This window comes from Melozone crissalis, unplaced genomic scaffold (assembly GCF_028551555.1).
Source record: "Melozone crissalis strain CALT ecotype California unplaced genomic scaffold, PUWL_Pcris_2 ptg000006l_1, whole genome shotgun sequence".
Lineage (NCBI taxonomy): Eukaryota > Metazoa > Chordata > Aves > Passeriformes > Passerellidae > Melozone > Melozone crissalis.
In genome coordinates, this window is record NW_026535784.1 from 19,171,544 (window position 1) to 19,315,722 (window position 144,179).

A 144,179-nucleotide genomic window follows, 5' to 3' on the forward strand; every position below is an offset into this window, starting at 1 on the left:
TGATGGAAATGATAATATTTGGTATAAATCCACAGTTGTTTATTTGTTGCTATTTTTGTTGATTAGACAATGATTTAATATTTTCTGTTCCAACATTGAATGGAAATTTTTATTAAATGTGTGAAGTTGTGTGCAAAAAAAAAGTTCTTATTTCAACAAAGCGGTAATATTACTCGGTGGAAACTTGTCAAGGTAATAACTAAGTTTTAAACCTCTTCAAAAATGCTGGCATTTTTCAGAGGTGAAAAAAATATGGGATATGGTTCCAAGAAGAGCAACTAGATAAGGATGAAGCTAAAGAAATCTTGTGAAAAAAAAATAAGGGGGGAAAAAAAAAAGAAGCATGAGATGGTGCTTTGTAGCACAGCTGCAAATTGTGATTAATGAAGCTTGGTGCATTAGTGCACTAAAAAAAGACTTCCACTTTATGTCAGCCTGTCTGATCTGGTAAATTTCGAGACTGATTTTTAACATGTCTGATAGTTCTCTTTAATTTTTCTAATCAAGTGGTTAGCTGTGCTCTGGCTGGAAGCAGGCGTGTCAGTTGAAAGGACACAGACACTCACATTTGCTTCTGCTGAGATTGCATTTGTAATGCAATGTACTGTTGAAAGGAAATTAAATGCTTTAAGTTTATTTAAAAATAGGCAGGTATCTATAAATAAAAATGGAAATGTGATCAGGCTCTATTTGCATAAGTTGTACATATTTTACATTAAAAAAACTTTGTAATCCTCTGTGTACTACTGTTGTTCCATGTATAAATGTACAACCTGGTGCACAATTAAATAATACAAAAATCCATTAAAAAGTCTAATGCTGCCTTGTATGACTTGTGATACAATGAACATTTTCAGCTCACAGTCTCAGCCATTATAATGTTATTACACAGTCATTAAATTGAAGTTGTTATTCCACTGTTAAAACAACTGATCAATATCCATTACCATTCAGTGATGGTTGGAGCCAAAATGAGATTATATTGCAAATGAGCCACAGACAAGGTAATGATCCCTCCATTTTGATATATTTAAAGGCATTCCCTAAAGCAGATCATTTCCTTAAGGGAGAGTACAACTTTTCCATCAAGTCACCAATCTAGGAAAATAAAAATATTCTTTAATTACAAAGAGCCTTACATATTATGATTTATAATGAAACAATAGTGTTCTCAGCAAAGATAACCACTGTTGGATCAATGAAATTGTTTCTAGTTTCTGCCCATTGCGTTTCACTTGTTATAAGTGCTGTGCAGTACAGACCCTGTGCCTTACCAAAGAAAAAAACCAAATTATGTTTCTTTGAAGTCAGGACTTATCTCCATGTAGTATACTTTGAAGCTTGTCCAAAAATAAATTTAAAACTACGGTAAATACTTCCTTAGAGGGATTTTAGTGTCTTATTCCCATAAGACCCACAATAGTTTTGCCCTTTCTTATCACATACAAAGTCTGGCCAAAAATTTTCCAAGCTGTGCTTGAGTGGTTCCTCCAGGGCCCTGTCAGCCGCTGACTTGAGAGATCCATCTTTAGCTATCATCTCTGTTTTCTCTGGATCATTAGTATTCCTGGGTGTTTATCAGTTATTATTATCTTAATTGTCTCTATGTATTAATATAGTCTGTATTATGTTAATATGTAATATAATTTTTGTGGGTTTTTTTTTAAATTTATGTTAACTGTTTACTCTTACAAGACAGATGTCCTCACATCCAGGTCTCCATATCTCCTTTATGTTCCATGTGTCATTACAACATGCAGAACACAGGAGGTTTTCCATTTTCTCAATCTTGCACCTCTTTCCGACTGGTCCTGAAGTTTCCCCACTGAAGCAAAAGGTTTCTCAAGTTGTTAAACAGATTTGGACAATTTAATAATATGTACTATAATATAGTAACATAACATATCATATTACTTTATCTAAAGATCTTCTTCTTTTTCCTGCTTGGTGGTTTTTTTTTTCCCTGTATTAGACAGATTTCCTTCATTTTGTTTTTCAAAGTGGATATCCATGGATGCATGGATAAAATGCTCAGTTTGTTTCAAATAGACCTTTTAGAACTAGATCTTCTGTTTCTATTTAATTCAGACTTCTGTTATTTCAAATATATTTATAGAATATTAAAAGCACTTTAGCCCTCTTCAAGGAAGATCAGCTCAAAAATAAAGCTTTTTTTTTGATACTATAATGACTACTTGGAAGGAAAAACTACCAGTAACTATGATAGGGTTATGTAGGTATTTATATACTGAATATAAATGCTTCCTATGGCAGAAAGAATTTTCCCAATATGAAGATAAAAATATTGGAAGTCTAATACTTCCTTTTTACTTGCCTATATTTGATATTCCTGTGAATATTACTCTTCTGCAGCAAGGCTCTGAGGGAATTTTAGGCTGTCCAAAGGTTAGTGTCTCTGCAAATGTACAGAATGATAGAGGCAAATAAGTTTAATTCTTTCATGGATAAAAATTAGTCTATCCTCTTTGTAGTCTTTCATAACCATAAAACAAAGGCTGTGACTTAATTTTCCTTAAAACAGACACATTAGCCACCTAAAATATTCAGCAGAAAAAAATTTTCAGAAATAGACTGGGTTCCAATGATAACTTCTGCCATTGCTCTCTTCTTTCACATGTAAAATTACTGCAGTTTTTGAAAAACTCATATTCCTGGCCCATTTCTTTGGATAAATCATTTGTAGCTTCTCACCTCTCTGGATTTTCTTCTGGTTTTCTCAAAAGCTTTTCCCTTTTACTGACCCAATTTGGTATCTTCATTTAGTGAGTAAAATTTTGTTTTCTCCACCTGCAGAACACTGTAAGCTTAATTCCTTTGCAAAATCTCCTAATTTCCCTTGGAAGCTCAAATTAAAGCATAACTAGATAGGCAGCTGGTGTCCTGTGACCACTGTGTATATCACACTGGGACTCACTGCTTTCTCCTGCCTGCCTGTCTCATGTTCCCTTTGTCCTGTATCTTCTCTGTCACATTGCTGTGCAATCATCCAGCTGCCTGCCCTGGCCCCCACCCCCATCACGTTCTACCATGAACTGCAGTGGGAGCAGCAAAGACCAAAAAGGAGCAAGATCCTCAGATCCCACAGGGAATGGGCTGACGCAGCCACAGAGCACGCTGTGGGGGTTTCACTGCTCCTGGCACCCATGAGAGAGCGAGTAAAGCTTGCTGCTGTCCTGCCACCAGCATATTGTCTGAAAAAACCCCTTGCCCAGGATTCTTCTCATGGGAAGCTGGAAGCCCCAGAGAAAAAGGAAACCAATATTATCTCATTTGCTTCTCCTGTGTTTTGTTGCTTTGGAATGTGGTTTGGAGATTGTTTATCCAACAGGTGGGTGTTTGATTGGTTTCATATGAATTGTTTTAACTTAATGACCAATCAAAGTCAGCCTGTGTCGGGACTCTGGAAGGAGTCACGAGTTTTTCATTATCATCTTTGCAGCCTTCTGTCTGTATCCTTTCTCTATTCTTTAGTGTAGTTTTAATATGGGATTCTGTCATATAATGTAATATAACGTCATATAATATAATATAATATAATAATGTAATATAATGTAATATAATGTAATATAATGTAATATAATATAATATAATATAATATAATATAATATAATATAATCAGCCTTCTAAGAACATGGAGTCAGATTCATTCCTTCCTGCCACAGGGGACCCCAGAAAATACCACACTGTCCCACATCTGATGGCTCTCTAAACATCCTCTCAGTTCTAAGTTCCTTGGCAGAATAGTGTGTGTGGCAAAAAAACAAATGGATCGTAGTCCATGGCTACTCTGAGGCATGATATCAATAATACCAGCTATAAATAATAAGAAACAGCAATAACTTTGCATCATCTGACAACACAAATGTATACTTAGAGCAAAAATAAATAAATAATTATTATGAAGAGACCCTTACAGGTTGTTTTATACTATTATATTCTGCTTCATTTAGTGTAAAGTACATAACCCAGCCTGACAGCCCTGACAGCAGAACTGTCAGAAGATTTAATGGAATCATATGATTTTCTTTCTCTGATCAAACTGAGAACTGACTTGTTTTGGCAAAATTGTAACGAGGTTTTGAATGTTGACAGAAGAAGGGCATGTTGGGGAGAAGCACAGAGGTCACGAAAGCTGTCTAATCTAATAAATACCATAATTCTTAATGGGTTTTATCTTGGTGATTTTTATTTTTTCCTTACGCTGTCGTTTCTCCGCAGTTTCCTACTCTCAGTTTATGTTTTCTATACGAATACATTAATTGCATCTTAGCTTTCAGAGATCTGAGGGCTGGTGCTGGTAGCAGAACTGGCTGCTCCTATTTATACCAAGTGTTTGATCAATAATGTATTTATTGCAGAGGCACAGCCCCCAGAAGTTGTTGCAAACACCCAGACGGAGTGAATGCCTTTCTCCTACACATGCTCTGCAGCAGCTCAGCTGAGCAGGACCCAGCACTGCTACACTCAGAGGCCAATTAAAACCTCGCTGTTTAATTTCAAGTCCATTATAACCCTGCAAAGGTTAAGTTATTGCAGTTACTGACATTTAAGTTGTAAATAAACAAGGCCAGAAGAGAAGAAAGGAGGTGGGATGCTATTTTTATTGCATGAAAAGAATAATTTTGCTGGAGTTATAAAGACATTTCTGTTGGTTTCTTCAGAGCTGCTGAAGAAAATTCTCATTGACTGTGGCTGAATATAACAGTAACATGTTGGGAAAAGTATTTTAAAAGACTGAAGTGAAAGACCTTAATTTTCTTTTACTTACACCTGCCTCATCAAGACTTAATTTTCTGAAGGAAAAATGTAGGTGAACTGATTCTGGTAGGTTGATTCTCTTTTATGATGTGAATGCAAACTGAACAAAATGAAACTCTGTCCATATTACCTTATCAAGTTCATTGGGCACAAATGAGAATAATTTCCAGAGTAATGCAATGTAATATAGAATGCAGACCTATTTAGACTTGATATAAGAGAAAATGAAAATTACTACATTCTGTTCAACAAGTCCAACAATGATGATCATCTCTAGTCTTTAAATGTCTCAGCTTATAAGAATGGCTTAACTAGCCCTAAGCTGCATACATATTAATAAGAATTTCTTCTCTTTCATAAAAAAAAAAAGAAAAACGCTTTTTCCTACCCTAACTAACAAAATTGTTGCAAAGAATAACACAGCTTTATCATTACTTTGAGTTCTTAAATCAATATTAAGCCTTTCTGTAGATAATAATATGCAGCTTCTTTAGCTGTATGCAAGAACTGCTTGATAAAATGCTATGGCAATGGTTACAAAAAAAGATGTGCCCATCTCTTCTAGCTTTAATATCTAATAATATTACATTTCATGACATTACATTAATAAACAGCACAGTCAACACGCTATGTCAAGATAAATAATGTGAAAATAAAAGAGATATGATTTTAATTATTTCAGAATTTAGGCAGAAAATTATTAACATGCTAAAGTGAACTTTTAACATTTCTTAAGTGTTTTCAGCCAATAAATTTTGTTATGTTTATTATGCACTATTTTGCATTATTTCCATTTTCAGCTATTTCTTCGGAACTTCACATAATCTGTATTACTTGACAGATGGTGATTGAATGGCCAATGGCCATGCTGGTTGCTGAGAATTATTCAGAAAATAATTGTTTTCCAATGATTTTCAGATATTTTAAAGATGGTTCTTGATTGTTAGATATGTCTTATGAATTCAGAAAATTAGGTAGCCAAGGCTCCTTGCCCTTCTCAAGAAAGTCAATATATTAAGAGGCATTATTAATTACATTCTATTTAGCATGTTTCTTTTAGAACCTTGAGTCACTCCACTTCTGCTACTACAAACCCAAATTACACAATTAGATAAATAAAGTTCTTTCTATTTTATATAAGCAAAATTTTTTACTAACTTCAGTCCATAAGCAGAAGACATAAATTAAAGTTTAATGCCTGGCTGTTAATCGTAAGTCTATCATACTAAATTTTTTTTCTTGTAAGGCTGGTTTCATACATTTTCCTGTACAATTATGTAAATTTTTCCTTTGTTGTTTAGTCTTGCTGTTTTCCTCAAAGGTCATTTTATACGCCTGAGTTTAACAGTAGAGATGATAGCTACATAGTGTTTTATAACTCTGCATCACTTTAGTTTATAAAGTGAAAAAAACCTGACAATCTAACAATTCATCTGGGTCTTCTTGCCTGGTGAGCACATCGCTGATGCATGTAGTTTTGTCTGTGGGATAACGCCAAGTGATTGATGGCACTTCTTTCCTACCTAAATGCTGTGTTGCAAGTGTTTAGAATAAAATTAGTTCTACTAATGGAGTTTACTGGAGTATGAACACCATTGGGGAGTGTACTAACACAGTTTTTCAATGGTCCAATCCTGATCCAACAGAAGGAATTTGAAAATGTATGTTAATTTTCAGAGGCAAGTTTTGGCCACAAGGAATTCAGAGAGAAAGTCATGCAGCATAAAGATAAATAGTTCAGAATCCAGTATCTTTTATGCAAATTTTTTAAAGGTGTAACTGTCAACATCATTGAAGCTGTTCACAATGACATTGATATATAAAAACAGATTGGGTCCACCAAGATTAGATTAATACTAAGATGTAAAACAGTCCCACGGAGCAAGATCTGATTCAGAAATTCTCAGTTATCAAAATGAACATTCTAATTTCTGCAGAATTACTTATATAGACTAATGGACACAAAACTCAATCCAAGCCAGTAGGAATCTACAAGGGTTTTTTTCTGCATCATTGGTTTAATTGTAGTGGAAGATCACATTATGGTTTTATGCATCCATACGTACATTTGACATGTCTCTGAGAAGCTGGATGTTCATTACTTTGACCTTAAGTAAAATGGAAAGTATGCCTCCTTTTCTTTTAGGCACTTGATCCTCTGTAGCATTGAGCACATTATAGAAATGTCAAGGGCTTTGAACTGCCATTAAATCCAGAAGTTTGAAAGGTTGAGTCATACAGATATTTATTTTATTACAATTAATAACCTGAGAAATTAAGTCACTAATATACTATACATCTTAATTAGAAGCCACATCTTCAATTTAATTACTTTTCTTAAATCTATCTTAAATTAAATTACTTTCCTTTGCAGCTTGCTTAACAAAGGTGCAGATTCTATATAAGATTTACAATGGATTCAGTTTCTTGTTTGTTTATGTGAAACTTGCTGAGAAGAAAGATGAACACTAAGTGTTTTTACTCTCTAGTTGAGATGCAGAATTGTCACTGATACTGGAAGACTCATTAGAGTGAATACACCCCAGTGCTTTTAGAGAAGTACTGAAGCTACCCTTACCTTCTGTGTATTTTGGATGGCTAGCTTGTTGTAGTTTATCCCTTTGCACCTTTTGCAATAATTTATGTTGTATTTTATATTTTTGTATGTTCAATTAAAATTATAGACTAAAAAAAAAATAAATAAACCAAAAAACAACAACAACAAAAAAAACTGGATGGAAAGGGCTTGCTGTAAATACAAATTTCAAAGCAAGTAATGAAGTAAAACAGACTTCTCAGCACTTGAAAAAAAGACCAAAAAAAGTAGACAACCCCTTATTACTGAAGTACCCTTTCCCCCAGTATAGTCTAATGAATTGACAAAATTAATTTGCCTTTCTTTGCCTTGCATAGATTTGTTTCCTTTTTTCACTAACTCAATGCTGCACACCTAAAATCTTAGTTTAGCACACTTTCATCCATACCATATATCACCTACCTAATTCTGCCTTCATCTATCTCCTGGGCGGATTACATAAACTGGTTTGCACACAGACATTTTGAGTACAATACTGTACCAGCTGTGCAAGTGGTCCACCAGAATATTTGGCAATACTCCTCATGATTCCAATTCTTTGAATTTAATAGAAATGAGACACTGAGTCAATCTTTCTCATATTTTAGACAGAGAAAGATCTGTGCACAGATCTCAGTTCTGCTGTCAAAGAATTCCAGCCCCTCTAGTGAATGTGAATTTTGCCCCAGACTCAGTAAGCCTCTTTCCTGCCCTGCTAACTTGCCTGGATAAATGCCTTCATCCACTTAGTGCTGATAATGTCCTCCAACTGCATGCTGTCTCCAGTATTTAAATCTCTGCTTCACATAGAATCATAGAATGGTTTGGCCTGGAAGGACTTTAAATATCCAACCAATCTGTGGTAAGCAGGGACACCTTGCACCAGACCAGGTAGCTCAGAGCTTCTTCCAACCTGGCCTTGAACATTTCCAGGGATGGAGCATCCACAGCTTCTAAGGGCAACCTGTTCTGGTGCCTTACTGCACTCACAGTAAAGAATTTTTGCCTAACAACTAATGTAAATCCATTGTTTCTCAGTTTGAACCCATTCCCCCTGTCCTGTCACTTCATGCCCTGTAAATAGTTCCTGTCCATCTGTCTTGTAGGCAAGGCTACAACAGAGTCATCCTGGATGCTTCTCTTCTCCAGGCAGAACCATCCCAATTCTCTCAACCTTTCCTGACAGGAGAGGAACTCCATCCATCTAATCATCTTGGTAGCCCTTCCCTGGACTTGCTTCACAGCTTGGCTCTTTCCACACAGCATGGTCTTCTGGTTTTGTATGGTCACAGCATGCCCCCTTTTTTTACAGGCATCCTCTTTCTCCCTTTCCTCATTCCAGATGCCAATGATTTTATATTGGGCCCTCAGAGACTCTTGAGTATTGTAACAAAACTGTCAAGACACCCTTTATAATATCATAAACCTAAGATTACCTCCTACCCAAGGCATGTAGATGCCTCTCCCTTCCTGTTATCCAAAGTCCTCAGGGCTCAGGAGAGGAATTGCAACCTTCCCATTTGACAGAAGGCAAAGACATGCATAGAAATCCTGGATACAAAAGAGTGCCTGTCCCTTAAACTTTTTTGCATTTTGCAAAAGGGAGCCAGGGTGCCTAAATCAGGGCCACGGATCCAGCTTCTAGGTGACAAATTATTAGTGTTTGCAAATGTGTTGCTATAGGATGCTGCAGAACTACATATATATATATAAATTGTTTAATGAGCCATCTTGGAGAATAGATGTATGAGCACCTATTAAGCGTAATGACCCTTCACTTAGGCCAGGGAATCCAACAGCTGCCAAGACTCAGTTGTGGGAGGAAGTGTGAGGATGAGGATGCTCTGTTTCCTACACTGTTTCCTGAGGCACCTTCTTCTAACCACTTTCCAGCACAGGGCATCAGACTGGATGGGTTTTGGTGTGATCCCGTTCAGCTGTTTATACATAGTTTAGACTAGTAGTTTTAGACTAAGATACATCTTGATTTAAGATACTCAAGATGCCAGAATACATTAAAATGAAGTTATAATAATATATTTCTAAAAGGACAATAGTCAGCACTGAGCATATAATTTTTTTTTGTCATCAATACCTATCCTGAAGCAAAGGGCACAATAAGTAGCAATGATTTTTTTGATAAAAAAGTTTCCTCAGGACTTGATATAATCTTTTCCATCTCATTGAACCGTACATTAAAAAGCTTAGATTAGTTGTATCAGAAATCTACAATAATGGTTACCAAAGTTAAACTTATTCATGCTCAACATATACATGTGTGTGTGTATTTCTGCACATTTTAACTAAAAATATTAAGCCCTATACTGTGGATATTGAGGATTTACAAAATTTACCAAAAAATACTCTTTATAGGATGGCTCTAAATTTTTTTATAATATTAGGAATTCTGCAATACTCTGAGCCATGTTTGTCCCATGAATCTTCCAAGAGCTGCTGGAATTTTTGTTTCCTCTGATCTGTTGTGTGGAAAACCAATAAAATAAATCTACCCTCAGAGCCCTCCAAAGACAGTTCGTTCCTTGGTATTTTAATGGTCCTGGTTCACATCAGATTACTGTTGTTACAATGTCAGAGCCATTCCAAGAATGAGGGCATTCCCAGTAGCCATGTATCTCATTGCTCACAAATGCTAGGCTGCTGTTTTTTAAATAAATCTGTTGCAGTGAGAGTGATCAGGGATTGTTCTTTTGTTTGTTCACCTCTTGAGTCCCAGATTGCTACATTTGTTCAAGCTAGTAACAGAAATGAGGAAAAAAGTTCCCAGATTCACAAAAATATATGTTTCACCTTTCAAAAATCTATATAGTAGTGAGTCTTCCCCAGGAGGAAATTTTCAAAATTTCAAAACTCTAGGCAAAATGTATATTTACTAAAAATGCAGATTTAAAAAAACATATTTCATGACCTGGATGTGACACCAATCCTAAGAAAAAATAGTATGTATACAGATAAGACTAGCAAAGGTGTTTATATATATTTTTTAAAATGCCAGGTGTAACTGAAAATTGCTAGCTTTGAACTGATTCATGTTAAACTTTCAATAACTTTCTTCCAATATAGTAATTTTGGTAGATAATGTAATAGATGAGTTCTGTGGTATCTCTAAAGAGGCTCCTGGAACAGAAATTTAAGCCTGCATTTTTACAATATTTTGGGTTTATTTTTTTTTAAATTTTATTTTATTTTGTTTTGTTATTTATTTACTTTATACTTTTCTACACCCGGAAGTGTCAAGTGAATTGATTGCATAAGAAAGACAAGTTTTTTCCACAAACCAACATCTCTATTTTCTTCTAATATTATTATTGCAGTTTTCAATTTCTTTCCTCTTCTTTGGGTAAGAATTAGGTACTGTATTAGATAGACTAAAGAATTAAAACCAGCAAAATATACAACAAAATGCTTTGCAAAAGGTATTTCACAATTAAATCCTTTTATGCTAGGATAAAATGTCCATATTAGAAAAATTATACTTGAAAAAAATTTATATTCTAGAATCCACCAGCTCTTTAAACTGAGAGCTCTCTACAGGAAAATTAAAGAATAATAATAAAATAATACAATAGAATATTATTATTACAAGATAATCTAGAATAAGATCAGCCTTTAAGCAAAGAAGTTGCATCTTGTTTTATATACTTTAATTTTATTGTCTTCATGCTATTTTTCTTTACCTTAACAGCATTACCTAAAATATGCTACTTTGAATTATTTTCTCTGGCTTTAAACTTGAATACGTGAAGATTTTTTTTCCACTAACAGATCATGAAACTGAATTTTTTTGCTGTTGGCTTATGATCAGATAATTTCTCTCACATATCCATGCTGAAACCATTATAGGCTGACTTCATAAAACCAGGAACATAGGCAGTTTCTTGGTTTGGCTCAAAAACATGTAAGTTTGCATCAGAAAAAGTTCAAAGCATTAAGAATGACACATCTCATGCATTTATTTTCTTTTCCTCCTTTTTTTTTTTTTTTTGTAATGCTCTCTTAACTCTCTTTCAGGTTAAAAAAAGAGAGGCTTTTACCTGCAGTACTTTTTTAAGATGAATAGATGAATTTTTCTAATGCACTGTAGGCTCCAGATGAGTAAGTATTTTATTGTAGTCTTATATAAGGTGGCTCCTTAGGAAAACAAAAAAAACAAAAGCAACTCAAAAAAAAGGATAGAAAGAACACATGGGGTTTTCAAGCCTTGCAGAAATACTTGAGTTTTAATTGTTCAGTAATGCAGTCTAAGCAACTTCCTGACATCCCAGGCAAATGGTTTATAGAAGGTTGGGAAAGAAACTCTCAAGGCAAAACACACAACACCCAGGTCTGTAATTTTTTTTCCCTACAGAATTCCTGCTTGTTTGAGCTGCATTGTTTAGTCGGTAGAATTTATTTTACTGCATCTTAAAATCATGATATTTTTTACTTTCAGTTTAATTCTTTTCCAGTATTAAAAAACCCCCACTTCATAGCTTTTGCCAGTATTTACCACAAAAAAAAATACTGTTTTGAATACAAATGTTTTTGAGTATCTGATGCAGCAAATAGCTGACAATAGAGCAGACGTTCATCATGTGAAGTAGGACACTTGAAGTCAAGTTTCTCTTATATCATGGCAGGTGAACAATTTTAGATAAAATGCAGTAGAGCCAGCTGAGGTGAAATGTATATATTCTTGTGCATCTCTCAGAAATAGCAAATTACAATAGGATGCTTCTTATGAAATAACATTGGTCCTAGGACAGGAAAAGGAGTCTTGGACAGAGGATAAAGTATTTCAAAGAGTTGAAAGCAAAGAGACCTCCATTCTTGAAGGTGCCCAGTTTCAGTGAGGGACTTTTCAAATCATGAGTAAATGGAGATCAGTAGAACTAAGGGGGCCCTGGTTGCAGTCTTAGCTGTGAAGACCCAGCTAATTTTCCAGATAATTGGAGCTACCAACACCAAGCAGATCCTCTGATTCCTAAATATTGGAATCTCACAATTAGATTATTTTGATTAATTTTCATTTCAGAGTATTCTGGGTCCTGCAGAAAAATGAGAGCTCAAATACTGTCATATCAAATCAGGATGCCGGTTTCTATCAGCCTTAGCACAAAGAGATGCAATAAAGAGAGAAACTCAGTTAGCTTTGTGTTGCAAGTCATTTTCAAAGAAGAAGATAGGTCATTCTCATTTAAAGCTATTGTTGTTTCACCAGTACTTGTTATCTAAGTTGGAACAGTCTTATTAGAAGGCAAAGATCTGATATAAAACATTCTAAGGTTACTGTGCTTGTCCCCACTAATTTCAACCAGCTAAAAAAAAACTTAACTTAGAAAGTATTTGGCTAAATTTGTAATTTGAAAGGGGCAGATCATTAATCTTGGGAGCTCTGAGACACAGGATACCTTATGGTCAGATTTCATTCCTAAAGGTCTTAGTCTGAAATTGTAGTCTGCAGCCTTTTTTGGTAAATTGTCTTTGCAAAGAGTTTTTATGTCTCTTGTTCATTTGTTCTATTAGAAGTGACATAGAGTTTGCCTAGTCTCATTACTGAAGCTTGTGTTGTCTTAATAACCTTTCTCCCAGTTCTTCCTTAGTCTTTTCCTTTAAGAACAGAAAACAAATTTGCAAAGACAATGCCTCATTAATCAGATTGATTCTATGTTATTAATGACTGTTAATCACAAAGCAAGAAAAGAGAAATATATTCCCTCAACCATTTTGCTTCCTTCCAGAGACCTTTTGAAAGTTATTTCTAACATAAATGTGTTCAATCTCATAAGAAATATCATTTAATTCTAATTTAATATCATTTTAGACCAAAGTTCCTACAAGACAGTAATGATTTTGCTACAGTAAATGGCTTGTGTTTCGGCCACATTCATATTCCATTTGTTTTCTTTTGATTTTAATATGGCACAAGCTAGCTGATTGTTCATTGAAACACAAATTACTATTCCAGTCAGAGCCCATTTGCCTTATGTATGAAAAAATTAAAGCCTTTTAAATACTTTGTGAAACTTGGCATCTTCCTTTTCTCACCACTTCCTGAATGCAATAACAAAAAATCTTTACTTCATAGCCATGTTTCATATCACATTATTAGAAACCTGCCAAAGAAATTAGGATATGGAATTCTGATAATGTTAAAGCTGGCAAGTAAGAGCATCACCACATTCAGATATTATTGTTAAAGAAGGGGAACAAAATAACTTCCACACAAATATATTAGATATCTGTCCATCTGCTAGAGTCTCCATGGTAATGAAAACTCAAGAAGACTCACTGCTAAAGTACCTGCCAACTTCAGTGTGTCAGGATGCACTCATAGGAAACTCTTAATCCTCCTTTAAGAAATTAAGAACACAATTTGCATTAGTAGCCTCTTTATACTCCTTCATTAATATGTCCAAAGTCTGACTTTTACCAAAGATTAGAGCTTTATCATATGGGTATTATTGGGAATGGTCCCCAATCCTTATCAGAACTTTTTGGTAGCATACTGTTCAATATTTTCTCATATAGTAATAGGCAAGAAAAACAGAGAACTTCTGCCTGCAGGTTACTGATGTTAATAGAAATAGTATTAACTAATACTATGAAGTATGCAAGGTTTTATTGTGATGGATGGCAAAGAAATGAATTTTAATGAGAGAGATGAAGTTTTCTTAAAAGTAAAATAGAAAATGTCATAGGGTTTTGCATCAACAAATACGAAAAATTATGCATAGATTTAAAAAAGAAGTCTGCCTTTTCATTTAAAATCTTAGGAAAGAAAGCTGACAGGACATATGATGTGGGAGTGAAAGTGTTATTCACTGTGAGATGCAGATCACAGAGGGAGAGGGGTAAAAGACAAAATAAATGGAAGTTTTCCCCTGATAGATTGGCTAGTTGCCTATATTCTATATATGAATAAATAAACAGTGTGAAAAGAAGTGTTAGTCTAAATTGAATATCTGTGTTAGAGCGATATGTTATCTTCTGGTTTTAAAATAGGGCTGACCCTTCAGGATATATTTTTAGGATTATTTAATCAAAGTTTAGTTAAAGCATGATAGCGATTACAAATAGAGAAAAAAAGGAACAGAGAATTATAATTAAAACAGAAAAAAGGCAAAGTTCCAAGTAAATAATGATAGTCTTAGAGGAGTTGGTTGGGAAATGGAGTGTGTGTGGCGTTTATTTAGCAGAGCATAACTGTTGTAAGGACTGATGTGAGCACTGGACAGGAGGGAACTCCAACATTTTGGTGTCAGAGAAGACACTGCAGGAAACAGGAATGAATTTGATGTCATACAGGTAACTGACATCACACTGCTCAATGCCATGTGACAGGAGAGTGGGAAACAGCTCCATAAAGGATGATACCTGCACATCTTTGCACTCTAAAGGGTGAGTCCTACATTTTTCCATGTATTCACATCCCAGTGTAAACTAAAGAGAAGTCAATGTGAAAGTAGAGACCACAAGTGGCACCAATGAACGCTTCTAGAGAAAATTATATATATTTGTGTTAAAACAATCCCCAAGATATATTGTTTCTGGGCAGCATGAAAGAAAACATCTGTTGCAGAGAGCAGGAAAGCTCTGCACTCAGACGCTGTTCAATGTTTTATGCGCAATTTGGTCTTTTATGCATATTACGGGACATTTTTAGTGGTACCTCACATAAACTGTGTCTCCCTTGTGGGATCTCACATTGGGGTAGGTTACTGGAAGCCAACAGCCATTACAGTGGTAATTTCAGCTGGGACAGAGTAATGGCACAACATTATGAACCAATAACGGGATGCTAATGTTTGTAGTAGGCTCTTGCAGTGCATAATAATGAAGGGGAAGTAAAAGTTTAGAATCAATCCTTAATTAGGCAGATGACTTTCTGATTCTGACAAAGACTGCAACTTGCCCAGAACTTCAGCAGGCTGAGAGTGTTTGCAGCATTTCTGCCCTAGGATGCCCAGGTCCCTACCAAGAATTATTGCAGGATGTGTTTGCCTTAGCTTTCACCAGATAAAGCCACCTGAGCCTCTAAGCAGCTTTTCCAATCCCTTAGATTTTCATACAGTTTTATTCCTGTAGTGCCAGTGATCTTATGCCATTTGGCATCACTCACTGCTGTGGTGAACACATGTCACGATTTCAGCAGAGTGAGAATGGCAATGAAAAAGAAAAATGTTGGCATTTGGGGAGCAGTCAGCTGACTTTCGATCAGTGTGAGGAAACAGACACGATGTTTCAGACATTAATGAAAATTGTTACAGCATATCCTCTAAAGTTTCAGATATCCTTAACATAGAAGAGGTCGAGAACCTCCCCAGAATAGTTCATCACTAGCTACAGGACACCTTGTGTTTGTGGGAAGCGGGGAGGCAGTGTGGCAGGAGGGGCAGTGTTTAAATCATTGCATTATATCCAGTATGAATGTCAGCCATAAGGATGCTAAGAATGCAGCTCTTTTTGCCTCCTGTGAAGCCTGAACATTATGCTTTAGCCATATGTGGGTGAGGAAATGATAAAATAAGCAAACATATGGAATGATTAAGCCTGCCACAGTACTTACAGACTGGAGACTGACCCAAATTCCCTTCTGCTGCCCAGTGGCCTCCATCAGCATTTATAGCAATAAATGGGGAGTGAAGCTGGGCTCCTTAAAGCTGAGCTGCAGAACATCTTTTTTTTTTTCTTTCTTTCTTTCTTCTTTTTTTTTTTTTTCTGTTTGTGGTTCTGTTTTAATAAGCTATTAAGCTATTTTTGATTTGGAAAATTTCTTTGGTTATAAGAACCTTGCATAAGACTTCTGTGTGTGCTCTCAGGTTCAGCTATACCAGCTTCAGAGCCCATTAAACTGAATGTCCCTACTTTTATAGATGTGGTGTAAGGTTAGGGAACTCTAAAAAATATCTAGAAAATATTAAAATCTGAAGATGAGAAACACTCTACATGGAGCATGTTCATCAGTGCATGTCTTCCAGCACCTGTGACAGCCAGGTGACTGTATGCCAGGCCAGCATGCACAGCACAAAAGAGAAAGGAGTTAAGTGAGGCAGGAAAGCAGAGCAGCCAAAAGAAAGCTGCCCATTTGGCATTTCCTGATTTATATGCTCATATTAGGAACTCCTTCATTTAAAATCTTATTTGAAGCTCCCCTGCTGAAGTCCCTGAGTCTTCCTAGAAATGAATGGAAACAGATTTAAAATGGTAATCTTTGTTGGCTAGGAATTATCAAATAAATTATTTGTATTTTCTATAGATAGGCATATTCTTTCAGAACACACATCTATTATCAGTCCTTCCAATTTGTTATTTACTGCCTGCTCACAGGTCAGGTCAACAAAGTCAATTTTTTAATGTCTGATCATGATTTTAGATCATTTAATTTAGGGCAATTAGGAAGTTGCCAGGAATTTCAGCACATTCCAGGTCAATTCATTAAGTTTTATAATTCTTCTGAAGTTTAAATTAACACTTTTCTGCCAAATTACAACTCTAATTAATTATCTTCTATGCTACTCATCAAAAGGACTCCTCTTCTCCTATCTTAACCTGCTAATAAATGTCAGTGTTTATGAAGAGAAAGGTGCCAGATTCTCATTTGCAGTAAGGCTCTTCACAAGGAATGACAGCAAAAGAGGCTGAATAGGGGTATAGATTCTTTGTCTCCAGTTTTAAAAACCTCTCTCTACTGATAGAATGGACAGCTGCTCTGACAGTGTCCAAATGTGCAAAGATATAAGATTTTGTGAGCAGAAAAGCAAACAGGCAGTGAATGACAAATGCTGGTTCTAGGATTTGGAACTCATTACATGTACATACACTATATTTTGTTTGCTAAACTGTTCAGTTATTACAATAAGGTTTTTTGTCAATGACCCTAGAGACATGCCTAATTCTCTCCCTGTTGATAAGACTTTTTAAGGCCTGTATTTTTTCTTCTACCAGCTCCACTGCTTTTAAAAGTCAGTTTCAGCAGTTACATAAATTGAAGGGGAGAGAGGCAGGAAGCGGTTTTGGGGGTTTTTTTTGTTTGTCTGACAAACAGGTATTTCCAGAAGCATACTGACATTTTATCGTCCTCTGGACTATTGTATCCTGGAAGAAGGGCTATATTTTGTGGGTGATTGCTTCCAATACACAGAGTTATAGCTTCCTTGCTGTCCTGTATTAGCTGAAGAACATAACCTATTTGTCCCAAACAAAATGATTATGAGCTGTTTCAAATGCAAGGAAGTAGAAATGAGCAGTAAGCAGAACTGTCCAAGGCAGAAATTTGCACAGCTTCTGTTCCTTGACCTGAAAAATATAGAAGACTTGCAGGAAAGAGATTACTTTTAATCAACCACAACTGTAATGACAGAGACATCATTGTTGCTCCTGCATTTTTGTGAATATTCCTTTATATTTTTTTACTACTTTTGTGTTCCAATCTTATTTCTCTTCCTAAGAACATATCTAGTAGAACAGCTACTGTATGCATATCCACTGTTAGGAACCATGGTGGCTCCCTGGGGGAGAGCAGTGCAGGAATGGGCAGACAGGCCTTGTCCCCCATCCCAGAAGAGCAGCCAGGGCACAGGCACAGCCCCAGCCCTGAGCAGTGTGCACCTCCCTGGGCATGGGGATGGACAGAGGCCAGGGCATCAACCACAGAGGGGGATTTATAAAGAGGCAGGCTGGCAGCTTTGCTTACAATCCACAAATCCTAAATGTCTGTTAAACTGTAACTCACCTTCAGGTATCTGTCCATCCACCATCACCTACCTACCCAAATGCTGCAACCTTAGTACCCACCAAAGAGTCACACCCCAGGTCTTGTAGACAGGAACCATCCCCAACTCATCCAGCAGAACATCTGTACAGTCACATCCTGGAACTGCTTTGCTGCTCAGCATTTCCCTGAAAACCTATTTTTTATTTTTCTTCTTAATGAGGTGAATGACACAGCTATTATGCTGCCAAGGGTGGCTCAGTTGGTGATGCTAGAGCTGAGCAGCTGCTTTCCATCTTGAACCCGTGTCCAATTGCAATGCAACTGGTCAAAAGGTAGCTGGTGAACAAACCACTCTGGGAAAGGAGGGGAAAAGCAAGGTCTGTGCTGGGAAGCAGTTATCAGTTCTGTGAAAAGGTGGATTAATAAGAGAGAAAATTTTCTGGACCAGACAAGTCTGGCAGAACTCAGAAATGCCTCTCTTCCTTTCCCTACTCTTCAACTTTATTTCCTTTGGAAGCAATATTTCTATCCTCCACAGCTTGTAAGGGATGAAATCACTGCTTCCCATCCCACTCTCATCATCGCTTTACTGAGCAGCCACTGCTTTTTTTCATGGCCTTGACTCCAGTCTAAGCTCCTTTTTGCAGCCTCTCACAAATGGCATAGAGGTGGTCGTGGTCTCCCCACAGTGAATATGCTGATGATCCCCACTCAGCCCAGGAAAACTATGATCTCTGAGCACACTGTGCCTGCTTATGCTTCCTGCAGGATCCTTCTCAGCCTGTCCCATGCAGGCATTGTGGCAGGCAGGGAGAGCCTGTGCCCAGCTGGTGCAGGGGCTGTCAGCCCTCCCATCCTGCTGCTCTGCTCCTGCAAGTTCAAAAAAGCTGAGATCAGTTTATTGCCATCATCACCTGGCCTCTGCTTGGCAAGGGGCTGTGCATCTGCAGGTTTCTGTGTCTGCTTGGATGTTGTTAAGGCTCCTCCTCTGGGGCAGCATTGCTGCATCTTGGGGGTTCACTGCACGGTTGATGTAAGTTGCTGTGTGATCTTCCGCTGTCCTCTCTGCACTTCCCACCAGCTCTGTCTTATTTTTATTCAAGGAGAGACAAAGTTGGCTTCCAGCCCAGATTTGCAGCTGGTGTCTCTAGAAGAAAGCTTACAGAGGAAAAAAACCCCACAAACCAGTAAACAAATAACCCAAATTCCATGCTGAATCTGCAGACTATGAAGTTGGATTCATTCAGCCTTATAAGAGGTAAAGAGAGAGACTGAGAGGAGGTAAAGGCTGTAAGTGCTTTCTCCTGTGATGGGAAGAGCAGCAGTAGTTGCTGTCTCTTCTCCAGTGGTGACCAATAAACTGAGAATCCCAGGTGGGACCAATGATTTTAGCAATGCTGTGCAGTGCAGGAGATAGAGTCTATCAAAGGAGAAAGAAAATAGGAATTTGCTGTGATGGCTTAGAGAAAATACACTCTGCCACTGACAGAAAATATCCCTACTGCCAGAAATGGTTCTCTCTTTCAAAAAACTTTCAAAAAAGTGCAAGCATTTCCCCACCTGACGTGCATACAGAACAGCATAGCACAGAAGGCACAGATATGGTTATTCTCCACAGAGGAGAATGCACCTTTTCTACCATGCAGCACTGCACTTGGGTAACATAAACAGACTTGCAACATCAAATGTTGAAAAAATTAATGGCAGTGATAGGTAAGCAAATTGTTTCAGACAAGAGCCTTCTACAGAGTCTGGGCATCATCTTTTCAGACTTTCCTTTGAGAAACTTTGGTTGGAACATCTGTTACAAAGAGCTGAAAATTGCACCACCTACCCCAGTACTTCTGCCTGATGAATGGATTTGCAGAATTCAGCTATGTGACATTAAGATGGAAACGCTCTGCCTTGAACCTCTGGAAATGTCTGGGTCTCCATTCTTAGAGGTAGATGAGCTTTTATGTTCCTTTTTAGCATCATTTAACCACTCTTTCTGAGGAACATGGTGCTCTTCCATCTACTCCTCTTCCATGAGATAAGATTCCCTGGCTACCAGCTGCATCAGATTATTGCTCTGTACTGCTAGCACTTGAACTTAAAAGGCAGAAGGGTAAATTTAAGGGCTCAGTTTTAAGGCATTAATCTTGCAATTGAATATCCATGGAAAAGAACCCAATTCATATGAACAGACCTTTGACAAAGCACAGGATCTTACTCACACATTAGGCTGCAGGGCCAAGGCCTGTGAGGAAACACCCTTGGCCATCCAGGAGCTTTCCTGCCCAGTGGCACAAGATACAACTTCGCAGCTACCACACCAACCAGAATCTTCTGCAGGGGAATTGGTTGTACATGAGAACTTTTTTTCCTGTTTTGCATTCTCATAATATGATTTCTGAGTTAGCTGATCACACAGTTGATGAGCAAACAATAGTGCAAACTAATTTGATAAATCTTACAGATATGAAGGTGTCAAATAGGAAGATGGGTAATCAGGAAGATTTGGTGCAGAAAAAGCATGCTCAAGACATGACTAGATTTAATTCACAGGGGGTTTAATTGATGTAAAAACAAAAGAATATTAAGAGATTGTGAGATACTGTAATAAAATTTATACAGAATTATTCTGAGGAATACCAGTAGGAATTCCAATCTCTTTGCATTTATGTTACATTCATTTCAATGGTCTCAGTTCTTATTTTACCATTGTAAATTGTCTTGGGACAGGAGACAAGTCTTTATGCTTAGCTGTACAGCATTAAACATGCAGCTCATGCAAAATAAATATAAAAGCAAATCATGACAGGCATTCTGGGATATTAAGTAAATCAGCACACACCTACTGCATAGTCATTCTTATTGAGTATCTGTGGATAACTGAGGAGCCTGAAGAAAATGAGACATCTTCAGACCTGTGAGAAAGCATCAACTGGATAATCCTGTAAGCTTGGGACAGATTAAGACCCTGGTATCTTACCAGCTGAAAAGAATCCTTTGATCATTTAATGTTACAGTAAATACAAGATATAATTCTGGACATGAGGCCCACATAATATTGCAGTTTTGCTGAAATTTTCTGCTGTCAAGATCATGATGGGGTGTAGCACACATCCAAAAAAATATATTTGTTGGAGTAATATGATCCATGAATTTACAGCTATGCTTCCTAAGGCGGGGCATTGATGCAGTTCTGGAGATGAGGCCCTTGATGACTGCTATGAATTCAAGCAGGATCTCAACTCCTGAGCACCAGCTGGGAACAACTCATTGATTTGGGAGCCTCAGTTCCCAGGATGGCCATCAGCAGACCATCATGTGGGGATGACGAATTTAAAGCACATAAAGATCACATTGATCCCTGGATACTTGAAGATGGGGGGAAACCACTCAAATCACTTTCAAAGCCATCAAAAAGTTTTTTTTTAAATTCTGTTCTTGACATAATTTCCCTCTCTTTCCTCCATGACATTTTCACTGTGTGTGAAGACTTACAGAGGGACACAGAAGACTTTGGAAAACTTCCCTAGCTTTTCAGAAACACTGATGTACAGCTAATTTATTGAAAGCTTGTATGTGTAAGAGTTCTTGCTTCTGTAGCTGACAAAGCAGCATCATTACTTGCCACCTGCTGAGATGCCTATCACAGATTGGCTCAGACAATTGCTGTTTACCACTGTCTGGGATTAAGACAGACTCACAACGAGTATTAAAACATAGCTCTTGTCAGACAAGCTTGATTCATTATTCCTTTCAAATGCACTAAAGAATTAGTGGAAGAAAGGAATGGGACAGCATAATAATTCCTGATTTCAATGTCAAGAAAGCATACTTGTAAAATTAATTCAAATTGATTTGGAGTGGAACTAGGAAGCTGTGGTAAAGATGATGATCAGTCTTATTGAGATGAGGGGAAGGGCATAGGGATCACTGCAGAGATAACATGAGTTTTTCAGAAATAAAAGAAAGAAAGAGTTACATGCTCAAGTCTCAGTAAATGCCACAGGGAATTTGAGATCTCTTTGTGTCTTTGAAGATCTCTTTCATATGTTTTGCTTGTCATCTTCTCAAAGTTAAAGTAAATGGAATGTTCATGAAATTTGATTTTAAAAAATTGACTCAAAAGTAATTAGAAATAGAGAGAAAAGTAAAATATGACTGAACATTTGAATAAAGCAGCCTGGTTAGAAATAATTGAAAATCTGGGCTGTATATTTCCAGGAAAATGCAATAGGGCAAAAAAAATAAAAGAAAAAAGGTTACATAATTTGCAATATAAAAGCAATTAATAGTTCTATATATGGAAACACCCCACCACGTTGCAGGAAGGGAATATTTTTTTTTCCTTTCTCTGTCCTTCCATTACTGAGCAAAACTAGAATCTGTGCATCCTCTTTTCCAAAACACTATTGAACAGTTGGAAGTAGTTGGAAGAGACCTATTTGAAACAACAGTCCCTAAATTGGCATGAATCTTCAGGTAAATGTTCACATAAATGTGGAGACTTCAGTGACAAAAACAGAAGCCAAGCTTACATTTTCATCAGAGAGCAAGAAGGTGCTCTATAATTTTTCCATGGGGACATTCAGGACTGGCATCATAAACCTGTGAAAGAGCAGCTTTTTTCCTGAAAACTGGTCCTATTTCTGCAAGATGGTGAAAGCAAGCTCACCCTTGGCAAAGGATACACACGGACCCCTCATCCCTCCTGTGACAGAGACTGAAGCACCACATGACATGTCCTGGAGGGGCTGGGGCTTTCAATCCTTTGGGATGCCTCCAAATCCACAGCGGCATGGAGGAATACTCTTACCCCCATCTTCTTTGAGCTCATTTCTCAACTGTGTGGCAGGTGTTCAATCACTCAGCAGTCACCTAAACTGCTCATGTCAGAGGCTTACTAATGTAATTTAAATCAGGGGTAGGTATAAATCAGAACAATTCAGGGCCACACTGTCAGAGACTATTTTGTGCTGCATTGAAACAAATGCTACCTTCAACAGAAAAATGACACCATATAAAACACACAATTCACCTAAATAGGAAGAGAAACAGGGAATAAAGCTTTTAAGGGTCATTGATTGATAGTTTTCACAATTCTGCCTAGGACAAACTAGCAATCCAGTAGGGATGAAAAATATTCTATCAGGTGTTGCCTGCTCTCAAAACTTTACATTTACTTTGTACAGTATATATTTATTAAGAAAACAATCTTTCAGCAATATATCAGGAGGAATCTAAGTTTGGAGCACATTATCAATTGATTGGTGTTAAAATAATGAATTGCATGCATGCTAAGAAGATAAGAGGTAAGTGATAGTATTTCAGAATTAAATGTTGCTTTGGAATCTGGAAAGATTATTTATTGCATATTTATGATTTCCATTCCTTCTATGTAAATTTAATTTACTTCTTGTTACTGGCACTCATCTGTTCTGGGGTGACTGCTTGCTAAAAATTACACTGCACTGTAATTGAAACACTTAACATGCTCACTGCTAGAACTTCATCTAATGTCTGTGAAGGATTATATGAACTAGAGTCTTAGAATGAATTCCATCAAGCTATTTCTACATTTCCCTTTTATGTATATAAAAGAACATAAAGTAACTTTAACATGGTGAAGAAACAGAAATTTTAATAGGCAATACAACATAGAGACATAGATATTCCCACTATATCCATCTGGTCAATTATTGTTTTTTGTAATTCCTTCTTCTTATTATCCGAGGCAAAGAGATGGCCCAGTAAGAACAGGAAGAGCCCCTAGGGGAGGAGAAAACTCTCAAATACTTTTTCTGTTATATTCATCACTAACTGTACTGAGTCCATTTGTGCTTTTCCCCAGTGTGCCTTACACAACCTAATGCCTGCAGCTGAGGATTGCCAGGGTGCCAGGCTCCAAACAGATGGGAGCACAGTCGGTGCTGTTTCTCTTCTGGGCACCGTTTGTACTCTCTTTTCTCAGCACCCCATTTCATGCTGTCACAAGCCCAATTTCAAAGAAGGAAGAGTTTGCTAAAGCAGGAGAGATTGCTATCTTCTGCTATGGCTCTACACATGCGAATACTGGGATTTGGTCCCCCTGAATGGCTGTTTTCTGTGCAAACAGTAATGATACTCCAGAATAAAACAAGAGTCCCACTACAAATAGTGATGCAAGGTGCTCTGGCATGAAGGCAAGTACCCACTAGGGCAGCCTGCAACAAGCTGTATATCCCCATGAATGGGTGTATGGCGTGAGGAAAAGCTCTCCCAGCTCTTGCCTGCCCCAGCCTCGTGCAGCCCAGCAGCACCATCCCTGAACTGGGGTGTCCAATTTAGCTGCAGTACCAACACACAGCAGGTGTAGGTGGCCAACAGCACACTGACAGCAGCAGTGGTTCATTTATCAGTGAATAATGAGTGTGGCTTGTTTCACTGGAGGACTGGTCTTTGCTGAAGAAAGGTGCTACATGAGAGTCTGAAACAGAGCACAAGCTGTAGGGCAATCTGACTTTGCCTTCCAGCTTTTGCTTTATGGCATCTTCATGCCAGCAGTGCTGAAGATATTCCAACAAATAACACTGCCAGTGTGTCCAGCTTCCCCTACCCATTTCCAGTGTAGTCTAGTCTCTCCTGAGTTTGAATATGTGTCTTCAGGCAAGGAACAGATAGGCTCCTAAATAAAAGTGACTGTATGGATGTCCATGGTAACAATGAAAAAGAGAGGGGCAGAGTGGAAAATATGAAGCAGGGTGAAAGCCTCTTCTAGATAATAGATCCTGGAAAATGAGAAACTACTTGCTGGCCTGTAATATATAAACTGAAATAATGTGTGAATGTTATTTTTATGAAAAGCCACATCAGTGGAACAATCCTGCAGAAACCTGAAGTATTCTTGATAATTTCTGAACATCCCAAAGAGCCTGGTTCAGGACATGAGTCACTTGTAAAAGGAACTCAACATTGCCCTCTCGTTTCTAATTTGGGTTTTCCACCTCCAGTAGGAAGTATATTTTTAAATGCCATTACTTGAACAAAGACAACATTAGCAAGTCAAACTATATTGCGTAAGCACTATTTTTTTTTACAGGAGGCCATAAAATTATGCATTTTATGCAATTTATCATATTGTATTCATTCAAAGGAAATCAAAGTGAATTCTAAAATTCTATTTTAGAATTAATTTCAATTATTCTAATACTTAAACATTTTTGTTAATGCAATAATTCTTCAGTAATAGACTAGTCGAGCATGTCATTCTGAGCTTTGTTCACACATTTTCAAAAGTAAACATCACTGTATGGCAAAACTATCTCTAGTCCCCATAATTCAGTTAGAACAATAAAAACTGCTGCATGTAACATTTATGATGAGGGCTTAAAACTCACTTGTCTAGCAAATAAATATGAGCAATAATAACTGTAGCATCAGATTCTAATTAATTGCTCTCATTAAATATTAGTTTAACTGTGAGATTACTTATAAAGGAATATTTTATTTTTATCAGTTTCAAATCTTTAGTCTAGTCTATAACAATCCATATTTTTGAACATGTTAAATATTAAGAATTAAACTCATTGAAAAAACATAATGGGATATGTATGCCATGTTGAATTCTCAAAAAGACCAAAATGTAAGGAGCTGTGTTGATTTAGACAGAAAATCTGCAGAAGCAAGAATTCTATTGCTTTCCTTCCAGAAATATGCTTGCTTAATTTACATGTTAAATTACTTCTTTGTATTTTTTCTTATTTAATTTTAAAAATAAATTTTATCCAAGCAGTTACCACCTAAACCTACCACTTAATCATTCACCAAAATGACTTAGTCTTTAATTACACTAAACAAAATTTGCACCCATCTTTGAAAAGGATGCATAGGAACTACTGACCAGTCAGCCTCGCCTCTGTGCCTGGGAAGATCATGGGACAGATCCTCTTGGAAGCTGTGCTATGGTAGACAGCCAGCACAGCTTCACCAAGGGACAGTCCTGCCTGAACAATCCAGGGGTCTTCTGTGATGGAGTGACTGCATCAGTGGAAGGGAAGAGCTACAGATCTATCTGCACTTATGTAAGGCCTTTGACACAGCCCCCACAACATCCTCCCTCTGACCTGGAGAGACACAGAGCTGGTAATAAGGAAATACAAGATTATAAGAAAGATATGGACAAATGTTTAGTAGGGCTTGTTGTGAAAGGAAAAGGCTTAATTATTTTAAACTAAGAAGGCAGATTCAGACTAGTTATGAGTAAGATACTTTTTATGATGAGGGTGGTGAGACTCTGGAAGAGGTTTCCAAACAACCTGATTTAGTTGAAGATGTCTGTGATCATTGCAGGAGGGTTGGATTAGATGACCTTTGAAGGGTCCCTTTCAACCCAAACCATTCTATGATTATAATTGAGGATTGACCAATATCAGCATTTGGATTTGTTTCGGGTTCTCTTTTCTGGAAAAACATTATCCTCATAAACTTCAAATGGAGTGGATATTTAGTGTGCTGACTGTCTCTGCTGAAACCCAATAAAAGGCACAGATTCCAATGGTAGACTATTCCAGTGCGTAACAAAGTGAACAGCTGAGAAGAGAAAAAGAAGACTAAAATGAAAGAATAAAAAGCAGCTATCATGGGAAAATAAGAAGAATGTAAGACAATAGGAAACAATCAACCCTCCAAGTGCTTCTAATATGCAATTCTCTTGTAACACCTGGGAGCCTTCAACCAACCATAGCCATCTCAACACCCACAGGTTCCACTGAATGTCTCAGCTTGTGTTCTCCCTAATTGTCTGAAAACTGCAGAATAATAACTACATAGATAGGGTTAGAGCTTTAACTGGGTGAACTGGATGAAAAGTATGACGGGAATTAGAGAATACAACTGAGGGATTCTCATGACCTCTTGTTCCTCCCCCCTCTCTCTGACTACAACACATTGGAATTTTTCACTCAGAAAGAAGGACAGTATACACTGTCTAATTCCATAACCAAATCACTTTGTCTTAAGATGACGCTGTGGTTACCAAGTAGCAGTAATGTCATTCATCTGCAACATCACTCACATGCCTCATGAAAACATGGAAAGTGGTTATCAAAAATCTTACAGTATTTATGTATTAAAACACATATCAACATATCTGTTCTCCTCAATAATGAATCAATATGTTTAGAGAAATTTTAGGCAGTATAATAAAAGAAAAAAAGAGCTCATAAAAATATTTATATACTGACAAATTAAAACCAATAGATAGGTGAAAAAATCACCTAAGCATTCCTCAGGCAGTTATTTCCTGGAATACTGAGAATAGCTAGGAAGGCAAAGCAAACCTCCAAATTCAACAACAAGGGTTACTAGGAATGCTCAAGATGCTGTCTATATCTAAAATGTATAATCCCAGGCGGAAACAGAGCTCTCAGTATTAGTCTAACTTTGGAGTAAGTAAAACTAGAATTGTATCCACTGGAGGATAAGGGACGATTAAATATTTGGAAGCTTCATCAGGTAAAGAATAGGAATCCAAAGATCAGAAAAGATAGAAAGTAAAGTATAACCTTGTCTAAGAAGTATTCAACTTTCAAAAGAAAGAACGGGTCTTTTGGACCAGGAAGAAGCAAGCAAGGAACATGAAGGCAAACCTGAGATGCCAAATGGTCTCATACTGGTCTGCATCAGTTCAGACTAGACTTACCCCAGATGTGGTCCTTCAAGTTATTAAAATGTTGTCAAAATATGTTGAAGTCAACTAACTATCTGAATAGGAGAACAACTAGTTAGATGGGTTAAGAAAAGAATTAGTGAATGAAGTTGCTTCTAAAAACCTATCCAAAGTTTTTTGAAGTGGCCTTTTAGAGGACTAAAAAGTAATACAGATATCAGGAATAACCCTGGAAATTATAATTCAATAAGTCCTCTTTATCTAAAACCATTTTAAAACTATAAACCATTTTAGCTAAACCATTTAAAATTACTATAAGATGTAAACCACCTATTCTTATACAACTGTGCAGTTTGCGCTATAGAACATGTATGGAGATTAACCCTTCTAAATGTGGATATGTACATTTGTGTGCTCACAGTAATAATTTGAAATCTGTAAGAACTCAGCAGCTCTTTTGTGAACTCCAGCAGTCCTTACCCATTTCAGCTGTGGCTGTCTGAACCACAGTTGTCTTCTTGGTGTTCCTGTAATGAGAAAGGAATTTATTTTCCCGTATCTGGGCTGAGATAACAGCTTTGCCATACAGAGCTGACTATTCACAGAAACTTTTCATTTGTAAATGTAGCACACTCTGCTGTGGTATTCTAAATTTTCTATTTCTAAGCTGATTTTTGTGAACTTGTCAAATTGGAACTGCTTTCCGCTCTGCTAGTAAAACCACCCAGTTTTTTAGTTCATCCTCTTCTACTTCTTAGCATAACTCTCTTTCTCTTAGGGTCTGTATGGCAGTTCCAGTTAAACTGCACTACCCTAAATACTTTTTCTCACTCTTGAAATATGTTTTTGTTTTGTTTTTTTATTTCCAGCAGAGTAGTTATGAAAACACTGAACAAAAGTAAAAACTTGCTTGATTCTATTTAAAAAGGAGAGGCAACAACAACAGCCAAGAAAATCTACTAGATGGTTATTTCAATAAATACATTAAAGTTTCTTTTATTTTTCTCCATTTTTAGCGACTAACATAACAAAAACTTTCAGACCATCAAACCAGTTTTCACAATCTGCCATAAATTCGCATTTCACAGAAATAATCCTGACAAGCACTAATAGATGAACGTTGTTGGTGCAATAATAAAACAATATAAGGCATATTTACACCATCCTTACATACAGAAAGAACACTGTACACACAAAAATATCACAGATCCAGAACAAAGCAAATTCAATCCTTTAGACATTTTACGTTTATAGGCTTGGTATCAAACAAGTAATTCTCCAAGCAACAGACAACCTCTTGCTCTTGTGTGATTTATTTGTAATATTGTGCTCATGCAAAACAGGTATTTGATTTATTGCATTAACATTGAGAGAATGTTGGGAATTAGTTCCAAACCCAGTTCAATTGAATTTTAAACCCTGTTTGTCTTCATCCTTAGTAAGTCTGAGTCATTTTTAACGGTGACATAAAATGAGGTGTTAACTGATGATTGAGATTTTTATTTGTTATGTTCCAAAATAATAATGAAGCTCAACAGACTGTGGTTCAAAAACCATCTTTCTTGACCATGCAATTTTTTTCTTTGCTATTATGAAGTGGTTTAGATGAGACACCTTTTGCATTTTTAAAGTTTCTATCTTTTTATATATATATATTTAAAGAAAAACATGTACTATCCAACATCCACTGTTCACAGAAAGAAATAAGCAGCAGGAATAGCTCTGGTGGCAGAGTTGGCCAGGAGGAGGAGGACATCAGTAAGAGGCAATGTAACAAACATCAAATGCCTCAGAGATACGTCAGGAAACAGTTGATTACTATAACCCATATTTCTGTAAGAGTTCAGACTGCCAGGGACGTTTGCGCTCTGGGAAGTAATCTGGAATGTGGATTTTTTTAAAATCTTGAATACATTTTCTCATTTCTTCCTCAACGCTCAGCTTCTCACACACCTTCTTTTTGGAAAGGTTTGTTTCTCTGGACTTGCTAATGAGAGTTTGAAAGAGTTCACTGTTCCTGCGTTTGTCTGGCGCTGGCATCCACTGCACCGGGGCCTTCTTGGACGGGCGATCCAACGTCAGAGTGTTGGGCTGGTGGGCTGTGGATGGCTGCGTGCTGGTGGCGTTTTCTTGAGGGGTGCTCGCTTCCGAGTGGCTGTCACAGCTCGAGGTGGACAACTCGTTACAGGAAGTCCCACTTTCACTGCCCTTGTCCAAAACTTTGTCGTGCTTCCTTTCTTCGTGGTCTTGTTTGGGGGAAATGGTTCGCTGCGGGGGCCCTAATAAAAAGCAGGAGAGAAAAAGTATTAAGCAAGCACTGCTTTACACATAAAACTGATCAGATACCATTTATGAAAAAATGATTCAGAGTCTCAGCTGGCAAAAGTTGGTCTCATTTCCTAGTAGGCAACAAAAACTATGCCCAACTGGTAAACAAATTGAAGGTCTGGTCCTCAAAATTCTCACTCCTGAAAATGTCTACAGCAAGAATAACTTCACTGCCTGCCTCAGAATCCAGGTAATGAACTGTGCACAATGCTCACAAATCAGCTGCACTGGAAATCCTTGCTAGTTTAAATGAACTAGTTTGCTATTACACTGCAAGAAGTTTATTGTGATAAAATAGATTTGGTTGTATAAGGGAAATACTACTGTACAATTTGCAAGCTCTTCACTTGAATAAAAATATTCCAAGGACTTTGATTTTAATTTTTTTTGGAAGCTCTTAATTCACTTTGCCTGAACAGTCTACTGATACTGTGCTCTGCAGATGTCAAGTCTGCAGAAGCCCTAGACAGAAAAAGGAGTATTAAACCTAGGATAACAGAGAGATCACTCACTGCTGACAGAGTCTTTAGGGTTTTGGGGTTTTTTATCCTGTAATGATCTCACTGCACTTCTTACTGTCAGTTGTTACCCAGACTTGGTGCAAGCTCAGAATTCAGCTGTACACCTCCTGCTGCACAGGCTGGCAGGGAAAAGGAGGTTATGAAGTTTTAGGTAAAGAGGCACTCTGCCATGGCAGGGGGAGCAGCCCACCAGCCTCTTGGCAGGCACTGCTCAGCAATTCACATGCATGAAAATCAGATCTAGGCTCTTATTCCCTCCATATATAATTTCTGTTTTGAAGTCTTATGCAGAATATGAATGTGAAAAATATGTGGTAGCCACTAAATCTGTACAAGCATTTTCAGTTTTGAAGACTTATTTGAAAACTCCAGCTGTGAAGTGAAATGATGCTATGCTGACATCATATAAACGTCACAATCTTAATTTAGGACGCTATCTAAAAATGACAGAAATATCTATGCAGTTTAAGGAGTTTTGAAATGGACTAAAGTATTCACTAAAGGGAAAAAATTCAAAGATATCTAAAGATCTAAATGAAAACAGAGTGGGGATTTAGTGGCAGTTGTGTTTTTCCTACAAATCCTAAAAGCTTCCAAACAGGTTGGGTAACTAAATATCTTTTGAAAACTAGGTTATCCAGATACCAGCACCAGTTTACTGCCATTGCCAGTACCAAAACTCAGAGTATGACAGTTCTACCTCGGGTCACTGGGACAGAGTTGCAAGATTTTTGATTCACTTAGCATTTTGTTGCTCAGAATTACAAATAAGAAATGCAATTAGAATTACAAAAAATGCAGAAGCAACATGAACACCCCAGTGGTCTTTTTGACAGTGCAATTTTGTGACTCAAAGGAACATAAGAAGATTGCAGTATTTTATATGAGACGGGGAAAAACAAAACAAAGCAACACACAAAAGAAAAGAAAGATTAGTCAAACAATAGCAGCACTCAACAACCTGCTTTTCTTTTGTTTTAGCCAGCATCTCAGGATGCTGTATCCCATTTCTGTAGTCCATCTAGAGAAACCCATGAATAATCAAGAGCCAGAGACAACAATCCTACAGGGCTTGTACTTATATTATGCAGAGTGAAAAACAGAAGCAATTTTCTACTTCATTATATTCAACCCAAATATTTAACACATGGCTGCAGCGATTTCCCTCCTCCTTCTCTTTCATAAGTTTGTTCACCTTCTTAAATAGATTTACATGCCTTCCTTCTATTGTTGTATCTAGCACTAAATTTCATACCTCAAACGATTATATGAATATGCTAAATTGAGAGTCAGCTGGCATTATTGAACTACTCTGGCTTTGCAGCATGCAATTATCAAACTGAGTTGTTAATCAGACAGTGATTTCAGCATGTTACTCTGATTTTCAGTAACATGATTAACATCAATATCTAATCTAGTTTACAATCTCGGCTTCTTCAAATATAACAACACACTCTATGACTAAGAAACTAAAGCTCTTTGTTTGCAGTACTCAGTAGTCCTCAAATCTCTTTCCTGCCCATTTCTTTTGATGCAACTTCATATATCAAGATGGTATTTCTTGTTGGTTGCTTTGTACTTAGTTCTTTATTGATACTCCTTGCTTCTCATGGGTTCAAACCCACAATGTACTAAGGACCTATTTCAAAAAGCACATTGAAATACACCTTCAAGAATATAAAAAATATACATTTCCTGCTATAAGATTATTCAGGAGCATGACAGTAGGCAGGTATTTAAATGCTTTTTTGGATCACAGCCCTGAGGTTCAGTATCTTAGAACACTGAGTGCCGTATGCTCCACTGAATTGCCTAAATTCACAATGACTTGAATTGAAACACAAGTTTCTCCCACATCTCTTCTTTTAAAAATTAACAAATCCTCCCTCACAAAGAATTCTTTGTATACCTATGCACTGCTTTCTCAGTAGTGTGTTATTAACAGAAGCAACAGTTCTGCTAGAGGGGAGGTTTTCCTCACAGTGTTTTCTGCCTGCTGAAACCCAATAGAATTTTAAAATATATACAGAAGGATCTACAAAAGATTTGTTGAATTTTCAACACCAGGGGTTACTGGATAGATTTAGCTACATTTCTAATTCAAAAAACATCTAGTTTTTGCCCTTTTTGCTGCCACACTTTTCACTGTACCTCCTCAGCCATTCCAAGATAACACCAAAGACATTCAAGTAGTTCAGTCTACCTGAAACTACTTATTTTCCAGGAGTGCAGAACAGCTCTTAAAAACTCAGAGAAGGTATATTTGCTCCACTGTGCACACAGAATCACAGGATCATTCAGGTTGGAAAAGACCTTTAAAATCATCAAGTCTAATTCTAACCTGACACTGCCAAGTCCACATGTAACACTAAAAAAATCACTGACTTGCAACCTGTCTCTCCTGCTGCTGTCTGTTCCAGGACCTTCACAGCTGCTGGTTCCCCAGCTTGGAGAGGCTGAAGTGAGTCACTGCATCTCGGTCCTCTCCAACTCATCTCCTCTGCAAAGATATATCCTGTTGCCTTCTCCACTGCCCAGTTCTCCAAACAGCTCCCAGGCAGCAGTTCTCCTCCAGGCAGTTCCAGTAGACACTTTTTCCATTGATTGTCTTATCTAGCAGCATCTCTCACAGAAAGTTAGAAAGTGAGCTAGCCCTTTACCTGGGCTTATTCATCATCTCTACTATGGTGGTATCATGGTTTAACCCCCGCCAGCATCCATGCGGCCACTTGCTCACTACCCCATGAGCAGGATGCCGGAGAGAACCAGAAAGGTAAAAGCCAGGGAACTCATGGGTTGAGATACAGACAGTTCAATAGGGAAAGCAAAAGCTGTGCACACAAGCAAAGCAAAAGAAGGAATTAATTCCCTGCTTCCCATTGGCAGGCAGATGTTCAGCCACCACCAGGAAAGCAGGGCTCCATCACGTGTAGCGGTGACTTGGGAAGACAAATACCATTGTTTCCAATGCCCACCCCCTTCCTCCTGCTTCCCCCCACTTTATGTACTGAGCACGATCTCACAAGGTCTGGGATATCCCTTGGTCAGTTTGGGTCACCTGTCCTGGCTGTGTCCCCTCCCAGCCTCCCACACACCCCCAGTGCCCTCTCCAGTGTGGCACTATGAAAAGCACAAAGGGCCTTGGCTCCGGGTAAGCCCTGCTCAGATATAGCAAAAACATCTCTCTGTTATCAACCCCATGTTCAGCACAAATCCAAAACACAGTTCAAGCCACTGAGAGGAAAATTAACTTTATTCCAGCCAAAACCAGGGTAGCTGGGGGCTGCTAGACTCCAGAGTCTAATAGACTTGAAAGAATAGGTCAAAGACATTTCTATGATCAAGAAGGCATATTACATTTACTTTGACTGTATTTACTCCTCATCTGTGTTGCTCTCTGCGCAGATTTTAGCCAACATTTCCTGAGAACCAACTAATAAAAGAATCACTCTCAATCACTAGAAAATACGCATAGAAAATTATCTAGAAACTTATAAACTTAATTCTCTGAAGTGAAAACTTGTTTCTGTCAGTAATGACAACCAAAACAGAAACCAGAAGAAATTCTATCAGACTTCCTGGTCAAACAGTAACTGAGCAACAGAGCTCTAGTCAGAGAAAGAACAGGCCAAAAACCACAGCAAATCATACAGTGGCCAGAAACTATTGGTTGAAAATTGCAACCATGTATTTACATAAATTGTTGCAGATATTCATAAAGTGCAGTCTGAATAACTATTTTAACCAGATTTTTTTAGCTCTATCTCCTGCATCTGAGAAAAATACCACACATGAAACATTAAAAGCATAAAATAATGATATTCTGCTTGTCTATATTTCAGTTTTTGTATACACTTATTTTCTTAAATATTTGTACAGCGGTCTTAATACAAAAGAAATCATATTCAAGCACTGTTACCACAGAAGGACTTTGTCAAGAGATAAGCACAGGATGGAGTGACAGGATAGCGCTGTCACTCACTCCAGGCCTGGTGGAGGAAGATCTGGGTAGCACATCCTGGGTAATGCATCCAGGCAAGAATTCCCACTGAGGCAAACTGCCTAAAGAAGCAACTTCTCATGTGCATATCACGTATGCATATCAAAGATCACCCCAAGTTATGGGACAGATGGTATCTCTGACCACCAATAACCACTGAACACCTGTGCCAAATATGCTTCTGTGGATACCTGGAGCTTAGACAGTAAGATAAGCCACCATGGTGGGAACTTGAGATAAGATAAAGGTGGTTCTCCTGTCCAGGTGTTACCTCAGGCTGAGGGAAAGGCTAACAAGGCTGGGGGAGAAGGATGTATCACTAACAATGGGCAAAGAGAATGCAGAATTTGGAGACCACAGGGCAAGCCAACTCAGCAATTATGTTGAAGTCAGCTCCGATGGGGTAAAAGTTCTGGCGGGGGAGATTGTGACTGCCAACTCATGGCCCACCAACCCAAAAGAAGAGAGACTGAGAATGGGACTAATTAGCATTAGAAGTGAGGAAATCATTTAACCAATAGAATAAGCCAACTGTGTAGACAGTAGAAGTTTTTAACCACCTTGGGACCCTCACCACCAAGAGGTCCAGGGTGAAGAATGGCCAACAGGATGATGCTGGATTTATGGGTGGTGACTGTCTTCTGCTTGATCTCTCTCTCTCCCCCACCTCCACCCCAACCCCCCTTTTCTATTTTTTTCTATTTCTCTACCTCACATTTACTGCCAAATAAAATCTGTATTATTGACTTTGGCATATGGACTCATGTGCATCTTAATTCGGGCAGAGGCATCTCTCACTGGATCTTAACATGCTTGTAGCTCAGAAAGTCAGCCAGATCCTGGGCTGCATCCAAAGCAGCGTGGGCAGCAGCGCCAGGCAGGGAATCCTGCCCCTCTGCTCTGCTCTGCTGAGGCCCCATCTGCAGTGCTGTGTCCAGCTCTGGGGCTCCAGCACAGGAAGAACATGGGCCTACAGGAGCAAGTCCAGAGGAGGCCTCAAGGATGCTCAGAGGGATGAAGCACCTCTCCTAGGGAGCCAGGCTGAGAGAGTTAGGGTTCTTCAGCCTAGAGAACTGAAGGCTCTGGGGAGATTTTTTGCAGCCTTCCAGTCCTAAAGGGACTACAAGATAGATGAGGAGAGGCTTTTTAGCAGGGCCTGTTGCAATTTGAAAAGGAATAATGATTTTAAATGAAAGAGGGTAAATATAAACTAGATATAACAAAGGAAGTTTTTGCAGTGAGGGTGATGAGGCACTGGAACAGGTTGCCCAGAGAGGTGATAGATGTCCCATCCATGGAAACATTTAAGGGACTGTTTAACGTTTAAGCTGGATGGGACTCTGAGCAATTCAATGTAGTTGAAGATGTCCAACCTTCATTGCAGAGTGGGTTTGGACTAAATGGCCTTTAAAGGTTCCCTTTCAACCCAAATAATTCTTTTGGATTCTCCTTTCTTTGGTCAAATACCTGGTTTCCTGCATGCACAGTGTCAGATGCATGAATTAATTTCCTCACTCAGCTACTTTATTCCTGCAGTGTCTCAAAGATAATTTTTTTTTGTTTATAATTCAGCTTATTTTTACTGCAAAATGTAAAAAAAGTTGTGAACATATGCACAGACTTCTGCAGTTAGCTATTTTAGTAACTACTGTGTTGAAATGAATAATGGAAAATCTTAGCTCTGGAGTACAATAGTTATAGCTGGATGCAAGATGAGTTGAAGCTGATATAAAAATGGTCATTTGGGAAAAAAACATAACCAACACTTTATATGTGTTCAGTATGCCCCACCTCAATCAAGAAGGATGAAATCTGCTGAAAATATGCTATCTTTTACTGTTGTTTCAGAAAATATGCATAAAAGAAGTGAACTGATTGGAGTTCTATGAATTCCCTTGCTAGCACTATAAAATAAAGCCTGTTTGTTGATTTAAGTAAAAACCTAAACCAATTAAAAAACCAAACCAACAAACCCAAAATCTTGAGTCTTTCTGTGATGTAATTTTAGTAAAAAAGATCTTGAGGGTATTTTATCTTCGCACTTTCCTGTTTCTTCAAATGTACTTAAAAACCCAAACTCAGCTCTACTTCATACAGTCTATCAAATTAATTAAATAATCCACTTAATTAAATCAGTTCATTTGAAATGAATAGCCATAAACAAAACTCACTCCTGCATAAGCAATACATGTTTTGTAAATATGTTATATTTATTGAGAATTTCAACAAACATCTTTAAGAACATTTTTTCTTTCAAGAGTGTTTTCAAAAAATTGCAGCAAAATTGCTATCAAAATAATGATGTAAAATACTGAAACAGTAAATAAATTTCATGTTTCTAGTAGATTTAATAAAAAATGAAAATAGGAGGGCAACAGGGTTTTAAACTGACAGTATATTGGGTGGTTCAGGAACATAATAGCAATGAGAACAGAAGTTATTTTTATTTTTATCTGCAGAAGTAATAATATCTAATTCAACAATATTATTTGCAGTTTGATTAATAATTTTTGCCATATGTGAATTACATATGACTTTGTTTAAAATGCAATTTTTCCCACATTGTTTCACAAAGTGGAAAGTCCTCATTTTTAGAGGCCACACAGGACCTTTAGTCTGGAACACAGATATGTTAAACTCCTGAATGAATTTCTCCTCCACCTCCTCTCTCAAAATTGCCTTATAGACAGAGTGAACGTAAGATGAAACCTATTGTGTTTTATGATTTAATCTTTAGAATCTACATAAAATTAACTATAATTAATATACAATTACAGAAAAGAATACTCATCTAATCTCACATTGATGACTTACTCATCGAATATATCTAGGATTTTATTACCTTTCAACAAGACTGGGAGTATTACACTAAACTGAAAGCTTAGAGAGAAGTCACCTGTGAAATCTGATGACAGATTATGGCTACTGTGGGAACACTTTCATTACCGTAAGTTTGAGTACTTAATATCACACTTCAATGGTAAATGATTACCTTTTATGTCTAATTTCACTTTATTTTTAAAAAAGATTACTTTTAAGAGCTCTGAAAGGATAGCTCTAAACCCCGGACATTTTCAGTGGCATATTAATAATATTTCCAGTTTTAGAAGAAAATCCTGTTCTTAAGAGCTCAGCTCAACGCATGAATTCACTTCGAGACCTGCACAGGACTCAGCTGGACTCTTATCACTAGATCTGTAGGTTAAAACTGTACCTTTATGGCTGGCAGATTTACAAGGTATTTCCTGACTACTGCACTCTGTCCTGTTTATCAAAAATCAAAGCTAAATCCACTCCTTGGACCTAGCAGTAAGTGTTTATGTGGGTTTAAGTCCACTCAGTTTGTCAGGAAAACTTCACTACTAAGTTTAGTTATCACAATTTACATCTCACTCAGTTCTGGGGGACAAGGGATGAGGGGAGAAGGCCATGTCCCATTGAATGTCTATTTTAAGGCTAATATGCAGGCCTACACATTAATTAAGTGGTGTGCAGTCCTCAGCTGTCCCCCTGGCCATGGATGAACTTCATCCATTATGAACATATCAAATAAACAGTGCTAAAAACTGAATATTCACTGTGAGAAATATCTAAATGCTCTTGTCAAGCTCTGCTCTAGACAGCTTGCACTTATGGGAAGAATTGAAGAGCTCAGCATAGAAATTTCCATGAAATAAAACTCTGTGTAGGAGTCCTTATGCTGTGTGGCATCAAATTGCTTCAAGTAAAAAAGCATTCAGTTTCCAAACTGGGTTTCATCTGGTACAAAATTCCAAACCACTTCTTAAATTAAAGTCTTGATCCAAAGAATGCTTAGTACATAACAGCAAAGTATTTTTGATAAAGGACGATTGAAATTTAGCCTTTCCTATTTTCTTCCTCCTTTGAGATGAGTGATGCATTGCTATGGATAACCAAATGCTCACCCTTTCACATTTTTTGACCCAACTTGGTCTTGGCAATAGTCAATGCAAAGTAGAATAGCTTCAAAAAACCTAAAAATAATGTCCCTTTCACTTTCAATTACTTCAGGGTAAAGTACTCATTTTGAAGAAGCAAGGTGACTTCCCTCAGGCATAAGGGAGAATTAGTATCTGTGAGGCTTTGACTTATTACTGTGCCAAGTTCTGAACTCTTGGGTAAAAGGCCAGTGCTGTTGACATATCAGCTTCAGTACTTTGAGCAGAACCTAAATTTTATGTGATTTAGGAAAGCCAAGCAAGCAAGCATGGTGGCCTGCAAATGAGACTGCCACAGAGAGGCTTGTGAATCTCAGCAGGGCTTCTCTGACATGAAGAATAGCACTTAGGTTACTCATACTTAATCAAAACAGTTTTGTAAACATGCCCTATGCTCTGGCAAAACTTCAAATTCATATCTACAGGGCATGTAAATTGGTTTGGCCTCACTAATAAGATGACTCTGAGCTGTGAGTCCAAAACTGCAAAAAATTTAAAGAAAGTTTTAGGCGTAACTGTTGAACGCATTTAAATCAAAGACAACATACTCTGTGACCTAAAGTTAAAGAAAATTTATTAAATAAAAAAAAGCCTGTTCATTCTTGTGAGAATAAAAAAAAAAAAAAGACCTTATCAGAAAAACAATTTAACAGAGAAAATAATGTGAAAAAATACTGTCTCTCTTGAAGAAAAAAAAAAGAATTATTTGTATAACTTTTCTGTACTTTACTCAGAAAGCATATTTTTATTGGCCTCCCTAGACAATTCATCTTTAGATGAAACGATGCAAAATTACTGCAGATAGAACTTTAGTCTAAATGTTTGAGCAAAAGCATATGAATATTATGTTCTGAAGAAAACTCCACCACAGACTTAATTATCAATTTTAATAGAACACATAATAATAAACTAAAGAAATTATGAGAAAATTACAAACAAATCATGATGATTATAAGAGATGAAGGCAAAATATACTCCTTGATTACTTGGATCTGCTTTACTACATTCAGAATTTAATAGGACATGCAAATTATCCCACAATATTTTCTGTCCTCTACAAGTCCATGATGCATCTCACATGCCTTGATTTCAACACAGAATTTCAAAGTGTGAACTGTACACCTGGCAAAAACTTCTTGGTAATGTTTCGGAGTACTAAGATTTTTAGGAGTGTTTATTTTCTATTTCATGGATATTTCAATAGGAAGAATATGTCTGTGATTGCACTCCTGATGAAGCCTCTTATTTAAATCTCCTTACCTGCCATGGAAAGATAAAAGACACTGTGTAGCAACAGCATCTGTACTGGGCATAGCTCCCACAGGGGAAATTACCCTTTAATAGTGTTAAGCTTGATGGTGTGTGAATGGTTATGTGGTACTTGAAGTGAATGAAGCAATTCATCTTTCAGATTAGGGCCACATGCCTGTAAGTGATAAGTGCTTTGTCTCAAAAGAAAAAAAAAAAAGAACACAACCAAAAAAAAAATATTTTACTGTCACATTTCCTACCACCTGATGTTAAACTAACTTCTAGAAAGGGTGCAGTAGAATGAGTGAAATAAATCAATGAGGAAAATTTTTTTGCTTCTTTCCAGTTAAGCCATATTTTCAATATTATCATTATTCATGACATAGAAAGACTAATTAATATATAGAGAGGGAACTATTTTTGTTATATGGAATGACAGAATAATAAATAACAAATACTCTGTGTCCAGCTTGAATTCATGAGATATTTCACCTGAATCTTGTTTTGAACCAACCCACATTCTTCCATTTGTTACTTTTTCAGCTCAGTTTTGTGCTAACCCAAACAGAACTTAAATAGGAGAGAGATGGAAATTCTGACATAGGCAATTTGTTGCATTCCAGTAAAACCAATGAAGAGACCACAGGCTTTTATTAAATACATTAATCTGAAAATTCTGAAGTCATTCTGCAAAGCATCTTTTCTAGGCAGATAAGCTAAAGATGACAGGAAAGACCACTGGTTTTCATATCCAACTGCAAACAGAGTCCAATATTGAAGATGGTATTTTTATTTGTGAAGTTAGAGATGGCTATGACATTAATGCACTGCTGGACATACAAGAAGAAAATGAAAAGTTTGGAATAGGAAAGTTTGGAATAGATAAGATAAACTGAATCTGTAGCAAAAGATTTAAAGTCAGGAAACCACCAATACTGCCAATATCCACCCAGCAAGTATTATGTGTGATAGATTTAGCCATTTCTGGATTATATCACTAGGTCAATATTTTGCAGCCAAAGATGTCAAACCTCCTGTTTACCCTTGAAGAAAGCACTGTTTAGCAAACAGATTGCAAAATCTTCTGCAAAATCCTAGAAGCAAAATTTTAAAAGTCCATCCCAGCTAAAGGAATATTGTAAGGTCACCTGCCAATTTCCTAGCAGGCAACACAAACTTCCAGAGCCAACCAGATGGTTCACATTTTCCATGTTATGTTCTGGGTAAATCACCACATTCTTCAGTGGTGGTCATATGCTATATCATTCTCCATTAACAGCAGAGCAATAGCAATAAAATACAAATGTTACACTAGCAGCAGTATGGCTGAGTGATTTGGCTATTTTAGAATGAAAGTAATTTGATATAAAAGTATTTGACATCTAGAATGGTTGATTTTTTTTCTCTCTCCACCTATAAAAATATTTTTTCCTTGCCCAAAATCTGAAAATATAGATAGTTAAAATAATTTTGATGCTTGAAGGAGAATTTTAGAAATGAATGCATTGGTATACATGACAAATGAATACAGCTTTTATAAAAAGCATGCTTCTTTCATAACTTTACTTGTTACAGTGAATAGGCCCAATTGCTTTGGGCAATTCTTGGCAACATCTGGCAGATGTGCTTGTCATTCATTTACAAACTGTAGTCAGTTAATGTTCAGCTCTGAACTTATATTTGTTGACTCATTATTTTTGACTGGTTTTCAGTTAAGAAATATTTTGTTCTGACCATGAGCAATGCTTATTAGTTACCTTTTAGATGCAGCATTTTCCCTAAAAGAAATAGCTAATTGATATTAAATGCCACCAAATTATAAATTTGGCCTTTGAAAGTCAGTAGGACTTACCTAGTGATACTCTCAAAAAACCACAAAAAGGAGTTAGGGGAATGATCAAAGGCATAATATTTGATTGTGTTGCTCTTGTAAATTCCCTTAAGACTTTGGAGCTTCTTTCCTTAACTAGTGCTGGGAGTAAGTTTACTTTTTTAATGCTGATCACTGGGAGAGTTCCATGACACAGACTCATCTTCCAGCTTCCACTTTAGCCCTTGCAGCTAAAAGCAGAGGTAACTTTTTCTTTCAATGCCTAGGATACTGGACAGTACCAGAGAATCTCAGTGGCAAGAATGCTCAGTGTTTTTAAGCTGCTCTTTCATAACCATTTTCTTCACCTCAGATGCAGGCTTGAGTTACAAAAAGGAAAAAAATTGATTAAAAGTTGACAGCATACTTGCAAAAGCTCTAAAAGGGCAGAAGTGATAAAAAGAAAGACAATCACTCCACATTACAGAAACATGTCCCAAATGCATCTCCTTCCCATGACTCACAGGATAAACTATAAATGGCTGCTTAACCTGTGGGTTTAGATCCTCAGTTCTATTTCCTATTCTATTTGGTATCCTCAGATAACATTCAGAGAAAGTACTGTCGAGCTGGGGAGGCATACTGACTTCCGTATCCCTGTTTATCCCTGATACAGGCCCCCATTCCCTGGGGGTCCCTCTGAGGTTGCCCACTGTTATCACTCCCCTTTCTCACCTTCCCCTTTCTTCTCAGAACATATTTATCTGCTGGTCAATCAGGCATTTCAGTCTGTAGTCAACCACATTACTGGATGCTGCACTCTGCTTTGTAAATATTAATATTGGTTGGGCATCTGCTCAAGTGTGAAATAGTCTTTTAGCCACCAGGTCTGTTTGGCAAAGCCCTTATCAGACTTCTAAGCAATGTGAAGCTGAATCTCTTTCCACTCAGATAAGCAACACTCTTCTTTGAGCCACTCACATTTCTTTTTTCCTAAACTCATTTTAAATTCTCAGCTGTCAGATGTGGCTCCCTGTGTGGCCGCATAAATGTTTGTGCCAGAACAACAGGCACTGGAGGGAGGATGGGAAAGTGCATTGATGGGAAAGGACTGTACCTCTCAGTGATGGCTTACAGCAATGTGAAACATGCATGAAGCAATTACTCACCTTCTTCTCACACACACACATTAAATGTATTGAGTTTATAATGCCCCCAACAAATACAGTTTACTTTCAACAAAAGTATACATGGAATGTAAAAATGCCATCTCAAATAAGGTGTACCAGTCAGAAACATATTTCAGTGGAACTTCAGGGATTCAGTCACAGTCAAAATCACTGCTTCTCTTAGAGGCTGCAGCATGAGTTAAGGCAGAGGGAGAGTGACCAACACAAAGTTTCAGAAATATTTGCTTTGACAGTTTCTTTGTAGGAAAGTTTATTCATAAATTATTGGCACAAATTCTCCTCTTTGGGGATGGTCAGGGGCCTCAGATACTTTGTTCTAACTGTATGAGCAAGAGGAAAAAAAAACAAAAAAAAGGACAGGATCAACCATCATGTTTGTGGCTTGTTTACCCCTTCAATTTCAGATAATACACTAGCAGTTTTCCTTGATAATTTTTATTTCTGTTTTTCTGAGTATCATCTCACATAACTTTTCTGTGTCAATTACACTGTCAGTTGCTTTAAAAAAAACCAGGAAATCTTCATTTCTTCCTTCCAGCTCTTTCAATTTTCTTTTTTGTCTTTCCTTCTGGCATGCAAAATAAATTAATGTGACTTCAGAGAATGTGTGTAAGACATGACAATAGGAAGTTGTCAAAATACCATGCACTGGCTTTGGCCTTAAAAAAATTCATATGTTAAAGAATTATTTCAGACTTCAGCCACCGTGGTGGCTGAAACAGAATGATAATAGGCAGTAATCAAGTGCAAAACAATGGGAAATGCAGACTCAGTAATGTTTGGTTACCAAGAACTAGCAGTGAATATATGAACTGGGCAAAAATCCACAATGAATTAATTACCCTAAGGGTTGAACCATTAACATCAAAGCAATTCAGAATATACTCAAAATCATATTTGTACATGTTATGCCCTTCCTTTCTGGTCCCTTGGATAACAGAAAGTTCTCAACCTGCAAGAATGCTGTGAAAAGACCAGAAATGTTTGCGGAAATCTTTCCTTAAATAACAGTTCTGGTCATCAGTGAGGTCCTTCTCACTTCAATGTATGCAGCATGATGCATATTTGAGACTTACATTTCAACCATAGCAATGCCATTCACCTGTTTTATCATTCAGGTCTGGTACATGAAAAACTATAAAGTAACACAAAATTATACATGTGGGGCATTCCATCCTCAACCATGTAAACACATGCCAATAATAACAACTCCCTATTTTAGATACAAATTCCTAGATCACCCTAATGGAGTAATTCAAAACATTTGCTTAAAGCTACTGAAAATATGAATATACATGCAGAAAACTAAAATGATTTATGATATATTTTTAAGTAAAAAAAAGGATAACGAATTCACTTTGCACAGAACACCTCATTTTTCCTCTGCTAAAAGCAGAATAGTTTGTAAATCAGTTGTATGCTCAAGTATTTTATATGCATATGAACAAAGTATTCTGACTATATAACATAAGCCCACAAACAGATAGAAACCCCTGGAGGCTGAATTCATCAAATGAATTCTTCTTGGGAAGCAGTGAAACAACACAGCCAAGCAAATGGAAATCTGTTTGTGATGACAGTTGAGGTGGTACTTCTTTCCTGTCACCATCCAGACAAAAAAACCACAAAAAAAGAGCAGCGTATGTGCAGGGGAGAACAATGTAACTTCAGTGGCTCAGATTTCCAAGTGCAATCTGTACAGTGACATATCAGGGAAAGGGATATCTGTGCCCTGCTCATTTTTAGTATTCCCCAGAAAGGAACCCAGGGTAAAAATACTCCTCTCTTGCTATATTGCCTCAGTCTTCCTGTAGTGTAATATTTTGCTTCCTACATACTTGTTTTTCCTCTATTTTGATTCCCTTATAAACTAAAACAATTTAACCAAGCTTTACCAATGATAGTGTATCTTTCCTATTCAGCTGTACATTGAGCTTTTAAATTCAAGGCGGTTACCCTGAACAAATTGGTTTTCTTGCCTGAAAATATAATTTTCTTTCGCTTTTCAATGTCAATATTGAAGTCAGGGTTCTTCTGTTTCACTTCCCAAGTTTCTCCACCTGTAAAATGTAAGTTGTCCCTTCTGTAAAAAGCTTCAAGACCTGCTGCTGAAAATATTAAATGACAACTGGATACTAATAATTTATTAGATTAAATTGTTCTAGTTTCTTAAGAAATAAATTCCAAATTTATTTGGGGTTATAGATTAAAGTACAGCTGGACCAAGAGAAATTAAAATCCAAACCATAAACTAGTTAACAGTTTTCTCATGTGACTGTAGAAGATAGTCCCCCTTTTATATCCTTACTACCATTTCTGGTCTGCTAATGTGTGTGGTATGCCACATACTATTGTGTATTGACAAATTTAGGAGAGCAAAGGAAGTCAAAATCCTTAGTAGAAAAGATTAATGGAAGCCCAGGGATTACTAGTTTTGTTCTCCAGGATGCTTCTGATTGACTTTGTCTGATTTTCACTCTACAGTCAAAAGTTTATTAAATTCTCCCTTCCATTTTTCTTTAAAAATAGAATTAAACATTGTATAGCAAATGTTGATAAAAGGAAGAAAAATATGCTGATATAGAGTTCTACACTCTTTTGACAAATACTGTAACTTGCACATTTCATATCTAGCTTTTGTGCCATGCTTAGTGAGCACAAAGGGCAGAGCTTCAGAGCTGCCTGTGTTCCAGGCAAGGTCACGGATGGCAGAGTCACGCTGGCAAGGACTCCTAGTGACAGAAGGAAAACTCTGATATACCCTTTGATTTCCCCACAACCAAGCTTCGGGGACCCACAAGTGGGAATGGTGCCTGCACTGTGGTGGTAATCCATTGCTCTAGTTGGGGGTGGCTTCGCTAATTATACTAACATGAATTAAGAGGCACAATGTTGGCTATAAGTTCTATTTCTTTAGTGAAAGACTTTAAACTGGATTTTGTGAACCAGTCATGAATTGCTTTATGACACAAACACCACCAACTGTTCCTTGTATTAGAACAAAGACCATTCTTCACAGAAAACTTAATACCTTTTTGACTGTACTTTTCAATCTACTGTGAATGATATCATTTACATTTTACACTTCTCATAATAAGAAAACAGAAAACAAAGGGTTTTTTTTATTATCTAATCATAGTTGGTTTATTACATTTTTTAAAATATATTGGGGTCAAGAGGACAATTATTTCTTATCTTGCTTAGCGTGGGTTTTGACTTCTGTCCTTTGTTTTAAGATATGTTTTTTTCTTTCCAGTAAGTGAAATGCTTGTGTTTTTTAAAAATAATGTAAAATAAATTAAGAAATCCATATAAGTTAAGAGAAAAAAGTAATCAAAGCTTTTAATAACTTTCCACACTTTTGAAAATCACCTGTTTGTCTTCTTAAAACTACCTTTCTTTTTCTAAGAAAAAAAAAATTAAATTTATGTACCTAAAATACTTGAACTTTTGATGAAATATTTTTCACTGAAAAAATATTAGTGTTTTATTGTGAACACAACTAGTGCTTTAAATATATCTCCCACATCTTACATCACTCTACTGTAGTCTGTGACACAACCGAAAAAATTATTCCACAGATCACTTTTATGATATTTGTCCGTAGTTATTTCAATATCTTCATATGAAAGAATAGAAGGCAGAAAGGGAAAAAAATTGAAGTAATTGTAATGTGCATGATAAGTCAGTTAGAATACGGGTATCTCTTGATTATGCAGCATCTATGGTTAATACAGATGCAGTACTAGAAGTACAGATACAGAAATACATTTCTACTAATGGCAAAATATTATATAATATATCCATACACAAAAAATTACGCTTATTTCCTCAGCAGGTAGAGGCAGCCAATATTTCACAATCATCACCTCCTTTGCTTCCTGCTGCTATTGTTGCACTCAATAATGAGACTTTCAGTTCTGCTATTCATATGGTTGCCTTTCTCATAGCACGGCTCAGATTCTGAACACAGTCACACTGCTGTGAGTCCAGCTGCACGCCAGCTGTGTTGATGAAGGTGCTCTGCACTTCATCATGCTCACACATAAGAAGACAAGTCAGGTTCTGTTGTCTCTTTTATTCCTCTTCATTAACCTGAGTATGTGCAGGACAGACATACTCCTACATTCAGCAATGCCACAGCTGAACCTGGAGGTTCTCAGCTCCCATTTAGCAACTGCTAAAACCTCTCGGTTTCCAAAAACTTGGAAATGTTTTCATGGCCATCATCAGAAAAATCTGTTAGGTTTATGTTCTGTACTGGAACTACTGTGTTTCCCTTACAGTTAATTTTTTATAGTTTCTTTATTTAGATATGTTTTTTAAAACATAGCTGTTAGAAAAGGATTCATCATTTTTAGATGATGAATTATTTTCTGCTTTGTAGAACAACTTCAGTAGGCAGTCCAGGCACAGACATATGCTGACAGCTAAAAGCCTGGAAACAGGGAAACTCTGCTAGAGATTGCAAGTGTTTCCAGAGTGAAGTGATAGCTGAGTTGAGTTTCTTAGGATGACATGCTGCACTTAGCTATCTAAGTTCAACAACATATGCTTAAATCTTCTCTTCTTGATGTGGATTTCAGTTTTACCTTAGCTGGAATACAGCTTAGAGATATTTGCCACTCTCCTGTCATGCAAGCAATGAAAAATTTCAAGTTTTATCCTCCTCATGTTTCTTTGATAAGGACTTTACTAAGCACATCAAACATTTCAGTTTAATGATAAAGTACAAGCAAAAGCTTACGGCTGGGAAGTGAATGGGTGAAAGAGGTTTGCAAATGGTATTTGCAGTATCTGACCTGAGACAGAGCTCACAAAAATAGCACTGGGTGAAATCCACACAAAAATCCTTCTTAAACCACCAGTACGTGTGTCCTCAAGAGTGTGCCATGCTCCTTTTCTGCCTTGCCTGCCACTGCAGGTTCCCCATGTCACTGGGGGTGCCTGCCCAATGCTGCTTTGATGAATATCCATGTAGGACAATGGGCACCTGCTTCCTGCAAAGAGGGCCATGAGAGCGGTGGGGCCAGACATCCTGCAAATGTTTACACATGGCTCAATGTGTCAGGACAGCATCACCCAAGGCAAGAGCCCTCAGGGAAGGGATGGGAGGTAACACCCTCTAGGGAGAAGCATCCATGCTGACCTCCAAGACAAGCTGCAAACTGCTTCCCACTCCCTTCTGCTCCGGGACACAAGCTACACCACCATGTCAGTTATTGTTTTTACTTCATCATTTTTTCAGAAATAAATTAAAATCTTGCTTGTATCAAGGGACACCCTGAGAATGGGCTCAATTAATAGAGAAGCAAGTATTGTCTGATGTGCATGGCTTCAAACGAAAGAAACAGAGATAGTCACTGAATGGCAGTCTGCAGCATTAAACCTGCCCCCTCTGTGAGCAGCATGTCTTTTCAGGATTAACAATTTATGAAGTTAATGCACATGTAAGTATGCAGCTGTCCTTTTCTATTTTTAATAACCAAAAAGAAAATGTCACTAAGTAAAGGAGAAAAAAGCTGTTTCTCAGTTGGGACTGTACAGGAAACAGTGGCAGAGTTATTCTCTGTGCTGTAAAATGGTACAAACCAATTTTATCATGGAACTTAAAAATACCAGATACACCAAAAATTTAAACATCTTTATTTTGCTTTTAAGTTATTATTGAAGTGTTCTTTGAAAGAACTTATTTTAACTTGAATTGTAAAATGATTCCTACACTATGTGTAGCTTTGTATAAACAAGCATTAAAAAAACCTTACTTGAGATATTTCACTATTTAATTGTATTTTCTTTCTGTTTTACACAAGACAATACAAACAATCCCTTACTTTTCTGGGCATTTATGCATGAAGAATCTATTCAACTGCATAGAATATTCACTGCCACCAGCTTTGTGAAACTACACACATGAAGGAAAAACATTCAGTGTTTAAATGCAGTAGTCCTCTGAGGAGGTTTATATGCAAACATGCATTTTTCTGCTTGCCACCAGTTTCTTGGACTTTGGTAATGGATGTGCTATAAATACTTTGATAGGAATAGAATCTGCAGCTGCATGGAAAGATGAATTTTGAGCAATACATATTTTGCTAGAATATCGGTACAATTTCTCACTCATTTGAAAAGTATTGTGAAACTTGTGCAGTAATGATCTGCAAAAAGCTGGACAAGAAGAGGACTTATATAGGAATACAAAGGTGGCCACAGACTTGAGTACATGGGAGGTGAAGATGAAAACTGAATCGCTGAACTAAAAAAAAAGTGTGTTCTTTTGTTCAGAATCAAACTTGAGATGAGTCTCATTTAATATCTGTAGTAATGACCTTCGCAAAGAAACATGCTGCAGAAATGTGGTGACACAAAGTTGTAAAATATTACAGAAGTCACACTGGAAATGAGGTGATGCTGAAGATCTAAACGATAGAAACAGGGTGAAAAGTAATGGTACAAAAATGCATCTTGGAAATTATCAACAAGAATTTCTTCTTTAGGCATCTGAGTGGAAAGAAAAGGAGAGCAAAGAATTGGTTGTGCTAATTGATCATAGTTCCTCTGAAAAAAGTAATACAGTCATTAAAGAAGAAGTTGTATGCAATTCCAGAACATAACAAGTGAGGAATACCCCGAAGGAAAAACTATACTGCTCTGCAAGGTACAGGTAAGACCTGACCTAGAATACTGTGTTTAATTATGGCTTCTCACACTTATGAAAGACAATTCAAATTAAAGAAAGTGCTTCTAGCTTTTTTCCTCCTTTTTACTTTTTTTTTATTTGAAAGCCCAAAAGAAGAAAAAGCAATGAAAACAGAAATAACAGTGTTTGTGCAAAAATAGGTTGATTTTAACCAATTGCGAGTTCAGAAGCTTTATAACAAGCCAGAACAACAAGGTTTTGCAGTTTGATAAGTTTATATACATGTGGTTGTTTGAGACAGTACATATTCAGTAAATTGGGAATTGCCTTCCAGCCACATCTATGATGAGATCCTCAAATTACCTACAGTTTTGGTTTGGATCTGCATAGATAATTTTCCTATAGGTACTTCTCAAAATCTTTTGAGAAATTAAGGCGAAAGAGAAGAACAAAATCAAAACCACGTTTTCCTTAAATTGCTTGTGTTGTGGGCTGACAGATTTTCTTTCTGGGAGTTGCACACTTGGAGCTTTGCAGCTCAAACCTACTCAGGACACCAGTGAGGGCACCAGGTAGAATTAATCTTTCCCCCCTTTGCCCAACCTACAGTGCAATGCACCAGCTTACAGAAAAATGAATGCAACCTGTTTCTGTCGTGACTCACAATGAAGCTGGTCAGTTTTACAAAACACAAAATTTTATAAATCCTGCATTCTGCCCAGAAAAACAAAACCCCCCTACCTAGCAGGTCTTCCCAGGAATGCGCTGTACAGCTGGAAGTAGCACAGGCATTGTATTCACGGTGCTGCAAACATGGTGATTAACAGCCAAGCTCTCAGCAGAGCATGTGGAATCAAGAGAGTGTGCCATTCTGACAAGACAGAGCTGCAAAATATTTTGGATGCAAATGAGAATAATAATCCAAACCTATTGCATAGACTTTATACTGGTAGGAGACAGGATGAGACTGTGTTAGAAGTTCTGCGAGATTCAAACAACTTTTATAATCTATTTAAAACTATATATGCTGCTCTTGATCTTTTGGAAACAGTCTTAACCACTCTGTTTATGTGTAATGATAGCAGATCCACCTTTTAGTGAAACCCTGCCATCATAATTGGAGAGTATGTACCCAACATGCTGTCGATTTCATAAGACTTCATCACTTCCTTGGCTGTCAGTCTCAGCAATTGCAGTGTTATGTTCCTTCCTCCCACACTTTAATTTCTTTAGCACAGGGCAGGCAGTGGAGCATGATGTTTATGCTGCTATCTCCACTGCTGTTGCTACTTCATGAATGCATTTGTAATACAAGTTGCTCAACCATTATGAGAATAATAATGTATTATGAAGCAGGCTACTTATTATGCTAGAATTATTCAGTAACGGTATTTTTAATGAATATTTAATTTCCATCATCACCACAATTTGCATAGAGCCACCTATAAGTCTCAAACAAAAACAAATAATTGTAATCCAGAGTCATTAGTGCAACAGTTATGAAGTCAATTCATACATATGAAAACATTTATTGTTTCAGAAAGGTAAGTCTTTTGGGGTTATGTTAATAACCTCCTTCCTGAGCTTATCTGCATAAAGGATCAATTACTGTGTTTAGAAAAAACAGTATACTGTGTTTACTTCTGGGACAACATGTAACATACTTTTCTCCTTTGAAGGTCTCAGCAGCAACTGCATAGAATATTCACTGCCACCAGACCCTGAATATCTGTCCACTGAAGAAGAACCTTTAAAGTTTCTTCCATATTCCTCTTGAAAAACATACATTTATATTTATACACCTGTGCAATGGTTCTAGGAGGGAAACTTAAGACTTAAAATCCCTCTGGAAGCCAAAGCAATGTACCTTTTTGGTAATATATTTATAAGGCAGACACCTGTACTGGCATACACCAACACATGTGGTAATTAAGAGGAGCAAAATTCAAGAGACATATATAAGCAGCAAGGGCAGACACTGTCTGATAGATTTTGCTGAAGTGGGACAAATAATCTAAAGTTTAAACTCCCTACTGTTCCCTTTGCATCTCTGGAAGAGGTTATTGCTCCCTGAAACAGTAAAGAAAATAATGTGCTGGCACCTCTGGTGCCTCAATTCACAGCCCGATAACCAAATCTATCAATAAAACAACATTTCAGTGTTGCATTAATAGATATCACTTTTGCTTGGTTCTGATATTGTAGATCAGAGATGTTCCTTTTATCATTGAGATACCATGTATCTCTAATGCAAACAACAGTGCAGGCTTTTAATTTGTATTTTAGAAACTGTTTTGCTCAATAATCCTGTAGTTTATAGATAATATTCTTGGTGAGCAGGTTTCCTGATATGTAGCAAGTATTCTACTCATAACAGAATATATTTAATATGATGACTTTATATTCTCTATAATTTCATCATTAACACTTACTGAAAATTAAGAGAAAATGCAGATAGGTATAGCCCCTAATTAATTAGTATCACAGTGTGTGCAGAAAACACAACATAAATGCAACATATCATATATACTATGGAAAGCTATTGTGGAGATTATCTCTTATGACTTCTATTGGGACACTACATATAGCATACAAGATGGTGCCCAGGTAAAGTAGTTTTCATTAATTTCACTGATATCAGTGCTCTTATAACTGTTGAAAATATCCATTTGGACTTATTTTTATTTTTCAAAATTTATGTAGCCCAGTCCCCCATTCACTACTCTGCACAGAGTCAATTTTCTTCAGCCTACAACCTAAATTAATGGAATACAGTGAAATCTTTGAACTGTGGCATAAGGCTGAACTACGTAAAGAAAACCTCTAAAGAAAAATACATATTAATAAATAAAAGAAAACTCATAGAAAACTCTACTGGGTCAAAGATTGGCCCGACGCTGTAATTTTTGGCAGTGTCCCCTGAACAATGATATGCAATGCCAACAAGCTCTTTTTCAGACAGTGTTTGGGCACAGCTTTAAAGAGAATGTGGGTCAGGGTCTGTTCTCACAAGGTCAGTTGCACATGGCCACAGTGGTTTTGGGTGAAAACATGTTTAGTGTATAAACATCTTTTGTTTACACACTAAACATCTCTTTTGTTTCTCTTGTTTCAGAAACAACTTGGGTTTTTTTTAAGTTGGTACAAAGAACACAGTACAGATGGCCAAAATTGACTAAGCATTTGCTTCTTCTTAGCTTTCTTCTATTTCTTTGCTGAGAAGCCTAAGAAATAGTTCATGAGGGATCAAAACCATACAACCTAGCTGGTGTTGGACAAGCACTTCTGCCTGTATCTGCTTTGCTGCTGCTCTCCACTGGTGACCAGCTGCAGAGACAGAGCTAACAGGCATTACATAACCCTACAGCAGCTCTGACACCAAGTTAAGCTTTCCACAACAGCCCCCCATGCCTTCAGTGCTGCAGCGTGCTGCAGCCACTCTTCTGAAGCCTAAAGATACGTACAGGTACAAGACACTTGGGACAAGAAGTGAGGGAACAGTAATTTCTCCAGTGGTATCTCCAAATGCAACATGTGTGCATCACAGTTTAGCAAGACATTACAGTAGAAATCATTAGAAGTTTCTCGTTGCAAAATGGTTGGGAACAAAGAAAGCGATTCTAGCCTGAAAGCAGATTTACATACAGGAGCTTAATTTATCAAACTGTGGGATGTATTTTGGAAGAAGAGAGAATACAAACGAATAAAAGGAGCAGCAAATTTAAGATTATTATGCCTTGCAATTACATACATCTTTACGCCCTGTACTTATCTTCTGACATGTAGAGCTTCTATTTTCCAAATAAAACACCTCAATACCTTAATTGAAAACAAATAGTTTGAAAAACAGAGGAAGAAGCATTTCCTAATCCTGTAAAGTAAAGTGATATAAAGCCAGCTAAGAGCACAATAAGATAAGGAATACAGACTAATTGGTGATAAAATGTCAATATTCCAATAGATGTATGCCCGCAGTCCATTAGATTTAATTAGGCTCTCTCAGCAAGCAATAAATCATGCAAAAGATGAATTGAGAAAGAAGTCAACTGACTGCTGGGAAACACTCACGGGTTGGTGTACCAAGGCTAATCTTTAGAGTAAATTAATAACTAGCCCAGACACGTTAAACAGAGAATTTGAAAAAAAGAGCAATGTCTAATGTTAGTACAGGATTAAGAGATTACACAAAGGCACTGTTGATCTACTCAGGTTTTAATCATGATATCACTTATTGATATAATTAAAAAGTATTAAGAAAGACTCAAATGAAAGGAAGCACTAGACTGGAAAACTGGGCCGGTTACACACAGCCCCATTCTGAAAACCAGTAACAAATACTGTGCAGCACCTGGACACGGCAGCTTCACCCTGCGTCCAGCAGGGCTCCATGGAGCTGCCCCTCTGCACTCCATCAAATGGAATAAAACCTGCACTTTACAGGGTGTGCATGGAAAATTAAACACAAATGAACTGGTGGTCACACCTGCAGGATCAGGGCAGAAGAGCAGCAGGTGCAACACACGCTGGCTGAGCACACACAACCAAACAGAAAAAGGGAAGGTGACAGTAAGAAAATAAAAGCAGTAGTTCTTGCAGCACTGAAGAAAGAAAATGCAACATAATTTAATGCATCTGTTGAAATAAAAACTGTGCTATTTTTGCTGACATCAATGATGGGATTTTATTTTTTCCATGGCTCTTCTCAGGTCTTCATTAAAAAAAAGTCTGAAAAAGCATATGACACTTTAAAGAAGTTTAAAAGCATCTGAAATACAGAGCACATGAAGCAAAAGAAGGGGAGGTTTTGGGTTAATTTTTGGTGGCGTCCAAGGCACAATAGAAATAAGATGATACAAGGAAATATATTTTTAGATTTGCTCAGAAAGTAACAACTAATTTTTAAAATTGTTTTATTTTTGCAACCTAATCACAATAGATGTCAATTCTACTTATTTAAAATTGATCGGATGAAACTTGGATAGAACTGGCACAAAGTGCCATTTCCCACAGGAAAGACCTTCTCCTGTCATGTGTAAAAAGCAATAAATAGTCTTCTTTTACTCAAAAGTGATGCTATGACAGTTTGCATTATGCCTTGAGACAGGCATTTAGTTGCATATTACAAACAGAATGGGACTCATGAGAGCAAAAGATTGAAGGCCAAGTTTCTATGATTTTTGGCTTTCGGGAAAAGATTCTATATTTTTTTTAAACTTCTGCTTCTGATCTGCCCTTATAAGATTTTATAGTGGAAAGGAAGGGAGAGTAGAAAAGTTCTCCAAGTGTTTGGAAATTTAACCATTATTTTGCATTTGCCCTTTTAAGCTGTATATTATTACTCCATGAAATTAGCTCAGTGGTAGGTTGGTAGGTAGCCAGGAGCAGGGATTTATTCTCTTAACTTAGGTACCAAACCCTGGCTTGTTCCGTGCTAGTCTTCAGTTTGAGACCATCCAAGTTACTGACAGCTAACACATGACATCAAGAATTATCCATGGCACATTTTCAGAGCTGCACCTGAGCACCAGGGCAGCACTAACACACATCAAGTGCATCACGTCTGGCATCAGACAAGCTTCATCAGCACTTGCTGGAGATGTGCTCCACTGCCCTGTGTACACCTGTCCTGTGGGAGGTACAGAGTGCCCAAGATTCACTATGCCTTCAGCAGCTCATTCTTCTTAATTTTGTTTTTTATTAATTTGGAGATGCCCTTTTTATTTTCAATTTTTAGAGATGGTAGCATATCCATGCAACCTCTGCATGTCTGCTGTGTTTAAATGCACTATTAATGTGACAACATCCAGTGAGTCCACACAGCAAGGGGAAATTTGCTCAATGATTTCTTTTGTATTGTGCAGGTTTTGGAAGACTGGAGCCTTTCCCTGGCATTTTCTAATAAATAAGAGCTGCTAAACATCTACTTTTCAATAAATTTCTGGGTAAAAATTGGCAGGGTTTCCACTATTGGATAAATATTTCAGAAAGGTTTAAATCTCCATGTAAATTTATTTGTTGGAATTTTTTTTATTATTACCCTTTAGAATCTAATTTAGAGGTTAGATCATAGCCTTCTGGCAGTACTAAAGCACTTACTGTTCAAATTCTTTAGTGAAACAACCCTCAAAATCATTTAGTTAATGTCTGCAATACACATGCAGCCACACTGTCAGACTCGTGTAGAATGTATATAGAGATAGGATATTTTTAGTAATCACTTGAAGATTTGTTTGATTAGCTAATTCCAGTTCAGAAGAGTTGACCTTGCTGTGACAGAGTGCTTGCTATTTGCTCAGTTTAAAATTATGTACAGTAGTCTAGGTTTGCTGATGTGTTTTTGTGTTTTATTAAAGCCTACAAATACTGTCACATTTTGTAAAATAAATAATTTGCTTTATAAATTTTGAGAAAAGGACATCAAACTCTCACCCAAGTTAGTCTTTGTTTCCTGCAACAACCTTGCACTGAAATTTTCTTGACAAACCTACACGACAAGAATTAAGTGTAATTTGATTCTTGCAAACTATCCTGTACATTAATTTAAAAAAATAATCATTAAAAATCATATGTCTAGTGGAAATCGGTTATTTAAGGGAGAATTTTGCATTTAAATTTTGTTTCAAGCCGTTTGTGTGGGAGAAAAAAAATGAAAACAAACAGCACCAGACCTGATCAGAACAGAATAAAGTAACCCAGCTGAAAAAGCACTTTAGCAATGGTTACCCAAAACTGCTCGTACACTTCTGTTGATGCATACATGGAATCTTTCAATAATCACAGAAAAATAAAATTTATTTGGTGTTTTGTCACACTTTGTCTGTATTTGGACAATGAACAGCATCTACCTCCCACATCACCTGTGTTGGTATCTTTAAAGCATTTGGTGGTAATAGAAGAAAAGCTGTTTATGCTACAAAAAGCTTGACACTGAATGAAAAGTGTGTCTGTATGATCCAGAGCTATTTGGCTACCCTTAGGTCTTACCTTCACAATCCCTGGCAAGGCTAAAGTGAACATACAGGATTGCTGAGGTGAGAATTGATCTGGGGATCAATCAACCCAAACTCCCACTCAAACCACGATCAACTACAGCAGGCTGCCTGGGACTATGCCCAGTCAAGGTCTGAGAATCTCCCAGGATGGAGACTCCACAACCTCTCAGGGCAACCTATTTCAGTGTTCAACCATGCCCACAATAATAGGGGGGTTTGTTTGTTTAAACAGAATTCCTTCTATTCCCAATTGTGCTCATTGCCCCTATCCTGTCACTGGGCACCACTTGGAAGGATCTGGTTCCATCTTTACTTTTTCCCAAAGATATTTATGCACATTGATAAGTCTCCTCCTGAGTTTTTTATTCTCCAGACTAAACAGTCCCAGCTCTCTCTGAGTCTTCCTATGTGACACAGTCCCTAAGCCTTCAATAATTTTTGTGTCTCCATTATGTCCATGTCTTTCTAGTAGTGGGGAGCCCACCACAAAACACAGCACTCCAGATGTGTCTCACAGGGCTGTGTGGCTGAGCAGTGCCCAGCAGGTGTCCTGGATATTCAGGCATGGAAGAGGCCTGCTACTTTCTTTTTTCAAAAGAACACCTTTGAATCTCTTGATGTTACAGGAGACAATAGCTGGTTCTTTGTGCACTGTGAAACAATGCCTAACAAAGAAGTGTGAAGATGCAATCATTAATAGATTTTATTCTAATTCCTGCTCTTTCATTAGTTTTGCAGTTTGATTTAATTAATTTCAAACTAAATGACTGAAAGCATATTATACTTCTTTTACCCATGTTGCCTAAATTCTGTATCACTGTGGTAAGAAATTTTAGATTCTCTGAACTAAGCAGTAAAGTTACAGGGGGGGCACTACTTACATAGAATGGGAATCATCTAAAAGTATCATACAAACAACTTCCCAAAATTGATAAAAACTAATTATTACATTTTCACTATCAAGAGCTTTGCACAGGATCCTTCTAGAGAGAACCATGTGAAGAACCAGAAATGACTCAAGGAAGAGCTGTCCAAGCTACCCAGGTAACACTTGAATCACACAATCACATTTAATGCTTCCCAATCACCTTCTGGGTTAGAATGTGGCTTACTGGAATTATTTTTAGCAGGATCTTTGTTGTGGGAGGAGGGTGGGTGCACACTGCCCCTGTGTCCAGCCTGACCTGACTCTCACAGTGAGGATGAGTGCCTGGGCTGTAGCCTGGCTGCAGGCAGGCAGTGGAAACCAGGGCACACAGGGGTGTCAGCCAGCCTCAGGGCCACCCTGGGGGCACAGACACGGAGCCTCTGCACTCCCAGTGCAGAGGATGCACCCAGAGCTGCCATCAGTGTGAGAGCTTGGACAGGGGAGAGAAATGAGAGCTTCACTGACTCCTTTCTCACAGAGATTCACAACATAGTTGGCCACCAAAACAGCAGCTTCTTACCATTTTTTGGGCTGCTGGAAATTCATCAAACTTTAATTAATGTATGTTGTTTTTGGGGAAAAGGGAGAAGCAGGTTATTTTAATCTCCATTTCCAGTATGGACACAGGAAAGGGTAGAAGATATAGGAGTGTTGTAATAGGTTATTACCTCAAGAACTTAACAACTGCATATATAGGGTCAGAGTTAGTGTGTCTACTTCAAAGATTTCTGTACTTCTATTAGTATACTCTCCATTATCTGTGCTTTCCTTACACTTTCCTTCAGATAAAGAAGCAAAATGCATTGATACTTCTAGTAACTAATAGTTATAAAGCAGAAAAACTTCCTTCAAATTGTCATTTCTAACAAAATATTAAACCATTTGTAACAACCATGCCTGATAAATACAAAGATGAGGAAGATTATGTATTTTCCTACCTGTGCCTTTCTGTGTTTCATCAGAAATTTGTTCTTCAGGAAAGAATTCAAAGTATCTCTGATTTAAGTATCTTTTTTTGCTATCTATCATACCACATGTCACTGCATCACAGTCTATATGGCATTACTACTGTACTGTGAAGAAAAATTATTTATTTACTAACAGAGGAACATGGGCAATAAACATCTATTAAGAAAATGGAAAATAGGTGACTCAGAATTCAGTGTCTGTTGGAAATATTTTGAATGTTGCACATAGCAGTTCATTTCTTTTATTCATTGACTGTTCATCCAGATAATATGAGTATGTTCTAATGAAGCTAAATTTAACACCTATAAGTGCTCAGAAAGAAAGTGCTTTTCCTTTGGGATGTATATTCATTCATTTTTTCTACCTAACTACTAGCAGCATCCAGACAAATTCCACGATGAGAAATTGATACTAACCATGTGTGGCATAAAGTTGGTGATTTGTGACTGAATACTGATTTGAGTTTTGCACATATGAGACATCAATTTCCCAGCAGTGGATCTTCTATAAGAAGCTAAAGAATTCTGAAGGTTAGTACTTTCTGAAGTTCAGCAGATTTTAAAGCTTAAAAATTTAATTTTTTTTAAATTGTAGGGTACAGGAAACCTGAAGGAGGTTTTTTAGTCTGGATGACAAAAATCAGGCTGTGGACCATGCCTCCAAAGTTCTACATACAAGGTTGCAAGCACCTAAAGATCACAGTTGCCTGTCTCAAAACACTGCCAAGGCCACAAGAGGAACTTGTCATAAGATAAGCCCTGAGAGCAGGAACTTGAGATAAGCACTGCTGGGAGAAATTTTCAACAGGAAGGCACTAATTCCAGGTCTAGGGGATGTGAGGTCTGGTTAGCACATCCTGGTTAATGTATTGAGGCAAAAAGCTCCCACTGAGGCAAACTGTGGGAAAGAAAGCAACAGTCTTTGCTTAAAGCTTCAACTTTGCAACTTTGCTAAGTTGAAGAAGTAAGAAATATCAGTCCCTCACACCAGAAACCAAGAAAAAATATTATTTAATAACAGCAACAACTAAATCTCCTCTCAGGAGCTGATAAACTGTCCGATAATAGAAACTTACAGAATGAATCCTAGTGAGTTTAAATTACTGAATTTTACAGTGAATGCTATCTATGAAGAAAAAAATCTAGTGTCCAGTAATAATAAAATAATAATTTGGTCTCTTCCTCAGGAATTTTACAGTTACTATGGTTATAGTCTTTAAACAGCAAAATAATAAAACCCAATTGGACTGAAAGGCAAAAATGCTAAGTCCTTTATTTTAACAGCTGAACTCAGTAGCATGAAAAGCACCAACATATCCTAAAGGCATATTCTGGAAATAATTATTTCACTTTTATATGAAACAAAGCAATTAAAAATTCTTTTCAAATGATCTCACTTATATACACTTATCCATTTCTGCCACTATATAGTGCCCATAATCGGCAGTGGCAATCACATGTTTTCTGTTTCCATTTAGATGCAGAAGTATTTTCAGCCTATTTGACGAGATTGTGTGAAATACAACCTTTTCCTCACCTGAAAGCCATGTAATCCCAACAGAGAAGATTTATCACCCTCTCAAGAAAAAGAAATATGCTTGTCCATATGATTGTCTTTGATAGCACTTGGTCACAATAGGATTTATTAATGAAGAGTCAGAGAACATCAGTTGACTTCTAGACCACAGCAGTGATGGGGAAATTAAGCTCAATAATCACATGCTTTTTGGAGTCACCAAAATGCTTCATTCCATTTCTCCCCACTATTCTACTGGTTGCCAGAGTTCACTTGCAGCAAGAAAGCTGCAAGGAAATAAGAACATGAATGGGGAAACAAGTACTGAATCTCTTCCTGAACAGTGGCTACAAGTGAAAGTAAAAGGTACTTTGCCTCCTTCAAGATCAGGTTATTAATGTAGTACTAAAAGAGAGTTTGAAATTTCTGCACAGAGCTCCAAATTCTAAATTCCCTGTTCTTTAAATTCCATGAGCTCCAGTCATAGAACAATCTCTCCACAACAGGAGAACACATTTCTTCAGCTGTATTTGGAAATACACATCCATGTGAACAAGAAAACCAACCAAAAATTACCCCACCTTTTCTACCTGATGTAACCTAATAGCAAACATGACCTACAGAATGAGCTGTCAGGCTGACTTAAGCAACATTGCCTAACACACAGGAGATGCTCAACACTGCAAGGTGATGAGGAAGCATCATTAGAGATCAGTACCAAAGTCAGCAGTGACTGCACTGAGGTGTAGAAACACAGTTCAGCTTTAGTTAACTTAAAGCTACCAAGATCCTATTCCACTAGACGTTGAATTACATGTAGAGCTGAGCCCAAGCTCACACAAAGGTGCTGCCTGAACAATGCTGTGAACCTCACAGCTACAAACCCTGTCTTGCAGCCAGGGCTAGCAACAGCAAAGACTGCAAAAGAAAATAATGCTATTCCTGGAAGAAGGCACTGAAAGTATTCAGTTTCCTAAAGCAATGAAGAGAGTTATAGATCTTGCAGTTTCATCTCAACATCTTCAGTTTGAGAGACGGGAAAAAAATTAATTTATCCTGAACTTCCTCTTGCTCCTTTTCTGGTGTGGAAGAAACAACTGTTGACTTCGGAGGGCTGATAAATGAAGGAGTAGTTAGGTTGAAGTCTCTGAAATGACACTTTCTGAAGTAAATTCCAACTTGTATTGCAGTCAGAAGCAAAAGAGCTGTCAGAGAGATTTACCTCTCAAGAAGTAGTGTTTGGTAGGATGGTAGATCAAGTTTTATGTTCTTATCAAAACACATGAATTCAAAACTGATTTACACTTTAGGGATGAAAATTTATAGACAAAGAATGTTTAAATTATCATAAGTAAATAAAAGCCATAAAAGATGAATAATTCACTTTCATTAATGCTTTAGGCTGTCTTTCTCTTGAGAATTCATTCAGGAAGAATAGCTATTTGTCCACTCCAACCCAGTACTACTGAAATCTGTTCTTACTATTCAAGCAGTAAGGAAGCATCCTCTAAGATCGGGCAGTACAATCAACTGTCTTTTGAAGAAAAAAGAAATCATCATTTCCAGTTTGTATGGCAGGTTTTAAAGAGCAAATGACAAATTTTTAATTTTTTTTTATAAATAAGGAATTTGTCATGTACAATTTATATCCCAAATGATCAAGTACTTGGTAGACAGCTCTAAAACAGTGTTTCCAGGTCTTTCTCAACTTAGCTTTCCTGGTACCCACTGTACCTCAACCCCAAACACAGAAGAGTCTTTCAGGTCACCAACACATTTTCTCTCTTAAGTCAGAATGCCTATTGCTGCTACCTCCCATTAAGAAATACAGTCAATACATATTCAAATTATATTTTAAAAAATTAATTCTAAGCCAATATTCACATAGTCAAGCAGTTATGTCGTTTCACCAGCTCAAGAAATGTATTTTACTTCTTTCTATAAATTAATATAATTACTATTATTTATTATTATTATTATTATCTTTAAAGAAGGTATAGAAAAGTCATTAAGTGGCAAACTTCAGAAAGTCTCACCATTTTTTATTTATAGTTAAAAGCCCTGATGCCTACAGGTACTGTAATCATATAGTCCAATTCATAAAACTCTTTTTATCTCTCACCAAATAATATTATGGCAATTTTTTAGCAACTTCGTTCTAAGGAGGAATATTAACAGAATGCATGATTTTGTTAGAACTGGTGGGTCTGTGAATTTTGTCTAAAAAGAATTCTTATTGCAAGTGGAATGAGACATATTCCACATCCTCTGCTGTACCACGAGAGGAATAACATTTTAAAGGAAAAAACATATACATCTAAGGAAATAATTTCCTGAAGAGAAAGAACAAACAATCAAAAGTCTCAAACCATTAAAATAAAACAGGTATTAAGTTAAACTTAGACAGGATTATATTCATAACTCTTGAATGGATGATTCTGGAGTTCATTGCCTGTAAAGAAGGCAAAAAACCCCCTAAATATTGGTATCTGCAGGCCTCCAGTAAAGCCAAAGCACCATGAATTTTTTAATATAGAAATACACCATCAGATATTGATTTTCAATACACTACATGACTTGCCAATTTTCTCATGCGAAGCCTCCCTGAAAGAAATCAAGATAGAAATCAACTCACTAATGATAGACTGGGGAATTTCCCACTGATGCAGAGTTGTGCAAACACACACACACACACACACACACACACACACACACACACACACACAAATACACACACAAATACACACACACACAGCACTTGTCACCTGTGTTTTGAGCCAAAACCAGGCAGGGACTGTGGCATGAGAGGAGCACACGACCCAGGTAAAGAGCTTTGCTGACAGAGTGGGCATTCCTTGAAAAGCAGGCGCAGCACATATTGCCATGCCCAGCTCTGAACAATGCATGGATCAGAGCTTGCTCAAAACCTGGGCTGGTTTCATCTGCACCAGCCTGAAATGCAGCACCTCTGGCCTCAGAGGGGAAATGACCCTGGCACAGAGACCACCTGCAATAGGGCGTGCAGACCAGAGGCTCTTTAATGCATCTTGCAGGCGCCTCAAGCTTCCCAGGTACCTGAGTCACCACCAGCTGCCTTTGAACAGCAGCCTCTGAAAATCACCTCCTCTACCTGTACAACTTCCAATGCCAAAATACACAGTGGTAAAGATTTTTCTGTCAGAGCAGTTATGTGAGTATTTCTTCACAGAAGATTAAGAAGTCCCAACTGAACAGCAGCAAAAGCTATAAATGGAGACCAAGATGTTAACCCTAATGCCTTCATATGCTTTATTTCACTGAAGTCTTAGTATTTTTCTCTTCATTTTATAAGAAGATTTATGCGCACCCCTGAAAAAATAATATAGTTTTCAGAAAAATTCTATCTTTATCTACTGGAACCAGAAGACAAATAAATTTTAAAATCCTAATTACAGGAAGAGAGATACTAGTCTAGATGCCAAATCAAACCCGAAAAAGCAATAGGGGCAGATGGCCTGAAATAAGAATTCTTTCATGCAATGAAAAATCTCTTTAATCCTTAAAATGGAAACCCCCCCAGGGTTTCTAAAAGTTTTTGGCCTAAAGAGTTATATTTTTAATGTGTTAACTACTTCTGATGTTTTTCTTTATACAGTGTTCAGTGTAGGTTGTAATGCATTTTGAAATATCTGCATGCTAAATTGGGAAAATACTTTACTTAAAACATTTTCTCTGCAATAAGAGGTTTAACACTACTCCATTGTATTAAAAATACTCCACCTCTGAGAGCCTTTGTTAAAACTGCGTTTCCTTTTTGGTAAGATTTCCTATATAACTTCTTTTTAACTTCTTCCATTTGGTGACATCATATTAAAATTGCAAAATATGTCATGAAGACAAGGCAAGATGCATTCTTGAAAATTCAGGATTTCCCCTAAGAAATGTACACAGTGGATGGAGGCAAAACATAAAAGAGGACCACTTTTTCTGTGTCCAGCCTGGGACAAGCTTGGTAGAGGTAATGGAATAGATGGAATGGAATAGAACAGTGTAATATTTTTGTTAAAAAGCCATACATTACTTGAAAATCATGGCCTAAAGATTTTCAAGCATTTCAATCTTTCAATCTTTTCAAGATTTTCAAGCTTTCCATATGGCTCTGGACTCCCAAAAAACTTCCAAGGAAGTTTTAGGTGAATCCAAGTTCTTATCAGGGTCTGAAGTTTATGACAGCAAAATCCCCATAAATAAACCCAAATTTACAAGTCCTGTCATATTAACTAAATAAAGTGAATAGTAATTACAACTGCTTGCTTAGCTAGGAACTGCTTTGTTGCGTCCTTCCATCTCTTGAAACAAATGGCTGTGGTGTGCTAAATAGGAATAAAAAAGGTAATGACTGTTTCAGATAATGAGAGGGCTTAAATGCTTAAAAACCTCAACTGATCCTGTGACCTCAGATACTTGCCTTTTCAGGACTGAATCCAGCATGTCTAGAAAAGCTGATTCAACTCCTACCACCATCAATTGGCAGGATTAGGTGAAAATGAATACCTGGCAGAGATATTTTGTTTATTTTACATTATTTCCTTAAACATATATACATAAACAAATCACCACAGCTCTTTAGAAAATAGGATGTTTCAATATTGGACTCAGAAACTGACTTCTTTGACCTTATTTTGTAAGGAACAATCTAGACAGTGTAACCTTGGTGTTGGCAACATCAGAGATGAAGCTGATCTTAATTCCAGTTAAAGTCTTGCTTGCTCTTTGATCACATGAAACAAGGTCAAACTTATTTTACCTGAAGGTGTACCCTGTAAAACTCAGAAAAGTGCTACAAAGAAGCAATAGAATCATTCATAATTTATATGACAGCATGTTTTATACAAAGGACTGTCAAGGAATATGATAAGGCTATGAAGTAAATTGAATAGAATTCAAGGAATCAGTTGAAGGTGGTAGAGCTAAATGAGAAGGATTAAAATGACAGTTAAAAGAAAGGGCACTGGAAATGAAAGTAGTTAGAGACAGATGGAAAATCACTTTAGTGACTGCCTAGCATATTTCTAGTATTTTACAAAGAAAAAATAATTGCCTATTAGGAGAAAATAGTTATTAACAGCTTAATGAGAAAGAGAATGGAAAGACAGAAACTTGAAGAACAAAACCACTCAATAAAGAAGATGGGGCAGCCTGCAAACATACTTCACTTGTAAGCTGAGGTGCTTCTAGTGATTGATTGAAGTTTTCTTAATAATGAAAACATTTAGAGTCTCTTACACAGCTCACATTGCCTTGTGTAAATGTCAGCATAAAGATATCATGCAAGTGAAAATGCAGTAGCTAAAATTCTGCTTTTCCCACTAATGTCTTCAGGATTTTTTGTGCAATACTCAGTAATATTGTCTCAGGTGTTTTATTTGACTTCTAATGGTAAATAAATCAAATTCTTTTTCCTGTTTCCAACGCACGCACATACATACAGCAGTCTTATAAAACATTAAAACAGCAGAAGAAACAATGTAATGTTGCCCAATTGTTTATCTCAATATAAAGCTTTATGCTCTGATTATCAGCAAGTTTCATAAGAGATGAAACTAAAGAAGGGGAAATGAGACGACCCACTGAGATGAAGCCCTGAGACATCCCAGGTTTCTATCAGTATCCATGTCCCTGAAATGTTCTTATTGCCTGGCAGTATCTCATTAAGATTAATGGGTCACTTCACAAGTCTTTGGAGACTTCCTGAAAGGGCATAGAGATATGAAAGGGAGAAATAACAGCATTTCCTTCTGCACCACTTAATAGATATTTACTGGCATGGCAATCAGGTGCTTTACAGTTAAAAAAATGACACAAAGAACCACTCAAGTTTTTTGAGATTTTCCACTTTTCCTGAACAAGCTTTCACACTTGAAACACATGCACACTTTTTTTTGTTCTTTTTCTTCTAATTAACTAGCTTAAAGTTTCAAATTCTTGACAGTTAAAAGCTTCTATTCATATTGGTACCTCTCAAATATAGCTTCATGACAAGTAAGTGCTAACACACCTTCAGTGTGTATAGGTTTCTTTGAAAGCCTGTTAATGCAGCCCTCTTCCTTTTTAGTACAGGTGTGCCTCATGTACTTTCTCCAGCTGCTCTGAAAGTTGTTAGTTTGTCTTCAGAGCTCACACTGACTGAAATAAAAGTAACCCTAAAAACAACAGGATACGCCTGCTATTAGCCTAGCTTAGCAGAAATTTCAGCCTCCTGATCAAAGAAATGGGAGTAGGTAGGAAGACATGGCAGCAAGTGAAGATCTGGTATGCCTCTAATTAGGCCAATGTAAATTCCCAGGAAGCTGAGTAAAGGCTCAGACAATTTCATGTCAATCTCCTGTTCAAAATTTGCTGAGATGGTACACTTCATCCACCACATGGTGGGGATGTAGCCAAGCTCCTTCCCCCTTGAACCAAACTGCCTCTTGATAACGTAAATATTACCTTGGTGCCCAAGAGAAGTGAAACAGAGTCAGTGCTGCATCTGCTCCTCATCCTGTTTGGATTCTTTCTCTGCCTTCCTTCAAGGAATTTACAAAAGTCAGTCATGGTGCTATGCCTTCACTGCTAGTTAGTGGAGATAAAGGATTTTAGCAACACTTGCCATCCTATCCAACACCTGTAAAGGAGAAGAGATGGCTTAACCCCACAGCTCATTGATGGGTAGGTATCCATGTGATGGAACAAAACTCTTCCCAATAGAGAGAGAGAAGGTAATAACATGATGTAATAATCTTGTGGCAACACCTTGGGAGACTCAGGCTGGACAGTGGGAGAAACTTCCACACAGCCCAAGCTGCTCAGAGAAGCTGTGGAACCCTTTCCTCTGCAGGTTTCAAGACTCAGGCGAGCAAAGCTGGCTGAGCTGTGAGATGGGTGAGTGTCCTCCTCAGGCAAAGGCTGGACTCAGTGACCTTGGGAGGCTCCTGCTCACAACATTCAGCGAGCACTGTGCACTGACAAAGGCCAGGCTGGATGCCTTCAGGCAACAAAAGGAACTGAGTCTGTGGAAGTGCCAGATGGCACAGAGGTATTTGAACCTGCTCCTTATCTGTGGGACCTTTGGGATTATGGATTTATCTCTAACTAGGTCCTTTAAGCATGTCCTGATATTCTTCAAAGAGTCAAAATGGTCTATTAACTTTGTTAGCATAATAAAGCTTTAGCTTTAAGGAATCTGCAGCTTCCTTAGTGGCTTTGAGAACATGAGATCTATATTCCTTTCTCACATCTTTAAAATAATTGTCAATGTCAAAGTGTGTTACAATGCTAAAAAGCACCAGAGAAGCTTCATTATCCAGAACTGGAATTTCTCTTATCTATATTTTAACAATTACTTGATATAACATAGCAGCCAAAGCCTCAGCTGATAACATCACCATTTGATGGCATATTTATCACTATATTAAATTTGCATAAAGGCAATTATTTAAACAGCTATATAAATAATAGGTTACCCGAAATCTATCTATATTACTGGACATAAAAACTTCTCAGCCTTTTTAGACTTGCTCTAGAGGATCAAGTTTTCAATACTATAAGATTGTGTGACATACACTGCAAAAAAATAAGGAAAATGCAGAAAACATATTCTATATTTTAAAATTATTTCAGGAATATTTCAAAGATTCAGATTTTTCTTGAAGCATTTTCAGTTAATTATTAGTGATTATTAAATAATCTGAAGTAGCTAATATGTTGCGAAGTTAGATGATTCATAAAATTCCATTTCATAAAGAAAAATAATCCACAAGATCACTTCTCTTATGCTACTATTTTTTTTCACTAATTTATATTTTGCTTTGGAAATCTACAGTTACTTTTTTTTTTCTTAAAAGAAAGTGGATTTCAAAAATATTTTTTAGTTTATTCTTTTGAGTAAATGATTTTTAAACTGAGCTGTAGTGAAAAGCTGTTCATGCAAACAATTTCCCAGCTAAATTTATTGAAAATATCACTTGCTGTTATGGAAACATATTGTTCCCAAGGCCTACATTCCAGCAGTTTTACAAATAAAAATTCACCTTACATAGACATAAATTCAAAAGAAAAATATTTTAAGAGATAGTTTAAAATTATGTTTTACATAGAACTTTTTTAACAAATGGAATTTTTTTATCATCTCCCAAATCTGATACAGTATTTCTAATACTTGAGTATAATTTTTCTATTGAAAATACAGATTACATGAAAACTGCTTATCAGTTCTGTTCATTTTTTAATCACCACTTCTAATATATCAGTGTTTTCTGTTAAAGAACTGAAATAATGAATAAAAATATGCACATTAAGCCAGTTGGGTTTAAAGCACCTTTGCCTGATTAACTGTTAGACTAGAGAAATTAGCATGTCTTAAGCAACTGAAAAAACACTCAATTTTAATGACACAAAGCCATATATCTATGGGAATTAATTCTGTAATTTAAAAAAGTGACAATAACATTGTAGAGCCAAAGGACACTGTTTACTAAAAGGGTGGTTTTAGTAACTCATAGATAAAGGAAGCAAAGTTGGCATTATCTTTTCTTCCTGTCTTTCAAAAATTCTAGTGAAAAGAACAGCTCATATGGAGCCATTTAACTTTTCTTTTCCTATGTTGATGTCAGCTTTGCAGTTATACTTGGCATAACAGCTTTGATTAAACATTTTATATAATTATAAGCTTCCTGAGGGGACTCAGAATGGAACTATCAGGTGCTTGGGTTACATTCCAGATGGCAAGAGATTTGCTCAGCTTCACACTCCTCTTCCCACTGATGATACTAATCCACAGTGGAATTCATTTGCAAGTAATTCCAGGAACCATCAGGCTGAATTTCAAAGAATTAAAAAAAATCAGCAACTCTGCTCTTAAAACAAAGCAGATGATTTGCAGTATCTGTTTTATAAACAATTCCAAGGCTTCCCCTAGAGTAATTTTTAAACGTGAGTCTGCAAGGGTTAGGTTCCAAAAGTGCTGCTGTTGCACTAAGGTTACACATGACCTGAAATGGCTTCCAGAGTTAATCCTTTCCCACTCCTGATCTGATGTGTAGCTAAATGGACACTTGAGTCAACAACCTCCAGAAGCAGACAGGTTTGATGAGGGCATGCTGAGAAGTCAGCCCTCAATAAGATTCATTTGGGCTACCAGCACAAATGGCCACCAGCTAGACAAACTCCATTTACCACAGCAAGTTAGCTTCTGCAGGCAGCTGGGAGGGATCCAATCTCACCTGCAGAAACAGCAATACCAAGGCACACCTTTGGGACATTCAGAACAAAACTGAGGACATCTGCCCCATATTCTAGGAAGCATCAGATGTGGAGGGCTTGGAGGACAATCACAATGACCACTTTCAGAAATCCCTAATGCACCTGGACCTGCTGTTTGCCATTTCCCTGTTTCCGGCGAGCTCTCAGTTGCTCATACTTGTTTCTCACCAGTAGACAGAATGTTTTAAAGTGTGGTTATACATGCATAATGATAGGGCTGGACTGGCTTCAGGAGTTTTTCTGTCCCGTTAAAGCGACATCTACAATGGGACTTGAGCACAGTGGAATTATTTCTACTCAAAGCTTCATCCCAAAAAGTTCTCTCTGGCTACTGAACACTCCTAAAGTCACTATTCTGAGTTCAGACCCAAGACCAAAGCAAGACTGCTTCTTGTCATGCACAAAACTGAACCAGGCTTAACTAAATGCCTGCCACAATAACTAAATACTGAATTGGACTTTGTCTCACTTTAGCCTCCTAGAAGACTTTATCTGCTGGATTTTAGGCTCAACCCCCAGAAGCAGACTGGCTTTCTGCCTCCCATTCTCAGTAACACAAAGCTGTGACAGCTTGAGGATGCCTGAGGAAGAACAAGCAGCCATGGGGAAATGAGTACTGGTTTTGTATTTCATCAAAAGACACTAACAATAATGATGTGATTGTCCTCCTAGAATACACTGAAAGAGTGGTTACAGATACAAAGTCAGAGGAGAGGAGTTTGACAATATACTTTTTTTCTAACCTGAAAACAAAGTTTTGTTCTGTGTGTGGCGCACAACTGTAATGCAGAATGAGAACAGAACGACCACAAGGAATTACTGGTGAAAAATAAAGGCTCATCAGAGAGTATGTGCAGATTCACTCAAAGTTAGTGCAACAAGCAGCAGAAGTGGTAACTGCAGTGGAATTAATGCCTGATTTGTTGATCCCAATTCCTTTTACTCACTCTGTATTATACACTTTTTTACTGCTAACAAGGAAAGGTAGAAGAGCAAATACACAAAATTGTATAATTTGATTCTTGTCAAAAGCTACAGAAGAAATGGAATACCTTGGAATGGGCTTCCCTATTCTGCAGTAAATCACAGTTTTCAAATGAAGATTCATCAAAATACTGTCAGAATTCATCATCCTCTAAAAACCAATCAAGGAATTTAACTGTGGGTAGTAATTTGAAAAATTAACATCAGTAATCTAATGTTGGACTCTCTTAGGAATGTAAGGTATGATTAAGTAACTCTTGGATGTCGGGTTATTTCAGGACACAGTTATTTCAAACCCCACTTCGTTCTGAGTAAGCAGAATACAGAAACATTGTACTGGAGCATCTTAACATAGTAACAATATGAACATGAAAAAATTAATTTTGTGAAATTACCTCTGCTTTCTTATCAATATAGTTTGCAGATATTCCTTTGACTTAAGGGATTTAAAAGTTAAAGCAGTATTTCACTATAAGGGATTCTTTGAATCATAGAATTAAAAGTAATGTGAAAGAGAATAAAGGTCAGATATATCTGACCTTGAAAGATAAGAACAAACTGCAACTCTCTAAAGCTTCTGAAATCATAAAAATAAATTTAAAAGGAAGGTCAGAAAGGATTTAGTTAATTTGCTTATGAATAACACTTTAATGAAAAGTTAAACTTCTGTTTTATGAGTAAAATGTCATGCCTGAACTATATCACAGATCTAGCAACATAAATGAGAATTGAAAAGAACATTATTTCATCTCATATATATAGGAAAACTATTAAAAGATGTAAACAGTAATATATAGGTTTAATCATTTATTTCATTAAAATAATGCTTAGGAAATAACACTGTAATAATAGGAAAAGTCATATAAAGTTGATTTAAAAATTAATATATAGCCTAAAAATGTAACTTCAATTGCATTTTAAGTTTGAACCCTGTTTTGAAATTACCATGACAGGCATTTAGATGTATTTTTTTACAGTATTGGTATTTTTGGTGTAGCTATAGTTAAACCTTAGTCCTGAAATTTGATCAATCAGTTTGTTAGAGGGTTTTTTTAAATATTAAAATACCAGTCCTGAGTTTGAATAGAGTGAAGTCTTCAGGACATAAGCATCAATTATAAACCACTGTTCTGACTGTCCTATTGATTTAAAAATAAAAGTGGAAAAAACATTTAAGTCATAGCATAGTCTTATGGGACAGGAAGCAACCCAAACCCAGAGCTACAAAAATTACTATTTTATGTCACTTCAGAGACCTAAGCTTGTAAAAAATTCAGAATCCATTCAAGGAACAACTGCTTGAATTTAAATAACAAAGGATTGTATCTTCTGTAGCTCTTACAGAAATCTTTGTGTGAGAGAAGAGTCAAAAATGGACAGTACAACATTAGTCAGTAAGGAAATCTTCAGAAGCACAATCCCACATCACTTCTGCAAGGGATGATTTTGCTTACAGTTCACTTGATTTAAATCTACTCATTTCCTTTTCTGTCCTCTACTTAGAAAATCTTGGTAAGACAAGTACTTTCAAAAGAATCTCTGGAATCATTCTCTTTCCATAAATAAAACTGCCAATAAATATCTCATACCTGCTACAAATTGATGTGTAATTATGTAATATCCCAAATTTTGGAAAGTTACATTTCAATGTCATAATGTCTGAGATTACTTGGATGTTCATGGACTTCTAGTCTGTCGATGACATAACAGAAAAAAGTAGCTATTACTACTCTGTTTACACAAAATATTAATCTCAATTCTTAATAGCGCAGAAGTACTCATAAAGCAGAGACAAAAAAAAGTTTAAGCTATAGTAATTCTTCACATAGAGCTATTTTTGGAACCTGTGAACTACATAGCTATTCATAGTCACATTTTGTCCCTGCCAATATCTGTCACAAAAGTATTCTAGGAAAGCTCAGCTCAGAGTAACCTTCATAATTTTTATGAATTTATGTTTTTTCAGTCCTTCTAAAATGCTGTAAAATAACAAAGTTTTTCTATTCTTCTTGAATTGATTAACAAATAGATATTTGGAGAGGTTTGAAAGCATGTGGAATGCCAGGAATTTAGGATGACAGGATAAAATTATTTGCAGCTATAGTGATGTTACCATACTGATGTCTACTTAAGAAACAGCCTTGTCATACTGTTTACAGTACTTATTTAAACAATAAATACCTGAAACACCAATAATTCTTAAAACCTTAGCCATCTATTGCATGTATTCTACATTTTTAATCCAGCAAGGTCTCCTCTGTTGAATTTTACAACCTTCTCCCTGCTCCTGAAGCAGAAAATAGAACTTAATCTATGGAGAGATAACATGGAGAGTTCCATCAAGAAATTTTTTATCACAAGAATAATTTTATACATAGATAAAATAGATTCCTCCTTTTCTAAGAACTGTGAGCAATCTGAGGCCAAGATTGCCTGCCGGACATGCTAGTCATTACAAGTAATCAGAAAATTTTTAAGGAAAGATGCATTGACGATGACACCATTTTAATGCTTCCAGGTTTTTCTTTTCTTTTAGCACAGACTTGTATTGTCTGTTGCTTTTAGATGTTTCAGGAGACACATGTGAATATTTCAAATAAAAATGTGGCAGCATAGAAATCTGCATTAGATATGTTTCACAGAGCAGATACGGGTCTGATGATGGCTGGCTGCATAGAGCTACAGAAGGGAATAAATGCTCCTCTTGTGCACCCCTCTGGGAAGAACAGCAGCTTGGACTCAATAACACACCTGTTCTTTCTGCATTTTTGCCCCGAGAGAAGATTCTGGACTGATTGAAACATACTTGGGAAGGCAGAAGGAAGTGAATGTTCTGGTCTCTTCCAGCACATGTTCCTTAAGGTGCATATTATCTGCACACTGTGCCTTTCTGAGGTCACTGAAAGGACATGGATTTTTCCAAAGGAATCTAAAGGAAAAAGGGAAGTAAACCAGCATGCTTGGTTTGTTAACATACTGTTCCTTGTAACAGTCAATTGTAAATATGCCTGACCTTCCCCTTTAGCTTGTTCCTCTGTAAAGGAATCAGAAATAAAAGTAAGTTTCCAGGTACGCTAAAACAGGGAAATCTGGAAGATGAGGAAAGAGACAATTTCTTGGTTTCTGACTAAATGAAATAAGGGGAAACTCATCACTTCTGAATATTAGCATAGTACTTACCCCCAAGGCAAATGAGACAGCTCAGATCGAGAAAAAACCCTCCCACGGCAACCAGTAAAAACAGGTTTGGCATTTTTAGGACAGAGGTTCTGGGACTGCCTACACAAAAGACTCATCAAAAATTTACCGAAGCTGGTAATAGGGCAGCTTTTTTCCTCATACGGGACTGGAGTGAAAACCCACACATATTCAAACCTTTCTAAGAAAGGCAACAATGTACATTTGTTTCTGAATGGACTCCTGCATCTGTATCATCTTCATATGTCAAAAATAATTTGATTACATGAATTTTTACAATGAATAGAAAGACTTAAAATACAAGAAGAAAATACAGCAGAGTGTAATACAGCCAGGAAAGGGAATGCAAGGCACTTTGGGATTCTATTTTAGGGCAATGTTTTTATTAATTAATCTCACAATCACATAGCATCTGTCAGCTATGGAAAAACATTAAGGAAGAATGAATGAAAATTGTATTAGAGAGAAAAAAATAATGCATAATAAGCTGATTACTAAATTATCTCCTGTAGACCCTCAGAAGAATAGTAGGTTGATTTGTACAAGGAACAAGCTAAATGTGTTCATACAACGTGTGCTGGGAATGAACAGAGCCACATCTGGCTGAGACAAAGGAATAATGCTACCTGTGCTTTTATTCTCATGGGCAGAGCAGATTGACACTTTGGGTGACTGAAACCACAGAGCTAAATATTCATTAGAAAAGACATGCATTGCAAATGCAGGTAAGCCTCTTTTGACACAACGAACCATTTGCAGGTGTATGTTCCCCAAATGTGTTCATTTTTTTCATGATTCAGACAATTTAGATGGATACACTTTTACTGGGAAAAAAATAAAGAACAAACTGCCTGGACTGTTTTTGCTCCTCATTTTTGGCATAAGTCTTGGAATCAATAAAATGAAATAAAGAATCAGAAAACAGAGAATGGTTTTCAAGAGGTACCTATCAAAATGCATTCTGAAATTAAGGTTTAGGATGAGCATGTCCCCCTGTATAGACCTCCTCTGTATAATGAATAACAGATACAAGTAATGGGATTTTGATATGAATTTTAAACAACATTCTACAAAATATTCTCGAGTCCCAAGAATTATCACATGAAAATAGAAATTTTCTGTGTAATCACAGATAATGAATATTTTGACACAAAAATCACAACAGTAAAGCTTTAATTTATGGAGGTGTTTTATATTTTACTTGTATTGCTAACCACATAACTATTCCCTGTGCATCCCAGAGGTCTCTGTGAATCACCTTTTAATTACTTCTCATTTACTAAGAACTACAAAGAAGGTTAATGTTGCCCTTTCATATTCTGTGTACTTCTTTTTCAATAACAGAGAGAGATTTTAGTGATTTCCTTCAGCTGAGTCCCTGGCCATACTGCTGTGGTGTTTTGGTATTCACGGTGCAGTGCCAGAGAGATTCCCACTGTCAGTTATGCCTCATGTTGATTCTATACCATTAAAAATATATAGTACCATTGTCAACTGGAGAAGATAATGAACTGAAAAGCTCCAATGCATTCTTAAGGGATGGTTCTACTAAAGGATCTCTAAATCTCAGTAACTGCTACGTGGCTGTGACCAGTGAAACTGCTTCCATGGACTAAATCCATGGTGACACAGTGGTGGATGGGACTGCCCAACTGGCTTCTCTTTTTCTTTCTGCCTGCTAAGAACAGCTGGTTCATTTTTGTATTCTATTCTCTTTATTCTCTAATACATTGGATATCAAAACATATGGGAAAAACATTTCCTTATCAAATCAATTATTAAAACTGAAGGTGTTTTATTTGTCTTGGCCTCAAATACAAAGGAGATAAATCTCCCTTAATTGCACCTGAGGAATCAGAACTGTGCTGCTAATGTGCAATTCTGCTTTTAACACACTTTATCTAATAATATTTAAATGAAATATTTGGTGTGCACTTTGTCCCTAAAAATCAGGCTTATTTTTAATTTTCCAAGATAAAGAAATACTAGTTTTACATTCCATTAAAAGCAATCATTGTAGCAGACAGTTTCCAGCTGAATACTTCCCTCTCTGCCTAGGTGTTTACTTGTCCCTTCATGTATGTCTGTTTTCTTGTAGCAGCTCAACATTTCTCCAATCTATGGTATATGTCACAGCAGGTTATCAAATACTGTGACTTGGAGCTATGAAGGCAAAAAAGTAAAATATAAGGAGGTTCTCATCTGTATTTATAGTTCTTATTGCATTCTTTCTGTATATCCTCTTTCCCATCTAACAAAATCATAATAAACTCATCATCCACCCTGGGCCCACAGATGCTGGGAAGCAGATACAAGCAAACCAAGGAGTCTCAGGAGAGGCTGTCCCCAGACACACCATCAGTGTTTCTGTCCAACAGGCCAGCACTGCTTGGCACAAAATGCTTCTGAGCCACTTCTGCCATAGGAGAACTCTATATTCAAAAAACCTCCCATGACCTCTCATGCAGAATTCACTGAGATGTGGAACAAAATACAAAGGAACGTGACTTAAAAATTACTCATGCAAGCAACTTGTGACTGGATACAATGTTCTCCCAGCCAATCAAGCTTTCTCTACAGATCTTTTTTTCCATATAGGTAAAACATCTTCCATTCCTAGCATGATTTGTTTTGAACACCTCATTATATATGATTAAAAGTTTAATGATGTTTTGATACAAAAGAGCTTTTGCATAATTACAAGAGAATGACATGAAGCTAATACTAAGTATAAAATTTTGTCTCTCATTCTATACATGAAACTTAGTTAAGCTTTTACAGAGCATCTGCAAAGGTTTCCATGAATTCTCTCAGTGTTTGTTTTGGTGTGAACAGGGTTCATCCCTCTAAATTATGATAGCTGCCAGTAACTTGAAATTATTCACAGCTAATGACACAGAGGAAAGTCCTCAGCACTCCTGAGGTTAGAAGGACAGATGTGGTGTTAAACTGGTATTCTGTCTGCTGTGAAGGCATGATGCCTGTACAGCCACTAAAACAGCCTTAAACTGCTAATTTGCAACTACAGCACTGAAAAGTAATGGCTCTGAAGCCCAGGGTTTAGGCCATCATGTTCTGAGAACCCTGTGAACAGTGAAGTGGATATAGTTCCTGCTACAATACAACACTAACACTCTAACAAACTAACAGGTTATTATATGCAATCTTTTTAAAAATGACCACTTTCTGGCCTCAGTCATACTGCTATTGAGCACCTGTAACTTCCCTGTAATTAATTTATCAGTAGTTTGGGCTTCTATTACAAGGTTCCAGAGTAGGTATGAAATTTATCTTTTAAAGTGTGTTATATAGCAAGAAAATATTATCAATTTCCCAATAACTCCCATTAATTTCAAATACAATGATTTGGTTCCCTACCAAAATTGGTTTAGAAAGCATAATCCTTCATATATTTTGACTGACCTATCCACTTTTAAATCAGTCAGCTCAACCTTCTGATTTCAGGATGTTAACAAGACATCCAGACATCCATAGCAGAAAAGAAAGTGCTCATTGCTAGACATGAGTTCATGCTAGACATGAGTGCTCTGGAAACAAACACCTTACGTGTCACATCATCAACTGGTGACAGTGTCCAGCCATAGCTCTGGGCTGCAGATTTAGTGATCCCAATAATGTACAAGCTTTGTACTGGAATACAAAACCATGAAGATACTATGATAATTATTTTTTCCCTGTGTGCAACCTTCAGTGAACAGTCTCAGTCATCTACTGCCTCCCAGCATCTGAGAATTCTTGTAGGACTTTTCCCACCTTTCCCCTTCTTACCTGCCCAGGAATGTGCATTTTGTACAATAGTTCTTCTCCCCTGAAATTGTACAGTAAAGTATTTTGAATACAAGATATTACAAATGCACTACAACCTTAAAAAAGCAAATGAACTCACTATATGAAGAGAGATAAAATGATTGTGGGCCATACTGAGAAGGAAACTATAAAATCAGCTTTTTCTTGGTTCATCATTGTCTCCACATCCATGTGGAAACACCTGCTGAAATAAACAGACGTAAAAGTACGTGCACACAGGATTGCTTGCAGTTTTTTCTAAAAAAGTGATGACCAAGGAATGCAGTACTTGATTTTACAGGTGAATTATTTTTACAGTAATAGAGATTTAATTTTTTAATTTAATTTTTACCTGTACGGCAACTTACAATAAGATTGAGAATTTCTCTTAATGAGAATCCTCAGTTTACCATGTAGGATACTTTAACTATCTAAAATGGCCATAAAAATCATCCTTTTCCAGTCAGGGTTGTTACAAGTTCTTTGCAATATTTCCTTAGGTCTTGAAATTACAATTATGCATTAGACAAAGATTGTAAAAAAGAACCTACATTTTCCTATCCATGAATCATTCAATTGAAACAGATTTTTATTCCATTCATAGATGCAAAGTTTAGCAGAAACGACCAGGCTGAAAACTTACACATTAAGACTACATTAAAAAAACAATATGTAACAGTACCAGCCAATAATGCCTTTTAAATCACGTCCCAATGACAGCAACCTTACTACAGTTCCTCAACACAAGCTAAACAATTCATCAATAAAAATGACAAATCTCATATCCCATTTAATCTTACTACTCTTATTTACACTGTTTTATAATAAAGCCATTTCCTTTCGCTATAATTTTTCTAAAGAAGTGAATGATGCTTCTTTATGATACGTACACTGTATTTTTGTTCTCCATTATGTTAGTATCTTATTCTGAAATAATTCCCAAAGGCCTGCTATCAGGGGACAGCAGATGGAACTTTATTCTTTTTACTGGCTACAAAACTTTCCAAAAGAAATATATGTCTTGTTCATGTATTCATCACTCAGCTCTGATGCATGCTGACTAGTTCTCAAGTTAGAAACATACCTACACAGAAATGGAACTGAATATACATTCTCTTTCTAGTAAAGGTTTACTCTTCTGAGAGGTACAAGGGAAGCCCTGAGACCATTCCTTCAGCACTGCTGAACACTGCCTCTGAGGATGTGAACTCAGGGTCTATGAAGATCCTCTGGACTTTGAAGCTAAAATAGATCCTTATAATTAGTCAGAAGAAGAAAAAAGGAGAAATCTATTACATGCATGAATAACCTAATATTAACTGCCAGCAAATGAAACCAGCTTTTTCTTTTAATGTCTCAGTCTTCTACATGTTCACCATAAAAAGCTGAATTTGTGGTACTTGAAGGTCAAAGAAGCCAATTAAGAGCAGTGGAACCAAATGGACGCATTTTGACTCAGGCAAGGACAAACAGTGAAACAGTAAATGCTTTGATGGGAACCTCAGCTGGAGTGAAAGGATACACATCATGACATGTCATTACAAAGCACTGAATATGGCACTAAAGCCACCAAGAGAAGGAGACTGGGTTCCATTCACCTTGGCAAAAATGGGAGGATCAGCATTGTGTCAGTTGGAGATTTTGGTTTATTTTCACATTTGTCTCTAGAATGAAATGAGCTGATTCTGTGACATTAATAGAACATTCAAATAAATTTTAATTATTTTGGAAAAGTCCTATTTTGACTTCAGAACCTGCTGGTTTTTCTGCATTTTTCACTCATTACAGGAGTTTGTGACAAGTTGAGTTCCTCTGTGCTCTTTTATAGGATTGTGTGTAATGGCCTTGATTTTGAGCAGGTGTTCTGGAATGCCATTTCTTAAGTTTTACATTCCCTTTCCAAGAACTCTTCTTAATACCGTTCTCTTCTCGCTATATATCCAGTTCTGTTTCCATGTGCATGCCTTCCTGAAACCCCTTAGTTTCAGAAGCCACATGAATATGGTTGCTTTTCAAGTAACTTTCAGTTTAATAAGAATTTAAAAATTTCACAGCAGCATTTACTGTTTCAGGTTGGGGCAGGCTGCTTGAACTTTCCCACACAGACCTCCTGGATAAATGCTAAACTACAAGTAGGTTCTCCATCCCCTTAAGGAGGAAAGCCAGAAGCAGAAAGAGAAGGAAAAGACATAAAAGAGAAAAAGATGCCTGCAGCTAAATTTTACCTCTCATTGCTTTCAAGCAACCCAGCATAATTTCACCAAGGTTTTCAGTGGGTGACAGGTAGCTGGTATCACTCACAGCTCACTACATTGTCAAAAAAGCAGGGGGGAGGCTGAAAGCCAAAGAACTGTAGAACTAAGAAAGGTTAATAACATGACAATTTTCAGGAAAAAAAAAAAACCCCGAGCTCTAAATTTTTTACTACCTTTGTTGCAACTTAAGACAGAATTTGCCAATTCTACAGAATGAGAGACATCACTAAACACACACACACACACCTCCTCATCTGTTCTAGTAAAATGGAAGAGTTTCTCCTTAAAGGTGTATCTACTCTCTAATAACTACTGTTCTTCCACGGTGGTTTGCCCATTTTGGATTATGAAAACATTATGGAATATTTCAATTCTCCATACAGTGTTCAGAAATGATTTAGCTATTCTAATATATTTTAACAGATGGACTTATTCAATAGCTGAACTTTTAGGTTCTATCTCCTTTATGAAACATAAGGGAACGCAAGTCCACAAAGGTGAACTGTACTTAATGGCTAGTCTAGGGAGACAAAGAAATTTTATACAAATAATAATAATTCCAAGCATTAAATTTCAAAAGACAAGCCCACAATTGTAACTGGCTTTAAAATCTTGAAAGAAGGAAGGGAAAAGGATTTGTTTTCTTCATTTCATCCTACTATGGTGAACTTGTCAATCATTTCTTTCTAACTTACAAAAGCCAGTAACCACTTTAAAATAAAATAGTAATAATAATAGTAATAATAACAACAACAACAACAAGAAACAAAGCTTAAATTCTGAATTATAACCAGGAAGTTCATTGTAATTTTTTGTGAAAGAATACCAAAATTGAGTGGGATGTGAGGATTCTTGGTAAATCAAGGAAACTGTAATAGAATTTAGAGTAGGCAAAATGTTACATTACTTGATTTTTTAATAAGGAGATATATTCAAGTATATTATAGCATACCAACTGTATGTGGTTTCTAAAGACATCATCTCATAAATAGATATCAAAACACTTCTTGACAACAATCAGAATCAGCACAGCTACTTCACAGATGTAAAAACTGGAACAGATGGAAAAACCAGGGCACAAAGGACTGAAACTACCAGACAAAGTAAGCAGCCAGCAAACACCTGCATTGTCCTGATAGCTCAAAAATCCAACAGAAGTATTCCTTCCCCAACAATATCCCAAAAGAGGCATTTCTACATTTACACATTTTACTCGTAGACAATAAAATGTCAAAGATGAACAAAATGCAGCTTATTGTGATGTGTAGTATTGTGCAATTTTCTCATCCATTTTTTCCTAAAAATCTTATTTCTATGCTTAGCATCACCACCTGGTAAGAGCCATTTCTTGAGAGCTTCAGATTTGACCTAAACATAAATACCTGTTCATTTTGTCTTTCTGAATATGTAAAGCTTTCTTAAGTTAGAGTGAAAACATACCAAATAAATTCAAATTGCTTTGACTCTGTCTTTGACACCCAAAAAATTAAGTAAAGGCAAAGTATAAAAAGAGAAAAGAAGAAAGGACAATTTCAAGGTAATATCCATGTCTTTGCCCTATGAATGGAAAAAATCAAGGGGTGGCATATGATTAAATATAGTTTACCAAGTACAACATTTCTATCGCTATTTAGTGCAAATATTTGGCAGTCAGCACCTAAATTTTATGATTTAATCCTGGGAAGACTTATGTGCAAACTTAAATTTACTCCAATGCTTAAAGTTTATTGTGTGCATAAATCTTCAGTATCACATCTGAGTCATCCATTTAATCCTTGTGATATAAAACAGTGTGCCACCATATAAAGTAATGTATCACTCATTATTTTTGGAATAGGAATTTTGTCTGGGAAGATCACTCTGACTACATGGAATAACAAGGCATCATTTCCAAAACTGCACAAGAACACTTCACATGGGAAAAGCTGGACATGCAAATAATCAGATATTCAGAATTACAGTTCATGTTTACAAATCTCAGAGACTTCAAATACAAGATCATTTGGCTGATTCTTCACAGATAACAACTCTTGCCTCATTTTGACCTCTCACACATGACAAGCTATGATGTTTTGAAAATGAAAAAAAAATTTTGAAATGAAGCATGGCCCTATAAAATAAAGCATAAAAATCAACTAATACTTGCAAAAGCTCTGAACTGGAAAAAGGCTGCATTCACAAACAGCTTCCGTTCATTATGGAGCATGTTTCTAATTTCCTACTGCTGACTCACAGCAATTAAGCCAGAAAACATATTCAAGATAGAAAGACAGGCAATTCACTGTTGGCAGATAAGCTTATTCACAGTGTGAATTTGGCTCTCAGGACGAGAAATGAGGTGTCACAAAATCCTAGAAAAGCAAAGTTTCGGTGAATTTTAATTTAAAAATTACAGCAAATGGAAAGAGGTATATGGAATAATTAGGCTGACAACATTATGGTTTTAGTTACAGCAGGCATAGCAAAAACAGGCAGCTGAAAACAGAAGGAATATAAAGCACTGAATATTATTTTAGTGATGGAATAATCTGTCACCGACATCAAAGAAAATGTTTGGGTAAAAAATGCATTGGTCTGACAATATTAAGCACCGCCTGCAAACAAAGAAATAAACAAACCAAATGTAAAGTTACAGTGGGCCAAAGAACAAAAGAATCAGAGTCATAAATGAGGCTTTTGCGTGCAATCTCATGAGGTAAGTATTCAGAGACAACAAGTTTTCAATAGCAGGGCAAATACACATGCACAGAGGCTTGGTTTATACTCGACTATAGTAATATCAGGCATATTTCAAACACATAAACTTTAATAATGATTTTTTAATCTCTTTTATTAATTTAAACCAGCTGTGAAACTAACTGTGCTCAGTACCAAATGAGAGTTCAGAGATGTTTCTGATACCAGTGTTTGCATGATGCCACTTGACACCTGGCTGTTGAACAACAGAGGACTCCCAGATCCCCAGGGAACTGCTGGCAACCAGAAAGCTGGGATAAAACACTGGTACCATTTTCATCACACTCTCATAAGCACAACCATGGCAAGAATAAAAAGTTAAAAGAGCTACTTCAACTTTTTCAGCTATCCACCCAAAAGTAACTTGTTAACTTCTTTACCTGTATCTGCAAAGGGAGGAGGAGAGTGGGTGATCTTTAAGGTACATTCCAACCCCTCGACATTCTATGATTCTACATTTTAATATATTCTCATCTGCATCCAGTTGCCAAGGCATGCACTTTTCATAGGAAAAAGTCTTTTAAACTGTGAGAGGGGACACCTTGCTTAATTTGCTTCATACAGCTAATTCTTCAAAAGTCACTTTGTCTTCTATTTCCAGACCTGGTTTTTCAAAATAGGTTTAGTTTTCAATGAAGGGCATTTCACAAAGGAGCAAATGCCCTGCATGTTACTGTTATTTCAGATCACCAGCAGTACAGCATATTTGATGTTTTAAAATCAACATGTTGAAGAACACTAAGGTTAGATTGTCTTGCAATGGTCTTTGCAAGAGCTGCTGCTGCTGTATTCATCATTAAAGCATAAAGTGCAAAATACTGGTCTGGGCAAGCCTTCCAGCACAGATGGGTTGCCCCAGAAGGTAGGGATTTTCAGCTAGCTGAATCGAGATAAAATTATTTTCCACTTTGCCTCTGAGCATTTAGAACCAAACAAATAAAAATCAATCTTTGATTGGTAGTTAAGTGAAGTTAAGAAATACTCGTTGCTAGTGGAAACACAGGACAGGAGCAAACATTGTGCTTAGTTTTCTAAGTAAAAGTAGGTGTCTGAAAAAGACGCATAAAATTTACATAACTACATATGTAAGACTAGAGTTTAAAAATATTTTTACAATCAAACACAGAGAGGGTTATAAATTTTTTTCTTATGCAGATGATGTTAATGTCCTTCACCATCTTCATGCCATTTAAAACTGGAAGTACATAGCAACACTGTTTAGAACTTGGCAACCACTTCTCATTCTCAAGGTCAGATGCTTATCTACAACCACAATACTTCAATCAGCACAATTTCTCTTTAAGAATAAATATCTCAGACCCTGGAATATCTTTCATAAGATGAAAAAAACCTGAGGGTAGGAAATTCCGTGTCTCCTGTATTCTATAAAAGCACTTCTATCTCCATCCTTTGAACATTATTTTTCCCTTCTACTTTTCATGTTGTCATTGACCAATAAAAAAACTTATTCTAAGTTTATAAACATGTATATTTAACACTCCTTTTCATTGTCACAAACCTTATAGTATTTCATTTTTAGGGGAAATTATAATATATTCTATTTTACATGAGCATTCTCCAATGAAAGAATTTCAGTATCAGGGGTTCTCAGAACTCAAGAAAGGAAATTACAGACACAACTGAAGACTGAGATCCTAATGTTCACAAAAAGAAATTGTTATCTATTCTTATTTCTCCTAGAAGAGGGGTGTACAGAGTCCCAGCTAAGGGTCAAAAATATCCTACCAGTCAAAATATGTTAAACATTTGTAAATTTAATAATGGTTAACAAAAAAAAAAAAAAAAAAAAAGGCATATCAGCTCAAAATCATTAACTTAAGCCTAACTCAGTTATCAACATCTGAATTTTGATACTGGGAAAGTGTTCGATGTGAAGTATTCATGAAGGAGAGAAAAAAAATCCTGCAATTAAATTATGAATTATTTTCTCAGCTCTTTTTCAGGACACCAAGTGACGTTCTTTGGTGTCTCCAAGTTTCCACTGCTTTAAACATAAAACATTATCATATTTTAAAATTTCATGATCAAGTCATAAAGATATTACAAAGGATCTGGGAATAATAGTTACTTCAAGAGTATTTTAGATAGCTGAAGTTTAATGTTGACTTTAAAATGAATAGTTTTATCATTTACCAACAAAATTGTCTACCTTTTCCTGGTCAAATTTCTTTTGGAGAAGATATATTAAATTCTAGGGAAAATACATAGTTTGCAGAATTATTTCCCAAAGTGTATCCACATATCTATTTTCAGGCCTCATGCTTTGGTGTACCAGCATCTACATTTCAAATATTAACAGCCAAATATTTCTTGCACATTTATATACAAGTAAAGGAAGTACCACTATAGGATCATCAGAATTCATACACCTTTCTGGGCATTTGCTATTTTACATTCATCTTACCTATTCTTCATGACTCTCTCTTGAAGCATAAGCTTTAAGGCCATGTGTACTTCCTTTTACTACATGGCACCTTCTGCCAGCAGATCTTAATTTTGATACTTTCAAACTCTGTTTCTTATAAATAGTTACACAGCTCATTTTGTATTGCAACATTATAATTAGTTTCATATCAGCTCTTAAAAACATTTTATTCAGTTTTATTTAGATGCAGTTTTAATTTTAAGAGCATGAACTTAGCCCCAGCTGAAATCAAGGTAACATTAAAGGAGGTCGTGCCATTATCTTAAAATATAGATTGTGCTGGTTTTGGCTGGGGTAGAGCTAACTTTCACAACAGTGTCTGGTATGGGGCTGTGTTTTGGATTTGTGGTGAACAGGGTTCACAGTCTAGAAATGGTTTTGTTATTGCTGAACAGGGCTTACCCAGAGCCAAGGCCCTTTGTGCTTTCCATAGTGCCACCCTGGTGAGGGCACTGGGGGTGTGTGGAAGGCTGGGAGGGGACACAGCCAGGACAGGTGACCCAAACTGACCAAGGGATATCCCAGACCTTGTGAGATCGTACTCAGTACATAAAGTGGGGGGAAGCAGGAGGAAGAGGGAACGTTTGAAGCGACAGCATTTGTATTCCCAAGTCACCATTATGTGTGAGGAACCCCTTCTCTCCTGGAGATGGCTTGAAATTACAAGTGAAGAATGTCCTATGTGAAATGTGATCTAAATGCAACAATATCATAGCTCCAAAGACATCAATTTGCACTTGGAAATCTTTATTTCAATTCATTAAAATTGCATCTGTATATCTAAAAAACAAATGATTGGGGTGTGGTTGAAAAATTGCTTCTGGATAAATAGTTTAGATATTAATAATATATTATGACTTCTGTTTAGATTTTGTATATTGTGTTATGCATTATTATTTCTTAATTATGTTTTGGCACCAGCAAGTAATTAATTTTCCTCATATTTTTTATTTGAAAGACTTCAAGAACCTTAAGGCATTCTGTGAAAGCTTTGAACTATACATTTCCTTTGTACTTTCCATTTTTCTCCCTATTCTGCTGGTTCATACTTAAATTCTGAAAAACATTGCAAAAAAGGTCACAAGTGAAAAAGAGAGCTGTAGCAGTACTAAAATAATACAGCATCCAAGTAGACAGAATGAAAAGTAAATCTTTATAGACACACTTTATGAAGGCAACAGAAATTCTTGTTGAAACAATTCAGTAAATTGGTTTTTTAGTCGCACTCTTATCACTAGAACTTGCATCTCAAATCTGAAGCTACTATAGAATTGAACAGCCTTGGTATTCAAGTTTTCTAAAGCATGAGTTAAATTAATTTTGAGTCATCTAAGCCCTGATGTGTTTCAAATGTCCCCAGGTATCTCATACTTTCCACACAAGAACCTTTTTATTTATTATAGACCACTTGGAAACAGAAACCATTAGTTATTCTCAACTAGGACTGTCATTTCATATATAAACAAGTAAAATCAGCCAAGTACCTTTAGTCATCTAAAAGGAAAAGGCCACAAAGTATTTCAGAGCATTTCCAGACAGTCGTAGGTACATGATTACTATGTGGAATAATCAGCTTTCTGTAGCAACAATTCCACAAAGCATGTGCAATGTCTTCCTAAAATATTGTTATTTAGGAACAGGGTGTAGTTTTGAAACACCAATGGCAAGATTTGACATCAGCCTAATTTATTGTAAGGATCACTGTTTATGATACACTTAAGATTACATTGTGTACTAGCTTAGTTGTATTTTGTATCTTCCTTAATTCTGTAGTGTTATTTTTCATGTAGAGCATGTGTCCAGCTATAGCAATATACTGGTGTTGTTAGCTAAGCATCTAAAACAAGCAATGTCATTAATATCAACAACATTAAATTGTTTTCATTAATTTATTAAAATATTGTAAAGTTTCAATAATTACAAAAGGCAATTAGTAACCAGCAAATTTATCTATTGCAAAGAATCTCTCTCTTCAGTGCCAGAAATGCCATAAGTGCAAAGAAATGACATATGGCCATAAAACCAGACAGGCTGATAGCTGGCAACTGGGTAAGTGAACAGTAAAAAGGACAGGCACAACAACCTAAGTCAGCACTTACCATGACAGGCTGTCTGTTTGATTTCTAAAGAGATGCAATGACTAAAGAAAGAAAGCTTAAGAAAAATCTCAATATTGACAAATGCAAAGAAAGAGGTAATAGCAGTAGTGGTCATGATGGACTTGTTGATTTTCTCTCTGAAAAAGACATCAGATTCCTATGTAGTCATGGAATAAAAGCAGAAGGCAGAAAACTTTATGTAGGCGTAAGACCACTTAAATTATATGGGGTATAAATATCCAGGTAAGATGCCACTACTGCATATGCAAAATATTGTTTCTGAGCCATGACAACGTTCTATCACACACAGCTCCTTCCTGTGAAGGTGATTTTGTTCATACTACTGATCACCAGAAGCTGCACTTGTTTGCTGCTGGCTTCTTCACCAGGACATGTCCCACTCCACAGATACAGCCCTAGGGCTCTGGCAGGAAGGGTGCAATCCTGCAGAAGTACGAGCAGAACCAGCAGGAGTGTGCTCCTGGGAGAAGGAAGCAGCAGTCCCGAGAATATGCAGCAAGCACTCAGCCTGGAGAGTTGCTCCAGTCACTGAAAAAGAGTGCTTGGAAATCGGATCAATGTACCTGAGATGTATTGAGCAACTCAATATAAGTGCTTCTGCCCTTTGAATTTGATTCTGAACTCAAGAATAATTTTGAAACAAGAGAGAATCTTCTCAAAATAAACACGCTGCTCTTTCAACTGGCCACGTTTACCATTATGGGCACTTATTGCACCTGATGTATGGACAAACAAGATATCAGAAGAAATCATAGCCAGTTTTCTATCTAGACATTTCTATCTACACCCTCTGTCACTGACTGGATATTTCAGTTCCACAAATTCAGCAAACTGATAAGGGTACTGCTGCTTCCACTGCTGAGTTCTGAGGAATCTCTGAATGCTGCAACATTGGTCATTCCTTCAACCACATGTTGTGGGTCTGCCCTTCCTCTGTGCAGTAGTTCAATCACCATCCTTGTGATGTGCCACTGCAAAATGCTGCTGGATTGTGCCATTCCCCCTGCAACAAGTCAGGATATTCATTTCCCTCCTTGGCCAATCAAGTCCTAGAAATTACCACCACATAGCCACCACCAGAACATGTTCTTCCTGAAAATTAAGAGAAAAAAAACTGTTGGAAAAATTATTCAGAAGAAAAAATCATGTCACTATATTCCTGAAGAGATGGTTGTTGAGTAACATTAGGCGTGTTACACCATACCCTAAAAATTCTGCGTTTCAGAGCATATCCAGGAGAAAGTGTTAAATGAGTGAATCACTCGAGAGTGATTACTCTGTGTGAGACATGAGATGCTATCCAAGAAGCTGTTGTCTCGAATCTGTATTGATGCCTCTGTGCTTTTCAAAAAAGAACACCCAGACTGTGGCAGATTATTACTTGAAATGAGTCAAGATCACAAACAACTAGTGCAGCAGTTTCTGCTCTTTGTCTGGTGTGACTAATGAATTACCAGGTCCTGTCATATCCAGCAACAGACCATCATCTCTAATGAATTAGAGGACTTTGCTAGAAATCTCACTCATTTAAGCTTCAAATGATCAGGCTGAATAAATGATGTAGACAGTTAAAAGTGCCTTACAAAGAACTGCCAAGGGAGACCAGCCAACAAGACTTGTCAGATCCCTCATCTGTAGCAGGTCACATCCACAGCTGGGCAAAGACAACCTCTGAGCAGCAGTACTACAACACAGACTTATCTCTCTGTTGAAGGTGAGGGATTTTATTCCACCACCAAGCAGCCCCCATTCACAGCCCAACTCTCCTTCCTCTTGTTACTCAAGAAAGACACAGTGCTGCTGTGCTTGCAGGGCAGAGGGACTTGCAGCTTCCCAGAAAACTTGCCCAGTTGAGGGAGGTAGATATATTTGCAGATACGTGCCACATGTGCATGTTATAGAGAGGAGTATTACACATAAGGAGAAGGAATGTGTATGTACAAGAGAGACTACAATTTTGGTGAATAAAGTTTACACAGCTTGTAGGGAGATAATACAAATACAGATGAAAGATTAAAATCTGGATTTAAAGATTTTCCCAGAAACTTCACAGACAGATCAGGCAGTAGAGGCAGGAAATGGGAAGTTATACATACCTGGTATGTATGTTTTTTCATGCTGTGAGTAATTGTACAATTGCTAACCATCTCAGTGGTGGTGCAAAGCATGGAATAATCCTGTATTTGATCCTCATTGCATGTTGGTTAATAAAGTTGCTCTAGTAAAACAGCTCTGTGTATCTGCTCCAGAGACACTCTGTCATCAGTGGACAAGGTCCTGGCTAAGAGGGAACAGGTGAGAGATGGGAAGGTTTTATTCTCACTACTGCAGGAAACCTGTCAGCATGCGCACTGCAAGTTTCAAAGAATCTAAGAGTGTAGAGAAACAATTTTAGGAAACTTAATTTCTTCACATAGTTTGGTTTAGAGGAATGAAAGACTGTCCAAATTATTTGCATCTTTCTTCTGTACTTTAGTGTGGGAATATTCGGGACAAAGATGGCAAGAATGTTGTCTCTTAGTCTCACATGCTTTTCTTTCAGGAAGGGGCCTCTGACAAACATGCACTGGTGAGAGATAGTTTTCAGCCCCATATAGTTTCAGAGCCAGGAGGGATGAGCAGAGTTGAATACTGAATGCATCCCTCTTCACCAGCTGTTGGCAGGCAGAGGATTATTGCACGCCCAAGTAGACAGAAACAGCGGACAATCCCAAATCAAGTCATCTGTGCAGAACCCTGCAGCAGGCTTGAAAAGCGGCAACTAAAGGTGAAGATATGAGTACAGAGAGAAAGTGCCAGAAACAAAGAACAAAAGTTGTTGTTTGAAAGGCTTGCAATTGATGGTAGCTATTGATAAAATTTATATCTTCATTAATTTTATCTGGGCTACTTCTAAAGACTGAAAAAATGGTTCAGGGTCCTTAGAGCTCTTATTCCAACCCTGTCTTGTCCCTCCTCTTTCTGTTGTTTCTCCTATTCCTATCAGCTTGGTCACCTTCTGTATAAGCATATGTATGAGTCCAAAAGGTGAAGATGATCAGCAAGAACACAGTGCAACCCTCACTACATAATTGCTGAGACAGAGAGCTGCACCCTTGCTTTCTACAGCAAGGGTGCAGTGTTTTATGCAAACTTTACAGGCTCATAGCTGCTTCTGCATTTCATTGCTCCTAAAGGATGAGGTATTGCTCCAGATGGATGCCCAGGTCTCTCAAGTACATCTTGTGTACCATAAAATTAACCTGTCTTGTCTTGTCTGAAGCAGCTGCATAAGGATCAAATGTAGCACCTGACTTGTGCGGATTTTAATTGCACCTTAGACATCTAATTTCCCATCTTAAAACACAGAGACATATACAGGCCACTAGAAATTGGAAATGCTCATGCTGGATGGGTACTGTTGAGGACAGTGCTTGAAAACTGATCTTAATGGGAAGGAAGGGCACAGGAAGGTGCAAAACATTACACATGGGAATGGAAAGGCTGAAGTTAGAAGAGCAGTCCCTAATGGTGACAGACTGTAAATAGGGATGGAAGAGAAAAGGCAGATTAAACAAATGGGCATAGATGAAAGGCAGCTGGTTGTGCCTGGGAAGGATCATTATTCAAGAGCTCAGTGCTACACAGCAAGAGACAATCTTTGTGAACACACAGCTAAAGTGAACTTATCATTTATACTAAAGGTGCTTGAAACAAGTGTGAAAATAGGTCACAACTGCAACAGCCTAAAGTACCATGGGAAAAACAAGCAGAGCATGTTCTGCTGTGAGGCAAAGAGTCAGAAGTCTGAAATCTGAGCAGTTGTATGAGTGAGAATTATCAGGGAAGTGCTCTCAGAACAGAAGTATCTGTATCTTCACTCAATTCTCTTTTTTATATATAGTAATTTGCTAAAGATCATGACAGATGCATCTAGAAAACTGAAGACAAATAAGGGCAGAAACTTTACTTGTGATTGTGTGCTGTTAATGAGAAATCTTGTAAACTGAAGATTTAAATATGAAACACCTACTTATCTTTATTGCCATATGTTTCAAAAACAAATCCAACCTATGGTGCTATTAGCAACATCAAAGCTTTTGAAATTTTTCTGGAAGAATTACATTTTCCATTTGGCTCAAAGACACAGAGGAAGGCTTTTCAAAGCCCTTGGGAATATATCACAAGAATAGTTACATATATTAATAAGAAAATGCCCTGGCCTTGTAACAAAAAGACCAGCTTGCACATTATAGCCAAATCCAGAGGGACGTATGCAGGTGGGCTGAAATACAGGTGGACTAATAAGCAAAAATACTGATACCAGCTCATTTCCATTTCAACAGGAGCTTGATATTACATATTAATGAAAAAGTTGGAAATCTTTCAAAGAAAAATGTGCTTGGTATTTCAAAAGCAGCTATCATTTTAGCATATTGTGTGGAACTAAAGGCCAGAGGAAAAGATTACTTTTCAAAACGTTCGCTCTTTTTTTTTTTTTTCTTGCTTAGCTACTCCTTAGCAGAAATAGTGGAAATGTAGATTTTAACCTTTCAGATATGTACTTCACATGATTTCACTGATTATAATGTTACACTTTCATATTTCCCTGTGAGGCAGTTGAAGATATTGATGAAACAAACGGCATCGTATGATTACAGGCATCAAGCCTTTGATTGACCAAGGATTCAATTACAGACATTTCACAGAAAGATTGCAAAGCTTTAACCTGGTAGGTGAAGTCATGCTGTGCAGTGTTTTGACACACTTTCCATCAGGAAACTAATCAAAAAAATGTAAAGCTTTTCACATGGACTTGGTGAGATCATAGATGCTGGACTATACCTCAAACATAAATGGCCATGCTAAGCACTCGAAATGTTAGCCTTAGAAAAAAGACAGTTAAAAACCTATGTATTATTAGTAAAATATACAATTTCATTTAAAAGCAACCTAAGTACTTCTGATAAGTAGATTTCCATTAGACTACTCCCAAATTATTCTGCCTATTATAGTTCATAAATAGAATGCCAACTCACAAGACACAGACTGGATTTTGTGCTTGAGAATCAATTGGTTGACAGTGCCAATGATGCCTTCTGTTATTATTAAATATAGTTCACAGCCAAAAATTACATATGTGAACATATGTGTGGAATTGGCACTCCAAAATGCACTGCTTGTTATGGTGAAGAACTGGAAACAACTGATGATAAAGTTTTAAATTCTGAATGTAGGTGTGGAAATGTCACAAAATAGGACTTGTTGTGAAAAAGAGGTGAATAAAACCACATAAAATCTAAATCTCTCACTACTTCCTATTTATTGCAGAATGCATCTACTCCATGCAAAGTTCTGAAGTGGACAGTCATGATTTTTGTGCAGAAGAACTACATTGCAGGAATGCTTTAAATTCACCATGTACCAAAGGCCCAAGGCAAACAAAACATCTCAGTAAATGGTAGTAGGAATGTCTTTTTGATTCTAGAAGAGATAATGAATCCTATCACTAAAACACAGCAGTAAGCCTAATTTTAAAGTCACATGTAAGTTATAACTTTGAAATTAGCATTTTTTATTTCACTTCTACTCTTAATATAGTCTCCTAGCAAATTGGTACATAAAAAATGTCAAGAGAAAACAGCAGGAAACCACCAGGTCTTCCTTATACACTCTCAGACTGATAACCTGGGTAACTCAAACTCAAGTATGATGCAAGACAAAGTCAAAACTTGGTCATAAGAACACACTGCAAGTGCGCAGAGGGAGAAGGGCAGTGTTGCTGATCAGTGTGGAGTGGGGAAATCCCCCGGCTGGCACCCGGCAAGCAGTCAAAAACATACTGTGCACTCAGGCTGGGCATGCCTGCGCTTTCCTGACATGAAACCAGCTCATGCAGAGCCAGCTCCAGTGTCTCCTCATCCACAGCACACTGAACCCTGAGTCTGAAAGGTTCATCCTTAGATAATCAAGAGCTGACTGCATGTGGATGAGCTCAGCCCATTTATTAAACACATCATCTCTAACAGGGGCTACAACAAACAAAGGGAAGCTTTTCCTTGCCATATGCTGTTTACTGAACAAGGTTCAAGTGCTCGAAATCTCCAGTCTGTTAGCTGCTTGTTCAGCTAAGATAACACTTCTCATATTGACTTTTCCCAGTATTATGGATGTTGCTTTAGCCTGTCATTTTGCTACTATTAGTTTTTGATTTTTTAAAAAAGCTCAGCATGGAGAACTAGTTTGCACTGAAAAGACTAAAAGTACTTCTCTTCTTTCCATTTTTTCCTATTTCAAGCACTAAAGTTTATTCATGCAATTCCTCACCTGTGATTTGATTCTGCAAAGCACTATAATCTCCAGTTTCTCACATGTTTAGTGTAGTGCTTAAAAATGCTTTGCAGATTTGTATTTTATTCTCTGATTGCATTACACTTATTTAAAGGAAAAGGTAATCTCACATATTCTGGAGATGATATGAGCACTACATCATATATTGAAAGTGTATTAAAATCTCAACTGTGATGGACTAAACAAGTCTGAAAATAATATTACTAATACTCACCAAGAGAAATAAGACTAATTGCTGGTTTTTACCTTCTCATACCATTGCACTTTCATGGTCTCTGATGACAGACGTTGCTGTCAGCCTATCTGTTTAGCTTCAATCATAGGATCTAGAAATATTTTTACTATAAACTTTGGGAACCACTATGAAACACACAATATGACTGAAGACTGCTGCTGATGTTTCAGCTAATTTAACTAAATAGTCTTTTAATGTTTTTATTTACTCCTGGGAAAAGTAGAATTCTGACAGACTATAACCTAGAGTGCTCATTTCACTCTAACATATGCTAAATTTATAACTTCTCCTTCAAACTACTAATTTTTTTTAAAATAATGTAATTAGTACAATTCTTCAACTCATCAAGAAAGCACACTTTGCTTCTAAAACATTCAAATGTTCAAGAATTCTATGCAGCTAATTTTCTTGAATCACTACAATAAAGTTCATTAAAAACAATATCCAAATCCAAGGAAACAAGCTATTATGTGAAAATTTAAAAATATATTTGAATTTAGTGCAATTTAGAGCCAAATATAGAATGTAAAATTGTTTTAATCCTAATGTATGTAGTTGTATGGCTACCATAGTTAAAAATACAGTTAAAAACATAATTAGACCAATCATTTTCTACAAAGAAATATGCTGCTATTATCTTAGTGGGAGATAACCCTGGCCTTTAACTTGAAATAACCCTGCAAGTTACCTTCCTGATAAACAATGCAATATTAATATCACAGCTGGGAGCAGTTTTCTGAACGCTCACAGCAGGTATCAAATTTGTGGCTTAATTTTTGTCGGAATTGTAGCATCCCTTTCTAATAGATATCTTTAGCATCACGTAAGAGGAAAAAGTAGAGTTCAAGATATAATTAAAGAAATTTCATATTAAGCTAAGGGACAAAATTATGCACAGAGCAGCAAGTATTAAATAATGAAAAGCATAAAAGTAACAAATTATTCAAGTGACATTTTAATGATATGATTAAAGACTCTTAGCTACCAGTAATAGAAAAATAAGCATATAAAAATTGAAAAAAACCAAATACCTGGGGAAACCCTTGTGTCTGTGTTCAGCTTATATTGAGATTCCAAGTCAAACTGCATGATTTATTATTGTGTCATAGATAAATTTTTGGAGGGTCTGTTGCAACAGGACAAGGCCAATTGTTTTACACTGAAGAAGGGTCAAATTAGATTAGAGATTTTTTTTTTACCATGAGGGTGGTGAAACACTGAAACAGGTGGTGGATCTCACAACACCCAGAGAGGTGGTGGATGCCCAGTCCCCTGGAAGCATTCCAGGTCAGGCTGGACAGGCTTTGAGCAACCTGATTTGGTTGAAGATGTCCCTGCTCATTGCATGTGGGTTGGAGCAGATGTCCTCTAAAAGATCCTCTCCAACCCAAACTATTCTGTGATTCTATAAAAAAGAGATCTCTATTAAAAAAAAAATTAAATGTATCAGTAACAACATTAAGCACTTTCCAGATTCTTAGAACATAAGAAACACTGCTTTGATTAGAAAAGGGCAAAAGCCTGACATCTATTTCTTCCACTTTGACCACCACTAATCCCAACCAAACCAAACCATTCCACACCTTTTAGTATGCACCAAGGTGAGAGGCTCTCTTTTTGACAAAAAACACATTATTTGGTAACAGACTGAAAATCAAATGTAACACAGATGCATAGTAGGCCACTGTGCTCAGTTATGAGATTATTTCAGATTGTATAACCAAGGAATTATCTTGAAAAAACAAAAAAAAACCCCACCCTGTACTTACAGTAGGATATCCATAACTAACATAATTGTCAGTTAGGAAGTTGTAATAATTGACAAAGAGTGTTCTGCTGTTCTTTACTCTCAGCTTAATCTTACCCACAGCTCATTCTGGCATTCATGATGGCTTTTCTTACCTTCTGCTAACACCTGAGATACAAGATCAGGGGTTTGATCTAATGAAAAAAAAAATCAAAACAGGAAACCCAAGGAAAAACAAAACTGCACTCAAAACATGAGAAATATTTGTTTTGTGTTTGATGCTTATGACAATCACACTGTAAGGAATTTTCTTTTACAGTATTTAGTTGTTTGGAGTTTTTTGGGGTTTTTTAAGTGTCTTTTCCATTGTTTCTATAGTAGCTCTGGCATTTTCAAAGAGCAAGGAGGTTTTATAGCTACAGAGCGCTCAGCATTTTATGCATCAGAACAGCCAAAAAGAGACTTCTGAAATCCCAAAGTCAGCAGCTCTTATCTACATTTCCTTTTAATTCTACATAAAATAAAGTGAGATTAATGAGAATGTCAACTGTCACACCTGTCAGTGATAAATGCTGATGGAATAAACACAACATCGAAAGTAGAGCCTGCGTGTTATAACATATTGATGTTCTGCTGCACAACCAAAAAATGCCAGTCAGTGATTTTCTGTTGCCTTTCACAGAATCCTTCCTCCCAAATTTCTTTTGTAATCTTTGCTGTTGAGGTAAGACATATATATGTTTACATGCTCACACATACACACACATTTACATATATGATGCCCAAAAGTTATTCTTAAAGGTATTCCCCAACGCTAAACCTTTATTTTTTTAACAAATATAGGTTTACATTCTTATAAAAATAATTCAGAAAATCCCCAGTGAAGACTGGCTGTCAAAACATCTGCACAGTATGACAAACAACAGTGGATCTAAAGCTATATGAAAAAGTATCTGGACTGCCCCACTCAAGTAGCCACTAAAACTACACGTTAAAAAATAGTTTCTAGAAAGGGAAGGACCTGCACCTGAGGCCACACCTTGAATCCTGTGTCCAGTTTGGGCTCCTCACTACAAGAAGGACATTGAGGAGCTGTGGTTTGCCCAGAGAAAGGTAACAGAGCTGGGGAAGGGTCTGAGCACAAGGCTCATGAGGACGAGCTGAGGAAGCTGGGATTTTTTGGCCTGGAGAAAAGGAGGCTTTTTTATCACTCTCTCCAACTACCTGAAAGGAGGCTTAGCCAGGTGAAGATTGGCCTCTTCTCCCAAGCAGCCAGCAATAGGATGGGAGGACGTGGCCTCAGGTGGAGCCAGGGGAGGTTCAGGTCAAACATCAAAAGAAATTTCTTCCCAAAAAGGGTTATTAAGTATTGGAATGGACTGCCCAGGTATGTGGTGGAGTCACCATCCCTGCAGGTGTTCAAGAAACAACTGGATGTAGCCCTTAAGTGCCATGGAGTAGTTGACAAAGTGGTGATCAGTCTAAGGTTGGATTCAGTGATCCTGGAGGTCCTTTACAACTTAAATGATGCTGTGATTCTGTGAATTTGATATATAAAAAAAAAAAAGAGCAGCTTTGCATCTTTGCATTTACTGGGCCACACTGTCTTGTATCTCTAGGTTGTAAGGATTGCAGCGTGGTTGCAACATGGTGGTAAAAAGACACAGCAGCTTATAGACAAGAAAAAACACCCAGAAACAGAAGAGATCAAAAAAAGCCTACCCAGCAATAGAGGGTTCAGACAAGTTAATAAGCTAGGACCAAAAGATCATCAAAGAATCAAAGTAGTGTGAAACGTAATGGGGTGAAATGTAATACTACTACCAAGTGGACTGATTGCTGCACTAATGACAAGAAATTGGTCGTCTGAAGAAAACAAGGCATGTGAAAGACATGACTATCCTAATCAGATAAAATAATGTCTGCATGATTTGGCTTTATGAAAATAATGAATGTTATCCTAAAATGTGTAAAAGCCACAGCAACAATAAAAACTCATTCAATGTAATCTATACAATTCTCTCTTTCCTCATAAAATTAAAGTTAAACAGAATCAGATGCAGAAAATAAATCTAGTAGAGATCAGAGGAATCAAATAATAGCACACAAAAAAAATCATACCTTGTGCATCCTAGAAAACCAAAGCACATAAAATATCTGATTGTTCTTTTAGTGGAAGAAGACCTATATGAACTGTAGCAGTAGCAGCACTTAAAAAGAATAAATTGTCTAAAGCAAAGGCTGGACATTTTAAAGTGTTTTCTAACCAACAAAAGTAGTGATAGTGAACAAAGTGATAGTTCTTAAATTCATGCAGATGTACATTTAAATTGATACAGGATGATATACATTTACTTACTAATGCAAAAGATCAGCTCCTTAGAATTTGGAACATCACTCCCAAATTTGCATCCTACTTTCCTACAAGCCAACTAGTAAAGCTGGAAGTTGCACAGAGAGAACAGTAAAAGAAAAAGCTAAAAGTCTCTCAATAGGTTACTAGAGGAAATCTGTTATCTTTAACCTTGGTCTTTAAGCTACAGAATGTATTCCTAAATGAGGATTGAGAGAGGAAATAATCTACCTTTCTCAATTCTGTATGATAATTGATTGCTTTCCTATAAAAGGAAATGCAGTATTATATTTAAAATTAAGATTCACTACTAACCTGCAGAACAGAAGACCTATCCTGTGATAAGAGGAATATCTATCACTCTACTCCCACACAGCCACATGAGAAAGACCTAAGAATCTCTAATCTTTGCAGACCACATTATGATATGATCAATTATATTTTAGCTCACAGAAATAAAATTATTATTGTATCCCATTAATTTAAATACTCTTTAAAGCAAAAATGAAGCAGACTGAGACTGATTTGTGGCAGACCTCAGTTAGAGCTAATCCTTTACAGTCCTCCTCAGCAGAACTACTTAAGCAGCCATGATTGTGTAGGTTTGTGGCTCACTGCTGTATTTGTACCAGAAATTGTACCAGACCCAGAGTTATAACTTAGCAGGGATTGCACTTGCAGAAAACAAAATAAGGAGCATCCTTGCATCACCAACTGGGCAAAAAATATTAGCAGTTTTGAAACACAAAGATATACAACACCATAAGTTGAGGAAAATAAAGGGGTTTTCACGCCTTACATATAATGATATGTTTTTCATAAAAGAACTGTAACAACATGAAGCTAAAGGCTGCAGCCCTCTTCACTAGGCTCTTCCATTAAATATAGTAGATTAATAAAACTTCTGTGACTACACAAAGCTAAACTTCCTTCATCTGCACATCACACTGACTGCTGCCTGTATTGCCATGACGAGTCAGAGCCCAGTAAAATGTGAAGCAAAATTCATTAAGCCAGACTGATCTATTCATACCAGATAATAGAGGCATGCAATAAAATCAAACTTTTGCAAATATTCTATACATGTTACTATGGAAACTTAATAGGAGGTTTGTTTTTTTTCCCTTTTTCTTTTCACACATTGTAATTTACTAGAAAATCAAACAATGTCATAAAATCACTTAATCATTTTGGTTGGTAAAGACCTTTTCTTAGAGGTCTCCTCTTCACGAAGTTAACCTGATACTGCCAAATCCACCACTGAGCCAAGACTTTCAGGAGGATTCAAAATCTTTTGTAAGCTGAGAGGAGGTGTGAGGTAGCATTCATTATTTATTTTCCTAAAAACCATCATAGTCAGAAACAAGTTCCACCCTCCAGTCAGAGAAAGGAGAATTACACACTCAGAGTACAAAGTCAGCAACCCTTGCCTAAGGATTTTTGGCAAATGCTTCAAATAAAAATTAACATTGCCCCCAACTTAAATGATTTTAAAAATGCAAACGAAAAGGAGGAAAAATACATGATATGTGGTTTAAGAATGGAGGAAAATCTATAATGTGATTTGGGAAGAACATGCAGGAATTGGGGTTTTGTCTCCTCATTGTGTCGAATAAATTTTCTCTGCTTGTTTTGAAAGATTTTTTAATTGGTCTCTCTGATACAGTAAATAAATAGTGACTGGTACTAAAAGGTATAGATTAAAGCTAATGGAAGAGAATGTTTTAGGGTGGATGTTTCATTTTACACGATTTAATTCCACTGATACTTTAAATGTCAGAAAGGAAAGTGAGCACACTAAGACTCAAAATGATAAATATCAGGCACGTCCATCAAAGTCCAACAGGAATGTACTGGTGACTCCACCGTGTTCTGGGTTTTGTATTAGCAGTTGATCAATTAAGTCATTCTTAGCCATTTAGAAAATAAAAATGCTTTCTGTCACCTTGCCCTACTCTTGTTCCCAGCCTTCTGTGCCTGCCCTGACTTTTTGTCTCTAAGAAGTTTCTCACAACCCCTCCTTGGACACCAGCCTGCTTTGCCCATTCCCAGCCCAGGAGGAACAGCACCACCTCAGGCCACCCACTGTACCCAAATGTCAGAAATAGAGATGTGGGGAGCAGCACAGCCAATGCCAACATGCAGCATCCCAAACTGTAACAAGCCTCCAAAGGAAGAAAAGGAATAATTTTAATAGCGGTAAACAAGTTCCACAGGACCAGCCATTTTGAATATTTAAATTAAAATGCCAGATCTGTTTTTGCCTTCTGTCTGTATACACTGCTGTGATCATTTCAGATAAATATCCTGTGTCTTTTGTTGTTGACTTCTTAAGAAATAGCATGATTGAATATGATGTTCTCTTCCCCCTCAGACAACTCCTCTTGAATTTTAATGCTTCATGATTCTCTTGTCATCTTTGTAGAGAACAGTATTTTCCATAAACACTCACTTCAATATAAAATTTCACAAAGCTAAAACGACAATGAGGCAATGCTAAAATTGCATACCTAAACTGGAAAATCAAGTCCACAGGACACAGTACAAGTAATAGAAATAGCCAACAGATGTTTAATTTTTAGGACAGGTTTTAAAATTCTTTTAATAGAAAAACTTTCAAGTTGAGTAAAATTGACCACTTTCCCTTTTATTTCTTAGAAACTTTTTAAAGATAAGAAAATTCACTACACAATGATGTAACAGATACTATTGCTTTTCAGTTTTGCAAGTTATTGTCTCTAACAGTGGGAAGGACATCTACCTCAATACCTGTGGTCCAATCATTAGACAGCACACTTACATAAATTCTGGTGACTTTCTGAAATGAGGCAGAAAGTTTAAAAACTGCAAAAAAACAAAAAAAAGGGGAAAAATATAGACTTCAACATATTAATAGCTGCTATTTAATCATTTGCCTACATTTTGTATGTGTGTCTGCCTTAAGAAATTAAAATGCATAGAGCTTTATTACTTGTGCACTGCAAGGCCAGCCACAATTTACCACATGCGCCAACTCTTGAGTAGTGTGCCGTGTCAATCCTCAGGTCTCCACACTGAAAAAGTGACATAACTGCTCCACATCTGAAGGAAACAGGCATTTGCTAAATAAACAAAAAAGACCCCTACACAGATTTCAATAGCCACAGCCTGCATGGGAAACTAGAGGCCAAACTTGCCTTGACTTAGTTGGTGCAGGCATCTGCAAGAAAACATTCACCAGAGAGCTGGGTTGGTGGGAACTTGGACATCCCAAGGTACCTTGCTGCCCATAATCTCCCTTTCAAATTATTTTGGGAAGTGGCTGCATCTGATGAGAAAGTGTCCTTACCATCAGTGAGGGACCTGCACAAGCTGCTGACCAAGTTTACTGACTGTGAATAACCCAGGGCAGCTGAAATGACAGCATGAAAAATGCTAATCTGGCTATTGTAGATCCTCCAGCAGAACGTAGTCACAGAGCTCTGCAGACTGTGGAAGAAGTTTCTCATTTCTCCTGTTGGATCTGAACCTTCTCTCTAGCAAACAACTCAGTTTTTTTCTAGATCGACTGAGGATTTGTATCTACAGCAGCAAAGAAAAGTAGTAAATAATTCTGAGTATGCTGCAGAATTTCACTCATAAATACAATAAATTAGGACAGCATAAACAGTGAAATTATGTAATTCAGCCCCATTAAAAAAAAAAAAGAACTGAAAGAAAAAGAAGGAAGCATAGCATTTTATAAAGAAAATACCAATCTCTTGTTTCTATTGTGCCACCCAAAGAACTTGCATTTATTTAGACCAGCATGTGACCGTAGGAAGCAACAGCTGAGGAATGCCAACAAGGGAACCAGCTGTTTTCCATATGTGTAGCATGATGAAAATGAGAAAACAAAGGCAATTAAAAAACAACCAAAGCTGATGTCTCCTAAAGGTTTTAATTTTGCTACAAATGAAATAAAATGTGATAGAGAGGACCAAATGCACAAATCCCACAGTCTTCAACTGCTGGTAGAACAATGTATTTCAGTCAGAAGAAACTGTATAAGGAAACAGAATTTTTTTAATTAACAGCAACAAAAACACCAAAATGCACAGAAAAGGCCCCAAAACTGAGAAAAGAAATGTAAAATAAAAACAGTTTCACAGTGGAAAGCATAATGATTTCATTTATAAGCCTCTGAGGAGGAGTATGACCAACATGACACAGCAATGCACATTCACAGCCCAGAAAGCCAACCTCATCCTGTCCATCTTCATCCTCCTTCCTCTTGGAATTTCTATCAGCTGAACACAACTGGAATCATGAGTGGTAGTTATGTTTGTTCCTTTCTGTACCTTTTCCGTCTTTTTCTAATTACCTCTTCCCAGAATTCTGAGTACCACTTTGAGAAATCTAAAGTCAGATAGGCTTGGAGCCTATGCTTAATGGGCTACTCTAATGTTCTGTGGAACATTAACATGTTTTAAGTTGATTGAGCATTGCTCAAAAGCTTTTGCCAAAGTTCTCTGATTTTCTAAGTTGCCAGTAAAGGCTTTTTTTGTTGTTTTGACCTCTTGAGAGTATCTTGTTGGTGTTTCTCCCATGCATCTAACTCAGAATATGTAAAGAAAAGTAGGCCCTTTAAAGTGTCTCATCAAGTAAGGTTTTAGTGGCCTTATTGCCTGTTGGAACAAATCCAGAACCAAGCTGATCACGGGGCTGGAGCACCTCTTGCAGAAGGACAGGCTGAGAAAGTTTGGGTTGTTCAGCCTGGAGAAGGGAAGGCTCCAGGGAGAACCTTACAGCACCTTCTACTACTTCAAGGGGACCTGCAGGAGAGCTGGAGAGGGACTTGCTACAAGAACATGCCATGAGAGGACATGGGGAAATGGCTTTAAAGTAAAAGAGGGTATGTTTAGGTAAGAATGAGATAGTGAGGAGAATTTTTTCACTGTCTGGATGGTGAGGCATTGGAACAGGTTGCACAGAGAAGTTGTGGATTCCCCACCCCTGGAAGTGTTCCAGACCAGACTTGATGGTACTTTGAGCAAACTCATCTAGTGAAAGGCGTCCCTGCTCATTAAAGTCACTTCCAATGCAAATCCTTCTGTAATGCCAAGAGAAGAAAGGAAGCTGTATATGTCCAAGTAAGGGAGAGGAAGCCAAAATCAGGAAGACAGCAGGAGTACTTAATGAGTATTTTGCAAGAGTGTCTGACAAGCAAAGCCATTCAAAATTGATTAGGATTATGATTAGGATGCTTCTCCGAAGTCTAGTGAGTCAGAAGGATATCTTCCAGGCAATGGATGGAGTAATTCAAGTGCAATCTACAAAACTTGATCAAGGGGATGGCATAAAAGCTGCAGTGAGAAGTGCTAACATTAATTTGGCATGGTGGAAGTGTTCTTGTTCCTGTGGTGAAGTTACATTTTTAGAATCAAAAAGAGGCCAATAAAATAGTGGGAAGGGGAAGCAGCAGTACAAATCTATAAGCAGTACTAGCTAAAGAGAACATCTTGAATGTTTTCCTTGTGAATGCCTGATTATCAGAACTGGACAGAGCTGGCATTCTGTCTGGGTTTGTTTTTCGGGAACGCAGCCAGAGTAAACCCAAGGAAACAATCTAGAAGAGCACAATGATTTCTTAGGAAATAGAAGTTTTAATCAGAAATGTTTACATTTAACAAACAAAGGTAATCCTTATGCTTACAAAATCCAATTCTTGAAGACAAAACTCCTGCTTTCAATTAAATCATAAGACAAACTATTTGGGTAGTTTGAAGTATCCTGGCATTCACTTGTTCTTCAGATTCAAACAGAACACATGAACAAGACAAAAATCTTCTATCACAGTGAACGTCTCTCAGCTTGCATGAAGGAAAAAAAAACCCCAGGCGTTCCTTTTGTTTTGCAAAGTGCTGGGCATGGCTGATTAAAAAAAGAAGGGGAAAATTAAATGGCTGCAGAATGGCTACAGGTATCCAGTGGGCCTCCCTGCTTCTTGAATGCTTTCTATAATCCAGCCTTGAAAACCGTGTACTTTGGAAGAGTTAAACTCCTTGTACCAATGGAAAGTCCCAGTTTTTCCATCCACCACAAGATGAAAGAGAACCAACCACAACAGAACACAAAAACAATCAACAAGTAACATCCCCAAGTTCAAATTCCTGCATAATACTGTCCATAGAAATAATTTCTTCTCAAACTCTGTGTTATTCTTTCTACTGATGTGAAGAAGCCTAATTGGAAGGCAAGTTTCTGTTTCATGAAAACCTCTGAGGGAAGATATTTATATTCAAATTCAGAAAGAAAAAAATCCCTGTTGCAAAATGAATAGGTACATCCCTTGACAATCTAACCTGGCAGTTAGAAAACTCATCTGGGAGGTGGGAAGTCTATATTCAATCATTTGTTCTCTCTGATTTAAAGAACTGGCAACTTTTACCTCCCACTTAACAGCCCCAAGCCTAAGGCTCATTTTCCCACACCAAATTCCAACTCAGAACCATTTGTTGCTTCCCCTAACTAGCAAGGATTCATCTAAGCAATATTATCAAATATAATTTGGATTGCATTTTTATAGTAAGCCATCTGCATCTTTTGCTCTGGCAGAGTTATGTAATAAATTATAGACAGGACTATCACTTTCTGTGACATGCAAAAAATGACAGCAAATAGCAGCATATTTTGAAAAAATACTCAGTTTCTTTGTCTATTGCAGCAGAAGACAGATAAACATATATTTGGCCTCCATTCCTTCTGGCAATATTAATGAAATTTCAGCTATGGCAGATCCAGTAAAAAAGTAAGAAAAAATTTGTTTTCCTGTATTTCAATTTGGCTTTATCCAGCTCATTCTGGAGGGATGTAGCAAAAAAACTCCTGAATAAATAAGGCAGAAAATGCATGCAGTGAGGTCCCAGGAGCCACCAAGTTAAGCTGAATTTTCTTTAAGAAAATGTATTCACGGCAGTACGCTTCCCGGCCTCAGGCAAGAGCCTTCCAGATTTTTAAATGTTTAACTGCAATGAAAAAGGTGAAGATATTGCATCAAACTTTCCTTTGTGAAATATAAATTGGACAAAAACGTGAAGCCATCTTATTTTTGAACAAACCATACAATGAGAATAGTGCTCATAAATTTTACAAAGAGAAAATATCTTTGACAACTCTTGACTTTGTAATTTTTTGGGGTTTTTTCAGGTGCTTTTACACGCTCTTACTTTCATCTATTTCTCATACAGTCAATCAATCCTATTTCAGGTGTCTTCTTTTTTTTTTCCTACTCTTGTAAGGTATTTAATTTCTCGTGATAATGATATGTCTATTTCTTTTGTCTTCACTGCAGAATCTCTTGGTATTTATTGTATTAAAAACTTCTGTCCCCTCTTTTCAGAGCATTAACTGGAGTTTTCTTCCATGAAGGGTACAAATATGAACAATAGAGACAGATGCTTGCTTTAATGATCCTCTGTTTTCAAGGATCTTATCCATAAATTTTGAACATTGTTTACTAAATTAAAATTGAACTCCAGCTACTAACTTCCAGCTTTTAGCCTTCACCTATTACTGCCACATTTAATCTTCCAGAGCCCATTTGTTTCTAATCATGGTGTCCCTCAATCCTCATTCCAATAACCTTTTATTTAAGATACTTCAAGTCAGTAAACTTCCAGTTTTTCAACTAACACACAATTCAGGACTGCATCCCAGTTCGTAGGTGGAATTATGAGCCCCAGCACTTTTCCAGCACTAAAACAGCAATACCTAGGTGCACCCCAGCACCTCTCAGCTCTCCACCACCACCCCTCCAGCACTTGGTTTTCTTGGAAAGAGAAAGAAGCTGTGTTTTCTCTCACTGATTTCTCAGTATAGACAACATATGGCTCAAAACTGTGAGGCAATCTGCTCAGAGTCTGGCTGCACTCTCAGCTCTAACTCAATACAGCTTTTCACTTGAAGTTTCTATGCATGCAATTCCTTGGGGACAGCACTGAAAGGCCGCCCCAGTTCATCTCACATCCAGCCAATGCAAGCCTGGTTCGATCAGCTTGAATAGACTTCCATTTGTACAAAGAAAAAGGAAAAAAAATTGCATTTTTCTTTGCCCATCCATATGTGGCTCATCAAAATCCAGTCTCCCACCTGCAATTCTTCAAGCTATGTATGTAGAAGGAAACATGAAACAGAAGGATTTCTTTCCCCTGGATAAATTAAATCAATTCCCCTGTCAAGCACTAGTGCTAAGGCACTGCCATCTAGTGTGGAAAATCAATATAACAAAGAAAGAGGAAAAACAGGAAAAAAAAATACAAAGAGCATTTACAAATAGGCAGATGAAATTCTATTGACTTCCATCAATTTTGAATACCCACTCATGGTATTCATGACATTCATCATTCCACTCTATGGTAAAGCACAGAAGCCCTCCCCTTTAAGGAAAATCCCTGACCTGACAGGCTGCAATGGATTCCATTAGATGGTACTGCATCATGTCAGACAAACTCAGCAGAGCCCTGGGTTAGAGCAGCCTCATTTGGTGTAACTCTGTGAAACTAAAATTCTACAGTATTTAATGGTAGGAATCTCTTGGTAGAAAATAGCTTTTTCTTAACTGCCACACATTTTACTGCAAATTTACAGTTTCAAGACTTGATTCTCTAAATCATGTTATATGGAAAGCATTGCAACATAGCAATCTGCAAGACCAGAAAATCAGAAATTTTTGGATTTTGCCTCTTTGTGTACTAGCTGAAGATTTTCTCTTGTCTTCCAAACATTCCTTTCCATGCAGCTCCAGTTTCCTTTGTTTTATGTCCTGTGAAATTACCTACAACTGTTCAATGATCATGCAAAGGATTTGACCTGTTTCGCTTGGACCAGCTTTGAACAGATGAAGTTAAGTACACATGACACGAACCAATGGAGCATAGATTGGATAAATTTACAAAAGTTGCAGAGCCCTCATAAAGACCAATGATTATAAACACCTTTATATTATTTAGTATTTCTACAACTTGTTGTAATCTCAGTATTACTGCCGTTATGATCAAGAATGTTAAACACTTGATTAACACTGTTGCTGAATTCTTTCCAGAACTGTAGCAAGAGATTTTTATGTATTGCTGGTACGGATATTCTGTATCATCCTGAACAAAACCCTCTCTAGAATACAAGCTGCATCAACAACTGAAAGTTCACACAACACAAGCCAAAGGGTTTTGAATACCGTGTCCCTTGAGTTTTGATTTATATTTAATGTGGACACAGAGGGACAGACTAGCTGGCACCATCAAGACATCCAGATGTTCTCTAAGTGGATGCAGGTGAGCTCATAACAAGGGTATCTGCACCAATCTGCCCAATCCCTCCATTGCAATAAACAGTGATGGAAATACACTATACCATAACAACATATGCCCCACCGAGAAGAACAACTTTTGAGAAAAAAACATATTATTAGGCATAACTGTCACAATTTCATTGATATTGAGTGTCACCTACAACTGACACAAGAACTTAAGATCTTTTTATTATGCTGCTTCTCTATGATCATGTATCTATATTTAACTATGAGGTGTCAGTCAAAGCAAACAATATTTCTGTTTTAGCTTGTTGTCATAAGGGAATTTTTAACAGCACAAAGAACCTTCAGCTACATCGCTTCAGCAATCTTTTCAGTAATGTGGGAAAAGCAAGAGGAATATCCAACATTTTTTTATATATAATCCTAGTAACTAGTGCCTCATGTTCTATTCTTTCATTAAAATTTCAAGAAGGAAAAAATGTAAACTGTTGAAATATCCTAATAATTAACTACCTTCTATTTACACTATGCATCCGTTCCACAGGGTATTGCTAACAACTCCATATTGTTCATATTTCCTTTACTATTATTTTTTAATAGTAAAAAAGGCTACCAAAAAAATCCTCTTCAGCATTTTTGCAGTTGCTACATAAATTGATTCAAGCTATGCTAGGGGAAAAATACAGAAGCCGAAAATCAGCAGCAAAAAAATATGTCACAATAAAGGAACTCAAGACTGATTAAAACCATCAAAATGGAGAGAAACCCAAAGAAATCCAAGGCAGTCTGTCACCTTTATGAGAGATAGCACCAGAATCTCTCTAAAGAATGACAATAAAAATTATTTTAAACAGTGGTGATTTTCTAAATTTGTGACAGTTCTTTCTTCAAGCAACATGTGATCAACAACGACAGTGCTACCCAATAGGTAGTTTGATTACTTTTTCAGATACTTTCTTAACTGTAGCATATTTAAAATTCTATGGCTTTGAATTTGGGCCAGAAAGTCTACAAGAAACTTTATCCTGAAGCAATTGTTTCCCTTTTAATAGGACACACTGATGTAAGTAAAAAGACAACATAAAGCTAAAGCTTTGAAGTTTATGACTTTGAGAATAATCAGAATTTATAGCTTTCTAGCATCTACTTAATTTACCTGCAGCAGTTCACCTCCCCTTTTCTGAGAAGTGTTTTCAAATAGCCAATGTCAATGTAAATCACATCAGAGAAGAGAACCCCAAGATAACTTAGGAGCAGTTCAACCTCCTGCTCAAAAGCTTGGTCAGTTATGAGGCTGGATCAGGTTAGCAGGGCTCGATCCAGAAAAGTCTTGAAAGCCTCAAAGGACACACAACACACACAGCATCAGTGCACAGACTGTTCCAACACCTCCTTAATGGAGGAAATGCTTTGCCTTTCATCAAGGAACTTTTAAGTCCGTTAGGAAGCTTGAAGGCTGAGTTTTATGTGCCTACCATACGTAACGTTTAACACTCTTAATTTCCTCATCCACAGCCTACAACCATATACCTTTTTGAACTGAAATTATGGCAACATGCTCTGGACCAGCAGTAATTGTCTAGTAATTTGAAATAATCATGCTACATGACTGCTTGATAATAAATAGCTTTTACCAGCATTGCTTTCACTGTTACAAACTGACCCAATTGAGCAAATTAATGAATGAGAGCTAACCACCGCTAGAAAGCAAGGTGAATTTTGATAAAATGTCAATTTCTGGGTTGCAAAACCTACGCTACAACCACGAGATAAGGAAGGAAAGAAATAAGTGTGGTTTATTGCCAGTCACGGAGGTGATAAGAAAAACTAAATTTTCCAAACCAGCAGTCTAAATTCAAATTTTTCTATCCCTGCTGCTTGCCTGGTACTCAAAGTGCAGATGGAAATTTTCACTGAACTTGACTGGATTTTCTGAAAATACATTTAAGATTGGAAGCATTGATTTGGAGGTCAATTTTAGTTTCATACTATTCTCAAATGGGATTCATTACATGGTTCATTAAAAAGGTTAACTATTTTTGCTAGTAATCTCACTATGATGATCGACGATAATCCTGATTTCAAAATCATGTATTAAAATATTTTAAAAAAACAAAGAATGTCTTCTCAGTGTTCAGAATATTTTTCTGTGTTCAGAAAATGCAGCCAAGCAACCACTCCAGGTTCCTTTGTACCTTTATGCATCATGGTGACAGTACAAAAAGTCTTGCGTACATAATTAATATTAATTATGAATGAAAAAATTTGCCATAGTCTAAAAAGTAAGTAATTTTTTTCCATTTTTTTTAATTTCTCCCTTTTTTGCGCTATAACAAGTTTTTTAATTGTGGAATGCCCCACCCTCACACAGTGCTCTGGCACTGAAGCACACCTGTGACTATGGTGCCTGGCCAGGGTCATTGGCGGATGCAGCTCCTGACTTATTTTCTGGTATTCACAGAGGGCAGACATGGGAAATATATATAAATAATATAAATATATATATATGTACACCCATGGGACACCCCCAGGGCTGTACTAGTCCTGACAGACCCACTGGGTTTCCCCACCTTGCCAGGTGCACCCAAAAGCACCATGAGCCCCACATACGCTTTTGGCAAGGGTGACCAATGCTCACCTTGCTCCTAAACCCATGTCAGACCCCTCAAACCAGAAAAGCAAAACCATCTTCTGAAGACATGGACTTGCACAGGCCATGCAGTTTTTATTCACGGCATCCCTAGAAATGGGATTTAGGAAGGAAGCACTGCCAGGAGACAGTAGCTGGGGAACTGATTAGACAGAGAGCATTTAACCTAATCTCCTCTGCCACCAGCACATTCTGCTTCCTGTAATTAAATGTGATCACAGATGCAATTATTTAGGGGCATAATTCCACAAATTTGGACACCAAACTCCTTCAGCTACAGGTGGAAAAAATAAATGCTGAAAGTAGAGGAATAAAAATATGAATGTTGTTATGACTGGAGGCTGAACTACTAGACAGCTAAAAGTCACATGAAGATATAAACTTAGCAGATTATGAGGTCAAATTTCAAAAATTCCAATAGTCTTCAAGTATCTAAATAACAAACAATTCTGAAAAGTTTTTTCCTTCTATCCTAAAGAATTACAGGGTTATTTTGAAGCCAAAGGATGTCATTGTCTGCTACTCCATATTTTTAGGGGGAACAAATGTTTATGTTTTAGGGGGAACAAATCACACAGACTGTGTCTTCCTCTGTCTATAAGACTTAGAGAGGTTATATTCACTTCCTGTATCCCCAGAAACTAACTGACAGTGAAGATGAGAAATTTATATTTGCAAGCTATGACAAAATTAATATAGGTAAACAAGCACTGCTTTCTGAGAGATTGGTAACAGAAAATTGAAATCTATGAGTCCTGGGAAAGTAGAAATTCCAAGCAGGATTGTTAATTACAGTGGTCTTAGCTCCATTCACTAAAGAGCTTTGTTTTACTCTTTAAATATGATAACATAGCTCTTCTCCAAATAACGGGTACTTCAATGGTAAGTCAAGCAGAAAGGCAGGTGTAGGATTTGATGCCAGAATTTTGAAATTAAAAGAGGCTAGAAACAACCTTGCTTGAAAAACAGTCCCATTCTATCTTGCATCATAAATAGCCAAATTATTTTGTTCTTTCTTTTTCTCCCCCTGAAGTCCATGTAGATTCAGCAGTATTGATCAGCATCTGTATAGAGCTGTATAATGGTATTTTTAGAAGGACAGAATGAGTGATATTTATATTACCATACACTGGAAAGAGGCAAAAATAGATGGAAAGGCAAGAGTAGCCATGCCTCTGCTTTGTTTCAGAGCTGCTCAAAAGCCACAGTAGGCATTAACAACAGAAATAGTAACAGCTGTCTGAAAAGAACAATACTGGCAAGTGACTGCCTATAAAAGGGTGACTGTGAGAAGAAAGGGAAAGAAAATGTGTTTGCGAAGAAAAGCTAGCAAAAAGTATTGTTTAGTTTTAATCTTTCTCCACTGTATTATCTACACATTACACTAATTAAATTGTTGGCACTCAATTTTACTGATTTATTTTATCTGCCTTCTAGCCCTCCTGTAGTTGATTTTCATATTATTTTGTATTCATGAGTTTCAATGAGAATGAAAAAGCTTGGATTAAGAACCAGTGTCAGAGAATAGTTCTGTATACACAAACTGGACATTTGTCATTACTCTCATAGTTTTGCAGGTATGGTGGTTTTAATGATGATTTGAGTAACAAAAGAGGGGGAATCTCATTTAATTTAACTGTTAGTAAGAGGTTATGAAATTAACCCTTTTGCAGAAAAAATATTTATATAATCATGAATATATGCAATACTGGGTCTTTTTGCTCCTATCATTAAATAAAGAGTTCCACAGATCCCTGTGACATATAAAATATTCACTAATGCAAAGCTTTTGGAATGATAGTACACTTCCAATAACTTCTGTGGAATACAGTGACATAGCTTTAATCCTTGAAAGAACCTCTGAACATCTACATTCAATAAAATATAGAAGAATTTCACCACTAACTTGAGTTGCAGGAGAATGTTTACAACAGAATGTGACAAGAGTCCCTGAGCACTAGTACTTCTCTCTTTGGGAATATTTGTTAATACTACCAAAGGGTAAAACCCAGCAGGCATGAAAGACAAAAGATACAAATGCATCTGAAGGTTATTGTTGTTCGCTTATGCAAAAAATAAAATACACTGACTTAGTTTCCAAATACTATCTTTCTGCTAATGCAAAGAGAACATCTCTATAATTATTAAATACAACTGAACATATGCTAAGAGAAGACTTGGAATCTTTCCTTTCATTTATAAAAGTCAAGGATGATGCTGATTTTCCCCCTCAGTTTCCCAGCCCACACCTCCTACCCCCAAAGAGGTGTGCAGAATACCTATTTCAGTGCACTGCTTGCCATGAGCAGCTGCACTTGTAACTGAGTAGTTGTCTCTACATTGAGTTATTCACAGTATTTTTTTTAAAAGTGTTGTACTATTCCCTTCAAAAGCAAGTATGATTTTTTTATTCTATAAGCTACTCTAGTTTTCCTTTTTTGCCAGGTGCACGTGACTGGGACAGAACCAGGTCAGGTACGGGGTACGTGACTGAGGCAGTACAGCCCAGCCCAGGGGCGGTGGCAGTCCCCAGAGGCTGCAGCCCCTGTCTCTGCACCTCCTGCTCAGAGCCCCTGCCACAGGGCTCAGGCCTGCTAGGAACAATGAGAAAGGGCACTACTACATTTTGACCCAGCTGCTCTCAGCTGCAAGGCATTGATGAAGGAATCATTGCACCAGCTGTAACTCAGAGGAGTTACACAGAAGAGTCTCCACACTGCTTAAGCCAGGCAGACCCCACAGCACGAGGAATGGGCAAACACACTGCTCCAGATCCCTGAAGGCACAGCTCCTCTTTTGAGCAACCTTGGGAGAGACAACATACAAGCAACCTCACAAAGAAATAGTATTTGCATGAAAGTTTTTAAAGTGTTGAATTCATCTCATTGGTAGAATCATGAAGCTCATTAACACCACTGTGATTTTTGCTGGTGAAGTCCCCAAAATATTTAGAGCTGTGATGATACAAATGGAGTTGCACCTTGCAGCAAGATGCACCTTTTAGTTTGTCTTCTGAAGCTACACTGTCAAAATGCAACAAACATGATAAGTTTAGCTACCACAATCTTATAAAATGCAACCAAAATGGAATGGCATCAGTTTTTAAAATTGCCATAAAAATTACAAATCATCACTGCCTAACTCCTGACAGGATTTTGTGTATTAGAAACAGTTACAAAACCAAATTACCACTCATGTAGTTTGAATTTCACCTTTATGTGAGGGACTAGCACAAGGCTATTTGTTGCTTCAGTCCTAGTGAAGTGGCAATTTTGAATGGAACTTGATTATTCTCAGTTTCACACACTGTTGGTCCTTATATATATGATTAGTTCTATTTAGGTCAAAGAAAAAAAACAAAAAGGAATTAATTCTCTTAATATTCTTGAATTTATATGAGGTAAAAGCTAAATGTGCAATTACTGGCTTAAAAATAAAAAAATTTAAAAATACAAAGTATTTAAATGGAAGTACTCAAATTCTGCTGAGAATCATATTTTACACATAGGACTTTTTTCTCCCAACGTTTATTCAATATATGAATTTTAAGTAGAGTATAAATTACTTCTTCTGAAAAAGAACATGCAGTTTGATAAAGCTGGAGTGAACAACCTCCACAGGAAATCCATCATGAAGCATTTTATTTGCTAAAGCAAAATGGAATTTGCCTAGTAATTTTTTTAAGGGTTTTCCACTGGACTTCCAATGGCTTGGTTTATAGAAGAACTATGATTTGAGTGGCATTAGTACTCCACATGCTTTAGGAAATAAAACATGTCTTGTCAGGAGAAGTGAAACAAAATCACCCTTGGATATAAAAACAATATCAGTTTGTTAGGTTAGGATCTCAGCTGGTATAGTGCCTCCAACTTTTTTCAATCATAGTCAAATAACCACCAACAAAATGAGCAGTCTGTAGCGTGAAAAAGCCCTGCAAACACAACCATGGCCAGCTTAACTCTGTAACAGACTTTTTAACATGACTCTAGCAGTAATGTACTCCAAAACTGGAGAAAGAAAACCTGCAGAAAAGTCTGGGAGCAGAAACAGAGCAGGGCTGCACCATTCACCTCTCCTGCAGTGTGTGACACCCAGGACCTGCTGACCTGCTGAGACAATGCAGGACAATGCTGAGCTGGCTGCAAGCTCCACTAAGCACCACACCAGTCTGGAGCTGCTCAGGACCCCAGCAGGGTGAGATGGATGCACACCACCCTGTGCACTTTGCTTCTTGCCCCATCTGGGTATTCTGAGCTCAACCTTACACTGAGCAATGAATTCTGCAATTACTACTGGCCAGAACACAAGCAATTGCTTCTGGCTGCTTTGTCCAGGCCATGCTGGCATTCAGCTGGACCAAGAAAAGGACCTTTCCTGATACTCTTCCCTCCTCACACCCACAGGATCTTACTTTTGACCTCTGAGAGAGCTGCCTGAGCAGCTTCTAATTTCTGGACATCAGTGAGTGGACCTATGGCAAGAAAAGGGATAATGTGACAATCAATGAACAACCTCGCAGTGCAAAACTCAGTGAATTTTTGTTTCCACACAAATTGTCACCACAGTGTAACAAATGTGGTATGTGCAGCAAAGGAGAAGGCCAGCCATAGTGAAATACCAGCCACATCATACTGAGAAGGCAAACATTGCAAAATATATTTTATTAGCAGTAATGTTTTAATTTTAAATCATCTGCCTGGAATAATATTAAAAGAAAGCTTTTGTATGCATTATTTCTGTGCTTGAACAGCAGATAACTAGAATTTCATGTTGACTCTAAAGAAAAAATAAAATATGATTTGCTCATCTTACTGTGAAAAAATAAACATTTCCCAGCAACTACTGTCATAAATCCTTGAAAATCTATGAAATGATCTGACACCAAGAAGTGGTTCTCCTGCAAAATATTACAGATCCAGCAAAGTCAGCTTTTCTAACACTGTCACTTTCCCCTCCAAGTAATCCACAAGAAATACCAATCTGGGATAATATCAAAACCAGTGTGTTTCCATTTCCTGACATCAGAAATAACAGCTGCTTCCATCAAATCTTGCTTATTCTTTATCTAGCATTGATCCTGGTATATAAAATCCAGGATAGTTGATTTTCTTAGTTAATCTCTAATAATATTTTTTAAATACCACACAACATTTTCAACACTCAGCTCTAAATTTTTAAAAGACTCCACAATACTTAAACTATGATTTTACTGTAGTAAGGTTAGAAACTGGAGACAATGGATAAAATGTGATCACAAATCATTGTATTGAGTTATGCATATTTTGAAGGAAGTGTAAAAAAAAAAAAATCAAGAGGTTCCTGGCATAGTTTTTCACTGCAGCAATGTCTTTATATCAGCTGTAGAGAAATGCAGGTTATTTTATTTTTTATAAGAAAGTCAAATCTGTTCAAAGTTCTTTTTAATCTCATATTTTACAATAATTCTGAGATAAAATCTGTTGGTTGAAATGATGACTAACGTCAGAATACCAGTTTCAGTAGACCAGATTATCACACATTATATCAAGTGGTAGCATAAGAGTAATATTCTTATATTATTAATTATGACTGCATACTTTGATTCATCCCTTTGCATTCAGGAACATATATTTTGGAAGAATGACAAGATAAGAAGCACTCTATTATTTACTTAATTTTAAGCTGTATTAAGAGTTGAACTGAAATTATAAAACAGAACATCCTAAAGTTCTGCACCAGTTTTCCAAAGTCAAAGGACTGCCTACAAAATCTCTCTTTAAAGGGCTTTGCTCAATTGTCCTGTCAAAAACAACATTCTAGATCTTGAAACTGTTAGAAATCTGAAGCTTTTTTACACTGTGCTTGTGATACTGATTTAATCCTTCACATCACCTCACTTAAAATCTGTACTCTAACCTTTGATGCTCTGGTTGAGGTTCAAAGTAAATTGTCCCAGTTTATCTCCATGTGTCACAGAGATGTAACTTCCTTGGTCTCCTTTTTCTCCTCAATGTCTTACATGTATTTATTCCAGATTTTAAAAACTCCACCAAAGGGGCAGTGATGGGTGGAGAAGAGCTTGACACAGCCACAGTTACCATTTGCAGGATGGCTCTCACACCACTCTGCCCTTGGAGGAACAGTTTAGGGTTATGTGCCAACTCACCAACCCCTCACTACCCCAGTGGATGCTGAACTGGATTTGCACTTTCAACACCTCAAGGTATTTTACACGCAATGACACAATCAATGTTGGTTAGGTTTCATTGTTGGGTGGGGGGTTTTTTGAGGGGGGTGGGGTGCTGCTATCATTTTGTTTGAGTTTGGGTTGTTGTTTTTTTTTTAAATACCATACTGCCTCCTAAAAATTCATTTCTTCCAACTGCTTATTCCCTGTCTGATTACAAAATTATTATCACTTGTTTATGACAATTTCCATAGCATCCCTTGTAATCTCAAAGTGCTGTGATTTCAAGTGGAAAATAAGCACCATAAATTCATGCTAATGTCACCTGTTATAAAACAAGAGAAAAGGAAAACAGGAACTGTCATATATGAAACAGGAGTGTCAACATAGAAAGCATGTCAAAATTTTCAAGAAATATTACTGTATTCTTCTTACAATAAAGATGTCAGTTCAGCATAGTAAGCTTTCAGCTGAGCACAATACTCTCAACACTCCTAAGTCACATTGCATAGCAGATGTTAAAAGCAAAATCCATTAGGACTAATTAGATTCTGCAGAAGAAAAAAAAACTAGTAATAGCATGCACTGGCAATCTTGCATTACACAACAGTACTGAGAGATAACATGAACCACAAAAAAAATCCCCTCCAAGACTTTAAACATGTAAATTTCACCCTTTTCTCACAAAGATGTAAGCTAACAGGAGATGTTGCAGTGCTTGCAGCCACAGGAAGGAGAAAGGTCTCCTGTCTCCAGTAAGAGGCAACTTTTGTGATGGCCATGACCTACTGCACATCAACAGGTAATTAATTAATCTGTCATCCTCTGTGGCAGTGTGAAACTAAGCAGCAGAAGAGTTTGAGCATCCTTCCCAAACTGCTTATGCATCTCATGTTACCTGACCCAAGTCATTCTCATGTGTAATAAGGTGAGAGTGTTAATAGCATGGAGCCAAAAAAAACCAGTTTGTGGTATTTTCTGATGGAGCCTTTCACTACCATATAGAAGTTTACTCCTTTAGCTGACCATTAAGACACAGAGACAGGATTTGTAATGGACACGTGGAACAGATCTATGAGCACTTTCCAGAACTGATCCACCAGTGCAAGGTACAGGCTAAATTCTGGCCATGTACTAACTGTGTAGACAAATGAATCTGCCATTGCATACATGATAGCTCAAACACCACTAGGGGCAAAGAACTTAATTTTTCCTTTTATAGGATTTATACATACTAAGAAGGAAATCCAGTTTTGTATTTGTCATGACACATTGCCAAAGGCTGAAGCATTATTTCCTGGTAAGCAGTGTCAAATAACCTCTGGCTCCTCAATCAGAATTAGTCTGCATCTATCCCTGGATATTAAGCAGTTCATAAATGAGTTTAATGCATATGCAGTATTCCAGAATGTTTAAGAATATAAAGTAATTTCCTTTTTTTTTTAGAAAAGTGATAAATGATCATTTCAACTACCAAAGTTTGAAAGATCCTAGAAACAGACCTGAAATATGCTTCAAAAGCCACAGATTAAACCTTTGTCTTTCTTTAGTAGCTCTTGGGTAGAAACTCATTCAGCTACTTATGGCCTCAGAAAACAAACAGAATGAATATATCCTCATGTATGTTTCCAATCACTTTACTATCTACCATTACTAGAAAACAGAATTGTCCACAGTCCTCAGGAGAAACGGTGAAAAATAAGTTTACATGACTGCTATGGACTTACAGACCAACAAATAATACAGTTGCTGTTGGTTGCAGCTGCTCATGCTGTGAATAACAAATGTAAATGCAGGTACAGCTTTTTCCAGTGGGATATAAAACTGGGTTTCTTTTTTGCTAGCACCAAATTAAGGCTCGAGCACTGTCCAAAACTGGAATAGGCTCCCTAAAGTCTTTTGTCTTGATATTTTGTTGTCTGTAAAACACAACCCAGGGATGGACATGAGAGCTCTTGAAATCAGCAACTTCCCACCTAAAACTGCTTCCTCTTCAGGGCTCATGGGGACATTTGGCAAAGAATGAATTGAAAAGCAACTGCTCTTCTTCTTGTGTATTAAGCTCTGCTCATGAGCAAGGAAGGAACGTGGCCCTGGCTAAGGCTGTTGGAGAGCTCTTAGCTCGGATCCCTCTTGTCACTCCTGGTGCAGAGCACAAGGCTTCCAAGGCTCACTCTCCCTTTGCTGGATTCTTGTGCAGCTGTCAGGCAAGGCAGCAGCACACACACAATCCATCCAGGGCATATTAGAATTATTATTATAATAAAGTGTTGTTTTATCAACTGTCTCCATCAATTGGACATCTTGTAAGACCAAAAAAAAAAAGACAAGAAAAAAATGAAAACATTTACTTCAGGCACTGTTTCACATGTTTCTCTTCCCATTTTGGTGATTTTCTCTAGTGTTGTTTCCATCTTGCTATATTTCAGAGAAATGTATCTGATCATAAAACAATGTATAAAGTCGTTATACAAAAAAGATTCTAAATGCATAACAAGCAACCAAAATTAAAATATGCCCAACACCTTTTCAGCCTATTTTTACCTTAGTCATATTTTTGCATCCATAAGTAAAACAAAACAAAACTCCCACCTGAAAAATTAAGCAAAACCATAAATTTTCAGTTATAAATTTAAGTAATTAACTATTTTACTTTTCACATCAGAAGCTTGAAGACTCAAAACCAAAACAAAAATCATGACATACAACATCCAGTTCATCCCTGGCATTATTCCAAATAAATCAGTGGTATTACACTGGGGATTAATTTGGAACACTGATGTGAATTAGAGGACTGTTCCACACAGCAGCCTCATCGTAACATACACACACAAAAAAATAACCAAAACGTTATGAGCATCACAAATGCTCATGAAAAAAATTATGCACCTACAAATCTATTTATAAGCAAACAGCACATACTATTTCAAGGAAATTTTATTATTTAGAAAATAATTATGTCAAATTTTCTGAGAAAGAAGGTTTAATAATCATGTAAAATACTTGACAGAACTCCACCCAGGAGAATATGAAGCTCCTCTAGAGCTCAGTTTTCACACATCCCATTGAAATATGACCAGTGATACGTTATGCAATTAATCTTCAAATATTGTTTTAATCCGGTTTCAAAGATTGATCTGAGTACTCAAGCCGGCTCAGCAAATGGAAGTCACCACCTATACAACATAGAGCTATATAAACTCATGAATTTCTCCTCCCAGTAGAAAACCATTCACATTTTCCTCCTCTGTTGAACACCGTGCCTAAGTCCAGTTTTGCAGGGCAAACAAGTTGCTGCTGCTCAGCTGCCTAGCCAGTGAAGTTAGTCAGAGGCTGCATCTCTCACCTCACCAGAGGCAGGCAGGTGCTCTGCCAATCCATCCCTCCTTCGCTCAGGGAGCGTGAGACCACACAGAGGCAGCAGAAGGGAGAAGTGAATGCAGAACACATCTCTCTTCTGCCGGCTCGCTCGACTCTCAAACACATCTGTAATGTTTAAGGCTGCCTCTGCCTTTCCAAGACAAATCTCTGCCAGGGGATGGTGTTCTCGATCCAGCTGCAGTTTCATGACCCGAACCCGCTGCTCGGCCAGTGCCCTACATAGCACTACACACTTTGCCAGATTGCAACTCATTCGTCATCGCTCGGTTTTCCTATCTGCGAGTGACCCGAAACCTCTAAGGCTACCCACAGCCAGCCAGCGAAGTTGCTTACGAGCTGTGTAATGGCTATGGAGTGGTTAATTTCTCTTTTCCAGTTTTCGTCCACCTTGGAGCCAGACTCTTTCTCGCTCCTTGGGAAGTTGGCTGTGCCCTCGCTGCCCCTTCCCTCACGGGGACCGTGCCGAGGCGCAGTGCGCTCACTTGAAGGAAACGCAGCGATAAAATATTAAAACCCTTTCTTGCTCGGGGATCTGTGCGTCGCCTCGCTGGCGGCAGCACCGCAACCGCGCCCGCCCTGATGGGCAGGGACACCCCCACACCCCCCCCCCGAGGTCACAGCCCCCCGACCCGTGACCAGCGACCCTTCCCCCGGGACAGCCGGACACGCGGGGGCTGCCCCTCGGCACTGAGAGGCGGGATCAGCCCAGGCTGCCCCACGGAGTGCGCAAACGCTCGCACGCCGCGCTCCGGACGGGGCAATTTAGGCAGTCCTGTCCCGCCCCCCACCGCGCACAAAATGAAATTTGAACTATGGCGGTGACAGAGCGCAGTGAGGGGAGACGGGGCAGCCCCCATTTCTCCCCAGCTACATGTTGCTTTGGGACAGCCAGTGCTCTGGGGGTGCAGCTGAACTTAAGGAGCACCCGCCGGGGGCGAGGAGCACGGCACCGGGGCGCGGGCAGCACTTACTGAAGAAGATGTACTCTGTGTAGCTGCTCCAGATCTTGTCGTCCCTGTACTGGTTGATGAAGGCGGCGGTGCCCGTGGAGTTGCAAGCCACCATGTGGAAGCCCGCCTCGGAGAGCCGGTCAAAGGCTTGCTCCAGGTAGGTGAATTTGAGGTAGAAGCGGGAGGTGTACTTCTCGGGGGGCCGGTCGGGGTCACGGCTCTCGTTGAGGGTCTCTCCGAAGACCTCCTTGGCCAGGGCGATCCTGCCGCACACCATGATGCGGGCGACGCGGCGGAACTTGGCGTCCGCCTGGTTGTCCCGCACCGTGGTGTAGGAGCCGCGGTAGCCCACGGTGAGGAAGCCCGAGCGCTTGTCCAGCGCCGCCCGCTGAAGCCGGTCGCTGCTGCCCTGCGAGTTGCTATCCTCCAGGTCGCTCTGGCAGCCCTCGTCGTTGAGAGAGCTCTGCTTGGTGACCTTGGGCGACAGCAGCTTCACCAGGTCGCCCAGCTGGAAGTACTCGGCCTCCCGCAGGAGCCGCTCCTTCTCGGGGAAGTGCTCGGGCAGCGCCAGCTGCTTGTCCCGCAGGTAATCCAGCACGTACCTGAAGAGGAAGCCGTCGCGGTCGATGAAGAAGCGCGCCCGGCTGTCCCTGGGCAGCTGGCGGGCCGCCGCGGGGCCGCCCCGGCACGGGGAGAACATGGTGGCCAGCGTGCTGTCCGGGACGCTGAGCAGCGTGGAGTGCCTCGTCACGTACACCTGGCCCCCCACGTTCAGCTCCACCACCTCGGGGAACGGCGAGCCCGACGGCCCCGACACCATGTCGCTGATGGGCAGGATGCTGCCGCCCGCCTCCTTCAAAGCCATGGCTGCGAGCGGGCGGCCGCGAAGGAGGGTCTCCCTCCTAAAAAAGCCGGCCTCCCTCCACCCCTCCTTCCCTCCCCTCCCCTCCCCTCCACCCACACCTCCCTTCCTCCTCCTCCTCCTCCTCCCCCTCCTTCTTCCCCTCCTTCCCCCGCCGCCCGGCGCGCCCGGAAGCGCCTGGACGGAGCTGCTGCTCCGGCGCGGCCGCGGGGCAGGACCCGGCCCGGGCGCTGGGACAGCCCCGGCTGGGCTCTGGCACGGCACGGCCCGGCCCCGCCCGGGGCTGGCTGCTGCGGCCGGCGGGGCGCGGGGCCCGCAGCCGCGCTGGGCTCGGCGCCGAGCGGCCCCGGAGCCGGCTGCCACTTTGCCAAGCGCTGCCGCGCCGCCGGGCTCGGCCCAGGGAACAGCCAAGCCCATACCGGGCTCCTCCCCTCGCTTCGCCTGGCTGCCTTCGGTTTGAAATTAATTCCTTTCCCCCCCTTGAAAATCTCCCAGCCTCCCCCAAATGCCTCTGCCTGTCTTACACTGTCGCTCCGGTCGGCACTCGCAGTGCTAGAATGATGGTAGTCCTTCCAAGAGTAGCATCCAGCACGATGCATATGACAGCGTTTTTGCCCATCTTTCCTCTATCAGCATGCCTTCAATATGAGCGAAGAGAGCATTTAATAGAGGGCACAAAGGAAACCAGCGTTCTCCTGTGCTCGTGGCACAAATCTAATGGGTCCTGATGGGACACAAATGCCGTTTTTGATGTTGTGAGGATTCACTATGGCAAGGCACACTGGATCTTGATTTTCAGAGAATCTAAGCATGCTCTCTACATGATGATGGAATTGGGGTGATTCAGAGCAGAAAAAAGTCAGCTGCCTTTAGGATCCAGATGACAGACACTGATTAGGAACACATTAGTGTCCGGATTCTTGGCTGTGAAGCACCCAAATTTCTACTATATTTAAGCAGGATAGAGTTTTAAATTTTTATCAGTTTCTAGTGATAGGCACAGCTCACCTGCATCCAGATTTCTGATGCATGTGTTTCCAGGCTGTGCTGCTGGAATATATTAGAGCCCAGATTTGTGCTCATGCATTGGCTGAGAGATGTACAATTGCATTATGCCAGTAAAAACCAAGGCCTAAACCTGACTGTGTTTCTCTGACTACCAGTGCCAGGCCTAAGTGTGACTGTTAAGCTGGGTCTTTCATACATGGGAACATTTTAGCTTTTTTTTTTTTTTGTAATCCTTTAAATGTTGAGGGTTCAACCATTAATTATGCCACCTAGGCAGGAGCCCAGCTTGTTCTTCATTAAAACAAGAGTGACTTCTGGCCTGGGGGTAAAAATCATCAGCAGGTAGTTAGCTGCAGTCTGTCACTTCCTCGCTAGTGTGCTGAGATCGAGATGACCAGTCATCCAAAGCTTGGTCAGGGTCTTTAAACTACTAGTAAAGACTTCTCTGCTTTAAAGCAGCAACATACACATCTACAGCACTTCATCTGACCTGTCTTAGATAGCTCTTTCAGGGTGGAAGGAATCAGTCCATGGTGATACTTTCCTCGCTTCATTTGCTATAGATTAACACTAAATCTCTGTTTAGAGAGAGCTCCTTTAGCTTTTACATGGCTAAATTGAGAAAAGACTCCTAGAAAATTAGATATGTTGTGCTTCAAACATAGGAATTTTGTGGAAGTTAAGGGGCATGCAAACAAATGTGCAGGAAAGATTTCAGGAAAGATTTCTGCAGTGCCCCTTCTTAACCACTCAACTGGAACCAATTAATAGCTTTGAAAAAAGAAAAAACTGTAAGAAACAAAGTAAAAATTTGTCCCTTTCCTTGTTTATTTTGTTTGAAATGGTCTTAAATGCCAGAAAAAACCATTCAAACTGCTGGGCAAGGAAGAAGGGCATCTTTGTTTATTGACAATTTTTGCTGTATGTTTCTGTAGGTTTAATTCCTTGGGATATGAGAGGAGTCACTTTTCATTGTCTTGTTCATTTCTGCAGGGGACATTGTTTCTCTTGAGGATTCAGATGAAATGTTTCTGCTGATTTCTAAGAGGACAGACTTCCTGTCCACTGTCTTCTGTGCAATACAGAATAATAGTTTGCCCACATCTAACACAACTCACTCCAGAGTATTGCATGGCTGCGACACTGCAGCACCACACTTATGAGCAGCACTGAACTGTTCCTATGGTCAGAGTGGTGCCATTAGAATGAGGATAATTGCATTTGGTTTTCCTCTCCAGAAGCCTGCAGCTGCAGCAGAACTGTATCTTAAACATTCTCTCTGGTGACTTGTGTTTGCAAGGATGTGTAATCTAAGAATACATACTTTAATATAGAGTGAGATCACTTGCCACACAGAATTTATCAGAGTTTGTCAGTTTGCATAGAAGTCATGCATAAAACAAATATTAATGTAATACTTACAAAAGTAAGAAGTTTCTTCTCAGGATTATCAGTGAAAATAGGGACAGTCTGTGCTGCATTCTTTCTAGGCTCAACAGCCACTGTGGCACTTGAAAAATCCATACACCAAATGTTACTGTCACTTCTGTACTAAGCTCCTGTATGCTGTTTATTATTTGGTCAGCTCATGGTTTCCTCTATGAATAAGCATGTACTAGGCCCATCAATGTCTTTGTCTGAGTTGATGGAAATAGTCCATGTAAATTCCAAAGGTAATTTTTCATGAGAATGGACAGAGAGAACTTGTTTATACTCTGTGGAGTAGGAGCCATCTTCTTACAGGTCTGCATTATGTACTGTAGGAGCATCCTGCAGTGCTGTTTGAGTGGAGTCTAAGGGCAGTACAATGGAGAAAAGTAAATCTTTAAGTACATAAGTAAATATCCTTAAACTTCAGACATGTAATGGTTTCTGATGCTTAAAGCAAAGAAGAAAAATGCAGGTGAAAATCTGTCATGGTCTGTTTCTTTATCTGTCAGGACTGTTTTGAGATTGGGCTGAGGAATTCATGTTAGTTGGAGATTCCCTTAGGTAGGCACATGTGCAAGCAGCAACAACAATCCTTTTGGAAGTAGCCTGGAGGGGCACAGTCAGGATAAATTCCTCAGATAAAAATCTTCTTTTCACTGTAGTCCTTCCTGCCCTGGAGCCAGTTGGTGTGCTGGTTTCACCAGTCTGCATGATGAATCTCAACTAACCTAAGAGGATCATGCTGAGAGAGGGGAAAAACAGAAAAGAGGGTCAGGAAGATCATCTGGACCACATCATGTCGATCAACCAGGTCATTCTAATGAAACATTCATGTAGATAAAAGTTTGCATTTACTGCTGCTCAGACAGTTCTAAAATGGAAATTAGGATGTCAGGAATTAATACATTTATTTAGCTTACAGCTCAGCCAGGTTTTGAACTGATTTACCCAGGTAAAGGTAAATTTTTTACATATAAAAAATGCTACACTAATCTTTTGTGAAACTGTATTTGGTAAAATTGTTAAATAAAACAGTGTTTCTGAGAAGGACAGAGGTGGAAGTGAGAGTTTTCTTCATGAGAGACTTGTTTTAAAGACACTCTTGAGTATGATTAAAAAAAGAAAAATCATTCACTAATACAATACAAGGTGATTGGATAACATGAAATAAAGGATACATAACCACTTTTCAAATTAAATTGCAAAACAAAATCTTACTTCTCTATGAAAATGAACAACCAAGTAAAGGATAATGTGTAGTAAAAGAACAGATACGCCCTCAGAGAGAGAATGATAAAAATTCTGTTATCCCAGCAAGGGAATAAATTAAGTGAACTTTTCTAGTAAGGAGAAAATTCTTTGTCCTGAGCTGCACAATCAGGAAAGAAGAGTTCCTGTAAAAGACGTTCCAGATGATTACTCTGAACAGGTCTGCAATAATTACAGAAATCACCTAATAAGCATTTAAGATCATTAAGTTGTCTTTCAAACAGTCATCAACACAAAAAAATATATTAAAATTGTAGACAGGAATGTGAAAAACTGCCAGCAGAATCATATCTCCAACACTGTTGTACTCTGGCCCAGTAAGCCTACAAGTCTTGGCCACTTTCACAATTTCTTCTTTCATTTTGGTTGTCATTTCTGTCATTTTCACAGATATTAATATTTTCCTGTTAAGAATTCTTCCTGTTAAGGTCTTACTTGCTTCTCTGTTAGCAACAAAACATCGTTCCAAAGTACTGATTTTTCTAAAGACTTGAAGCTTGTCTGTTTTCCATCCACCTACCAGTCAACACTTCAATACATATGTTCTGTTTGTTCCTTATTAGCTCATTCAGCACATTTTCCTTCCAGTCCTAAGATTCATCCTTTTTAAACCTTAGATGTATTTATATGTAATGTTTCATTATTCTGAAATGATTCGAATTACAAGAATTTAGAAATGGAAATGTTTGTATTTACATTGTATTTATATTAGAACTGTATGTAGTTAATTATCAGAGTTAAAGAGAAGCACTCATACATGTAGATGTGCTGTGGGAATTTGTACATTCAGGACCTAAACAACATTGTATACATTTGGGTTAGGACTATAGATTATTTAGTTGCAATACTGGGCCTTTAATCAGAAGAAACTAGCCTGTAGGCCTGATTCTGGGAATCTGGGAACTTTCTTTACAGTCTGTAGTTATTTATAGCTCTAATTTAAGTTGCATTTGAAACATAGCAAGCAGTTATTAAGGTTTTGAAAATTATGAATTCTCAGGGAAAAAAAAAAGACCTGGTGAGAAGTTTTGTAAGCCAGGTTAGTCAAGAAAGAATTTAGCAACTTTTGCTTCCCAAGGACTGGAAGTTTTGCTCACTAATAGTTAATTTATCTGTTTTCTGACAGTATTTACAGAGGTTACCACTGTGAAGTGAGCTCTGTCCTACTGTGGCTGAAGTGATTTGTTTGAATTATTCATGACAACAGCTGCATTACCTTTACCTGACAAGTTCCTCAGGTCGAGAGTCACTTTTCACTTATGAAAGTTAAAATGATGCCTGTGCTTTCATACTGTAGCAGTTTGGGGTATTCCCTACTAACTAACTAGTATTCCCTGCTAACAATACCAAAGTGAAACTAAAAGAAAGAACAATGCCAGGAATTAGAAACCTTTGTTAGAATATTTCAACCCTATTTTTTTACCCATACATATATAAGAATAATTTGATATCTTATATTATTGGATTTATTCCATGAAAAGTGCACAAATTTTTTTTTCATCAAGATTAGCACTCAGAATTAGCATTCCAAAAATATTTCGTTCATAGCTCCTTTTCAGAGCAGAAATTTGTCTTCTATGTAAATTTACACTAGCTGAAATCTGACTAAATTCTAACTTCAATGTGTCAAACTCTGCATTTAACATATTCTGCCTATAAACACCCCCATAGCAAGAATCTGTTCACTTGCTGTTAATTAGACCTAATAGCCTGAACAGTTATGCAAGTGTATTCCAAGTATGACAATGACATTTTTCTTACTTCTCTCAGTGTAGGCTGTATTTAGCATTTGAATGTACTATTTTTTTCCTTCTTCATTCATTTATCTTTTTGAAAAAAACATCTTTTAAATGTTGATCAGTGTGAAGTCATTTCCACAGAAGTACTGCTTATTGATGTTCTGCTCAGCTGCTCATTTCTTTCTTATTCTCAAGCAGCAATTTACCAGAGCCTGCTGAAATGAACAGCTTGACAGAATATATATATATATATATATATATATGGTATCATATGGTTTCCTTATAGTGAAGTTAGGCTGTATTTCATTAATACTTCCTCAATATTAAGACATTTAATGTGGTCACTTGCTATAGCAACAGTTTTTATGCAATTACACACCTTTTTGCTGTCATCAGAACAGGGTATCTCATATTCTTTTGCTGCCACTTCATTATGAACCTAAATTGAAATACAGAAATCTCAGGTAGTGAGGACACAGATGTAGTGGTACGCACTTGTGCTGGAGCAGTTACAGCCCAACTGTTTTTGTGAATAAAGATTTTGATTTTTCTGTGTTTTGAGTCTGCACAATCACAGCTCCTTTTGGTTTCAGCTTGTGTTTGCAGTGTTCAGGAGTTCTGACAAGTAGGCACTTAGTGTCTGAGTGGGTATGAATCTACAGTCTAGCACGCAGAAATGAATGCAGAGTGTTTATTTCAGGAACTCCCTACAGTAGTGCAAATTATGGCTTCTCTAAATTCAGTACAGATTTTTCCTGTTTGCTCTAGGTTATCTAATTTTGGAATAGATGATCATAACAATCTTTTCCTTCCTCATTAAGGGAGAAAATTTCAAAGAAAATATAATGCACAATGCTTTTCCAGTTTAAAATTATGCTTGAGTTTCTACATGCACAAAACCAAGAAAAGTCATTGTTTTGGTAATATCCTAAGTTGCCATGTTCTATGTCAATGTTTCTGTTAGTTAAGTGAAAAAGGAAGAAGACATGTCAGTCAAGGCTCTGATTATGCAAAACACTTAAGCCACATCTAGAACAGAATATTCAAAAACCTTTCCCTAATCACAAAATTTAATATGACTGAGGTGCCTAAATAGGGGATACTATTGCAAACATTTTTGCAGTATCTGAAGAACCCTGTTGCTTATGATGAGAGTACTGATTAATCTAAAAAGTATGCACATGCAATGCAGGATCAGAGATTATACTAAGTCTTTGCTTCTCTGTTAGTTATACTGATGTTTTGTTAGTAAAGCTTAAAACAATAATTCATAATGTTTTAGAGCTTACTGTCTACTCATGTCCTTCACAAGAGGCAAAACAGCATAATGAAATATGATTATTTGTTTGTAATTTCCATATATTTTTATTCTTTCTTTTGTACTTATCTTCTTACTGATGTTCCATTGTAAAACCAAATCAGAGTACAAAGATAGAATTTCTCTGTCATGCAGGAGGCTGCATTCACAAAAGAAAGCAGCAGAAGGTGTTACAATGATAAATTAATGATAGCTTTAAAAGAAAAAAAGTATGAAAGTGACAAAGCTCCAAAGAATAGCACAGTAAATTAACAGAGGAGAATGAAAAAGTCAGTAATACTAATAACAATGTGCATTTCATTTTACAGCCAACCAAATTGTTATCACTATCAAAATAGTATTAGACCATAAGGAAAAAATAAGAAAGTAAAATTCATAGAGGTGTCTGCCTCCCACACTTTAGAAGACAATAAAAAAAGTCAGGAAAATAGACAAAAAATAGACACATAACACAGTTAAAGACATTTTGGTTCAAATGCTGTACCACATTATTTTCCCTTGCGGTCATGTTGATAGTTTGAGACTGTTCTGTGTTGTAATCGGCAGACTTTTTTTAAGAGTATCACTATATCTTAAAAGGAAAGAAGTCAAAACTACAGAAGCTTGTCATACTTGGTCGCACAAAGTGAAAGCCGAGAGGAGTACAATTACTGTACATGACTACGGTATGAGTTCTGAAATCCTGAATGGCCAGGCTGGCCCAAGGCCAAATAAGTTGAAACTGATCCTAGATACGTTTATGCTGACGACAGGAAGGAGGTCAGTTTCAGAAGAGGGGGTTTCTGACCCTCATACTTTATTGCTAGAATCAAAAGAAAAAAAAAAAAGAAAAACCTAAACCAAACAACAGCCTCAACAAAGCAGCCTTAATTTGTTTCAAGGTGTTTCTAGGAAATAATGAAATAATAAATTTGATTTCTAGCCCAGTCTCATATTCCTGGTTTCTCTGAATTAGAGCACCATATGTAGATACAGAACTACAGTGTTCCTGGCACAGCCAAATTTCTGGTCATAGGCACTGGTTCTCCTGGCACCTGGTGCAAAGGAAAGGGCAGTGGGGAATTTTCCAAAGGGTGTCAGGGATGACACAGGTACTGGAAGGACCAGCCTGGGGTGATGCTGCCCTGGATGTAAGAACAAGCAGGAACTGTCAGGGCTGAAACAGTGACTAAGACCCGTTATTGTAGTGATGGGTCTCTTATCTCACTTTTACCACTGATATAAGTCTAAAAACTTTTCTTGTTGCCCTTGATGCCCTGGTCACATTTAATTCTGCCACATTTAATACCTTTCCTAACCTCATTGCTGGCTGGTAGGACAATCTGTCTGTGTCCCTCTAAGGCTACCTGTCCTTGCTTCCCCCCTTTTCCTGGGCAGCAGTCTTGGCCCTGTAGCAGACTCCCATTATGAAGTCACCTGTCCCTGCCCTGTATTTCATCCTGGATCCTCATAGCCAACCCATAGACTTTTGCCTGGCCCCTCTTCCACTCCCAGAGGGAGCTCCATGCATTCCAGCTGCTTATTGACAGAGAGTGTGACACCCTCTCAAGGCCTGCAAGACCAAGGAGCAGATCCTTCTGGAACCTGTGCTAAGGCACTTGGAAAATGATGAGGAGATTGGCCACAGCCAACATGGCTTCAGTAAGGGCAAATTGCTCCTGACAAATCTGATGGCCTGCAGCTGGGTGACAGTGTTGGAGGATAAGGAAAGGGCAACTGGCATCGTCTGCCTGGACTTGTGCAACGCATTTGATACTGTCCTGCACAACATTCCTGCCTTTAAACTGGAGATCTGTGGATTTGGAGGGTGGACAACTTGACTGATGAGGAATTGGTTAGGTGGTCATGCTCAGAGAGTTGTGGTGAAAGGCTCAAAGTCCAAGTGGAAGCCAGTGATGTGGTGTTCCTCAGGAGACAGTACTGGGACCAGCACTGCCTAACCTCTTTGTTGGTTACATGGACAGTGGGGCTGAGTGCACCCTCAGCAAGGCTGCTGGGAGCACCAAGCTGAGCGTGTCGACACGCTGGAGGGAAGGGACCTTGACAGACTTATGAGGAAATAGATGATCTTGGAGGTCTCTTCCAGCCCAAACCATTCCATGGGATTCAACCTTCCTGTCTCTTGTGAGACTCTTTCAATAGCTGCTAACCCCTTCTCATTTAATATATCAATTGGGGAGGAAAGGCTTCTAGAAATTATCTGAGTGCATCAGTAACTCAATTTCTTGGGTGTTGTAATATTAGAAGAATGTCTTATAGTCAGCTGACTCTATTCAAGCAAACTGTAGTCTTACCTTAATGTGGCCTCTCTAACAAGTTCATACATAGAGAGGATGAAAACAAAAAGAGTAGATGTAAGCAGGGGTTTGGGTGGGTTTTTTGTGGTGGAAATGTGCTATATGACAGATTAATGGGAAATTGATAGACATTAATATACAATAATGTAAGATCAGTTATAAAAGGATGTTAAAATGAATATATAAAAATGGAAATATGCTTAACCAAGTAGATGGGAGGGTGAAAGAGCTAGTCATATGAGGAGAAGTAGGCTATTATGGCCACAACTTAAATCTGGCTTGAAGATTACATTATCTGGGCTATTAAAAATAACAGTCACAGATTAGATGAAATCAGCAGAAATGTGAAATGAAAAGTTTGTGAAATGGGAAACCTTTGCCTTCCTTATGAGCAGCAGCCATCAGGAATGAGACCACTTAATTCCTTTTCACTTTGGGGCAAAGGAGAATGTAAAAAAATATTTTAATACCAACTTAAATGAGCCAGAAAATGCAATGTTAAGAGGAAAAGTTTGGGTTTTCCTTCCAGCTGGTCCAATCCATGCTATGAGAAAAGGCAGAGAGGAGTTAAAACATTCCCTTATGCATTCTCTGCCATTGCTGGTTTTCACGTAGTCATTGGCTTGCTTGTTACTTGAGTGAAAAACAATCGTGACCTGGTCATTCCTAAGGCTGCAGTGTCATTCAGCATTGAATCTGAATGGGTCTCAGAGAATAAACTGGCTGTACCAATATGCTATATTTTACCTGCTCCCTAAACAAGAGCTCAAGTGTGAAATGACTGAGTAAATTAAAAGGCATATGGAAAGGTCAAGAGAGCTGTAGGAGTAATGAGAGATTTTCTTAACCTAGTCATAGCTTTGAGAGACTCAAGTGGAGGAAATGAAGCTGGTAGTATATATATGGCAATAAAACACAGGCACTATTTTCCCACATCATAAGATTCAAAATAGTTTTAGCACAAATACTGCTGAGAATTACAAATCCTACAAATATGAAGAAAGCATGGAAGATGTCAAGCATAAAGATGAAATGAAAAGAAAAATTTGAGGTAAAACAGAGATGAGTCCTATAAAGCATCAAACCAATGTGTTTCAGGAACTAATAATTAAAGTCCAATGGCTTGAGGTACCAGGGAATACAAAAATATTTCCATTATTGAACATACTAAAGGTACTTAGTGTTTCAAGTAGTGCAGTGTAAGTGTAATTACACATAAGTGTAATATTAATACCAGCACTAATAAAGCATTAACACAGAATTAAGAACATGGCCAACTAATTTTAGATTTGACTAAAAAATGTTGCCTTAACATTGGTTCCAGTTTTATAAAGTGCACTTCCTGTTATAAATCACGAAATATTACAGGTGTTGCTCATTTTTCCATCTGCTGGAAATTGGGATTTGAAGGATCATATTTCTGAAGTCTTACTTTTTTAATACCTAAATTATTTATTCTTTGTGTATGTTGCAAATGCATCTTAGACTTGTCATTGACAGCCTGTGTTCTCTCAGCTCCTGGGGTCAACACAGCAAAATTACTGCTATGGGGTTGAAGTTTGAAGTTTACTTAAGATTAGGACATAACTCCTTGCAGGTGATGCTGATCAAAAAAGTTTTAAATCACCACTTTAGCTGAATATAAGATCTGTCTTCCTCACTCCAGTCACCCACTTTTATAATCTCAGAGCTTTTTTAATGAAAAATTATCAAGTAAGACCCTCAGTTCTGTTGCAGTAACTGAATGGGGATGGAGGCAGAAAACAAAATTCAGTACAATTTTTTATTTTTTCAGACTGTGACCTACATGAATAATGACCTACATGAATACTTATATGCTTTTTCTTGATTTAATTTGTATCTGCCTGGCTGATGATAAGTTTTGTTTGCATGCACAAAAGCAACGTCACCATTCCAAAATGAAATATATCTCATTTCTAAGATGTATTATAGAAAAAGGGAACTTTTTTTAGGCACGATAGGGTAAAGGAGCATATTCTAATTACTTAGCCCAGAGAGTCTGCATTGCATGTAAATCACAGAAGAATTTGGCCGTTGGAGCCATGTTTATCTCTGGGAGAAAAATCTCATCTTCATCAATAATGCCAAACAAGCAGTGAGTGGGACCAAACTCTGCATTTGCGGAGGGTGTGTTCTCAGCCAATTTACTCATCTTTTAGGCACTATGTTGTAAGATATTATTAGGCTTCTACTACATAGGTAATCATGGAGGCTGTTTTTTTATGAGGTAAAGAAGCTGGCTGCCATCCAAGAATTTTTACTGCATTAAAAGAAAATTTGATGATAGTGCTAAATTCACATTATCTATATTGAGAGCATCCTACCTAGGAGCACACAACACTATTTTAACAACTGTATCTGAAGCATCAACACCTTTAAACTCTTTTAAACTCTTTTACTTGGAAAGAGGTAGAAACAAAAGACCTTTTTTTTTTCTTGAAAGCTTTTCAGTTTAGTTTTCTTATGGTTATGTTTAGTGTTACCTAAGTGATGATAATGGTCTCAGAACATACAACTTAATGGGCACTAGCCTGAGCTCACTCTTGAGGAGAGGCAATAAATTGTGTGTTGGACCAGATATATTCCTAACAGAGCAGTACACCAATATATTTTCATAGTGATGAGTAGGAAAACTTTCTAAATAATTGATTGAGACTACCTGATCATTGGGAGGTATATTTGTAGGGAAGATAGTAATTGCTTTCAATAGCATGGAAGTCACCTTGAAGAAAGCACCTTTGTATTCCACAGATCTATATGACTTACTGCGTAGAAACCAAAAAGGAGAATGCAGCAAATTAGATCAAGAGAACAGAAATTTAAATCTTAGAAACTTAAAAAGCAAAGAAATTAAGTAAAAACTTCTAGCTTCCCTGAAATCAGCTGCAAAATTCTCATTTACCCTGATGAAATTTTGCCTGAGAAATCTAGAGTTTATCTCAACTAGAATTTGAATTTAAAAGAAAATAAATCTAAGTAGACAAATTCAATGTTATTATAATGCAGAGCAATAATCTAAAATCTCTAACCTGATATGAAATGACTTGCTTTCCCATCCTCAGCCTTTTCTAGACCAATGCTGGCTTGAGGGGATTTGTTACACTTGGATGAAATATGTGAGACAAAAAGCTAAATGAATCATGCAAAAAAAACCAGTGAAAGTGCTAGAAGGTGCAGAGGGAAAGATTGCATGTTGGAGAATTAAATAGAAAGGAGAGTGGAAAGGACTCATTTTTTGTACATGTAAAAATATCACCTGAAACAAAAACCTCCAGTTCTATAAAAACTTACTCCAGAGAATTTAGGAAAAAGTAATTTTAAATGTAGGTTTTTTTAAAAACCTTTTTTTAAAATAGAGGTTTATATCTGATCTATAGCTATTAATGATGAAAGTCTCATATTAAAAACCAGTACTGGGCCTGTGTATTCCTTAAATCTCACTTAAACATTGCAAATTAGGTGTGAGACAATAAAAGCTGTGCATTTTGTGAATAATGTCATAGAGCACATTTTCCAGTTTTTATAGTGAGATTGAAATACAAGCAATTATTTTCTTCAAATGAGCAGTGAAATGCTTTCTCCATGGGTCAACCATGTCCCATTGTTTTGTTATCACCTGCATGCTTTAGACAGATACTGAATTTCATATTCAGTTGCTAAACTGCATAGACTTTTTATACAGAGACTTGCCTGAATAAGGTTACATTTATATTCAAATGACAAGTTACGATTCATATTTTAAAATTTTGTTTGATAATGCTAAATAGCCTGATTAGAAATATATCATTATGGTACATTATGTCAACCAAATCTTTTAGAGACAACAATGAGACTGCCTTTAATGTTTATCTTCAGTGAGGTCCAGAAACAGAGACTGAAGCCAAGCAGGATCATGCCGAGAATGGAAATTGGAGGAGTTGTCCTCATTTATAACAAACACGCCCAGCTGGGTGCACAGCTGCTAACTGAGGAGCCAAAGCTCCAGCTTCCTGCTGCCTTGGAGGGCCTAATTACAAAACCAACTGCACTGGCTTTGAAAACCAGAAACACAGGCTCAGGATTAGTTTAAGCGTAGTCTGGAATACTGTTAGGTAAGACATCTAAAACATCATCATGTCACTAAGTAGGGATATTTTTTACAGATCCAAAGGGCTATTAAGTGAAAATAAAGTGCTGTACTTCCTGGGGTATTTAACTTCAAAGTCCTAACTGACCCAGTTTGCCTGATCTCCTTTTACAATACCATTTGGAAAAAGAAAACAAAACCAAAAAAGAACACCATGCCAATCCACAGGTTCTTCTTCAAAATGGAAGTCCAACACATAAACAGAAAAAATGCCGTTTTCAGTCCAATTTATTTAGCACATCTCATTAAATGAAGATCTAGAAAGTCACATAAAAATACAATGTATTAGTCCATCTTCCTTCTTCTTGTTGTATAGTCCAATGTTATGGTGAACTAGGAAGCAAAACCGTCTTCACTGTATTTAGATATTATTGTAATTTCACCAAAGTTTTCTACATTTTGGAATATTTTAAGATAGTACAGGAAAAAGATTTCATAAAAATTAAAAACTGAATTTAATTAGTGTCTAGTGACTTACCAACAATTGTGGACCAGCCATTCTGATGGGAGGACCACAACCGTAAAGTCTGCAAAAAGTTTGCTTTCTGTGCATCATAATAAATTTAACATGGGGCTTAATATCAGTCAGTAAATCTTATTGACTGATATTAAGTTGTCTCCAGACTTGGTGTTAAGTTACTTCATTTTACATTTCCTCTTTCTGATCATTTATTCTTTTTTTTTTTCATTTTTCCTAGTTTAGAATACTGTTTCTCATAAACACTTAAAAATGAAAAGTTCAATTATTGTACATATGTTGTACTGTACAAAGGAGTGGGCAAACCAATTAAAATCCAAATATGTCACTCAAAGATTTTAATATGAACTGAATATATTTTGTCCTAAGAACAGATCCTGCATACATTCTTAAAATATTGGTAAATATCAATTTATCAGTCAAGTTCAATTATAAAATTCATCAATCAAGTGATGAGTGAATGGTGTAAGATGGTAACACAATAGCAGGATATGTGAAATAATGTGCAAGATTCTTTCTGCATTTCCTCTGATATCTGCCTTACCTGTTCTCCCATTCTGCAACTTTATCTGCTCTCACTCCTTGCCTTACTCCCTTCCTGTCTTCTCTTCCTTAAGTTTCAGGGATCTTCCACTTTTCTATGAAGTGTCAGGAGACATTCTTTAGAAGCAAGAGGTGAAAATTCCTTGTCTTGCTTCTTTGCTTAAAAAATTGGAGCAGGTTGTTGTAAGAAGGGCAAATCCTTGCTCTGTCTCCCCACTTCCTTTTGCACCTGCATGGAAAGGATGGTTGTCCTAGAAAAAGAAAATAAGTTTCTCTTTTCTTAGTACAGACTGATAACTTGATGACATATGAAGTCAGAAAAGCTAAAAGCCTTCTCAGATACCTTTTAATGCTCTTTGGGATTGCCTTTTCTGGTATTTTACCAAACAGTGAGGCACGCAAAATTTCAAGGAAAGAGAGGAGAGTTTTCTACTTTCTTTGTCTCTTGGAGCATTTTGATCACTTCTTAGTTCTTCCACTTCAGCAGTCAGATGGTTCACTAGCACAAGACAGAAATCTCATAGGAATTCATGAAGTTCCATTGCCCACAATGTCAAAACTTTCACATGACTTGTAACATGCTTTTCATGCTTTCTGCTCTTGGGCAGCTGTAGGAGAATATCACATTCAGACAAACGAAGGAAGTGTTTGCATGCCAGAGTTCTGTTTAAATGAGATTCATATACCCCCAATCACATCCAGAGTATAGCTTGATCCATGTGGATTTTTGGTATGAGGATTTGTAGTCACCATGGCTTTGAGAAATGGACAGCACTAAGATAGTATCTTTAAAGTGCTTATGTTGTTTTCCTTCATGACATATCATAAGGTCATGGCAGACAACAACAAAAGTTCAGCCATCTGTCTTTCAGACAATTTAAACCCTTTGCTATAACTGTCACTTTTAGCCTCTCCAATCACAATTTTGTTTTCATTCCAAATCAGAGTAAAAGTCCAGGTACATGTTTTAATTTGTGCAGCTATCATTGAAGGTTACAATTTTTTTCTTGCAGTCTGCTTCCCACTGTGTTTTTCCTTTGTTACAGTAAATAAGAAAATAATTTTCTTAAACGCTGTTTTAACTTCATTTCTGCCCCATCTTCCTGTTCTTGCAGATGCTCCCTGCACATTCTGGCACCTGCAGGTGCCTCCACTGCTCAGCCTGGGACTCCTGGAGGCTGAACATGGCTGAAGAACGTGTGGGGAAGCACCTCCAGACTCAAGCAGCTCTGATGAACAGCCTGGAAGTGAAAGACAAACTGTTAAATGAAGGAGAACATTATTTACCCTTCTTCTTAGATTTCTGCCATCGTATTACATTAAAAGAGGGTTCAGGACTCAGGAGCAGATGCTGACCTGTGAGAATGCAAGGCACAGATTTTATATGCATTTGCAAGTGTGTTGCATAGGATTAGAGCACAAAAGCAAGTTTAATCTTTTTTTATTAATTTATCAGCTGCAAATCTGTTTTTTATGTCTATATAAAGATTCTATTATCTACGCTCTAGGCATCACCTTCCTAGTGATATTAATGAGAATGATGTAAACTTGTTGTGATGACATTTAGTTATAGAAAAACATGTTTCCAAGTAATGTAACAGTAGTTTTCTAGGACTCGCATGTACCCTTTTTCATCAATAGATGTGCTTATGGTTTACAGGAACACTAGCTAAATACAATTTAGTATTTATTTAACATACAACATGGACAATTCTTTTTTTCCTTAGTATTTTAATGACGTGGAAAAAATTAATTCTGATTACGTAATACAACTGTACCTCATTGAAATGTTCTCATACTGAAAATTTCCTTCTACAGAAATCAGATGAAAAGTGGTTGTTTTCAGTGACTCATCTATTGCTACTGGTTTCTAAAACTGTCCATTTGTTATTATCTAGAGTTATAATTCCTTAACCACACCTTATATCTCTGTTGTTTTAAAGTTCTGCTAATTTAGAATTTTATTTTTTCTGTAGCTGGATAACTGTAAATTGTGCAGCAGGCTCAGATAAATTTTTACCTGTTGTTACCAGCACAGTAATGGTATAGGAGGAAAAGAACTCAGGATTAGACCAAATCCTAACCATTCAGGTGTTCCTTGCTTATTTAATGCAGGAAATAACATCCTCACAAAATCCATTTTGTACCTGCTGCCAGATGATATTTCTCTGATTCATGGAGGGAAGTCCATGTCTTTTGTCCCCTCTTTCATGCAGACACATTTATAGCAGTCTTTCATCTTGTTCTTAACCAGAGGCAAAAAAATGCTAGGTACTGATTAAAAGTTGAAGTTATAGGGAGTAGTTCTTCGTTGATTCTAAGAAAGGTTGTTGCAGCAGCCAAAAGACACACGCCTATACATCACAGAGCTGTGCCACATCTAGCAAAAGAAGCTTGATGCTGCCAGCTTCCTGGTAAAAATCCCTTTTAAATCACAATAAAAGACTAAATCCCTAGCATAATACTTTCTGAAAAGAAAAATACAGCCTGCCAGTATCCTGCCTTAGCTGGGAGGTAAGGAAGATTTCATTCACTGTTTATCAGTGTTTATGCCCATGCCCTTTCTGTACAGATGGAAATGTAGTGAAGCAGAAGCTATTTGGGAAATAGAAGCAGGCTGGCAAAGACTTACAGCAAGATATGAAAATAAAAGGCTCAGTACTATTTGTTGGAAATGGCAATGCAAACTAGCTCCATATCTGGAATGAAGGCTTCACTTTTTCAAGTGCTGTTAGCTTGTGGGTTGTTTGTGGGCTTTTTCCACAATTTCTAGTCTTGAATACTTATGAATAAGTGTTCTTAATCAAATGGCTGGTTTATATTTAAATTACATAGGAATGGAAAGCTGACCAAGGAGGAAGAAAACTAAGGTGTCAAATTACTGTGTCTGAACGTTTGTTGAACTATTTTTAAGACTGTTTAATGCCAGAGTCACTGCTGGTTCTAGCATGTATTCTTCTGGCTCCTGTACTAAAAATGAGCTTGATGTCTCCTGAGAGATTGAATTTTTTTTTTCCTATTAAATACAGGATATCTCTGCAATCTTTCAGAAGTGTGTGTTTCAAAATATTGGAAACAATAATTGAAATAATTAAGTGCTCATACCCAAACACACAGAGATACTTTTTCTTGAAGGCTAAACAAATCATGGATCCATAAAACAGGCAAGAAGAAAACCCTCAGACTCCTCTATATAGGCCTACAGTCTTGAAGTCAGTACTTAGAAAAGGCAGCTAAGCCTGACAGGAAAGCAAGAAATGAAAGGAAATATATAGACATGCTTCAATCCCCAAGGTATTCCCTTCTCTGCCCTTCCTCCACCCTACCTGTACTGCCAGAAGGCTTACCCTTGTGCACTGCACTCTAGTGCTGATCCAGGACTCCAGCTGCTTTTTTCCAGAGGAAAGCCTACTGAAGAGAGGCTGCCTTTGCCCCTGGCACAGAAACTCTTCTCATCTGCATGGATAAAGTGAAGGGTTAAGCTGAAGTAGTTAAAGCAGTCATCTTATTTAATTTAAAACAAGATGAAAAGCAAAATGAACAGAGACTGAAGCATGTGGTTTAGAACAGAATATCCCTGGAGTCCCTTAAGCCCTTCACAACTAAAACATCATGACAGATTTTAGTATTTTGGAATCTCTCCCTTTCTCCTACTACTTCCAGAAAACCCTTCATGCTCCATATCAGGGAAAGTTTATAGGTAGTCTAGTCAGTCTCATGCCAGGATTATGTTTACTGGTATTATGCCAGTTTTCTAGCCACCTCCAGAGCAGCAGCTTGCTTTTTCTCTTAGTCAAGGATATTCTTTTAATGGCAAGAATAGTATGAAAAAAATACTGCAGTATTTTCTGTGGAGACCAGCCAAAAAAAAAAAAAAAAAAAAGCTAGTCAATTTAGTCTTCCTTTTATTTGTTCTTTATCTCAGTTGCTTGATATTTTCTTGTCCTGTACCAATTAAAATTTTGCCAATGTTTTTTTTCCCCCATTGAATAACTTTGTTTTTTTACTTTTTATCCAGGTATCTTAAGCTTTATTTTTCTAGATTATTGGGGCATCCTCTCATTTCTGTTTTTTTGCTGTGGTGAATCAACCTTCACTATGCATCAGTGCAGTGTTTTATTCATAATACAGTGGCCACAGTCTCTGGCTATCTGCTAAGATCATAAGTTTTAATACATCTCTTTTAAGTGATTTCTTCTTACTGATCAAATAGATGGAAAATAATACCAGGTAATCAAAAGACAAAACCAATTGCAATCTGTATTTCAAATGAAATGAGAATTGCTAGTGAAGCACTTTTGCGTGTCTGAAACTAAAAAAATTTTCATTAACATGGGAATATGAGGACAGCCAAGGATGAGCAATAATTCTGAATCAAACCTTTTCTATAAAAATATTAGTTATTGCAAGAGAGTATAGCTATGATCCAACTTTGTCAATCTATAGAAAGATATTATTAGGAACAGTTAAGATGTGGACCTTTGCCAAGATGTTCAAGATTAAATTTCCAAATCTTATTCTCTTAGCTATCTTTAAGTACTCTGTAAAATATATTTCTATGTATAATCCTGCACACAAGAGTGACCCTGTGGCCATGAAAATTTTGGTCATTCTTTTTCTCAGAAAACTTTGAATAAACTACATTCTATTCAGCAGTGTATGTGTACATCTGCACTGTCCTTCACAGTATATGTAGAAACTAAGAATTTGTACCTTAAAGGCTAAAATAGAATCCAGAGAATTACCAGCGTCCCAGAGTCATATAGTGACTTGGAATTTATCAGGTGAAAATTTCCAGGACATCAGTTACTGCTGCTTGCAAATACAGATGAACACATCACATCATGTCTTTTAGAGTCCTCTCATAAATAAATCTTCCATTTCCTTTTCACAGCACCAAGACATTGGCATCTTATCTGGTGGCATGCAATCAGTTATTTAATATGAAAGCAATTACTACTACTACTTCTCTTTCATTTTCATCAGAAAAGCCCATTGTTTGTAGAAGAAATTCTTGCTTTAAGCTACTAAGTTCATGCCCTCACCTTTAATATTGTAAATTTTCAGGTTTGCTTCAGCCTAGGGCTAGGTATTGAATACAATGTTCCAGTCCTTCTCTAAAGTGAAAATATTCCTATCTGATGTCCTCGTATTTTGTAGCAAAAATCGTGGAAGTACAATCAAAGTTGCAATACAATCCATATGACTTTTCTAATACAGATGAGATCTCCAAATGGGGAAGTTTTATTGCTGCTTTCTTAATTGCTGCAGGGTTTTTATTCTCTTCAAAAACAGTGGCAACTGAATTCAACAACAGAAAACACTGTCATATATCAGGCTGATAGTTCTTTTCAAGTCTTCTTTCAAAATTTTCCCCTGTATTTATCAAAATTGGTAAAATTTCAGATGAGCCATCCAGATAACTTTCTCACTACAGATGGCTTGCTGAAAGTGCTCATTTTTTCCTACATAACCCTTCTATGTGAGAAAGCCAAATCTGCCATAGTATTGAGGACCACGCTGGTCCCAGGTTTTGGTTGGGAATGGCACAAATAAATAAAAATTGTGAGAAGGCTTCCAAGAAGCACTGAGTTATGGGTGAAAAAATACAGCAACTCTTTGAAATATATAAAGTAATACAAATAATATCCTAAACTCTCAAAACTTGTTAGCCTTCTTTAGCTATCTGAAAAGTAAATCCTGCTAAATCTCGCATATGCCTGCAACCACATGCAGAGAATATAACAAAGTATTACACAGATTTTTCAAAATTTTTTTTCCCTGGGTTATTTTGATTCTAGTATTATCTTTCTCCTAGCATTTCTTTAGATTAGCACCTCTGGGGTAGTTTCTTTAGTGGTAACAACAGGGAGAGTGCTGTCTCAAGGTGGAAATAGTAGCCATTTAAATAACACACTGCTTACAGCTGCTTAGCACAAACCCAGGTAAGATAACATAGTGGTGAAATTCCCCATAGCTATTACAACTTGTCTGCATTTATGTTACATTCTAAATGCTGAATAGAGTCCTCAGGACAAAGCTGAAATGTTCATTCTGTTGCTTAGATACTACTTTCACAGGCTTCATATGAAAAATCTGTGTATACAGGCAAATAAGCAGATAAGTTAATAGGCTGAACCCGCAATGGTCAGACATTAATCACTCCTTTTGTACTATCTTTTGTACTATATTTCAGTGTGGAAGAAACAGGTGTGGACTGCATAGAACACTAACACAATGCAAAATGAAAATATCCATGCTTTGCTGGGATGCCTCCTTCATGCATAGATATTTGGGGCCACTCTACCCTAATGAAACAAGTTACATGAATCTGCATTCATTTGACTTATCTTTGTGTATTCTTGCTGTATAGGATACAGAAATGAATATCCTGTTTGTTTACTTATGCAAGAGTCACTTATAATTTGTGACATTGCAACAACAGATGAAAACCAAGATCATATCTTAAAGTTAGAAAACCACCTTTGTGACATACACTATGGGCTTTATTCCATAACTGGGAGGAGTAAAATTTGAAGTGGTTCCAATATTCTATTCAGAATGCCCAAATTATATCTAGTGAAAACTGCTTTACTAAAAATAGATGCTGTTCTGCATGAGCATTACATTGGTTCCTACTATGCCATCTCCTCAGTAGAAGGAAAAAAACAAAAAAAAAAAAGAAAAAGCAATTTTGGTATGTGTTCTGCTCTTCTAATTAATTTGTTAATTTTTTTTAGCATCAATAATTTATGACTTGGAGCAACATGCTCAACAAACCAGGTGTTATGTAAAAGCTGGCAGTTACAACATCACAATACAACAGCATTACCTATTATGTACTTAAGGTGATACATACTAGTCTTGTGAAACACGCCACAAATTATAAAGCATTTTGGAGCAAATCCATTCTGCTCTGCTCAGCAAAATGAAATTGCTGCACAAATTACTGGTTTTGCCTTTTGTTATATTTTTTTTTGTTAATCCCCTGCAAGATAAGTGTGTACTTTCATAGGCTCTGCATTAAGGAACAATTGTGAAAGCAATAGAGACAGAGCAGAATTAAATACCTAGATTTAGTGCCCAGTGCCTCTTGGCTGGAGGGAAGAATAGATAGCAAAATAATTCTGAATTAGAAAACAGTTATGTTTTGTAAACAAATTTTCACTCCTTGAACTAGATTTAACTGGTTATTTAGTTCTGCCTTTAGCATTATTTTTGTATCATTTTGTCATTTAGTTCATATAATTACTGCAAAGATTAAAAAAAATCAGTCAAGATATTTAGAATGACAAATCAATCTATCTATCCGCATTAAATGTACTTTCCATCAATTTCTACTATCAAAGAGTATAAACTATAAGCTGCTAATTACCCCTTCTGGGGCAACTTCAAGATGAATAATTGTGTATATATATAATTTTTTATTTTTCTGAACCTGAATTTTTTATCTGGCAGGAACACAGTAACTACTGACAGAATAACTGGTCTTTAAAATTCTTCTGTATAGAGTTATTGCAACAATAATGACATTCCTTACATTATATACTGTCTACAAAATTATCCTACAGTAGATTATAATTTTCCAGGCATGGGTTTTGGTGAGAGAGATTGAATTTTAATGATTGGTTTCTATGTTTGCTTTTATGAAATGAGCCGTGCTCAAATATTATCATTATAAATATGCTTATTTAAAAAAAATAAAATCTTCTCACCAAGAATCATGTCTCAGTAGAGGTGATCGGTTGTTTGGGTTCATTTTTCTTTAAAAGAATATTATTAGATACTGTATTTTCATTAAATACCATGCTTGATTTTTTTCCTCAACTTTTCCCTGAAATGTATTTCCAAACTTTTTTTGTCTGCAGAAGTCAGTGGTTATTTAACATCTATTTTCCACTAAAACCCAAGAAAACAAATTGTATAAATCAAGAAAATAAAGAGACACAAGCATTTAACCAAATATTTTGACAATTTATAATCAAACAAAGTCATATTATGAATTTTCTGCTGTGAATCAGGTAACATTCTTTAGTTCCTTCCACCTGCATGACACAATATCTGCCCTCCTTTTTGCGTCCCAGCAGTCCTTTACATTGTGCAAAGGGATGCATATTGAAAAAGGGATGAGGGAATGTTTTTACAGAAAACCAGTTCACCTGGTTATTTGATACCTATAGGCTCTCCAGAATGTAGAGGAGTCATTTAGATACCTAAATTTATGTACCTAAATTCCTCCCCGGAGGGGAGCGCAGAAATGGGAGGGAAGCATCCAGTCAGCCTTCAGGCCAGACGATCCTCATGTGCCAGGGAGATCCCTGATGCTTTGTCGGGTACTCACCAGGGCAATTGGCAGCTCCCTCCTGGCCAGTCCCTGCAGAAATCAGAGTATTCAAATGCAGGGAACTCGTGCTCAGGCCTTATCCTGGCACGGAGTCAGAAATCCTGGAGGGCACCTCTGACAGCAGGAGGGCTGGGCAGGGTTCCCACAGCCCACAGTGCAGCCATAGCCTGAGATACCTACTTGATTCTTCCTTCTTCTGAACTTCTCTTTTCAACCAAGGGCTGGATCCTGTTACACTATAAAAGCATCTATTTCATGATAAAAGGTGATGAGAAATAAAGTTATCCTTATGCAAGTTAATTTGATATTTAGAGTTCCACAGTGAGAGGGAGCAAGCTCATTACAGCACACCCTCCCACTGCAGGCAGAACCAGCAGGGAGAAGAGGCTCTGCAGAGGAGTGACTTTATGCCTCTCAATATACTGTTTTAGTGATGGTGTAGGGGTACATCTTTTAGTGTTTGAAATAATTATATCAAAGACTGTGGTTTACTTTACTGTTAATTAAAGCAGTTTGATGCCTCAGCGCTAGCTGGTTCCTTTCTGTTTTTAATATAAGTGATACAATATATAATACTGGAACTACCATAAATACAGGTACTTCAATTCATAACTTATAATCAGTAAAACTCTACTTTTAATCTTAAAAGTAGCTGTCCTTCAAGAGCTCCTAAAATTCTCATGTCATGTAGACATAATGAGAGGCATTTTAGATTATTATTTTATTTAAACATTTGTTTATTCATCTGTTCATTTACTTGAAAAACATTTACTCATGATTTTATTCTTATGGTTATTGCACCCATCATGAATAATGTAGTTACATTATAGAAAGCTGCATACATAGAAAGCTGCAGTTCAGCAAAAGTATGTCAACATTTCAGCATGTGAGTTGTCATTTTGCAGTCACGTGTATTACTGGTCAAATCACAAAGGGAGTACAAGTGATCTCAGGAGAGCTTCACCAATGGTAGAGTTTGCTTGAAATGACTGGGTAGATCTTTCAGTCAGCCCTTCTGTGGCAG

General features: G+C 37.4%; 1 protein-coding gene across 1 annotated transcript; it reads right to left on the bottom strand.

Moving 5' to 3' along the window:
* Positions 1–28,672: 28,672 nt before the first annotated feature.
* On the bottom strand, positions 28,673–120,650 carry KCTD8 (potassium channel tetramerization domain containing 8). Its single transcript, XM_054294747.1, has 2 exons — positions 119,741–120,650; positions 28,673–29,984 (listed from the first exon to the last, which is right to left on the bottom strand). Exons 1-2 carry the CDS (start codon positions 120,582–120,584, stop codon positions 29,524–29,526), a joined length of 1,305 nt encoding a protein of 434 aa, XP_054150722.1. The 5' UTR covers positions 120,585–120,650; the 3' UTR covers positions 28,673–29,523.
* Between the last annotated feature and the right edge of the window lie 23,529 nt (positions 120,651–144,179).

Bases quoted from the DNA above. Each gene is read 5' to 3' on its own strand.
- KCTD8 (XM_054294747.1), bottom strand. From the start codon at position 120,584: ATGGCTTTGAAGGAGGCGGGCGGCAGCATCCTGCCCATCAGCGACATG. The intron at 29,985-119,740 runs GTAAGTGCTGCC...GCTTTTTATTAG, and splicing joins CACAGAGTACATCTTCTTCA to GGCCCCCGCAGCGAACCATT.